This window comes from Cupressus sempervirens, chromosome 6 (genome assembly GCF_028749045.1).
Source record: "Cupressus sempervirens isolate cs-2001-9-10 chromosome 6, ASM2874904v1, whole genome shotgun sequence".
In the NCBI taxonomy this organism is placed as follows: domain Eukaryota; kingdom Viridiplantae; phylum Streptophyta; class Pinopsida; order Cupressales; family Cupressaceae; genus Cupressus; species Cupressus sempervirens.
Window position 1 is genome coordinate 18,663,501 of NC_143123.1, and position 144,179 is coordinate 18,807,679.

Below are 144,179 nucleotides of genomic sequence, written 5' to 3' on the forward strand. Positions count from 1 at the left end.
ACAGATTTACCCTGTGGCACAAAGTTTTTTTATTGTGAAATTTGCTAATGCTGATGACAAAAATGCCATCTTGGGTCGTGGTTTCTCTTGGGAGGAAATATTCCCCCTAATGGCCAAACCTTGGTTTCCGGCATTTAATCCAACTACTGAAACCTTTAATAATATTCCTCTTTGGGTGAGGTTACCGAATCTTCCCCTTCATTTCTAGCAGGATTCAGTCTTGGAGGCTATAAGGGATGCTCTTAGGGATTTCATATTGGTTGATTCGGTTTCTTCCAATGTCTATAGTACAACACATGCTCGCATCCTGGTGGAGATGGATACCTCAAGGGGCTTCCAGAAATGTTGAAGTTGGCTTCTCCAACTGGTTCTTGGATTCAGCTGCTTGATTACGAGGGTATTCCTTTCAGATGCAGGAAATGCCATAAGACCGGCCATCTTGTTGCGAGTTGCTCCTCTGACAAGGCTAGATCGAAGAATTCAACTTCTTGGTGGTCAGGGGTTTTGAATGATCACTACATGGTTCATAAGGTTTCTATAGAGGCAGATGGCTCAAATAGCTCTTCACATATTGATCTCTCTTTGGCTAAGGATTCTATAGTTGTTTCTGGTGATTCGAAGGTTGTTTCTACAACGGTTTTGAATCAAAATGTTGTTGCTGACTCGTCACCTACTATTGTCTCTACGATGGTTTCAAATCAAAATGTTCTTTTTGACTCATCGCCTGCTGTTGTCTCTATTGATTTGACTATTCTCCCTTTGATGGCTTTGGAGCATAATGTTGTTGTTGTCCCTTTTTCTGTTGCTGACTCTGTCGATGAGGGGTTGTTGGGGGTCAGTTGGGACTGGCAGAAGGCTATTGGGAAGGTAGAGGATGGTTGGACATCAGTCAAAAGAGAAGAGGTATTTCCTCCATTCCTTCTTCTGATATGCCTTTACGCTCTCAAATGTCTGGACCCAAATGTAAATCTTGATGGTCTATTACTTCTTGGGTTGTTTTCCCTCTTGTTTGGAACTTTGGTGTGTCCCTCTATTTTGTCGGGTGGTTTTCCACAATTGTATTTTGATTCTCATTGTTATATCTTTCTTGCCTTTCGTTAAAAGGTTTCAAGTCCTTTCAAAACCTGTTTTTACTTAATCAAAACATTGTCTTTGAACTAAATTGTTTATTGTCGATTTTGTATTAAAAAAAAAGTTCCAATGACCTATTTATTCAAGACCTATCTTTAAAAAATTAAAAGTTTTAAATTAATGATAAATCATATTTTATTATATTTTTAAAAAGAAAACTTAAAAACAATAGAAATAGTCAGATTACTCTAATATTTAAAAATAATAAGTAATAACAACAAAAATAATCATCACTCATTATAGTAATTAATTATAAATAATATTATTAACATATGTAATCTGGTCCCTCTCACATTTCGCCTATAAGTGCTTTAAAGCCTATTAGGGTTTCTTTAGACACAGAATTAGTTGAAGACATTTTCCATACGACAGAAGACCTTTCTTCTCTTGCTGCCATTTTTCGCTTTCGCGGCTATTGCCCCTATCTTGCGGATCTACATGGTTGGATCTCCAAGAACTAGTTGCCACTTATAGATAATAAAGCCCACATCTTCCCGTGTGCTAAACGTTTTTTTATAGTTAAGTTTCAAAGTATCAATGACAGAAAGATTATTTTGTGTCACAATAATTTTTCTTGGCATGGCAGATTTCCACTCATGACCAAACCGTGGCACATGGATTTCGATCCTCTCGGAATCCTTTAATAAGTTCCCTATCTAGGTCCGGCTCCCTAATCTTTCGTTACATCTTTGGCAAGATTTGGTTTTTGAAACTATTGGGAATGCTATTGGGGATTTCTTATATATGGATGCTGACACTTCAAATATTCTCCACTCAACCTGTGCTCGCTTTCTCGTAGACTTGGATGTTTCTAGGTGCCTTTCTGAGGCGATTGCTTGGATTCCCCGAGGGGTTCTTGGACACAATTGTTGGATTACGAGGGTATCCCTTTTCGTTGCAAGAAATGTCACTTGACAGGCCATATTGCTACTCGTTGTGCTGTTGGAAAATCCAAATCAAGGCGACCACCTTCTTGGTGGTCAAAGGCCTCCTCTGAGCACTACACAGTGAAACATTCCTTAGTTGCTCCTGAGGATTCTGAGGCTGAGGCTAGCTCCAAGCCGATGGCTGAGGAGGATGCTTTGGTGGTACTTTCCTTGGATGCTTCTAAGGATTTTGTGGCTGAGGTTTGCTTTCGGTCCAAGCCGGTTGTGTAGGCGGATGCTTTGGTCTCTTCCCTTGGTTTGGATGTCCCTCCTAGGGGTCAAACGTCGTCTGATTCTCTCACGAAGGTTGTTGCGGCTTCTGCATCCCCTAGGTTCCTTGGGTCTTTGTCTTCTGAAGCTTGGGTCGCTGAGGCTGCGAAAATTGAGGACGATTGGATCGCAGTTAAAAGAAAGAAGTCTAATTATTTTGCGCCCCCCCCCCCCCCCCCCCCCTTTAGATAGGTTCCTTCGGTCGGGTAAGGGAAAATTCATATCTAAAAGAAAATCTTATGTTTCCTTATGATGACCGATTTTTTGTGTTGGTGAACTGGTTGCTTTGCTGGTTCGTTGGATATTAGTTTGGGAGGTTTTTCAGGTTACTGTTCCGGTTTGTTGACCTTCCAGGTTCCAATATTGTTTTGGTTGATTTTTCTGATCACATCTGTTGGTCTCGGGTCTCTGTAAAACTTGATTTAGTTATTTAGCTAGTTTCTGGTCTTTGTACCTGGTTGTGCTTATTGGTTTATCTTTCTCTTAGATGTATAGGGTTTTGGGGGCCCTTCAAAAACTGCTTTTACCTTAATCTAAAAACATATGTAATCAGAACTAAGTTCAAATTTAAGTCTCCAGTGGGTGAACCCACACTAACAATCAATTTAAATTGATATCATGATTGTATTCTTTTACTTTTTATGTCATTAAAATTGAGATGTTTGAATTGTTCCTCGATTTCTTCTTTTTTTCCTTTTTCTTTAGAGTACGTTCTAAAGCCTTCATTCTATGTTCAATTTAATTTATGATGCTTTCAACTTCATGGCTACTCCCATTTCTTCAAAAAGCAAGGACTCTAACTCTCCAAGCGCTCTTGTTAAAGATGCAAATTAATTCATGAAATAGCTAAAGTTGATTAAGAATGAGACATTGAGGAACATACAAAATAAAGTGATTAAAAAAGGCTTCAGTGAATATAGGGAAGCGTTGAAATAAGAAAGATAAACAAAAGGGGCATCATTAATAGATTCAAAGAGGTATGGGGGAACATAAAGTTGCATAATCTTATTTTTCACATATGAGAATAAGCATTTTGCTTGAGAAGCTACATATTTGGAGGAAATTATATATAGTGTTAGAAAAGATTCTATATCTAATTTAATAAGAGATAAGTCTTAAGAAAAAATTGCCCATGACATCGAGCATCATAAGTGAAGTCAAGAGCAAATTTAGAGTGACTCTCAAGTGGGGACATTACATAAAGATTTGAAGATACCTATCCTTAGGGTGAGTCAAATATGTAACTAAGAGAACAACCTCCCATTTCATTAGTGAAGTCGAGAGTAAATTATGAGTGAATTGATTTGAAGACAAATATCCTTAGTGTGTGTAAAATGTGTGTCCAAGAGAACAACCTCCCATCTCATTATGAAGGATGTGAAATCAAGGAGGATGGAAAACTCATGGTAGATTCATATAAAACAAAATAAAATCTCTACATCCTCAATGGAAGAGAAAAAATAAGACGATGTACGAGTCAAGAAGATGAAAGTAGGTTATCATAGAATGGGGCACCTAAACCTTGATAATATTGCCAGGTCTAGTCATTAGGAAGCCATGAGACACATGCTAAACATTTCAAAGCCTGCAAACAACGCTTGAAGAAAGATTAACTTGGTACAGACTTGAGTTTACACGCATAAGTCTCTATGGTCCAACCAGAACAAGAATCATGCAAGGGGAAAGGTGTTTATTTTATTAATTGACTATAGAATGAATTTGATCACATTTAGAGGAGAAATATGAACCTCTTGACAATTCTAGAGCATTCCAAAGTCTTAGTGGAAACCAAATTAGGCTTGAAGATTAAATGTCTTATATGAAATTCAAGTGACTTTGGAGAATTTTGTTTAAATCATGACATAAGATAGTTTTTGTCTGCATTGACTCCACAATAAAATGGAGCTGCAGAAAGAAAGAATAGAATGTTGATGCTGAAGAACACACACAATCAAATCTAATAAAGAACTTGTTTTACAAATAGATTGTAAAAATATAATAATGTTAATAAGAAAGAATAGAACAAAACAAGAAACAACTAGTCACATTAAATGAATCATAGTTATCTAACATGCAGTTCATACAGTAGTCTAGATTTTAAATCATGGACAAATCAGAATAAAGGATAACAACATGCCAAATGAGATATGAAAAGGAAGGTTTACAACGTGGAAGCACATGTTACATGAGAACTGAACTATATCAAGGAAAGTTTGAATCTAAAGCTGATAAAGAAAAAATTCCAGACCACCCTACAAAAATAAGTATAAAAATAATATATGAGGTTGTACAAGGTCACTCAAAGTGAAAATGTGAAAGTGGATTAGGGAAGATTTCTTATAAAGTGGTACAAGTTTATTTGAGCTGTATTTAAAAGTCCACAAAAATGAAATGAACTATACTGAAAAGAGGGAAAAATTAATAACTGTTTTGAGCTCTCCTTAAGACGAACAACCTGATAAATGTACAGATACTACAAAAGATGCCCAAACAAAATCACAAATTTTTTTTTGGGCATATTCCTTTGCAGTCTGAACTATACAGATAAGAGGGAAAATGAATGTTTTGAGCTCTTCTTAAGACAAACAACCTGATAAATGTACAGATACTACAAAAGATGCCCAAACAAAATCGCAATTTTTTTTGGCATATTCCTTTGCAGTGTCAGACTACAGGATGAAAGTTAAAAAAAATCTACTCAACTTTCATGCCAAGGCCAAAAATAAAAAATTGACATTCATTGTCGTTCCCCAACACGTGGATTGGTCTAAAAAGTGTACTATAGCCTCCAATAAATAGTGCGACTAAACAAGAAAGTATCCAGCCAAACATGCTCCAAGTTACAAGAAAAATCTTCTCCGACTAGTGTCCATGTCAGGCTGATCACAATAAACAACCCAAAAAAACGAAATCAGAAGACTTCAAGTATAGGGTCCTGAGAAATCGTCTTTAAGTTGAAGGAGACTCGCAATCTTCAAATATGAACACAAAAAAGAAACCCAACATGACTCAAATTACAAGCAAGCATAATGTACCTTGTGAACCCATTCGTATTCTCCGCCTCTTGTATCAAACGTTCCATGCTGCAAACTTATTAACTTTAATGTGAATCGAGGACCACACTCCTGCATGTCAACAAGGTAGATATTTAATTATGCCAATAGAAATTCCAAGTGACGCCTATGAAATATATATATATGAAGTACACAAACCATTTTAAAATAGTACGTTCTTTAATAACTTATAAAAGCTAGCAAATGTTTTTCAGAGTCCATTTTCTATTCATAAGAATGCTTCAGGAATCAACTGTAAATGTTTTGGAATCAACCTTCCGGGTCACACTCAGATATCCATCATCAACAAGTGAAATATCAATAATTTGCTTGCAAACAAAATCTACAAAAGAGGTGGGAAAGAATGTGATGGGAGGATCGGAGAATAAGGGGAAAATGGAAGGGTGTAAAGATAGCGGAGGAAAATAAATAATAATAAACTAAAAATATATAGCCAAACCATTAAAATGCATAAAATATGAAGGAATGTGCATCTCTGTATGCCTACATGAAACCGTGTGTATAAAATCTATATAAAAGTTCATCTGTGAATGTATATCAATATATTAATGAATATAGAAAACATGTCTATTAGATAGAATATATAGTTCCACAAAGTTTCTTGATGGGGGACCGAGAAGTTTCTTGAGCCGAGTTTAGTGGCTGGGTGGACCAAGGCCCTAAATTTGGGGACAGCAATGGGGTGGGCATTGCTCATATACACAAGTTGAGGTGATTGAGGTGAATTGAAATACTCAGAGCAAAATCTGCAATATAACATCTCTGCACAATATTTCACAAAGTTAAAGGTTGGAATCAGCATGCAATGGCATGTGCTATATAGCAACCCAGCAGCATCCTGCAAAGAGCAGAGGTCGTAACGTTTCTGCCGAGTCTCCAAATCACAATAACATCCCGGTGCAGAGAATGCTAGGGTTTTTTTCCCGGTACAGAGATGTGTCCCCGTGGAACAGTCCAATATGTATAGCGAAAAATGTGAAAAAATAAATGAAAACGCAATAATATTAGACAAGAGAAAAAAGCATTAAAAAATAGAAAAATTAGAACCATAAGAGTGACCGAGTATGGTAAATTGAGACTTAATTTACAATGGATATGTATATAAGTAGGGGAATCGTATATATGCATAAGCACTAAAAATATAGGTGCACTGAAACAATAATTATAGAAGCATATATTAACGACTTGAAACAACATGAGTAATCAGGGTATTCACATGTATGCCACGTATGCATGTATGTAGTGTATTAATATTAATATATAGTCGCTAGTGGATGCAGGAGATGGCGCTTAAATTCCTTTTGCACCACCAGGTGAACTTTTCGACTGTACCTAAATCATGTGTAATGTCCCTGGGGGGAACCTTTATTAATTTATTTTGCAATTCTCAATTATGCTTTTGCCGACTAAGACTAATTCTATTCTCCATATGCCTTTTCTTAATCAAAAGATAATACTTCTTTAATGTTTTTCTGCACTGGTGTGTCATTTGGAGTCAAGAGGTTGTGACTTTAAGTTTTTAGTTTATTAATTATATATATTGAAATATTCCTAATCTATAAAATATTTATATTTTAATAGTACATTTATTTATTTATAATTAGTTTTATTGTTAGTTTATATCTTGATATATCATATTTAATTTATAATATATTATTATTATATTGCACTATACTATATGATATTATAATATGATTAAAATTATGTAAAGAGATATCACATTATGACTCACCGAGAAATACATAGGAGACGAAAGCATACATACCGATATAATTCATAGAAGAATTAAAAATGAAGGTGAATGTGTGCGCGCATTTGCATGTGGGGGTGTTCATGTGCACATGCAGGGGGGTGTATCTATACATAGAAGTAAATAAGAAAAAGAGTAAGCAAGGCTGGTATGAAAATGAACATAAAAGAAAATAAATTCATCAGATTTATGCAGTTTCCACCGTCCATAATGATCAATATGCTTGCTCCTAGATAAGACCATGTACATTTTTCATCACTATAAGCAAGCATATTGAATATAAGTACATATCAATATATATCAAAAGTGCAAGCGCATTGTCAAGTAGATGCATGCCAAAATGTGTGTGGGGTTGTATGGTTATGGGTGTGGGTGTGGGTGTGGGTGTGAGAGAGAGATATTAGAATATATAATACTGAAATGCATGTGTGACTGTCGATAGGATGGAAACATTAAAATATAAAATGCATAAACATAAAAAAATATAAGCAAATGTTTAGGTGCAAATAAATATGAGCAAAAAGCAAAGAAATATAGGTTTTAAAATATATGAAACCTGCCAAAAGGCACTTTTTTAATAGAAAAGTCCATAGTTTGCAGACACAGAGAGTACTCTGCAAAGCCCAAAACTTTCAACTCCGAAAAATCAGCAAATTCTCAACAAAAACTCGGCGAGAACTCAGCAACTTAGATAGTACTAAAAATTAAGATCTCTTTAAGACATTTCTATTTTTTGTATGATCCAATTACAAATGTACTAAATAAAAAATTGACACCTCAAAAGAGAAAATGCACTGCTTTATAACAGTAAAAAACAAGTGAAAAACACAGTTCAGACCAGAGTTTAACCTGTATCAACACCTTTAACTTGTGAGAATCCACCCAACAAAAAATAGATTACTCCGCAACTCAAAAGAGTTTGCAAACTATGGCAAAGTCCATTTGTAGGCACCTAAATAGTGCTGAGTTCAAATGTTATACAGTGTGTAAAACAAAACAGAAATCTGAAAAAAATCTCTATCAATCATGAATCCTAGAGCCAGCAATTTTTTTCCTTGAACAAATCATTGACCCAACTTTCAATGACATATTTTGCATTTAAAGCTCACTACAATCATATTAAAATCCCTCAAATATGAGGCAAAAAAAGTAAAAGAAGAAAATCATTGCAATAGCCTACAAATCCCTATTAAAAACTCACAAAAATTGACAAATCACTCACAAATAGGGTTGATTCCAACAGAAGTGAAGTCTTGCGGAATCAGCATGGAATATTTTTGCAATTTTCTCTCTTTCATTCTCTTTCCGACTTCTGGAAAACCCTAAATAGAGGATCCTATTGAGCAATGGCAAATCATCAACAAAATTTGGAAGGGCCTCGGTCATCCTAAATTGTGGGGTCATGTGAGACAGCATCAAAGCAACTAATGAATTTGTCCTAAATCGCAGTTTCTATTTGACCCAAGCTCTCTGCAAGCCTCACCACATGGACTCTTTTAAGATCAAAAATATATTTAAATATTATACACTAATTTTAAAATTATAACTTTTATGCACTATTATAAATGGCCCTTTAATAAGGAAGTAGATAACACCAATAGTTTATAACGAATGTCATAAAGTAGTTTCAAATATTTAAATTATTATTGACAAATAATATATATTAACAACATAGAAGCACAAAACGGCAATAAAAAGTGATTATACAAAGTTAATTGAGAGTTGGCATGTGCATTGATTTATTGCCCATAAAAATCTAGATTTTTAGTCAACTTTCAATGTTTTTTTTTGCAATTTATCGAGCAATAATTTAAAAAAACCAAAGTTCCACCAGAAAAAAAATTGTGGGAAACTAATTAAAACCCTAAAAGTGACATTTAACAGGAAAAACCCGCAAAAATGGGACTTAATTCTCTACAAATTGACACACAACATTGAAGACACCTCTGAGAAAGTTGGGTCGAAAGTGTTGCTAAGTCCCAAAGCATTGCAAAGTCAGGAAGTAGTGTGGAGATGGACGATTACAAACAAAATTTTCTTCTTTTTCTACATTGGATATATTGTATAGCTTGATTGATACTATTCCCTTTTAAACATTGACATGGTGCAATATGAAACAAAAGAAGGCCATAACAAAGCTATCTCTTTTTTATATGTTGCAATATGATCTAACTGAGTAACAAAGATTTACCTTATTTATTTTGGAGAAAACAAAGAACCCTACAATAATAATTATAGTCATTTTAGGCTTGAAAATTACAAAATATCTTCCACAACAAGTCAAATTGTGATATTGCTTGCAAAATTCAATTATGACATATTACAGCATTTTAGGCTTGTCAATTATGACATATAAGTTCTTATGATTAATCAAATTGCTAGATTTTTAAAACTCCACCCAGATTAAATTAAACGATTCATGCAATTGAGTTTCCAAGTTCAACATATATGAAGTTATTTTGGTATATACATGTGCCTATATCATTTCATATATGTGTGTATCATGCCAACTTTGTATATGACTTTTGTTGAGTATGTATAATAAAAGTAACTTGGGAGAATTCTACAAAATGAATTTTACTTATATGAATATGAAGATTTTCTTTAATTGACTATTTTGCGAAGAAAACTTCATTTTGATTTTGAAAAATAAGAAAGCCCATGTCATATTTTGGTTCTACTTCAAATCATAGCTTGATTGAAAAACAAAATCAATGTTAAAACTGAGTCCTCCAAGTTAAAAATATATTAGGAGGTTGTGCAAGTGCTTCTAATCATTTACATTAAGTCCTTTATGCTATGGAAAAGTCGTTTAATTTTAATAAGTAGTTATTGGTTGTTTGTTTGTTTTCCACATTTTTTGTAAGTTCAATTTTTCCCTGATTTTACAAAGATCCTTGCTCTAGTTTTTTTATTTATTCCCCAAACGATTTATGCTTCTATGGTTTTTACTATTGTTATTATAATAATAAATATTAGAGATTATTATTATTTAACTTTGATAAATACAATAATTATACTTCATGAGTGATTACATATTTTTATATGAATATGATTTTTAACATTAAAATCGGAAGTGTAGTACAATTCGATCCTCATCGTCGAGTAGCTCGCTTTGTCTTCACCATTGTCGAATTCGAGCAGAGAATACAAGGCAAATAGCAAAACAAAGAAAAAGTTCCACTTATTCAATCAAAGAGGCAAAGTTGAAGAATAAACGCCAACAAATATCAATCAAATTCCAAAGCATCAACACTTTGATCTGATCATACTAGGCAAAACGCAGACCACTAGAGATAACACTAATTTCCAGCAAAAAACTTCGACTCCAAATGTGTCCTATTTTCGCTCTGCTATGAAACCCTAATGTTGATGACGCCAAAATTTTGCATTGAGTGAGGGAAATTTAGATAAAGTGGTTGCAAACATAGATTCTTAATACCTCTTCCTGCCATGAATTCTGGGATTGGAAATGGTGAGAAAGGGCAAGCTTCACTCAACTTTTTCTAAGTTAGTCGTGGAAACAGATTTTCGATTTGCGATGAAGATGTTGAATCCATTTGTGGCCCTAATTAGGCATGATGATCTTGAGTAGAATTTTACATTGCAGGGAATTTGCAATCATTAGATTAGTAATAAAAATGCAAGCGCTACCAATCAAGAGTTATCAGCGAAATCTATGGAAAGATTAGGGCTTTGGCCAGTAGGAAAATTCAATAAGAACAACAAAGAGAGACCCAAGTTGGAAACGAATTAGACCAATACACTCCAGCTCTCATCGAATCATAAGAAAGGCAAGCTTTTTCCCTAATATCAATTGCTCCACTGCAAGCTTAGACAAACAAATTTTCTTCTTTTATCATACTAAATATGCAGCCCAAAATAGATAAACCCTGTATTCCCAACAGATAGGATTTCTATCTGAACCCGTTGCAAGGCCAATCAATATTCATGAAGCCAATCTCCGAAAGACAAAAAATTCAAAGCCCAACTCACTTCTTAACCCTACATATATCCCCCCACATCGCAGGAATGGTTCTCTCAAGTCTCCTTTTTATTCCCCCAATCAAACCCTCATGGCTCCTCAAACCTTTAATGATAAAACTGAAGAACAGATTCTGATTATCAGCAATCAGGTCAGCAAAGATCGCTGGCAAGAATGTTAGAATGTTGGTGTATTTGCATTTTGGAATGCGCCAAGACAAGAAATGATCAATTTCATCAACTAGTTAAAGGAATTCTGTAAAAATCAGAAGTACATCTCACCATTCTGATAGATTGATATATATACACTGCAATAATGAATATGTGAAAAAAGATTTCCACTTTGTCTTTGATTATTATTATAAAAGTTATTCTGTTAAATTCTTTAAATGGATTCCAAATTGTAAGTAAGAACAATTAAACTTCCCCATGCCAACATGGATTTCCATTCAATACCTCCCCCTTGAACTTATGCATTTAGAGATTCTTAGGAAAATTGGACTTTCAATTAGTAATTTGATAGGAATAGATGCTTCTTATAAATATTGCAATAATGTTAAATTTTTTATTAACGATAAAAATAAAAATTTGGAAGTCAATACGATTAAGTTAATTTCAAACAACTCTATATATAAATTGAAATATTATAGATTTGAAGGCAAAATCTCAAAAATAATCAGATTAGATAATGAGAGAAAGATCTCGTTTAAAACTTGATGCATGAGCATCCTGGGTTTCCTTGAAATCCTACACTTTTGTTATTTATGCCTGTTGATGCCAAGTGATCCTTTGGGTGCCGAGTTCCAGTTGGTGTCGAGTGATCCTTTGGGTGTCGAGTTCCTGTTGCTGCCGAGTGATCCTTTGGGTGCCAAGCTCCTGTGGGTGCCGAGTACTAGTTTCTGCGAAGCCTTCATTTGCCATGTTATCTGTGTCTAGTTCCAGTTTGGGGCCAACTTTGCTTGCATTTAATTTTGATATAGGTAGTTAATATTTGTTATGGGCCGACTTGTGGCTTTCCTTGTTCTATAATCTTCTGTAAGCCATTTTGGCAGGTATAAATAGAGTGCTTAGGCTTAAATTAAAGGTAGAACGTGGGAAGATCGAAAAAGGGAATACATATGTGTCTATAAATGTGAATTTAAAGCTGGATCGTGGATTTGTAAGTTGTATATTTGTAATTGGACGTAACCCAAAAGGCCTTACAGCTGGGCATGTATAAAGATATTTTGATGAATCAATAAAAGTATTTCACTCTCTTCTCCTTTGCTTCTTATTCTTTGTGTTTGCTTTCGTTGTGTTATCTCTTGCAGGGTGGTTTGGATAGCTAGGTGAGCCTTTGGCCCTAGTTATTCATCTTGTTCCCTGCGTCAATTTGGTATCAAAGCGCATTGTTCCTGAGTGTGCAAGCAGATCACCGAAGTGTGAGGCAATTTGTACCAAGACCTTGGTTGGGCAAAGTTTATCAGAGATTGAGGTTCATCCCTGTGGAGATTGGATCATGTAGAACCCTGATTTGGATTTGGTTGTAAGGTGGCAAATTTGCGGATTTGACCTATAACTTGCAGAGGGTTACGATCTTGCAGGAACCTAATTTGTAAAGATGGTTCGTAGTAGAAGAAACGTTGATGATGCTATATTCGATCAATTAAGACAAATTGCAACCAGATTAAATGTTGTGGAGATAGCCCAGAGGATAGGAGCACATCTTGATGATGTAATTGATGATGAAGCAGTAGCACCAAACCATAATCCAAAACCTAAAGAAGATCAAGATGAGGAAAGATTGTTGCAAGTGTTGTCTAGTGTAAATTCAAAGCCTGCTATAGAAGTTGTTCCTTATGATGGAAAATTGGATACCAATGCTGTGTTGGATTGGATCTCTGATATGGAGAAGTTCTTTGAGTATGAAATACACTCCTGATAATAGAAAGGTGAAGATTGCAGTCACTAGGTTGAAAGGTCATGCATCACTATGCTGGGAGCACTTGCAAACTAATAGACAAAGGAGAGGAAAGGAGAAGATCAGAACTTGGCTAAAGATGGTGAACAAGGTAAAGAACAAATTCCTCCCTGCTGATTACCAAGTTAGCCTGTTGAGAAAGATGCAAAATTTGAAACAAAAAGATGCAAAATTTGAAACAAAAAGACATGACTGTGAAAGAACGTACTGAGGAATTCTATAGATTGAACATCAGATCTAGACATGTGGATGACGATGTTGAGAAAATTGCTAGGTACATTAATGGATTGAGATCTGGAATTCAAAATAAAATAAGTTTTGTGAAGTTGGAAAGTGTAAAAGAAGCATATCAATATGCCTTGAAAGCTGAAGAGATCTTAACAAAGAAGCGTGAACAAAGACAAAGAGGTAGAGGTGGCATATTCCAGAGAGGCAAAGGTAGATCTTATGGTGAAGGTGGCAGATCTGACAATTCTATGTAGGATAAAGGCAAATTTGAATGGAAGAATGATGACAAAGGCAAGACAGCATGGAAAAGTGGTAATTTTTATCGAGGAGGCACTAATTCTTATCGAGGAAGAGGTAATTCATATTCTAGAGGTGGATTTCATGTTAATTGTTTCAGATGTGGTAAAGAGGGCCATAGATCTTTTGAATGTAGATCCTCTGAAAGTAGGCAAGGTAACAGATATGTTGTGATTCAAGAAGATGATGAGGGTTCGCTAAGTGGACCTGAGGCTGGAGAAAGTCTGATGGTGAGAAGAACCTTATGTAATAAGGAAAGTGTTGAGGAACCTATTTTAAGGAGAAGTCTTTTCAAGACAAGATGTAAGATGTCTGGAAAATACTGCAAGGTGATCATTGATAGTGGAAGTTTTACAAATTTGGCATCAAAAGAGTTGGTTACCAAGTTGCAGTTGCAGAGGCTGAAACATCCCAAACCTTATCATGTTTCATGGATCAAAGATGAGCATAAGATACTGGTAAGTGAGCAATGCCTTGTGAAGTTCAAAATTGGACATTACTTTGATGAAGTTTTGTGTGATATTATGCCCATGGATTGTTGTCATATTTTGTTGGTTAGCCTTGGCAATATGATAGATATGTTGTACATGATGGAAGATTGAATCATTATACTCTTTGGGTAAATGGGAAGAAACAAACATTGTTGCCTTTGATTGAAAGTCCAGATGAGGTTAATTGTACTGCTATAAGAATTTGCATGGTTAATGGGAAACAATTTGAAAAGGAAGTGAAGAAGAATCAAGTATGTTTTGCCATAGTCCCTAGAGGACCGAGTGTTGGTAGTAATGACTGAGTAGCAAAAGTTGGTAATGACCAAGTGACAGCAAATAGTGATAGCTGAGTACCAGTAGAAATTACAAAATTGTTGAATGAGTATAAAGACATTATTGCTGATGATATTCCTGATGGTTTACCTCCGGTAACAAGTATAAGTCATTGTATGGATCTGATTCCTGGAGCTAGTTTGCCAAACAAAGCACCATATAGATTGACACCTATAGAAAATGAAGAACTTAACAGAGAAGTGCATGAGAGAAGTGCATGAGTTGTTGCCGAAAAGTTTGATCAGAAAAAGCTTGAGTCCATGTGCTGTACCTGTTGTATTAGCACCTAAAAAGAATGAAGAATGGAGAATATGTACTGATTCCAGAGCCATTAACAAGATAACAGTGAAATATAGGTTTCATATGCTGAGGATGAATGACATAATGGATTGTTTGAGTGGTGCAAAGTATTTTACCAAGATTAGTTTGAAGAGTGGCTATCATCCGATCAGAATTAGAGAAGGTGATGAATGGAAGACTGCTTTCAAGAGAAATGATGGTTTGTATGAATGGTTGGTTATGCCTTTTGGTTTGACTAATGCACCTAGTATTTTCATGAGTTTGATGAATGAAGTTTTGAAAAGATTCTTGAGTAAGTTTGTGATTGCTTATTTGGATGATATTCTGATATTCAGTAAGACTAAGAAAGAACATCTTGAGCATATTAGACAAGTATTGCAGAGGTTGGAGGAAAAGTTGTTGATTAATCTGAAAAAGTGTTCTTTTATGCAAAAGGAGATTGTGTATTTCGAATTTGTGATTTCAACTGATGGATTGAAGATGGATCCTGAGAAGGTTAAAGCAATTTTGGAATGGCCTACACTTGAGAATGTGGGTGAGGTAAGATCATTCATGGTTTGGCTAGTTTTTATAGAAAGTTCATAAAGAATTTCAGTTCTATTTGTAATGCTATGACTAAGACAATGAAGAGAGATAAAAAAGGACTTCAAGTGGACACATGGAGCTGATAAGAGTTTTGAGACTATGAAACAAAAGGTTGCTGAATTACCTGTATTAGCTTTACTTGATTTTAACAAAGTATTTCAAGTTGAATGTGATGAAAGTGGTAATGCAATAGGAGTTGTATTAAGTCAAGAAGGTAAGCCTATTGCTTTCTTTAGTGAAAAGTTGAATGATGCTAAAAGGAAGTATTCTGTGTATGATCAAGAATTTTATGCCATTGTTCAAACATTGAAGAAGTGGAGACATTATTTGATTCCTAAGGAGTTTGTGTTGTGTACTGATCATAAAGCTTTACAATACTTGGGAAGTCAACATAAATTGAATTAGAGGCATATGAAGTGGGTTGAGTATTTGCAAAGTTTTACATTTGTCATTAAGCATAAGAGTGGAGTTACTAACAGAGTTGTTGATGCATTGAGTAGGAGACGTTCCTTGCTAACAGAAATGAAGGTTGAAGTTCTTAGTTTTGATGAAATGAAAAAGTTGTATGATGTTGATCCTGATTTTTCTCAAGCGTGGAGAGAGTGCAAAGCACCAAATGTGACAGATCACATAAGTAAGTATGATGAATATTTTATTCAAGAAGGTATGTTGTTCAAAGCTATTCAATTGTGTATTCCTAGAAGTTCTATGAGGTTAAATCTAATTAAGGAAAAGCATAGTGGTGGATTAGCTGGACATTTTGGAGTTGATAAGACATTGAGTTTGCTGAAAGAAAAGTATTATTGGCCACAAATGTATAAGGATGTTCAGAAATTTGTAAAGAGTTGTGAAGTTTGTCAAGTTGCAAAAGGGGTGAGTCAAAATATTGGTTTATATACACCTATTATTGTTCTTGAGAAACCTTGGACTAACATCAGTATAGATTTTGTTCTGAGATTGCCTACGACAGTGAAAGGGTATGATTCCATATTTGTTGTAGTGGACAAATTTTCTAAGATGGCTCATTTCATACCATGTAAGAAGACATCAAATGCTGAGCATGTTGCTGAACTTTTCTTTAAAGAGATTGTGAAATTGCATGGATTACCAAGAAGTATTATTTCTGACAGAGATAATAAGTTTGTTGGTTATTTTTGGAAGACTTAGTGGAAGAAGATGAGTACTGAGTTGAAGTTTAGTTCTACATTCCATCCACAAACAGATGGACAGACAGAAGTTGTGAATAGAAGCTTGGGTAATTTGCTAAGATGTTTAGTTGGGAATAAGCCAAGTAATTGGGAGATGGTATTGGGACAAGCTGAATTTGCATATAATAATTTTGTGAATAGGAGTATAGGGAAGACACCTTTTGAGATTGTTGCTGGAATGCATCGTAGAGGTATATCAGATTTGAGAGATGTTGCTGGTGAAGAAAAGAAAAGCGTTGCAGGAGAAGAATTTGTTGATTTTATAAAGGCTTTGCATAAGAAAGTGAAGTTGAGGTTGGAACAATGTAATCAGAAGTACAAGGAGAATGCTGATCAGTCTAGACGACGCCATGATTTTCAAGTTGGTGATGAGGTGATGGTTCATCTAAAGAAACGAAGATTTCCAGTTGGAACATATAGTAAGCTGAAGATGAAGAAATTTGGACCTTGTAAGATCTTGAAGAAGTTTGACAGTGGTAATGCTTACGAAGTTGAGTTACCTGATGACATAGATATATCTCCTATATTCAATATTGCTGATTTGTGTAAGTATCATGAGTCAGAGGATGAAGTTTTGTATCAGATGATTATCCTAAGAAGTAGATTGAAAAAATTGAATAGATATTGGATCAGAGAGTTGGCAAGAGCACAAGAGTAAGAGATTACTATGAGTATTTGGTGAAGTGGAAGAATAGACCTATTGAAGATGCTACATGGATTTCTCAATCTGAGTTGGATTCAGCTCAGGTTGTGACACTTGCATGATTCAGGAGAATCATTTTCTCCAACCCCAGTTGTCTGACGCAGGAGCATCTTGGGTTTCCTTGCAATCCTGCACTATTGTTCTTTAGGCCTGTTGATGCCGAGTGATCCTTTGGGTGTCGAGTTCCTATTGGTGCCGAGTGATCCTTTGGGTGCCGAGTTCCTATTGGTGTCGAGTGATCCTATTGGGTGTCGAGCTCCTGTCGATGCCGAGTGATCCTTTGGGTGTCGAGCCCCTGTTGGTGCCAAGTACCAGTTTATGCGAAGCCTTCATTTGCCGAGTTATCTGTCCCTGGTTCCAATTTGGGGCCGACTTTGCTTGCATTTAATTTTGATATAGGTAGTTAATATCTGTTATGGGCCGACTTGTGGCTTTCCTTGTTCTAGAATCTTCTGTAAGCCGTTTTGGCAATTATAAATAGAGTGCTTAGGCTTAGATTAAAGGTAGAACGGGGGAAGATCGAAAAAGGGAATACATGTGTCTGTAAATGCAAATTTAAAGTTGGATCGTGGATCTAGAAGTTGTATATTTGTAATTGGCCGTAACCCAGAAGGCCTTACAGCTGGGCATGTATGAAGATATTTTGATGAATCAATAAAAGTATTTCACTCTCTTCTCCTTTGGTTGTTGTTCTTTGTGTTTGCTTCCGTTGTGTTATCTCTTGCAAGGTGGTTTGGATAGCTGGGTGAGCATTTGGCCTTAGTTATTCATCCTGTTGCCTACGTCAAAACTGTTCAACTTGTGCGCATCTGAAAGGTACCTTTTCTATGATGAACATTAGAAATAAAAAAGAAAACCAGGGGAAGATCATAAATGAGATAGCTCTTATAGAGCCTAGTAAGGTTACAGAAAGAAAAGTAGCTACAAAATTTGAGAATGGTGAAATCAGATCAAAAAAAACAACACTTATGTATGTACGTACGTATGTATGTACATACGTATGTATGTATATACTTACATAGTTACATATATATTTGCTTATATTCATTTTCATATATATATGCATATGTGTGTGTGTGTGTGTGTGTGTGTGTATACACATATATAGATATATAATTAGGTTCTTATTAGGTTGGTATTCAATATCATCTCATACACTTTATTTTTCTCTTGTAGTTTTCTTTAGTGCCCACCTTACTCACTTTTGGTTATTTATTTATTTATTTTTATTTTTATTTATTTATTGATTTATTTTATTATTTATCTATTTAATTTTTTTTATTTTCATTTTTTAAATTAATTTATTTTATTTAGTTTTATTTTATTTTCATTTGGTGGAATGTACTTTGATTTGTTTTCTTGTCCTTATTTTGTTTTATTTTTCTCTTGATTTACGTGTAGCTCTTCCTTGCCCCTCTCTCTTTTCTTGTTATTTAGCCTGCGTTTACAACATATTATTCTTCTACGTTCTTAGCTCTCTCACTATCATCCTAATGATGGATATTCTTAGCTCTCACTATCATCCTGATGATGGATCATTGAGTATGATTTGAAACGTTGATGCTAATAAAAATCTCACACAATCTCACCCAGAAGCTTAAACATAACATCTACAATCGCAAATACAAGGATGGGAAACAGATTCATACCTAACACTAAGGAAGAACAAAAGAAAGAAATGGAGACACTACAACATTCAAAAGAAAAAGAATCCCAAAGCAAAGAAAAGGAAAAGATTTTAACTCCAGAAAACAATAAAGAAATTATTCCATTGTTAGATTTGAAAGACTATAAAGACACTACTCTACAGATGACTTTAACTCAAACGTGTGAAGATCAAAACTATAAAGAAATCAACATGAGAAAAGAAGGAATAACAAAATATAATATTTCTAATATAAAGAAGTTAAGGACAGTCAACAGTAGCAAAAGACTAAACAAAAGAAGAAGAAAATACAAAAACTAAGAATATAAGAGCAAAGAAATGCTAATTGCATAAAAGAAATAATGGAAACTCCATTGCAAAAGATGGAAGAGCCGGTGAAAAGAACATAGACACCAAAAAAGAGGCAATAAATTGATGCACCAAATTTTGGCAGACACCAACCACAGCAAAAGAATCACCTATTTATAAGATGAGTGAGCACAATGCAAGGGAGAAGGATCAAAGTAAGACAAAACGAATTATAATACAAGATTTTCATGACTTCTTGAATAATGATTCATCAAAGAATGAAGATATGGAAATGATAATTTCAGATGAGAAAGAGAATGAGAACCTGGAACTATTAACCGATGAATTGATCCAAGTTTTTAACTCCGACAATATTGATAACAGCAGTGACTTACAAAAAGGGGATTTAATACAGTGAGTACTGAAAATAGGCGGAGATAATTACATCTTTGAAGATTTGAGAAGAGATATGTTACTCATTCAAGATGAAGATGAGAGAAATAAAGATTTATAGACAAACGAATCTAGAACAATAACAGGTCAAGGAGATGGTAATGATTTAGGTAGAACATGGAGCAGACCAAACTTAGCAGATGATATACATACAGACAATGAAATAAGACTTGCAGAACAGATAATGAAAGAATTAGAAAACGAAGAAAAATGTGAGAAAGAAGGAAAACAATATGATAGTACTTTAAATGCACATGAAAACATTGAGCAATTGGGTATTTTGATGAATCAAGAAGGAATAAATACTCCTAAATATGGCAGATTGAAAGCGAAAAGAGAATGGAAGTTGCTTAACGAACTCAAAGAAGTAGATGGGCAAGCAAAAGAACAGCAAAAGATTAGTCATTTACTTAACACACGGAAGGGGACGAACCTTCTCAAGGCAGCATGAAGATCACTACCTGGAATGCTAGGGGCTTTAAATGCACCTAGCAAGAAACGATTACTAAAACATAATTTAAAACAATTTGATTCTGAAATTATAATGCTACAAGAAACAAAAACTGAATAAGAAAGAAGGAATTAAGCTAGAAAAGATACTAGGTAGTTGGAACATTAACTTACATGAATCGAGATGAGCCTCAGGGGATTAGGAATGATTTTGAATCCTAGGAAAATAATTCTAAATGGACTAAATTCAAATAATTCATGGATGAGTAGCAGAATTAAAAGCATAAGACTAACTTGCAGCTAATTTTAATAAACATATATGGACCAACCCATAACATAGATAAAAAACTTCTATGGGAAGAAATAAGTTTATTTATAAAAAACCATAGTAATAAATACATTCTTATAGGTGGAGATTTTAATACTATCATGAATATAGAGGAAAATTTTGAAGGCATCCAACAAAGTTCCCAAGCATCTACGGAATTTAAAAAATGGATAGATCTTAACAACCTAATTGATATTCCCATTAACAACGGTAAATACACTTGGAATAATAGAAGGAAAGATTTTTCATTTATAGCTAAAAAACTAGACAGATTCTTGTTCAAAGGAGAACAAAGTGAAATAGATTTAGATTTACAAGCCTCAATTTTACCTATAGCAACATCTAATCACTATCCTGTTAGAATTGAATTTATTGAACCTACTAAACCTGTCAGAAATCCTTTTAAATGTGAAAAAAATCGAAGAAAACCTAAAAAAAATTAAACGCAAAAGCAATGAAAAAAGGTATGAATAATGAGAACTTTTTTTTAGAAGAACTACTCGCCAAAACATTCTAGCAAAGGAAGAAGTCTTTTGGAGGCAAAAACCAAGAGAAAGATGGCTCGAAAGAGACCATAATACAAAATATTTTCACAATAGCACTATGTACAATAGAGCTAAAGGCAAAATTATAAAAATTAAAGATGCATCAAGCTCTATTGCTGAAAATCCTGAGAATATAGCAAGGATTTTTGTAAATCATTTCAATAAACTATTAAATAATTTTGATAGTTTGAATATGATAGCGCAAGCAAAAATGCTTGAAAACATACCAAAAGTGGTGTCTATAGAAGAAAATAAAGCATAAAATATCGTTGGAAGAAGTCAAATCTGTGCTATTCAACATGAATCCTAATAGTTCCCCAGGTCCAGATGGATTCCAGGCTCTCTTTTTTCCAAAAATGGTGGGATATTATTGGAATTGATCTCTGGAAATCCATTGAAGCATCAAGAAATGGTGGATTATTACTTTCAGAAATCAATAATACCTTTCTCACCTTGATACCCAAAAAAGATGATCCTGAAATCGCAAGGGATTTTAGACCTATAGCTCTCTGCAACACCACTTATAAAAGCTTATCTAAAATTTTAGCAAATCGAATGACACCGATTCTCCATAAGATTATATCAGAAAAACAAACCAGTTTTGTACCAGGAAGATCAATTCTAGATGGGATACTCATTATACAAGAAACATTAGACACAGCCAATAAGAATAAAATGGCAAGCATGTTCATGAAACTGGATATTCAGAAAGCATATGGCATGGTTGATTGGAGATTTCTATGCAAAACATTAGAAGCCTTCGGATTCTCGCACCAATGGATTAACCTTATATACCAATGCATCTCAACAAATAAAATTTCAATTCTTATTAATGGAACTCCCAATAGCTTCTTTGACACATCAAGAGGTACAAGATAAGGAGATCCCCTCTCTCCATTCCTATACATCATCATGGCAGAAACCTTCAGTGGAGCAATTTCCAAAGCCCATTCTGATGGTAAAGTTAGTGGAGTTATAGTAACTGAGAATGTTCCTAATATAACACATCAACAATATGCAGATGATACCATTCTGCCAAGAGGAAGTCCAATCAAGAAGGCTTTAAACTTCAAGTCAATCATTCAACAGTATATGGAAGCTTCAGGGCAGACAGTGAATGCTGAAAAATCAGAAAAAAAATTCATTAACACTAAACCTGAAAGAGAAAAACAAACTTGTAATATTTTGGGATATAAAAGGGGAGCATTCCCATATAAATACTTGGGAATAGAGCTAGAAAAAGGTAGTAAAACTAACAAGGGATGGCATAATATACTTGATAGAACGGATAAGAAGATAGGAGGTTGGAAAGATAAATGGCTAACAAAATCCGATAAAGTGATAAAAATCAAAGTAGTCTTATCAGCCCTTCCAACCTACCATCTTTCTTGTTTACCTCTATCTAAAAGTCTTAATAAGAAGATTGAGGCAAAACTCAAAAGCTTCTTTTGGAATGAGACTAAAGATTAGAAAAAAATGGCTCTTATAAAATGGCAGAAATTATGTAAACCAAAGAAATTAGGTCATCTTGGTATCAAAAACTTAAGTTGGCAAAATGAAGCATTAGGGGCCAATCTGACGTGGAGACTATTCATAGAAAGAAATCAAAAATGGGCAAAAACTCTCTATAACAAATACCTAAATGCAGTCAATCCTTACTCCTTGTTTAGAATGAGGATTCTTCCTAAAGGATCCAAGAGCTGGAATTTTATAGTTCAAAGCAGAGCCCTGATTAGTAAATATCTCACTTGGGATGTTGGTGATGGTGATGAGACTCTATTCTGGGAGGACTCGTGGGATGGTTTCCCCCCATTAGATAAAATGGGTATCCCAGCTAGTCATAAAGACCAATAACTCAGACTTTGGGAGTGTAAGCTCAACAATTACAAAATCAAAAAAGATATTAATGGCAGTATAAGTTGGGAATGGAAAACCTTGGATAATATTGACGTGGAACCAACAGTAAAAAGGTGTATGAAAACTTCAAAACATCATTCATAAGAGGAAAATAAAGAAATTAGTGAGAAATGACAAACTCATATGGGCAGCATCAAAAGATGGCAGGTATAACGTAAAAAATGGATATAAAGTAATCACTCGTTCCCAAAGATGGGAAGAAGTTAATACTCCTCTAAAACTTTGTTGGGATTCCTCTTGCCAAAGGTAGGCTTCTTTCTGTGGACTGCCTCTCAAAATAGGATTCTAACTGCTGACATATTGAGAATGATGGGCATTGAGGGACCTTCAAAATGTGTGCTATGTAAGAATGAAGCATTAGGGGCCAAACTGACGTGGAGAGTATTCGTAGAAAGAAATCAAAAATGGGCAAAAATTCTCTATAACCAATACCTAAATGCAGCCAATCCTTACTCCTTGTTTAGAATGAGGATTCTTCCTAAAGGATCCGAGAGCTGGAATTTTATAGTTCAAAGCAGAGGCCTAATTAGTAAATATCTCACCTAGATCTAATCCTTGAAAATCTGTTCTTTTAGTTTTTGCAATATTTGTATGATGATTTTAGGCTCCGCAACTCGGTCTTGTTATAAATGTATGAATAACGACAGAATCTTGGTAGTAACTTCAGAAATTGGTAATATCAATCTGCAAGCTTACATTCCACACACTGCAATTCATGTAGGAACACTCAAATTTAAATTAAGTTCAAAATGTGATAGAAACATACAAAGAAATAAATCAACCATCTATAGTAAGCAATAGAATAAAGGCAATAAATTAATTTAATGGAAAAAATCTATCACTCCAAACCTTTCCCAATATAGTACATTATATCATGCATCGATTATTCACTAATCTGGACACTACAAGCGCATATAAACATTAATAGGACACGAACATTAAAAATTTGATAAATCAAATGGTAGTCTACCAACTCATAATAAACTACATATAGCTAAGGAGAAAAGTGTTAAATTTGTTATAGAAAAGGTTCTATCCAATCTTGTTGAATCTCTTCATTTATTCTTGTTGGTCTAATACTGCTAATACTTGTGGAAAGAAAGGTGTCTTTGATATGCAGGTTAGTGGAAAGTTTATCTCAAAAGGTATAAGCAATCACAAATAGCATCATAAGTCTAAATTTGGAAGACAAGCTGAATAATGCAAAGGAAATTATTACCGTCAATTTTAGATCTAATAATTGGACACTGTAAGATCTCATTATGTATAATTTAGGACCTCGGTCCCAGGCAAGACTGGAGGTTTTCTTACTCCGTTCTTTCTTACTAGTGCATGTCTGAACGGAGAACATTGTAAGTGTCTTTTTAACATCTAAATTTAATATAAAGACTTCAGCTGTTTACTGATCAAAATATAAATTATAAAGAAAAAAATCATGAGTTATGGCATTACAATAGAATTTATATTAATATTTTACTTTTGTGGATGTCTATACTAAAAGAAAAAAATTATTTACTTAAAAGCTGTTTTATAATTTATATATTTCCCTAAAAAGTAGTTGTATGATTTTACTTCCAATTTTTATTAGTATTGCATGTTGGCAAATGGTTGTTAACATGCTCACATCTTACTCCTTGTTGCCACTGTAGTTACACCTCTCAATATAATTAGTCTATAATTAAGCTAATTGCTTTTTTATATTATGTATAGTATTATTATAAAATAATGTTAATATTACTCATATTATTAATTGTTTTCTGTATAAATGTAAACGCACATTCATATAGATGATAAGGTGATAACCAGCCATACCGAACCCAATAGATAAAAATTCACCCTACCAGAAAACCACTCTGACCCATAATATGAGTTCTCTAAAAGTATATTTCTAGACTTGGCATTTCTTAGTAGCAGCAAGAGGGTGCTAGAGAGAATATTTTTAAAAATGATTCGTGTCAGCAAATTTGTCGTAACAACAAAAATATGTGAAACTAGTTATTTATTTACAATAGTAATCATATTACTGTTTCTATGTTTTCTATGAAGATGGTTATTAGCTGGTTTCAGGACACTGTGAGAGTACTATTTTTGCTACTCATGGTGTGCTGTTAACATTCCCCTGGTTTAATCTGTAAGCCTTTTGGCTTGTCTGTATGAGTTAAAACCCTTGATTTTGCTGCTTATATTTATCAAAAACAAAAACTTCTGAAATATGTGACCTAAAAAATTTAGAATGTTGATGCAATTATTATTATACCATCCAAAAAATCCTTCACACAGAAAGGCAATAAAATGAAATTATAAAAATGGATCCTAAAACAACAGCGTTCATAAAAATACTGAATAGAATTAGTAAGCTCTGAAGTACCTGAAGGCGTGCTCCAACAGTTTCCTTTTGTAAGTTTTTTTCATTTTTAGTAACTTTTCCTTTTGGGGTGCCTTCCTTTGCCTCCTTGTTTTCAAATATGTACCTAACATCAATAAATACAAAATACATAAAATAAATTCAAAGCTAGTAGCAACTATTAACTTTTGACGGTTATTGAAGACTTTAGTGGCCCACAGAAAAAATCTCAAAAAAATCTATTTTGAACATTATCCATACAGCTAAAAGTTTGAGATTGGTTCATACTATCCTAAAAATATACTAAAGCTAGCTATCCTAGACCATGAACATCTCTACAATCAACATAAAAGATGACTTTTTATTAATTATAAGCTAAACATCTTACAAAGACATTTTATAGTTCCAACTCCCATCTACCAACTTCCAATAGTCCTTTTTGGTTTTAAATTTATTTCCGTCCACCCTCTGAGTCATTCCACTAACCCTCATGCCCGTGGACCTGACTTATTATATGAAGATAGAATTAGCATATAAATTCTAATGAATATCACATCCTTTCCTCAATGTTTGTAGGAAATTGTCCCCAAAATGCAAACATGATCAGCACCACCTTGTACCTCCTAGGATAGTATGAAGTGTATGCAGAGTACAAAATGTGACAATGCAAACCGTAGGATGAATGCGAAGACCAACAACATATAGAATATGATATCCTCGAGACACGTGGCGGTGCCAGATCCTTACATAGAGATCCAAGCTCTAAAAAACAATGGCATGCATGAAGATTTCTATATCATGGAGATGATAACAAAGCTGTATAAGGACTTGATTCAACAACTAAAGCACATTCATCAGGATTGCAGTAAGTAAAGCCATTGCTATAAACGTATGGGGGCACTTAAGTTGTTTAAGAGATAGGAAAAATGTCAATCTGGTGATGATGGCCCTATCCTATGGACACAACCAATAGAGGAGATAATAGGGGGGTATGCTACATCTTGAACACACCGTAAAAAAGTTGTAATCTTCAAAACTACATCTTCAGTGTCTCTTGTGGAATACTATTTGATGTGTGTACGAAGACTTGTGATAAGGTTGGCATGGATCCTGTTGGAAAGGAAAATTGTTGGCATAGCCTAGTTGCTAAATGGAGCCACTGTAGGATATATGGTGTGCTTATAGCTTGATCAATGGTTTGAAGATGCCTGACTTCTATTGCATGCATTAGAGCTGTAATTATTTTTGTTATTGTCTTCAGCTACAGTGCTCCTACGTAAGCAATTTAACTTAGAGTTCTAGCTCTCCTTACTATTTGAACCTTCCATCAGATGAAAATGGTATTTTACGTTTTATTTCATTGATACAAAAAAGTGTAATAAAATCTAAGTTGCATGTTTGGATCTGGGTACGACAACCCAGTACGCGGACATTTGAAAAATAATTGGGGGTTTTTGGATGTGATTGAGTATGTGTATACAAACACAAAAAATATTAAAACAAAATAAAAATTTAATTAAAACCCTAGAAGAGGCAGTTTCTATTCTTTCCCATATTGCTTTGATATTCTTTTATCTGCTTGGCATCTTTGAATTTCTACATTTCCAAAATCTCCTCCCCAAATAGAGATAACAGTAGACATAAATAATATTTTCTGTTATCATTTACATTATTGCTCTTCGTCTTAGATGCATGTAGGATAAGGGTGCACACAAATCCAATGTTCCTTGTTTCATTGACTGCTTAACAATAACAAATAAAACTATCATACACTAACACAATGGTAACCAAATGAAAAGACATCTTGGCACCAACCATGAGCTTACCAAACATTGTAGCAATCTGCATAATGCAAAAACTAAGATGAGCATGGAAGCTGACTTAGTTGTGGAAGCTTAGAAAGTTTTTGAATCAGTTTTTGAATCCATGCTCCCTGTCCCTTCTCCTGGACTATCACACTGTAGAATGTGCTTTTCTATGCCAAAAAGTGAACTAAATGGCTGGATGCTATCTGCTATCTGGATATGCTTGGATGCTGTCTGGATGCTCATCCACAGGCTTGAGATGCGCATCCAGACACATTCCCTGCGCATCTGCACTAGGATGCAGGGGCAGGGGCAGGGGCTGCGCATCCGGTAACTTAGAAAAAGATATATTAATTTTATTATATGAATTACTATCAGTGGCCCCTAAACTTTTAAAGAAACATTCTAATAATTGACTAGAAGTGGCCCTCTAAAGAGAAAGGGCAAATATTAGTTTGTTTAAGGTAATCAGGATGAAAAACATAGTCCTTGGGAAAGGGACTTGGAAAAGGACAACAATTAATAGAGTGAAACAACTCTGATTTATGATCCATTCATAATAATGTAAAATGATTTGTTAAAACAACTTTGAATTATGCATCTATAATCCATAAAACAGATCAAAACAGCTGCCTGGCACTTTCAATCAAAGTTTAACACAATTCATATTGCATTGCCATATCGGTTTTTGGAAGCCAATTACCAGTTCTTAGTTATATAGATGATTTTCGGGTGGCCCCAAACATCTCAGGGGAGTCAGAAAACAGAGGAGAAGATGAAAGTTTGACATATTTTACAATTGTCAACAAAGTTGCCAGTTGTGAAAGAGGGCAGTTCTGTATTCGCTATGGAAGTTCACAAAAACACTGGTTCATGCATGAGGCAATTTACATGGATTCTGTCCCCACCTGTATCAATTGATTCCTTAGCCCACTCTGGATAACCCTAATCTTAATAGGGCTTTATCTATATGGCTATATGCGTGCATCTCTATATTGAATAGAAACTGCAACCTTTTACTCTAAATATCTTGCTTCATTAGGCTTTGTTTTCTTTATTGCCATCTATGCTGTGGGTATTGGAACTAGAACTTAGCATAGCTAAGCTGTTGGGACAAGAAGATAAGCTGGGACTACTACTGGTGTGGTGCTGTTGGTGGTTAAGCTAATCGAACTGTAACTACTGGCTCACAGGCTCTGTGCCTAGATCTCAATCTTCAGATTTATAAACTCGCTAACAAAGATAAGAATATTTAGCTTGCTTACAGAGATCTGTATCACGTTCTTTGAAGACACAATCTTGCTTAGGAAGGTAAGAATCACAACCTGCTGGATATTTATGCTACTTATGTTGTTGGGTCATCTTAATGCACCAGATTTACTCATATTTCACCAGAGGAGCTTGGAGCTGCTCCCTACAAGAAAAAGGTGGATAGTGAAACAAATTGGTTTTGAGAAAGATCCACCAACCCCCAACACTGGCTCAACCATACCACAATAAGATTCTTCCTTCCCTCAAGTTCCCTGTTCCACCCTATCTCCAAGCACTACAGCAATAGATTGAACCCATCCCTACCCCACTCACCATAGGGAATGGTTTCGTATTCAAGTTTCAATCTATGTCACACAGGGACTCGTCCCCATCCCCGAGATGTTTCAGGGATGAGGGGACGAAAAGAAAACATCCCCCATACGTCCCTAATTTCAAAGAACTGCAAGAAATGTCCTCTGACATTTGGGGATGGCTAGTTATCTCTGATACGGATAGGTATCCCTTACGCATTGAGAAATTTTTGGAATAAAACTTTTATTAAAAAAAATATGTTTTTTAATCTTTTTGCCAAACCGGTAATGGGAGGGACCACAAGTTCTGAATTTGCGTCTACAAACAATATAATTCAAATGAAGTTCATCATAGGCAAAAACATTGACATTAAATATGTTTGAAATTTTTTATAATAAATATTAAAATGTTTTAAAATTATAAATCTAATATTTAATTTGCATTTTTTGAATATTAATCACAAACATATTAAATTTTAATGCAAATTAGATTTCCAAAATCCATGATAATTTTAGCCTATTATACAGCAACATCTTATCACAAATTGTAATGTATCACCAGGAAAAAAACACATCCACCTCTCAAAACATTTAAAGATATTTCATATAAATTTCACCGACCTTTATTAGGCTGAACCAACTGGAGGAGAATTGTATATTACAAAAGGACTATAATTGTGATTCCGCTAGAAGAGTGTGTTGATCTCAAAGGCAAACAGAGCAGGAGCCCTGTCTCGAAGCACAGATCTGCAAATGACAGATGTTTGAGTTTTCCTTTCCGAGACCCATGATCAATTCCCGTGGCTTCAGGTATTCAATTTTCCTTCAACACCAATACAGTGTGAGCAGCACCACAACTGATGCAGAGGCCTTTCAGACCAGGCTGTACGAGACCTTGCTTCAACAGATCTCTGTAAATGCCAGAGTAGGATTTTATAGTCAGCCTTCATGTCCAGATCTTCGTAGGGTTAGGGGTTTGATCCCTAGACCTCTGCGACCATAGAAGGGTTCATAGCCAGCCAAGAGGTCACATGGAACGACATCCTGGAAGAACCGGGCATCAAGGCCAGCACCATTGAAAGGCAAATGCTGTGAAGCATCAGCCATTTGCCCATGGAAGCGTACAGGAGCTTCAGCTTCATTGGTTTTACAACCATACAAGCTGAAATAAGCTCTGAAACAATAAGAAATTCACGAACAAATTTCAAAGAATTAGCCTTACCAGGACAAATTCCCTGGCAGGACTCAAGGTAGAATATGATTTGTGTTTTGCAAGATTAGATCGAGTGCAAAAGAAAAAGATTCACCGGCAAGCAGATTTGAATTTAGACCTATCTTGTGCAAAATCTGGCAACAACGTAATTTCCACCCACCAGGAGCCTATGCATGTTGATTGCAAACAACAGCTTTGCTACATGCTTGGGAAATGTTTTCTGGTCGATTTTCCCCCATTTTGAATACTGCAAATTCTGTTCTTGGGGACTTCATGAAAAAATATACCACATCACACCAGACTCTCTGCCTGCAAAGTCACCATGTTCGTCCTGAAAAAATATACTCCACAGGAAGATTCACCAGCAAGAAGATTTGAACTTTAGAACTATCGTGTGCAAAATCTGGCAACGACGTAATTTCCACCCACCAGGAGCCTATACGTGTTGATTGCAAACAACAGCTTCGCTACATGCTTGGGAAGCATTTTCTGGTCGATTTTACCCCATTTTAAATACCGCAAATTCTGTTCTTGGGGACTTCATGAAAAAATATACCACATCACACCAGACTCTCTGCCTGCGAAGTCACCATGTTCGTCCTGAAAAAATATACTGCACAGGCACCTGAGCTGCCAAATACTCCATATTACTCTCAAATTTGGTGGGCACTTATTAAGCGTATTAGTAAGATTAATCCAAAGGAGTATTCTTATAGGTTTATTAATTCTTCATCCACAACTTAGACTGACTGACTATGATCTCTTTAAATATGGCAGTAAAATTTTATTAAAAAATATAGAAATATTCCAGAAATAGAAATTTTAGATTTGGAAAAAAAAAACTTCCAACAGTCATTAGCAGATAGGGTATCTATGCGGAAACATCCCAACAGAATGAATATCGTGATGTCTTGCCCGGAAAAATTTAATCAGCTTACAATTTGTCTTTGCAATTGCGGGAAAGTGTTATTGCCGCCTTACTCATTGAGAGCCTGGTAAAGGCTTTGCCCAAGCTGGCGTGAATGCACATCTCGTCTAAACGTATCAGAAATTGTTTTGGAGCAGTTAGCAAAGGGTTTACACTGTGCCGCTCTGGGAGATAAAGAAACTTTGAGCGGTTTTGTCCACCATGTTTTCTACATTTCCTCATGCACCTGGTTTTTCCCATTTGAACTGAAGTTTACCCTGTCACGAGTGCCATGAATATGCAGACTTTCCTCGTTGCTGTCGAGAACATGATGTGCCTTCATAATTGCCATGAAACCAGATTCAGCGTGACATTGAGCAACACAATGAACCAAGATCAGTGTGAAATGAAGTACCATGAATCTTTAACCAAGATCAGTGTGAAATTACGAAAATAGAATGAAGCAGTCCAGTCATTGCCAATGAGTTTAAAGGAAGTAATGGAAATGCCAATCATAGCGAAAATGTGATTGATTGCAAGGAGGCAGAGGATCAATTATAGGCGTTATCACTTAATTTTCTATCCTGCAATTCTTTCTGATTTGTCCACTGCTACCAGTGAGAGGATTGGTGTTTCTCAAATTCACCATGGCAGCTACAAAGTCATCGAAGAAGGTGCTCTGAGTGGTGGAATAGGTAGTCACAAGAGAATTAGTAGCCTCCATTGATTAGAGGATCCGTTTTGTGCATACCCCGCAATCATTCACCATACATCTATTTGAGGCATTTTGTCAAACAGTTCACATAACTCTATGATTCCACATTCAACATGCAAATCTATCAAAGCAATTGCAATTGTAACGTCTGATAGGATTCCCCCTGTCCTTATGATTTGATGGATGTCCATAACCTGTTCCAAAGCTCTGAATTTGGCACGGGCAGGGAAGACAGTGGAAAAGTTATGGAATTGAAATTACACTTGCCAATTGCATCAACATTTTCTTAAGTTGTATCACCTGTCTCTGTTTAGCACTGATAATGCAGCGTTTTTGCTTTTTATAATATATTTGCTAAAAACTATAGTAGAGAAAAAGTGAACTCTTTTTAGCTGTAGGATGGGTTGAAGTAAATTGTAATATAGATCATAGATCTGAATGTTAATCTGTATTATTGAAGTCTTATTTATATCAATTTATCTCCTATAATAGCTTAAAGTTAAATAATAATAATAATAAATAATAGCTTAAAGTTAAAATAATAATAATAATAGTTTGGCTCCCTCTTTTAAATAGAATAAATGTTATATAACTAAACACATTTACTGTGAACAATTTTGTAATCAATATATTATATTATATTATATTATATTATATTATATTAGTTGTTAATTTTTTTTCTAATTACATAAATTGATATTATTCAACTATGTGAAGGCATTAGATGTATAAAATTTTGGCACTTCATTTAGTTTATGAATTTTATGTATGTTAGTATTTTTTCTTTAATCTTTGGGATCACTTTATGATCTATCTTTTCTTTTTTGCTCTCATCCTGAAGTTAGATCATAGAATGCGATTTGAAATGTTAATGAGAAAATATTAACCCAATCAAAATTCCAAAAATATAGATGGACATCTTTACAGAGATAAGCACATTAACTGTTATATTTAATTTATTAAAAATTATGACATGTTAGAGACTAGTGTCTTTCATTCAATTATCTAACAACTTTAAAGTTACAACTATCAGCCACTGTAATATAAAAAATATTTATCTTTTTAGTTTCAAAAATATTACAAATGATACTTCAAATAAAGATATTTTAAATAAATAATTAGTCTGACTTTCTCAAAGATTTTCTATTTCTAAAAAGCCCTTTCAAAAATATTGTACATATTTATTTATTTTTTTCAAAAATATCTAATAATTTTTTATTTTTTCATAAGCAATGATATGTTTAATTTTTTATATTAATGGGAGGAAGAGGAGACGGAGAGGAGGAAGACCAAGAGGAGGAGGAGGAGGGGGAAAGCAAGGGAGAGGAAGATAGAAAGATGGGGACGACGAGGAAGAAGCCAAGGAGGAGGAGGAGAAAGAGAAAGAAGAGGAGGCAAAGGAGGATGAGAAGGGTAAGCAGGAGATGGAGGAGGAGAAGAAGATGGAGGAGACGGAAAAGTAGGAGAAGTTGTGCAATTTACACTGAATTAAACTTAGATAAGGTGGTGAAACATGTAGTCCATCTTTTTCAAATGATTCAATATATCTTAGTGTAATCCTTCACTTAAAAAGAGGGGAAAAAAAGAGAAATTGACATTCTTATTTATTGTCTAATTTTTTTTGCTAAAATAATATAATACTGTATATATTTTGCTATTGGCTAAAACATTGCACCTCTTTTAGGTGCAACTGCTAGTAGTTATTCTAGATTAGATTGTGTATGTAGTTTTTTCATCAATGTTTCAGATCATACTTTGTGATCGATCTTCATGTTAAAAGAAAGCGAACAAAAGATAGTCAAATTGCAGATCCAACTGCATAAAAAGAGGGAAAGGGGTGGGAGGAAGGGGCAAGTTGCAGAAGGAGCGAGGAAAGCATAATAAGGGTAGGAGATTTTACCCATTAAAAGAACAATACCAAAAGTACAAATTCAAAAGAACAAGAGATCCAAAAAATAACAATTTAAAAGGAAGAAAAACCTCAACTCAAAATTGAGCTAAAGCCAATGAGAGAAGGGTGCAAAAAATAAATTAAAAACCATAAAACCAACAAAAACCAATTAAAAAACAATAATAAAAATAAAGTTAATAACAATAAAAGGAAAGCAGTCCGAAAAACTCCCTAAGACTGAAAAATGGAAAAAATAACAAGAAGAAAGCAAAACTCCTCGCTAAGACTGAAAAATTGTGATAACAAGAGAGCAAAACCAAATAAAGGAACAAATAAATGAAAAACGAAAAAACACTCAAAGACACAACAAAGATCCACCCACAATAGAAGACAAAGATAAACAAGAGCACGCAAATAAAATAAAGATTAAGGTAAAAGAAAACTAGGAAAGTAAAAGGAAAAACTACCAAGATAAGATGAGAAGAAACACAAAGCCAACAACAAGCCCTGACGGTGGAAAGGGGATGGGATAAAAGTTTTCTCATATGGCTGCTACAAAACTATTTTGAAATATTATTATTTGCTGCACTCAGTTTCTATTCCATGTTGAAATCTTGATGATTGATATTTGAATGATTCAAGGTTACAATGGTTAATGCTTGAAAAGTTAATGTTTTAATGGCAGATATTTTGTATGTTTGATTGATTGTTTGCTTGATTTCATAATTGATAATTAATATCATGGATTCATGAGTCGTGATTGAATGAGTGTTGTTTTGCTAAATTGGTGGATTCATAAGTAATCCTTAAACGCGTGGAGTGGTTTCTCTTTTATTGGTGAAAGAGTCACCACTTTTCATAAGAATTGAGCACCGCCCTTATTGCTGTGTTCTTGAGAAAAATCAATTATTTTCCAAATCAATCTCTCTTGCATGTTCTTCCCCCATGAGATCTTATCCCCTTTATATCTTCCAATGTGAGGGGGAAGTTGCACCTCTTCATCAAGTCCACCCTTTACAAGAGTCACAAACTTTCACAATTACCACCCTGTGAAAGTACAATCCTGCATAATTTCTGCCCTTTAAAAGCGCCCCAACGTTTAACAATTAACCACCCTTTGAAAGAGTGCAGCCCTTCAAAATTCCCACCTTTCACAATTACCACCTCTGAACGAGTACATGATGCTCTTTCAAAGAGTCAAAATATCTCACAACTACGACCCTTTGAAAGAGAACCACCCTTCAAAATTTCTATCCTTTGAAGGAATTACTTCCTTATTTTCTTTTGATTACTTTTTTCTTCCATTAATCCTTCCTTGATTCACATGCTCCATTCTTTCTTCCTTTGACCATATTCCCTTTCAAATTAATTATGTCTCATGATTGAGGGAGTGATAACTCTTTTGACCATTCATTAAACTTAACTGAATTTCAATCATATCTTAATTATATTGTATTTAATTCGTATTCTTTTATATTTTAATTTGATTATTAAAAAAATTGTAATTAAATCTTGTTTCAAAAGGAGGACATCATAACAGAACTTTAAAGTTGATTTCAACAGTTGCATTTGGAAGTCTGTAAGAATCAAATAGCATTAGTCTATGCCATATAGCCAGAGATTCAATGAGCACTGCTAGAACTTGAAAATGCCTCTGTTGTCCTGAAAAATTCCTCTAGTGCAATCATTAGCAGGATTGTCTCTAGAGTTTAACCCAGGAATGCAGTAGCAGTTCCCTTTTTTCAGGAAGTAAAATAACTTAGAATCATATAGTTGTGATTTCTTTATAGCTATCATGTTTCTAGTGGAAATAACGAGCATCATTCTTATCTTTCAGAAAAATAGTTCCCACATGAGCATCCTAACTTAGTATCATAGTATAAGTAATTATCAAAAAATATTACTTATTGAATAGAAAGGATGTGTGATCCCAACTAAGCTGGTTTGAAAAGATAAACTCTCACCGATGGTGCCGGAAGAAAATAAAATCTCGTTGATTGTGAAATGTAACGACACGCCGACCACGAAAATCTGGATCTTGTGGAAAAAGTGTTGCAAACATCCTGATAGATAGATATTATTAGAAACAGAGATAATTAAAAAGTTTCCTTGAAAATAATCAATTTATTGGACTCACAACCACTAGAAATTCTCAGAATACAAAATGCAAGATTAAAGAGAAGTTTCTAAAACACTATACTTTAGATGATGGATTACCTCCCCACACGGTGTCCGAGTCGAGTAGTGAAATTATTCAGTATCAGCTCAGGCAGGTGGGTAGTTGGCCTACCATGATTCTGCACAGATATGATTAGATAAACACTTGAACTGACTTGAAACTTAAATGTCAACCCACTCACAGCTAAACAAATAATTAATTCATGGCTCTAGAAGAATAGAGCCTTTGTAGCTGCCATGCTGACATTATACAGAACTTCTAAATGTGCCTGTTCTTTTATTTTATCCTCAAATTTAACCTTCAGCATTATTTTCAATACAGCATTCATTAATTTCCTTCACATCATCCAATAATAGAAACAGTTTCCAGCTCAATAGGCAATACCTTTATATTCTTCCGCAAAACAAGACTTGAGAGTTTAAATTGGGCAGTGGGGCCATCTGGCAAGTTAATAATTAGCATTCCATCTGCACATGAAAAACCCAGAAGGCCTTTTACTTCAAATTTGCTACGAAAGAAGAATACTGCAAAATGATTGAAACAAATTAATACATAATAATATCAGTCAAAGCCAAATGTATAAGACGGGCTCACAGTCAATGGTTATTTATGATACCAACAAGTTAATAACTAAATATTTAGACCAATTATTTGAACAAAGGACTTCTGCCATTAAGGATTTTGACAGACCCTGCCAATACGAAACAAGGTATGGAGAAAATCCCTACTAATTTGAAATAGTAAAACAATTGCAGCTTACAATGGAGATTCATTGTTATGGTTCACTACAATTTCTCAATTTAAAAGGTAATTGCCACCTTTAAACAAACATTTCTAAAGGAAGACAAAAAGTTCCAGACAAAGATATTTAAAAATGAAAGTCAAATCTGTTGTCATAATTAGGAAAATTATGTAATTAATTATCTAATTAGATCCTTTATTACTTTATTCACTTACGCTACACTTAGTACTTTTTTCTTTTATTAGATTGAGGTATATCTAGTACATGTTATCTTGTTATTCATTATGATGTGGACAGTTGTCAAGCTCTCTTTTTTGCCTTGATTTAGCATCTAACGTTTCATATTTGTGCTTTTAAAGAATTCATTCTGTGCATTGCAATCTATCCAGTGTAATTTAATTCGCTTACAAGTTAGCCAAATATCAGATTCCTATTTGGATCAATCTCTCAAGGTTGCAAACCATCAACCATAAGGTCTTTCTCTCTTCAGATGTGATGGTTCTTTTGGTTGCAGGTGATTACGGGAGTTGGGCAGTATCAGTAAACCAGATTTATAACTTGTTTTTTTCTAAATGATCCAGCCTTGAGGGGAAAAACCAGCTCATCCTGGAGAAAAACAATTTATGTATTGTGTTCGCAAATGCAAAAAAAATCTAGTAATTTGTCAATTTGCAAAAATACATCAATTTTGGGGGAAAAAAGTAAAAGAAAACAAATTTTGACCTCAACTTTCCAGTGAAAAAATATTTCTAGGTTTAGTTCACAGCCACCAGAAACCTGAGTATTTGTTAGATTTTGCATACAGTGAATCAATTGTGTAAAAATCAATCAGAAGGATAGTGTCTATTGGTTATCAACTGGCTCAATAAAATATTTTTCAAAAAGAAAAAAACTTGGGCATGCAATGTTGAAATTGAGCAAACCAGATATCATATAAAAGCTGATTCTAAGTCTGATCCACTGTTGTAGTTTTCATCTTCAAATCTTGCTGTCGGTACCTCTTATTATACCTTAAAGTCCGATTTTCATTTTATGCTTTCGAGCTCTTACCTTTTAGCTAATATCACCAATTCACATTGACATGATTCTTGCAGTGTTGGAACAAAAACTCAGATCTCTTTCGATCCGTATATACACTTTTTTCTATAATATACCCTACGCATTTTATTCAGTATTTGGTCTTTCCAACGAGTCAATTACAAGGATGTTTTGGTACCTAGAATGGATTTGTTTGCATGAGATGACATAACTTATCTACTTTACAGGCACTGAGCTTATTGGGGATTGATTTAATCATAGGAGCTATCATAGGTTTTTCTTTTCATCTTGTTCTTGTCATCCTACCAAAGGGTAAATATAAATTTATAAGTCTTGTCGAAATGGCATCCATTCCTGACACATCTTAGGTGGCTTGTTTTTTGCATTATTTGTATGGACTCATTCCTTAACCAAACACACCATGGGGTAGATAAACTTGGAGTATTATGATAGAACATGTTGTGGATTGATTTGTTTTAGTGTGGATCCTAACACAATATGTCCTATATCGGACATTGATTGTCTCCACACACTTTAGACTCAACTTTGGGGGATCCAAGGAGACCCTCATATCGCTGCATTCCTAAAGGATCTTGCAGTAGATTGTCTTATATCCCTTGCACATGCAGATTGTATACCCTTCAATTGATGATACTTTAGAGGAGCTTGAGAATATCATAGGTCTGTCTGATGGATCAGAGGCTTGTGTCCGAAGTCCTACCCCACTTTAAGATCTCATCTTCATCATCTAGTTTTCCTAATTAGCTTGACATCACCACAATTGTGGCCTCCATTGATTCAATGTAGCAGGACATCCATCTTCTTGCAAACATGGATACTTTAGAATCATATCTTGCAAACATTTGATACTTGTTTCCAGAGTCTCAGATTTCAGATCTAGAGGATTCTTTTGAGAACATTTATATCCTCTTTAATGATAGCCAGATCAGTGATGTCAGCCAATTTTCACCATCTCTGTGTTACATCGATCTTCACGGGTTCATTAGGTCCTTTATTACTTAGGAGTGTTTTTTATTATTAGATTGAGCTATATTTAGCACATGTTGTCTCATACATTATGATGTGGACACTTGTCAAGATCTCTATTAATCTCCTGTGATTTGCATTCAGGGTCTCATCTTTATGCTTATCTTAGCATTCATTGTAATCTATCCAATGTAATCCAATTCATTTCCAAGTTACTATCAATATCAGATTGTAATTTGTGTCCATCTCGCTCAAGGTTGCATAGAGTCAATCATAGCTTTCTCTCTTTTAAAAATGATAGTTCTTTTGATTGCAAATAATTTTGGGAGCTATGATGGGATTGGCTATCAACTCCAACAAATTATGAGATGTGTTATGGTACAATAATGGTGGAAGCATACATGTTAATCAGTTTTCCATTATGAGATGCAGCACCATTTAGTGTTTATAGAAGGGCTTAAAAGCAGAAATTTATTTTCCCTCATGGTCAGTAAAATGGCTCAACTATTGTTTAAGCTGCTCAGCTATAACACTGAATCAAGTGAGCCAAAAAAGGTAGCAACAAATAAGCAGCAGCTGAACATGGCCGTACCAATATAGCTAGCTAAGGTAAAACTTTGGTTTGTACTATCCAATTCAGAAGCATTCCCACCCATGGTGTACATTACAAGGGGGCACAGAAGCTCAAGCCCTTCTAAAGATAGTTGTAAACTTGTAAGCATTGCAATGAGATGGAAGAGTAATATCAAATCAATTGGGATGTGTAAACTGAATAAATATTCAATTAAAAGGCACATTAACATGGATTACTTACAAATACCTTGTTGCTTATAAGTTTTTTCCTTATTTGAACTTTTTTTAAGGTTTCAAACTAAGATGCAAGTACAACTAAACTAAGATGCAAGTATAACTATCATTTATTTCTGAAACCTTATATTCCTTACACAAGAGTTACCATGCTCACATGCATGCCTACATCCATTGCATCATTTAGTTCATGCCACAAATCATGCTATGACAAACATGAAAGCTTAATCAACTCAAAAAGCCATCATGTGCCCATGAGTATGCTTGTGCAAAGTTCAATAATTAAATACTGAATGGAATTAGTGTAACCAACTAATTCTTACCTATTAATTCCACGAACAACTAATGGAAACATCAATGCATGAAAAGAAGATCAACACAGCTAATTTGGTCTAGAGAAACCCAATGCGGGAAGAAACTCTAGCAAAGAATCCAATTACCAGTTTTATACAACCTCCACTCTTGAGAGCCTGTAGAACACTATTAAGCCTCCCAACATTTAATCTAGTGAGCTCCATCACTGAGCATTACCTATTTATCCTGAGCTCTGGCATCCTAAAAATTGACCCACTGAACTCTGTCACCAGGGATAGTCTATTTATACTAGAAACCAACCTTCGATTACCAAATTATCTAATATATGGATTGGATTACATATCAGATTTTGTTTTAGCTAGTAGAACCCCATTAGCATATCTGTTTTAATCTTATGCTAGAGAATGAGTAAATGAGTCAACCATACAACAATGGAAGATCTATAGGAGAGATAAAAGAATAGCCAGCCACTTGAACTCCTTGGATGAGTCCTCAGTTCTGTAATTTTGTCCTATTTGGAATACATTCAATAATGGAAGAAACAATCAATTCTGCCTTCCTCAATCAGGTGACAAATTCAAACCTAAAAAATGTAACATATTTTTGGTCCTAGCTAAAATTACCACTCATTGAAATGTTCCTTTTACAAAATTGCATAATATTTTGAGAAGAATCCAAATACTTAAAAATATCCCAACTATCTCCTTTTATGTTAACCCTAAAATGGTATTGAGCCATGTAAAAAAAATGGTTGCCGAGACAAAACGTTTCTGTCATGTTCACTTAGAAACACATGCACAAGAAAGGGAGACTAGAAAGAGGCAATAAGAAGAATTATGGTTATTCGCTCCCATTCATCTGCATCCACAACCCCGCCCACATCCACAGGCTGTGTTGGAGAGGGTTCTTCCATCCTCCCTTTTGTCCTCATGCTTCTACTAGTACTACTGCTTCTGCTCCTCCTAGTGGCACAGTTAGCTTTAGCACTAGAGTGTGGAGATCCAAATTGGACAATTATTTTGTCAAGCAGTACTCTTGGCACACAACCCTTGCTTGAGAGCATGGGTTGGAACAAGGATGTTGATGATGCTGCAAGATAACAAATTTGCAAGTTTTGGTACTTTTACAACATTCCATTTATTGTAGTCAAGTAATTCTTTTTTATTTGACTGCTTTAAGTTTAAAATTAAATTTTAAATTTTTAGTTTGAAGCTGAACTCTACTTGTTTAATCATAATCTATTTGTGACAATATCCTTATTAGCAAGGCATGATAGTCGTTGTAACCATTTTGGGGTAGGATTTTAAGCCCCTATTGATGTTGACTTAAGTGGCCCCTCTTGTTAGAAATTGTTAATGATCTGAAAGCTGAGCTTGAGGACCACCAACACTCTTGGAGCCAAAAGGGTTGTACCATTGTAATAGATGGTTGGAAGGATATGAGAAATAGGACACTCCTCAATTTTCTTATTTATTTTGGAGGCTATTAATCATCCTACTTCCATAAATGCATTGAAATATGTATACTTTGATTTGTTTATTGATCCATGATAGCTAATAATTATTTTCCTTTATTTCTAGGATCCACCATGTTCTTGGAGTCCATTGATGCTTCATCACATGTGGAAAATGCCACATACTTATGTGGGGCTATTGAGGAAGTCGTACGTGAGGTGGGGAAAGAAAATGTGGTGCATGTGGTGACAAATAACGCAGCAGGTTATGTTGTTGTAGGAAACCTTTTAACTTTTTAAGTTTTGATAAAGGAGCATCTATGAATTTATTTAAAATTATTTTATCACATCTAAATTTCTAATTAATTTAAAAAATTTGCAGCTAAACTTTTCATGGAGAAGCACCTAAAAAAAATGGTCTCCATGCACAACCCATTGCCTTGATATCATGTCGGAGGATATGGGTAAGCTTGAATGGTTGAATCCGTGCATTGAAAGTGCCAAAAAATATTTGCAAATTTATCTATAATCATGCATTATGGGTAAGCTTCTTGGCATTATGAGGCAATACACTTGGCAAAGAGAGTTGGCTTGTCCTCGTATCATGAGATTTGCCTCAAATTTCTTCACACTATAATCCTTGATGAAATCAAAGGCAGCTTTGAGACACATGTTTGTTGGTGAGGAGTTGACTGCCTCATCCTATGCTACGACCACTGCAAGGCTAGCTGTGGCAGATTGCATTTTTTATGAGCCAGATTTTTGGAACCCTTGTACAAAGATCATGCAGATAAATATATTTTCGTTTACTCTACAGCTTGGCAATTTTTCTTATTTTAATGTACACTTGTAACTTAAAATGTTTATTTTTAAATTATTTGTAGTCACCAATCCCCTGGTAGTTTTCCTACGAGTTGTCGATGAAAAGAAGCCTTCTATGGGCTACATATATGAGGGCATGGATAAAACCAAGGAGGCCATTAGATCCATGTAACAAGGAGTTGAGGAAAAGTATGGCTCCATTTGGGAGATAATTGATAGATGGCGAAACCAGCTTCAAAGGCCCACACAAGCAGTAGTGAATTTTCTCTATTCGGCATTTCGTTCCCTCAATAACTTCAAGGCGGACAAGGAGATTCTTAGTGGCCAGTATAGAGTGCTACAAAAGATGTCTAGTGATGGCATCTCTATAGTGCAAGAGATAGATGCATATAATAATAATTAGGGGTGATTTGTGCAAACAAGATGTACAAAGATGCTTGGACAACATTGTGCCAAGTAGAAATATATGATAAAACTTAAGATTATTAAGTTTATTGCTTATGCATTTTGATGTTATAATCATATCCTTAAAGTTGGAATAGAGATTGATTTTCTTCTTTCCATTATTTCAGATAGATGGTGGCAAATGTCTGGGCCTTCAACCCCAAGCCTTCAAAAAATTGTCATCCATAGTCTAAGCCATCCATGCAATGCTTCTAGATGTGAGTGCACTTGGTCCATATTCGAGCTCATCCATTCGAAGTACTATAGTAGATTGTTTTGTGGAGAGGTAAAATGATCTTATCTTTGTCCATTACAACCTTGAATAGAAATATACCACATTACATCATTTGGAAGCCCAACTCGAACATTATTACTCTCACTATCAAGCTCACAAGTTCTAAGTCTTCTTTTGCAACATGCTACAACAATTTCAAGCCCATCATTGAAGAATCTGCAAATAGAGCCTTGTAGCATCCTCAATTAAGTCTCCAATAGTTGCATCTTGATCTCTTAGGTATATTTTTCCATTTCAATTTGTGTTTATCTCCCTATTTATCTCCCTACTCATCATCCTCAATCCATCCCAATGGCTTCTTAGAATATCTTTGTGGTGTGTGAGAATGACATAAGTATTCATGGATTGTGGAGAACAATGGAGTGTTTCATAAGGGTGTAAAGGGTGTGTATTTATATTTCCATATACCATTTTGTTTATCCCCATACTCATCCTTAAACCATCCCAATGGCTTCTTAGGATCCCTATTTTGCAAATTTTGAATAAACACCTTTCGAAATCATTCTATTTATCTATATGAGCCTTCAAGCCTTCGACCAAATGTGATGTGTGATAGAGTGATGAAGAGTTGAAGGATTGAGAAGAAATAAAGATAAACAAAAAGGGAAATTGACAAAAATACATAGGAAATCAAAGATGAAATTGGGAATGGTACAACCCTATATGTGGGTTATTCAATGTATGGGCTCCAAATTGTTGTAACAATTGTCGTGTATAAGATGAGTCAAACATCTGTGAGTTTGAACAATGATTGAATATGGCCTTCAATGACCAATATGTTTTATTTGCATTCAAGATTTATTTATCATTGGAAACGTTTTGCAATTTCTTTAGTTTTAGGTCAAAATCTACCATTAAAATCTTAGAATCTCAAAAATAAATGTTATCGTCAGATCTTAACACATCCATGATATTAAAATTTTCACAAGCTAGTGTCATTTTTGAGTTTTACTTAGAATTGCTACGATAGGATTTCACGATTAAATAATGCTTATAGATCTAATTGGAAAGCAATTCATTTTTTGGCAAAAGGCTTAGAGTGTAGTAAATTGGTCCTAGAACACACCTAAGAAGATGCACATCAAATTGGGTACTAAAACATAAGAAGGAGATTGCAAAGTAGTTGAATTCCAACCCTATTAGATAGGTAGCCATTGTTGCAACACCAAGAAAAAGTTATACCAATCTAACAATAGAAAAAAAGCCTAATTCTCTCCACTTTGAATTTAGTTTCCACTTCTAACGACAAGCCAATGTATTTGTTTGAAAGAATAGTGGTGGAAGGATTGAAAGGTTGTGGAAACAATAGACTATTTTTCAAATTTGGAATAGAATGTAGATCCTAGGAATCCATTAGGCATTAAGAATGATTGGGAGATAAACACAAAGGGAAATAAACGAATATATCTACGAATCAAAGATGCAAATATGAAGGAATCAAATGAGGATTATACAAGTCTCTATCTGTCACTCCTTTAATGTGTGAACGCCAAATTGTTGTTTCGTGTTGCAATAGAAGACTTACTACCTATGACCTTGAGAGGGAAAATTAAGTGGATAATGGGCTACCAAATGACCTAATTGACCTAATATGTTTTAGTTGCATTTGAGGTTAATTTATCATTATAATGTTTTAGAATGGTTTTAGGGATAGATGAGAAGCTACAATTGAAATAGTTGGATTTCAACTTAAATACTAGCATTAAATCTTGATACATGCTCAAGACACTGACATTTTCACATGCTAGTGTCTTTTTTGCATTTTAATTTGAAACCTCTATGATAGGTTACAACATTATGATAGGTTACAACATTAAATAGTGCTTACGTCTATTAGCAAACTTGTCTATTGTTGACAAAGACTTGGGAAGTGCTAAGTCTTGGAACACACCTAAGAAGATAACATTTAAGTGGGTACAATTTTAAAAGTTGGAGATTACAAAGTAGTGAATTTCAAACATTATAGACAAATACCAAAAGTTATAACATGGAAGAGTTATACCAAACTAGCAACAAAAAAGGCTAAAGAGCATTTTGGACCGATGTTACTTGTAGGTTACAATATATAGTAAGAAGTCTAGTTATCAACAAACTAGTGTAACTCAATGATATGTCCCCCTCTAGAACCCCTCTTTCCCGGGTTGGGGGTACGGCTCCCCCCATCCCACCACCACTACCTTCCTACCATTAAGTCATCCTCGAGCCAAGCAGATATACCTAGGTCATAAGGGGAACACCCAAGTATCCCTAAATTGTCACAGGGACGTTTGTGTGTCCCTTGTCGCCAGAAAACATCAAAATGACAAAAAAAAATGAGTTAGTTTTCTTTTAAATTTTTATTTTTATATTAAGGTTCTATTTGAACCCTAAAAGGAGGTGGGTCTCATTTTGGCCACTCCAAGCCAACATAAGCCACTCCAAACTTCATTTTTTCCTCATAATTGGATTTCAACTTTTTATTGCTACATCTAATAGAGAAGAGTGAAAAGGAGTATGAAGTGTGATTGTAGTACAAGAAGTGATTGCAAGTGAAAGAGGAGCAAGAAGAAAACGAAGACTTGAAGAGATCCATTAAGTACAAGGTAGGGTTTTTAGAATTTTTTTGTTTATTTTCAAACTTGTACTTCTAAAGGCAAATTTCAAATTCTTTTAAAATTTTAAATGTTATTTCTAAATCCTTGTTGAAAATGTTTTCATTTTTGTTGTTTCCTATTGTTTCTAAATTAGCACCCAAGTTGCAACTAGTTTTTTTTTTTTTTTTAATTATTTGTTTAAGTTACTAATTAAGTTGATGAAATTTATTTTTACGAAATGCACTGTAAAAATGAGCTCTCATAATCAAGATATCAAATGGAAGTTCAATATGAGGGTGCAAGTCCAGCAAATTATGAATCTAAGCATGAGGTTGAGCTTGAGGAAGTTACCATGGGACTCATCTAGAAGCCCAAACTAGTTTTATCAATAGTACCACCTTTTATAGATTGCAACTCTCAGTTTTTGACACAATTTGCTAGGGGTCCTTATGATCCCAAGTCTCCTCTCAAACAATTTGCAATATGAGTAACAACCCTAACTCAAACAAGTGGTGGCACTAGAATATAGAAATGTAATCACCATGATGCAGGATGGTCTATAAGCATCACTAGAGTTAATGCAGACTTGCTCTTACAGACAAGAATGGTGTGAGTGTGTGTAATTTTTTATGTAAGCTAAAAATGTCAAGTACAAAATTAAGATAAACAAGATTTGAGGTGTTTCAGAGGATAGTGCAATTGCAGTGCCTACTATATTTGCTAGGCAACAGGTTTAGGCAATTTAACAATTACAAGGGCAAACACACTTCTAATGCATTCCTCCAAGACCTACACAAAGGAGTTCTAAAAACTAGTTGAGATCAAATATGCATCCTATTGTGTTCTCTTGGAGAGAATGCTTGAGTTGCAAGAGGCACTGCAACTCGTGGTTATGACTAATGAGCGGAATTGGTGGTTTGAGGCCAAGACAGAGTAGGGGAAGAGGGCAGAGGAGATAGTGAAGAGTGATCAGTTTCGGAGTGATGCAAAATACAATATATATCATTATTTCGGTTTTTCGAGTGATCAAATAAGGTGATGGGGATGTACCTACCCTCGAAGAGGTGTTATCGGTGCATCAATTCTATGCTTGACCAAATGAGGGCTATTGTGAGAGAGGACACCATTTTAGCATCCTACAATGAGCACAGTCAATGCAAATGAGACATGTTGAACACTCCTTTGCACATGGTTGCTTATGCAGTGAATCCTCAGTGCTATATGGCTAGGCCCATTAGGGTGCAGTCCCATGGAGGGGGGGCTTCCTAAAAAAATTCAGCAAGTACTCTAGATATATTTTAGGATTAATTTAAAGTGGGAGGTCCCATGAATTTTGTATTGGAATTATTCTTAAAAAGTTTTAAGCCCCATAATTTATGGAAGTTGGTGGTCTCATTATTATTATTTTTTAACATATTTAATTTACTTAATAAATAAATATGTTCAAAAAATTTATTGATAAAAAATGAAAATTGGTATATGATTGACAACTGTCACAAGAAAAGCCTAAGCTAGTGGGGCAATTTTTAGTCCCCCATCTTTTCCACCCGCTTAAATCTGCACCCTAAAAAGTAGGGGCTGCTACATTTAAGGAGAAGATTCCAATTAATCTCGTAGCAACCTTATTTTTGGTTTCATAGCACCACCCACTCTACAAAAATAGATCTTGCAGCCCCCTTCATGGGACCGCACCCTTAGAGTTACACCACTTTAGGATGATAAGGTTAAAGCAAGGTTCTTCGAGTGCATTGGTAAGATGTATGGTGACGAAACTACTGGCAAGATTTGTACTAAGTGGACAAAATTTGCCATTCATTAAAGTTATTCAAATGCAATAGAGATGGATATCACAATTATGGTACAAGAGCATCCAAATTTGTGGTGGAAAATGTCATGGATTACAAAGTTCAAAGATTACCATACTAGCCATTTGTTTGCTATCTCAAGATTCTAATTCTTCAACTGCAGAGAGGAAGTGGTCTACCTATAGCTTCATCTACTTTCTAGTATCCGTGTTAAGCTGAATATTTTTATCTCTTAGAATTATAGTGTGCTATTAGACTATAGATTGTGATTTTAGATATACTTCTTCACATTTTATCTAATAGAGAGGATCAAGTTATAAGTAGACTAGTTCCAACTTAAGACAGTAGATGAGTGGCTAGTGTGTTAACCTTTGATCATTGTAATCCATCATATTTCCACCACAAAATCAAATTCTCATGTGCCATAGTTTTGATATCCATTTTTGTTGCATCCAAATCTCCTATAAGAGTGCCAAATTTTGTCCACTTAGTGCAAATCTTGCCAGCAATTTGATTATTACACATCTTACCAATGCACTTGAAGAACCCTACCTTCAACTCATCATCCTGAAGTGGTGTAACTCTACTAGGACTAACCATGGACTACTTAGGAACCAATGCATAAGCAACCATGTGCAAAGGAGTGTTCAGTTTGTCCCATATGAGCTAAATGATTAGTTGAATGTGCTCATTGTAGATTGCTAAAGTAGTGTCCTCTTACACAATAGCTCTCATCTAGTCAAGCATAGAATCAATGTACTCATACACGTTTCCATGGGTAATTGTATCTCGATCACCATATATGATCACCTAAAAAATCGGAGTAATGATAGAGACTGTGTATTTTGCATCACTCCAAAATTGATAGCTCTTCACTATCTCCTTCACCCTCTTCCCCTACTCTATCTTGGCCTCAACCCACCAGTTATATTCATTTGTCATAACCATGAGTTACAATGCCTCTTGCAATTCTAGCAAACTCTCCAAGAGAGTGTAATAGGATGCACATTTGGTCTCAACTAATGTCAAGAACTTCTTCACAAATCCCATATATTGTGTACATGAAGTATGGTGGTTGCAAATAACCAAATCAATCTTCCTCGTGTACTTACGTGCATTGCTCATGGCATACATGCAACATGGAGTCCACCAAATATATTTATAGGCTACCTCAATAAACTTTTTTGCAACTTTACAAGTGTTGAATCTGTCACTAGTTGGAGCACATTTTGTGGCTCAACCTCCTCAATAGCCTCCCTAAGGACTTGAAACTAAAAATCAGCATCTTTCTAATGCCCTAAACAATCAACTTTCCTCAAAAAGTGCAAGCCCTTCATTCATGTAACCATGATGTTAGTGAGTGGACAATGGCTAATATTCATCCATCCATCCATAAATATGTTGCATCTAGAGTCTCTATCCAACATGCCTTCATCTGCTCCATCAAGATATTGGTCTTGGTACATCAGTTATCCAATATCGTTAGTCCTCAATTATTGCTCACCTTCTGGCACAAATGATGGTCCCCCCTTGGCCACCAACATCATTTCCTTATAATAGGGAGATAAAGCTACATGCAATGGTAAGAACCTGCCAATGGAATCATCTATCTGATCTTTCAAATGCACATTGAACAAATCAGCTATGGGGTTACTTCCTGCCTTGTATTTCCCATTGTCGCTGCCCTCCCCTACCAAACTTTGAGTGGATGAAAGTCTTGAGGCTGACCCTGACATTGTTCATGCTCTTTGATGCATGGCATGATCAAAAGTATGTTGCTGCCCCTATAACTGTTAAATTGCTTGAACCTGTTGCCTAGCAAACAAAGTAGTGGGCACTCCAACTCCACTAAAATCAGGACAGCCCAAAGCTTGTTTGTCTAAATTTTGTACTTGAAATCTTTAGCTTCCATAAAAAAAATTACCTGCACTCACACAATGTCTTGTCCAAAAGAGAAAGTGTACATTAACTCTAGCAAAGCTCCCAGACCATCCTGCACCACAAAGATTGCATTTCCATTTTCATGTGCCACCATTAGTTAGCAATGGGGTTGTTTCTCTTGTTGCAAATGTTTTGAGAGGAGAGTTAGGATCATAAGGACCCCTAGTAAATTGTGTCAAAATTTGAGAGGGTAACCTATAGGAAGTGGTGCTATCCATAAAATTAGTTTGGGCTCAGTCCCATGGACACTTTCCTCAAGCTCAACCTCATGCTCAAGTTCATAATCTAATAGACTTGCACCCTCAAACTGAACTCTCATTTCATCTCCACTAATATCATGACCGTGAGAGCTCATTTTGACAATGTATTTCACAAAATGAAAAAAATCAGCTTAATTAGTAATTTAAATAATTAAGAAAACTAGTTTCAGCATAGGCCCTAATCTAGAAACAACAAATATGAGAACACAAAAAAATCCTTCAAACAACAATTAGAAACAACATTCATCATCTTAAAAGAACTTAAATTTTACTTTTAGAAATAAAAATCAGAAAATAAAACCCAAAAAAAAAAAAAAAACCCTGCCTTGTGCTTGATGATTCTCTTCAAGGAAATCACAGAATCTCCCTCTTCTTCTTCTTGCTCCTCTTTCACTTGCAATCACTTCTTGCACTCCTTTTCAGTATTCTCTATCAGTTGAAGAAAACAAGTTAAAATCCAATTGTGAGGGAAAAATGAAGTTTGGAGGGATTTATGTAGGGTTGGAGGGGCCAAAATGGGACCCATCTCCTTTTAAGCGTTTGACTACAACCCCGATATAAAAGTAAAAACTTTAAAACAATCACTTTTTGTCATTTTAGCGTCTAGCGATGGTGGACATGCAAACATCCCTAGGAAGGTCGAGGGACGCCTAGGCATCCCTTGAGTGTATGCATGTCCCAGCATCCTAGCAACGACTTGGTGGCTAAAAAGCGAAGGTGAGCATAGGGGAATGCCACGTCCCTGTCCCGAATGGGAGGTGGGGGGCACATCCCCATGTTACACTAGCAAAATTTAATTGATATACTCTTAGTGTATCAATCAAAATGAATTTGGTATTAATTTAACTATACCTATCATCAAAATTGAAATGATCATTGTATTAGACTTGATATATAATCAGGTATAATAAATTAAAATAATATAAGTTGATGCAATTTATTATAATTAAATGACTAACAGAAGATGTAATTATTAAATAAAAACTAATTTGTGCATAACTAGCATCTTAATTAGAAGGACCTCTAACTAGCTTAATAAGACTAAAGAAAGAATAAGCGATGAAAAATAAATATTGAGCGATTGGAAAGAGCAATTGTTAAATCAAACTAAGAACAGGACGAGAATTAGTTCATTACTAAAATAAAATAAAATATTGCACCAGACGTATCCCTACGACTTGACATAGTGTGCAAAACACACTTACTTGGTCTTCTTGCTGCCACGTAGGGGTTGAGAAAGGGCAAGTTGGGGCGAGACTAATCCTCATCATTAATATTATACTTAAACATAACATAATCTAAATAGCAATTCAGGGTGACTTGAAAAGTTGTTAATTAACTAATTTAAATGTCAAATAGTTGAATCATTGTTCAAATATAACCAAAACCTATTTTTTTAAAACATTTTTATCCCTATCTCTCACGTCTCTTGGTATCTTTAGTTACATGCATTCAGCCTAATAAAGGGGAAGAAAAGAAGATACAATAGCACCTTTCAGAATATATGTGTTCATACTATAATTTATTGCAAAGGGGAAAAATGTTGTTTGCAGGGAATAAAAGAAGATACAATACCACCTTTGATAACTTCATAATGGCTTCTCACATCACCAGAAGTTCGTTTCATACTTTTGTGTTCATACTAAAATTAGGAAATATGGTGACCGGTGGAAAATTCAGGTAGTGACCCACGACACAAAAATAATTTATAACTTTTTCTGCAGCAAGAAAAAATCAAAACTAATTTGAAATAAAACTTACTTGGCTCCCTTCGATTCTCATGAGTGACCACAATACAAGTAAAGTCTCGGTTTTTCGCGTATTCCACTATCTATAAACCCAAGAAAACGAAAAAATAAATTGTAATAGTGTGGCTTTTTAGAATTATATGAAAAGAGAAATAAACACATACAATCTATAATTACTACATACCAGACAGATCAAAGAATTGAAGATGTCAGATATGGAAACAAATTAAAAAACCTTTTTCAGTTCATAAGTCCCTCGCTTATAGTAAGTTGCATTTGGAATAATAGATAATAGCTCCGCAATTAAGTGGTTTCCTCTCTGACCAACAAACAACAATGGAGTCCCAACTCTGTTATATGTAAATATAGCAAATAAAGTTAACATATGCAAATTTCTTAGATAGAGTTAAAGCTTAGTTGTCAAAAAGAATGAACCATTAAAATATAGACCAAATCAACCAGAATTGTAATGCAGACAAAATGTAATCAAAGAATGTTTAAGTCAAACCATGTACTTCACTTCCAAACAATGAAAGACGTTGAAATTAAACTGTGTAATATGTCCACACACCATACGAATCCAAAATATACTGAATTCTTCAAATGTGTAACTCACAAGGTATCTCCATGTATTTGAGAAATATGTGCTACTACTTTGCTGTATTATTTCTGGGCAGATTGTGTGATAATTTTTGCATCAACGTTTCGGATCACACTCTGTGATCCATCATCAGGATGAAAGAGCTAAAGGAGAAATGTGGTAAGATTGCAGACCCAGGGTGGATAAAAAGTGGGGGGGGGGGGGGGAGGGTGTTGTTAGGATGCACAACAGTAGAGGAGAGTTTTGAGGTCTGGCAGCAAGGTGAATCAAGGAAGGATCACAGGTATAGGGAGAAAAATGAAACGATAACTCAAAATATGCAAAGAACTAAGCGAAAAATAAGGAAACAAACTTACTCATGAAAATAAAATGAAGATAAAAATAGCATGAATGGTGTATATATATATATATATATATATAAAGAGGGTATCCCGGAAAGTAGAAAAAGAAGAAAAAGATTAGAAATGATAGTAATAATGCTACCAAAAATAGATATATATATAATTATTATCTAAGATAATGTGATGAAAACATTTAAGACTATATATATGTGTGTGTGTGTGTGTGTGCGTGTATGTATATATATAATTGTAAAATAAATAAATTAACGATAATAATAAAAATAATATTTTATATGTATGTATGTGTGTATATATATATATATATATTAATGTTAAAAAATATAATGAAGAAAAGTCAAAGTAAATACATGTAGTTTGCTTTCAAAACAAATAACATTGAAATTAATAATATGTTATGTGTCGATACACCATATGAATCCAAACTATGCTGACTTCTTCGAATGCATATCATGTAAGGCATCAAGAAATATTAGTGTATTTGAGAGGTCTAATCTACTACAACTAGAACTGTTACGTAAGTAAAATCTAGAACAAAAATTTAGAACTTAATACAATGTTGGAAAAAACCATCTATGTAGTCCTAAGTTCTAGCTATGGTAAAAACTTTAAACACTAATGAAACATTCAAGGTATATAGAACCTGGACATACAGTGGACCTGAACCGTGATGATGTGATCAAAATTTTTGGCATTTGTTCACGGTTAAAATGTGCACTAAACTCATCAGCGGCATTATCTGCAAACAACTGCAACAAGCACTCGCCAAAAAAGCTCCAATTATTTTTTAGGCATTGATCTAAGCAATAAAATGAACTCTGCTCAATTCAAAATTCAAATACATGTTAATTGTCTAGCCAACAACATACCTCTTCATCATCAGGTCTACAAACAGTCTCATCAGACTCTCGTGTGTTTTCAATCGTGCGAGGAACCTTGGGTTTTGGAGGCTGGACATTTCAAGTAGTAACAGTCACCAGTGGAGTTTAAAAAAAAAAAAAACAAGAAATGAAATCAGAATGCGAGTCTTTAATTTGATAAAGCCAAACTAAAGAAAATATAAAGACATCGTTAAAAGATGAAATTGTCAGCCTTTTTGATGGCTGTGAATTTAAAGCACAAAGTGTCATTATCATGATCAGTCTTAGTTTCACCAAACAAATTGTACCTACTCTAAAATTAATGAGAAATTTGTTACATGCAAAAGTATGAATTTCAGAAACTCCCATAAATAACTATAAGGGAAAAATATTTGCACTATTCTCTGCAAATTAGGAATAACAGAAAGCGGAACCTGTAGATAAATTGAGGTGATGGTATTATGCTTGAGGTTTATGCAAGGATTTTTGTTTCGCTTTGTAGTTTTACCAGTCCCAACTATGATTGTCGTGTACAGTTTGTGGTTTCAAAGGGTATGGAATAAATTTGACAAGGAAATATGTTATGAAAAAGCAACACAAATCTCTTCTTCATTTAGTGCAATGGGTACCAAGATATGCATGGGTACCAATAATAATACAAGGATGGAGATATCAATTGAATTAGGGCAAACAACTAGACAAATTAAGAGGCAGGTATATTACATATAACTGAATTGACCAAAATTATGGGTATAAGGATTGGTACACATTCCAACATTCCTAAAATGGAGTTTCCTGGCATCCATGTTTAGTACCCTATCAGCCTTTCAAGGTTCTTTTCATGTGCATTCACTTGCACTTCATTCAGCTCTATTTTCATGCCCTCTCAAGAATATATTTCTACTACCCCTTCTAATGACAGCATTTACAACCCTCATATCCTTCTCTGTGAGGAATCTTATTACATCGACTGCTCGTTACTTTCTTCCCTCTCAACTAAATCAAGCAAAGCCATTGTCATTCTCATTTGTTCTTCAATTAAAAGATGGTCTTACACTTATTTTTCTTGATCATACAGTACCATTATGTTAAGGAATGAAGATATGACATGATACCTTTTTTTAATGTATATCTCTTATGAGATTAGATCACTGACTTGATTTTCTTATTTATGTAAATTGCTGATTCTTTTGCAGACTTTGAACAGTTATATATACGTCCTGCAACCCTGTGAGTATTTCTGAGTTTACTCTTAATACAAATAGCAGAAGATAGGAAATGCTGCAGATGTAATAGTACTAATGTGTTTTATGTATTTTCCAACTGCAGTGATTCTCTTCTTGTCAGGAGGAATGTCCTATGTAGGGACATGTCTCTATGTGGCTAAAGCCAGGTAGGGAGTCCCTACATATGACATGCCCTGACACCCAAAAGTCACAGCTTATTCACTGCTCCTCGCCATATAATCAGTGCTTAACAAAACAAAATCTGTACATACTAACAAATAATAATCAAGCATGATCTGCATATGTTAGACAGTATTTATTGAGGCCCAATGATGATGATGATTGTTAAAGCACAATTTTAATATGGTGATCGGTGATTGTTAAAGCATAATTTTAATAAGGTGATCGCTGATTATTAAGCATTATTGTACATGGTGATCGGCGATTATAAAAGCCGATTAACTTGGAATGTGATCGGTCAAAATTGATCAATATTTAATATATATAACAGTAATCATTAGATAATTTCAACGTTAGGGAAATATGTGTGTGTATTCAATTTTATATATATAAAGATAGAGAGAGAGAGAGAGAGATGATTATCTAATGATTACTGATCACTGATTATAATGATTATTAATAATCATAGTAACAGTTTATCTCAAGATCAATTCAATCCAAGCTATAACATTAACGCTCCCTCTTAGCTAGGGAGGTGTCAGTTTGATCAACACATAGTACTCTCGGGCAGTTGAGAGAAACATCATCTCAATATAATACTCTGAAAATGATGAGAACAATAGACTCATCATTCAGATGTTACCATACGGTAGTGGTACAATTATGAATAGCCACTATTAGACATTCACCATACTTATATTTTCCTTGGTATGTGCATGAGCATCAAGTCTCATGAGGCCTGCCAAATAAAGTATGTGCACATGATGTCTCCAATACTACGTCTCATAGAATACACCATGCCATATCTCAGTAATGCAAACTCAAAAGTTACATAAGAGACATGCACTATCATGATCTCCACAAATGTCGATAAAATGACATCCATCATGATAGCAGGTTAAACAATTGTTAAGATCATCACCTTACAATAGTAACCACCATAAAACATCAGTAAAAGATCGCCACCTTTTATGATGTAACTGAATAAACATGTACTTAATCACATGATAAAAAGAAATTACACGTCTTTTAAAAGGAAAAAATTTAACTGAGACTCGACCTCAGAAAATATATAACATTTTCATCATACCAAGTTTACCTCTGAAGTGATCCACTTTTAAGTTTGATAGTGGCTTGGTAAGGATGTCAACAGTTTGCTCATCAGTGCTAATATATCTCAATTGTATGATATTTCTTTCCACCATATGCCTGATATAATGATAAGGGATCTCAATATGTTTTGATGTGTTGTGAAATACTAGATTTATTGAGAGTATTATACAACTCTACTTATCACAGTGAATAATAGTGGGATCCATGGATTGTCCAACCAATCCCACTAGTAACTACCATACTGCTTCTTGAGCTCCCACGGATGCGGCAATCTACTCAACTTTCGTAGAACTCTGTGTAACTGAAGGTTGCTCTCTCCTAAACCAGAATATCATTACAAAACCTAAGCTGAAACAACAACTTGTGATGCCATTATGATCAACAACATTACCAGCTCAATCTGAGTCTGAATATCCATGGAGATGTATATCAACATTATCATATTTTAATCCAAGACCAATTTTTCCATGTAGATACCTTAATATATGTTTTGTTACTACTAGATGTATCTTTCTAGGTTCACACATGAACTGACTAAGAGTATTTGTAGCATAACAAATGTGATGCCTTGTATTCACCAAATACATTAGGGATACTATTATTTGACGATAGAGTGTAGGATCGACTAATTCTAACTCAAAGGTCACATCTTTTAATTTAAGTAGATTCGTTTCCATGGTTGTAGACATAAGTTTGCAATCCATCAATCCAAATCTGTTTAAAATGTCAATGGTATACTTACCTTGGTTTAGGATGATACACTTCTCCTCTTGCCATACTTCTAATTTGAGGAAGTAATGCAAGAGACCTAGGTCCTTCATATCAAATTTGCGAGCAAGATCTTGTTTGCATTTTATAATGATGATTCTCACCTATGATTAGTAAATCATCAACATAGAGAACTAAGATTAACATATTAACATTAGTCACCTTGAAATAGAGGTTGGGATTAGCTTTATTTTTGGAGAATCACAACTTGGTGAGATAATTGTCTATCCTTTCATAACAAGCTCTAGGGGCTTGCTTGAAGCCATAGAGAGCCTTTTTCAATCGACTGACATGAGAAGCGTTATCATAAATAACAAACCCTTCAAATTGCTCCAGATATACTTCATCTTCTATAATGTCATTCAAGAAAGCAGTCTCTAAATCCATCTGATGTATTTTCCATCCTGTTGAGGTGGTGATAGCACTTATGGTTCTTACTGAAGTGTACCTAGCAACTAGGGCAAATGTTTCCTCATAAAAAATTCCTTCCTTTTGAGAGAAACCTTGGTCAACAAATTTGGCTTTGTATTTTTCAATAGTTTCATCTACAGCATGTTTGATTTTAAATAACCATTTGGATGAAACAATTGAATTTCCTTTAGGCCTTGGCACTATGTCCCAGACATCTTTCTTCAAGAAAGATTGAGACTCTTTAATTATAGCATCTTTCCAAACTTGATGTTTTAGTGCTTCTTTAGCATTTGTTCGCCAAGACCTAATAAGTTGACTCATGAGAGCAACATAATTTGAGTGACTTCTCAAGTTCTTGCTTTCTCGAAATGTGCCCTTGGGTGCAACATAATTTCTACTTCTTCAAGAGCTTTTTTGCCCAAAGTGGTCTTTTTTCTATTACTAGTAGAAGGCTCAAAAGGCTTAGGAGTAGAATTCATAGGTTCCTAATTTTCTACCAATGTCTCCCTCTGAAGTTTAGTATCGCGGTCCTCTTCTATCTCTTGAGGTACCTCATTGTCTATCTGACTAATGTTTTTGGATATTTTGAATGTTATGTCCTCTTCAAAGGTTACATACCTGCTTAGTTCAATTATATTCTGACCAGGTACATACATCCTTTAGACCTTGGATGATTCACTATATCCAACAAATATCCCCTTCTTTCTTGATGGGTCTATTTTTTACCTTTTCTCCTTAGGAATCTAAATATAGACTCGACAACCAAATATTCTCAAGTGACTTAGGGCAAGCTTGTTTCCAATGAAGGCTTCTTCAGGAGTTACGGTGTCAAGACTAGAGTTAGTAGATCTGTTTTGAATGTAGACAACAATATTGGAGGCTTCCGCCCAAAATGAGGTATGAAGATTTTGATCATGCATCATAGCTTTAACAACTTTTACTATGGTTTGGTTCTTTCTTTCAGCTACCCCATTTTGTTGTGGATTATATGGTACATTGTACTCCCTCTTAATCCCAAAAGTATTACAGAAAAGTTTTCAAAGAGATTCTCCTCCATTATCTGACCTCACAGTTTTAATTCTTTTCACAGTAATGTTTTCAAATAAGGCTTTGAATTCTTTAAATTTAGCTAATAATTCATTTGATTCTTTAAGTTTTAAAAAATAAATCCACATATTTCGAGAGTAGTCACCAACAAAAATAACATAGTACAAAAATCCTCCTAAGGAGAGTATTATCATTGGTCCACATTAATCAGTGTGAATAAGTTCAAGTACAATTTTAAACTTGTGTTTACTACAATGAAAGGTCCCTTCTGAATTCTTCCTTAATGCACAACCCTTACATATTCCTTCATGGTCAAGTTCCAATTTAGGTGATCCCGTAGCAAGTTTTTCTATGGGGTGTAGGGCACGAAAATTAAGATGTCCTAGCCTTCTATGCCAAATTTCATTTGAAGTGGAAACATCATGAGTCGAGGCTTAACTTTCAACATTACATAGTTTATACAAACATCCATCTCGAACTCCTATAGTATTTGCATTTTTTATGTTAGAGTTCTTAGGCCAGGTAACAACTTTTCCATCCAAGAAAGCGATATGGTACACTTTGTCTTTTAAGGCATAGATGGATACTCGATTTTTTTTTTATTCTTGGTACAAATAACACTCAAGTTAGTTCTAAGGGAACTCCAGATTTTAGTTGGATGGAGCATGTCTAAATTCCTTTCATAGGATGTGTGGTGTTCTCTCCAATGGTAACTTCTTCATTTGAATTTTCATCAAGACTATCCAAACGTTTTATGAATCCAGTCATATGACAAGATGCTCCACTGTCTATGACCCGAGTATTTATACTGGGCATTAATTCACTTGATAATGCTGCGTAGAATACCATTTTTTTTGTATCCTCGGCTTCTGCAATGGAGGCTTTGGTTCTTGATTCTTTCAAGACATTTTATAGCAACATGGCCAAACTTGTCACATAGCACTGAACTTTAGACATATCCATCTTCCTTTTGAATGAATATTTATTGTTGTAAGTGTAAATCAAACATATGATCAGACCGATGCAATAATGGCTATATGCAGATTTGAGGTTTACTAATACTTAATTTTGCTTTACAAATCAAATAAGTGTGGATCTGAATTGCAATTTTATCGCAGACTCTACAACAATTCTGAATGTATGAAACTTAAGTTCTGATATTGCCGATCTGAAGAGAAAAATGCATTTATTGATTTCGATGATTTATCTTTGTGATCGGTCATCTTATATATTGCAATCAAGAGGCATATTAAGGGCGATTGTGACTGTTCAACTACATGTCTCTTTGAAAAAACATGGGGGCATAAACATAATCAGCCAACAGACCCGAACATTAATGGGTATGACTAGTCACCCAACAAATTATCAAGAGACCCTATGGTTATTGAGCATGAATAATTACTAGGGCAATTTCAAGAGTAAAGCCTTCAATCTGAATATAGAGGATCATAACTCGATCCCATATGATTGTCATCCAATCAATCTGATCAGGGATTTACTGCCCAATCTAAGAGATACATATAATCCGGTCACTCAGATTTTCATACTTAGTTTGATAATGATAATATCAGTTCGATACAAGGCTGATCTCCTTGAGATTAGTGGCAAGATAATTTTAATGTCTGTGTATATGTGTGTGTGTATGCATGTATATCAGTTCATATGGTGAACTGGTATACATACATACATACACATCCATGTGAATTGGTGCACATACATGCACACACATATGCATACAGTTGCCATGCTGGTTTGTCCTTGAATTCTGACCTACGCTATCATCTGTTAACAATTGTTGTTGTTTCCCCTCTTTCATTTGAAATTTTCTTTTTCTTTCCTTTCTTTAGAGAATTTGTATTTAACACTTGAAACTCTTCATTATTTTTATTCATGATGATTCCTGTGGTGACCAATCTTGACTCCTCTTGAATACAATCAGTTATTAATCAATCAAACTTTGGAAGTTTGGATCGGGCACTTATCCCTTGTATGAATGATTCCCAGGATGCGGCACGTCCATTTAGTGCCAACATTATCAATTCTTTATTGTCAATTATCTGTCCAATTGTAGATATTTGATCCCTCAATTAAGTTATTCTTATAAAATAAGATGTAATACTTTCGCCTTTATTCATTTTTATATGATGCAGTTGTTGCTTAGCGAAAGGGCTCAACTAATATTGTTTAACTCATACATGTTCTCTAAGAAGGTAAACATGGCATGAGCAGTGTCTAATTTTGAAATGACAAGGACTATGTGATCCTTAGCTGAGTCTACTAGGATCTTCACGGCTTTACTGTTATTCCTTTTCCACTGAGTTTTCTCAGATTCTTCATTCAGTATTGGTACAGCATCTTTGACATACGCATCTAATTCTTGTTCTCTAAGGATCATTATTAATCTGAGTTTCCACAAGACAAAATTTGCAGCACCCTCAAATCTATCTTCAAATCTAACTCCGTTCACCATGATTGCCAATAAATTTGAAGAACTCCTTTCAGAAATATTTTTGGATTTTTTGAGATTGTATATGCTCTTGGTATTATATATGACTAGGCTCTGATACCATGTTAAGAAATTATGATCTTATTTAATACCTCTTTTTTATATATATATCATGAGATTAGATGACTGACTTGATTTTCTTATTTGTGTAAATTGCTAATTTTTTTGCAGACTTTGAACAGTTATATATATGTGCTGCAACCCTGTGAGTATTTCTGATTTTAGTCTTAATACAGATTGCAGAAGATAGGGAATGCTGCAGATGTAACAGTACTAACATGTTTTATGTATTTTCCAACTGCAGCAATTCTCTTCTTATATATATGATTGTGAGGAGGCAGGTCCAATGTAGGACATGTCTCTATGCGGCTAAAGCCTTGTAGGGACATGTCCCTGCATAGGACATGCCCCATCACCCAAAAGCTACAGCTTATTCGCTTCTTCTCACCATATAATCAGTGCTAAGCAAAGCACAATCTGTACATACTAACAGATATTAATCAAGCATGATTTGCATATGTTAGACAGTATTTATTAAGGCCCGATGATGATCAGTGATTGTTAAAGCACAGTTTTAATATGGTGATCGGTGATTATTAAGCATGATTTGTACATGGTGATCGGTGATTATCAAAACCAATTCACTTGGAATGTGATTGGTCAACAATGATCAATGTTTAATATATATTAACAGTAATCATTAGATAATTTCAATGTTTGGGAAATATATATATATATATATATATATGATTATCTAATAATTACTCACTGATTATAATGATTAACCTAGTAATCATAGTAACAGTTTATCTCATGCTCAATTCAATCCGACTGAAGCTATAACATTAACACATTACACTTAGCCATTCAAGGTCTTCTTTCTCATTTTCCACCTTTATAGCTGCATCTTTTGCTTTGCCCTACAATAAATGTAGTGCTCACTTCTTTCCCTTTTTCTGCCAAAGCATATGCATTGGTATTCACAAAAAGATGGTCCACATAGTCATGATTCTTCTCTCGCATGGAACTGCTGCTTGCATACTGGTCCTGCATCTTTTGCTCCCAAATTTATTTATTTTTGCTTCACTCACACCAATTGTTTAAGCAAAACATCTAACTTCACTTATAGAACACTTAGCAAGTTCACAACCTCATCCAATCTTCTTGCCAAATTGGCAGCTTCTATTCTACTTTTCACAATTACTTTTCTAGGAAGTATCTTGACTCACTTTCAACCTCTACTTCTTTTGCTTGATGATAGACTATCATTACAGTTGGACATTCAAAGTCTTCTCCCTCATTTTCCACCTTAATAGCTGCATGTTTTACCTTGCTCTTCATGACTGATATAGAGTCCACTTTCTCTTTTTCTGTCAATGCATTACTATTCAAGAAAAGATGGCCCCCATTATGTAATTTTCTAATTTTTTCTCAATGTTTTGGAGCAGGGTCTATAATGCAAACCTCCGAACACACTTCAGTGCAATCCATGCTCATTCTCCGCTCTACAGAGTTTTGACAATATTAAAAGTCGTCCATTTGTATGCTATAAATACTGCTATGGGTGATCTTCCAATCTACATATAAATACTGCTATGGGTGATCTTCCAATCTACATGTAAATGGCTGTAAAGAAGTACTAGTTAGGACTTGAATTCAAGGCCACTTTAATACCAGTCCGTGTGTCCTACTGACTTGGGGTTACTAAATATTTGCTCAAATGTTTCTAGATTTTCCATGTGGGATTTTAAATGTTTTGTTAAAGAAATCAAATGTTTAGTGAATTGTCTTGTGGGATTATTAAAGAAATTAACTATTTTTAGGATTAATTTATTTATTTTTCTTAAATATTTCTAAATTGGCATGATGGTTTTGCGACCAGCTGATTGCCCAGTGTTATTTAAGATTTAATGCATAAACTTTGCATGAGGTTTGTTTTACAGAAATTAAGGGAGATCTTATTTTCTTGATAATATTCTGCAAAGGCTAGAGACTGCCCTAACTGTATGTTACAAGTAAGGCATATTTCCGATCATCACCAAGGAAGACATCAACTCCATATATGACCTTTCTTGTGGAAGCCTAAAAGCAGAATGTTTTTCCAATTACCTAATATAGTCAAGGTGTTCAACCTTAGTTCTTTAGGATTTGAACTTAAGACCTCTTCTAGGTAATACAGACCTTTTCTATCAGCCAACTCAGTGTGTGCATTAGGTCCACTCAAGTGAAAATTACTCCTGAGAAATAGTATAATAACATAGGGCAAAGGGTATGGAATAACTGGTAGACGGTCAAATTGCTGTTCCAGCCTCTAACTTCACTAGTTCAAATTTTTAAAACCATGTAGGGCAACCTTGGAATTTGCTTTTGTAGAGGGAGAGCTTCAGCCACGCTTTTAGGATATGAACTAATTTGAATGCCATTGGAATGTGCCCAAATAAACCTAGGTCATGCCCGGCTTTATATCATTCTCATTGCAATTCCAAATTGCTAAGTTGCTGAATCAGGTACAGGAACGGGAACAGATCCGCGGATACAAAATGCTAGAATTTTATTTAAGGGGTCAGGTACAAAATGCCCTAGGCAAGTCCATTTGTATGACATAAACACCATAAAGTTCTCGCACAACAATTTATACAGATGCTGATACATAAGCTGATGCTAGTCAATCCACTTTCACTAAACAAAACATACAACATTTCCAAAGCTCATGTAAATGATCGAGTATTTATATAGTATATGACCCCAACCGGTATTTGGGAGGTCTTTAGTTTGAATCCTCGTGAATGCAATTAGGCTAGATATTAAAATGTTAAACACGGTAAACCCACTGTTATGTATATAAATGTCCCGCACTTCGAAAAGTATTGAAAATCGCTATCCAAAGCTTATCTAGAAAAAAAATTGGTATAATGGAACAAATTGAACATAACTATCCAGGCGTTTGGGAGGACCCTAAATTTGAAACCTTCCGATTTTAGTTTCAACAAAGCATTAAACACGATAATCGGAAAGCTAATATAAGTGCATAATTACTGAAAGCTAGAACTTACCTCTTCCCCGAGCTCCAAAGCTCGTTTTTCTGCAGCATCCCGAGTCTTATGGCGTTTTTTCTTCTCCATCTTCTTCTCATGTTTCAGTTTGGCATACACCTCGCCCCTCTTCATCTTGTTTTTTATCATGGAGGGTTCCAATCTCTTGGCTTTTTTCTCCACATCACTGCCCTCTTCATCTCTCGACCTTTTCTTTCCCATCTTTATCCCAGAAAACTCCTCAGATAAATCTACACGAACTATAAAAAATTGAGTGAACCAAAGGTTACACATACAACTTAATAATATGCGTAAGCAAAAGGCTCGAATGCACCGTAAAATATGTTACTTTCAGGAACATAATGATAATGGTGTCTACCGTCTTGTATGATTTCTGGTAGAATTTGTGAATCTTACCCGATTAGGGTTTAAGCAGATAAATATTATGGTTCTCTTTATGTTTTCCAAACAAATCGCTTGCTTGAAGTCACTGGTTTGTAAACATAAACCCTGAAATGCACTCCCTAGATTATATCTCTAAGATTGGGATATCGAGAGCTGTGCTATTTTCTGCATTCTCACACATTAATTCCGTCGAAACTTCTGCGAAGCTAAAACAGGCCGTCTCAATTTCTTCAGCGAACCCCTCCTTTCGCAACTCGTATTCACTCAAACCCGTAAAAACCCTCAGCTGCTATACAAAATCAAAGGTTTTTTCTCGTTTGAGTAACCTTTGAACTGACTTTTTTCTATTTATAGAAGTTGGGAGCACAGCTAGTTACACAAAAAACTGATATATTTGAATTTGGGAGGTTCTTCTAGGTTATGTTTATTTAGTTTTTTAGCTTATTATCTTTTCACCTTTTAATAAGGGAGGTTAAAGTAGTTCGTCTCATGTTTGGAACATTATATAAATTTTCAAACCATTTCATTTGTCGTTAAACTAGTTGTGAACTTAAAATATATTTTTGTCGATATAGGATGTCATATGTTGTGTTAATCGTTCATTTATTTATGGTGTCCAAAAATGAGCTCATGTTTGCAATGACCTATCATAGTATATACATTGAGTGATGATAGTGTTGGGGCAAGGTGTGTTTAGGTTCAAACATTTGTATGGTAATGAAGTAGCCTATCACCCCAAGCAAAGGACAAGTTGCATTGATGTCACATTGATGACTAAATGCAAGTTGCCCTCTGACATTTACTTTTCTTCTTGTCAAATCTCACTACATTGTTTCCCATCCAATATTTAATGCAAGAAACACAATGTTTCATTTTATCGCAACTCCCATCCACTTTCTTTGGTTTCTTAAATAGTTTTTTTTTGTGTGTTTCTCTAGTGACCTTTAGGCAACGCACAATTGATAACTAGAGAAACATGCATTCAAGAAATGCCATTAAAGAAATCAAAGAAAGTGGATGGGACTTGCGATAAAAAGAAACATTGTGATTCTTGCATTGTATATTGGATGGGAAACAGTGTTGTGAGATTTGATGAGAAGAGTAGTAAATGTCAAAGGGTAACATGCATTTAGTCATCAACATGACATCAATGCAACTTGTCCTTTGCTTGGGGTGATAGACTACTTCATTACCACACAGATGTTTGAACCTACACACACCTTTAAACCTACTTCATAACTCGTCATTTTATGTGTGCATCATGTAGTTGTTGACATCATTGTGAACATGTGTTTGCCATGCACCCATTCTTCGCATCAACGTCATTGTGCCAATTAAGGTGACTATTGGCTACATTTGTTTTTTGCATTTGATATGTGTGAAAGTTGTTAAGAATATTTCACTTGTTTTGCATTCAATTCTTGTAATACTTGTGGATAACATTTCATCTTGGTTGGAATTTTTCATATATTTTATTGTTTTGTCATCTCTACATCTAACTCCTACTTGTTGCATTGGTGTGACTAGTGAGAATGGTTGGAGTGGTGGAAGAATTGTGATTTATCACATATTCAACTCATATGGGAAAATTTATTCCTCACTAAGGTTGTCATTATTGTGTCCTTGAGTTTTGTTGAGTTCTTGTTGAATTTTTTATTGTCTTTCTGAGTTTTGTGCATCCTTATACCATGATATTCTTTGCATGTTGCTTTTAGTGTTAAATGTGTTCACACATAACAAACCTTTGGGAAATGAATGGTGTGTTCGAGCATTATTGCTAAAATCCATTGACTACTCTATTTCAATCTTTTATATATGTAGTGGTGAAAATATGAATCAAGGATATGAAACCTAAGTTCATCACATAAACAACATACATAACATAATAGAGAGAGATAGGTCAAGGAGATAGGTCCTTTCAATCCCAATTATACAAAACTAGATCTAGAAAGATTAGTAATAACCAAAAAAGCAAGGAGCACTAATGCAAACTAGGTCTAAGAATAATAAGGGGAAAGATAACTAAATCCTTGAAAACCCTAGATAAATATGATAAGCTAGAGCTAGATGTAGATAAGTGTGTTGAAAGGACAAAGAAGGTGAAGAACACACCTTTAGAATCTATTTTTATGCTTGTTGTACTGATCAAAATCAATGTAAATCATTGTATTTAGGCCTAAAAGTGCTCAACAAACAGATACAAAAAAATGTTTGGCAATTTGTTAGGGGCAAACAAGATTATCAAGGGTGGTGGTCACCATTGATGCATCAAGGGCAGCCTGGTCGGCCCTAACAGAATGTGTGCAATGTTGGTTCTGATTTTGCATTTCTAAAGAAAGCTTAAAAGGGTACTCATATTTACAACCTATTTGTCAATTCAATATTTGTAACCTACAATAAAAATGGTTTTTGTTGTTGATGGGGGGTTCACCTTGGTCAAACCCCAATTTAGGAATTGAGCTTGAATTGAAATAGAATGCAATGAAAAGTAAATGTATGAATTCACCTTACAATAGTAGGATCTCTCGAATCAAATACAATGTGTGTACTTCACCAATTATTTTGGACCAATGAGATGAAGATGAATGGATGTAGAAGATGCAACAAAGGATCTTGGATAGATTGAAGAAGATCTTGAAAATAAGCTCCTTAAATTACTTGAGTCCTTGATCTTCAATTGAGGGGTGTTTGAAGAATGTTCGAAGACTTTAATGCTTGAAAACTTGAGTGTTAGAATGCTTGGATGTAAAATTTATTGATGAAAAAAGGAGCAAATGGAAAGGCTTATAGAGAGCTTGGAATTGACTAACTCCTACAGGCCAACCTACCTAGGAATCAACATTCTGAATGTATATGGACAAGGGACCTAAACTGAGGACCCAACATAGGGCCTAATCAGGAGCACACTAAGCCCTTGACAACCAGGGGCCAGAACCTCTAGGATTCCAAAATAGGTCTTGGATCCCACAAATCAAGAATAAAGTTTGAGATATAGTTGTTTGGGTGCAGAGAGAAAACTCCAAGTGGACAGTGTTGAAAGGAGATTGTTGGAAGTGAAGAAGATTAGTAAACCCTATCACGGAACAATCATTATTTTGTCACTGATGTCAAACCTACTACTTGTTAGTTAGACAATTACTTAGTTTGGTTTAAATGTTATCATTTGTTTGATTGGTGAAGAGGGCTTGAAAAGAAAGGATAACAAGAGAACCTAGAGAAAGGTCGAGTTATTTGGTGTATAAAAGAAGCACTGAGACCAAGCAAGACATTGATGATATATTGTATTTTTTATCTACTTAAGGCTATAATGAAAGGATATTTGAGCAAAGACTTGAAGAAGGCTAAGTAAAGAAATGTGTATGCCAAGCCTAGCCAAGCAAATAATGCAACCCGAGCAGAAAATTAGCTGAAGCCGAGCAATAAGTTTAGTATGTGTCGAGCATGAGAAATCTAGTTGGTATCAAGTGAATAAAATTAGTATGTGCTAAGCACCAGTAAAGACTTAGTGGATGTCAAGCAACCCAATGTTGGTTAAGCATCAGAAGACAATGTTTGCCGAGCAAACAAAGTGTTTTCGCCAAGTGATAGTAAAATGTGTTAGATTGAAGATTTAATGAATCTGAGTTGACTAAATTGATTTCTTGAATTGTGTGAAGCATGTGGAAGATAACTATGATGAGCTAGTGGAACATAATTCAAGGTAAATCATTTTGAGGCAAATTTAAAGAGGATTGTATAGGAAGTTTATAGAAGGGAATAAAATGGATAGATGGGTAAATTCAATGAATCTAACCTAACCCTAGAATGGACAATTGTGGTTAAGCAACAAAAGACTTAAATTCTCTATATAAGGAGATAGCAGGGCAAAAGCAACTTGTATTGTGTGAGAACCTAAGAAAGACAGGAAGTCTAGGGTGTTGCTTCATATAATGGTCGAATAAAAGAGTTTGCAATTGACACACAAAGAAAGAAAGCTCAAGGTGATGAATGCTTGGAGGTTGCACATGTTGTCAAGGATGAAGAGGATGAATGCCAAGCAGAATGGAGGATTGAATGTGAGATCTGTAATCTACAAGTGAGTTGTTATTGTTATGAGATCAAATCCTGATGTTACTCTCTAACAATTATATCAATCTAGATAAATCCTTGGGACTAAGGTTGACCTAACAATCATTAGTAAATCCTTTAACAAGGTGACATTATAATGGATGTTCTAAAGTCCTCTAACAAGACTCATGCCTAACAGGGTGATTGAAATCCTCTAACCAAGTCATATTTAATAGTATGTGTTGTAACCTTTAAAAGTGTTGGCTCCTCACAGGGCTCACTTCAAAAGAGTGAAAATTGGTAGCATGTTACTAGTGGCTTTTCCCAAATTAGGTTTCCATGTAAAATCTTTGTGTCAAAATGTGTGAATGATTTTCTGGTATTGCATATTTACATTTCTACAAAGTTATTTTGACCTAGGACAATAATATGCATATGTTTAAGATATTGAATGATGAATGGATGCATAAGTATAAGTTGAGGTATTGAAAAGTTTTATTCTTACATTTGGACCTTAGATAATTGATTCATCTCCCCCCCATCTCTCAGTTATTCTAAAGCATTCCAACAATTGGCATCAGAGCTCCAAGTACTTGAGAGAAAAGTTTGAAGGTACTTAAAGCTAAAGATCAAGATGTACTGAAAGGAGGTACCTAAGTTAAACAAGGAAAAATTTCATGCATGACATTTAGGAGGTCTTGGAGATTATGCCCAATCAACTATCGCCACTGAGCATGTTGATCCAACTAGAGCTCCAACTGCTAAACAATTGAAACAAAAGAAGAAACACAATCAGGCAATGTTGGAGATTGCATCTACCCTAAGCTATTCAGATTTTGATGACATCAAAGGATGTGATTCTGCTAAGAAGATGTGGGATGCCCTATACAAGATTTATGGAGGAGACAAAAATGTGTTGAGAGCAAAAGCTGAAAGTTTTAAAGGGAAATTTGATGAAATGAGACTACAAGAAGGTGAGACTATAGTCCAGTATTGTGCACGAATCAAAGATATTGTTAATGCAATTTGAGGATTTGATGGATAGATTGAAGATGAGACTATGATCAACAAATTATTGAGAACCCTGTTGCTTATCTGTGCTATTAGAGTCTCTGTTATACAAGAACTGAGGTATACTCCAGGTAGTAATCTAACCCTTGAAGGACTAGTTGGTGAACTCACTACTTTTGAACTTTCAAATTTTGATAGTTTCAAATCTAAGAATGTTGAATCTACTTTCAAAGCTAAGTTGACACTAAAAGAACCTAAAGATAAGAAAAAGAAAAAGGTGAAACCTGATGCTAGTGACAGTGATATAAATGATGAAGAGCTAGAAGAACTAGAAGCATTGTTGGTTAGGAAATTTCATAGAGGCAAAGGAAAATACAAAAGTATGTTACCTATCATATGCTTTAACTATAATGAGGTTGGTCATATTGTAGCAAGATGTCCTGATAAGTCAAACAACAAGAATGAAGACAAATTCAGAGGTAGAAAAGATGACAATAACAAAGCTACAAGGTCAAGGGAAATAAGGCTTGTTACATTGCTAAAGAGGAATCCAATAAGGAATCTAAAGATCATGATGATGAAGTCGTCTATGTTGCTATGAAGGATGGTTCTGATGAAGACGAGGCAACTGCATTGATATCTTATGTGAACAAAAGTGGCAGATAGATCATTGACAGTGGATGTTCACATCACATGATTGGAGATAAAAGTAAGTTCATTACCCTTGAATATTATAATGGAGATAGTGTTAGATTTGGTAATGATGCACTCTGTCTGATAAAATGAAAAGGATAAATAAAATTGTTAGACAAGATCATGTGTGACAATGCTTACTATGTGGAAGGACTTAACTATAATATGTTGAGTGTGTCACAATTGAATAGTTTAGGTTGCAAAGTTGAATTTGATAATAGAAAGGCTAAGATCTATGACATTGATGGAAAACTAATTGGAAGTGGAGATCAGACTAGAGGTAAACTATTTTATCTTGATATGAATGATGTTACTTATCTTATTGTACAATTTGATGATGTGTGGCTATGGCACAAGAGGTTATATCATGTATATTTTAATAGTTTGGTCAGTATCAGTAAGATGAAAAGAGTCAAAGGTTTGTCAAAACTGAATAAACCAAGTAATGTGATTTCTAAACAATGTCAATTAGGCAAGATGACAAAGTTTAGTTTTAAAAGTAAGACTCATACTTCAAAAGAAATTATGGAATTAGTTCATATTGATTTATGTGGACCAATTGATATGCAAAGCTATAGAGGTGACAAGTAAATTATCCTACTTGTTGATAATTACTCGAGAATGATGACAATAATGTTTTTAAAAGAAAAATCTAATGCTTTTGAAATGTTTAAATGGTATTTGGAAAGAATTGAAAAGGAAACTGGTAAAATCTTGAAATGTCTAAGATCTGACAGAGGTGGAGAGTTTACATCGAATGAGTTTGAAAACTTTTTGTAATGATAGAGGAATCAGGAGACAAACTTTTGCACCTAGGACCCCTCCACAAAATGGGATTGCTGAAGAGAGGAATAGATCTATAATGGATTGTGCTAAACCACTGATGATGGAGAAGAATGTTGCTTTGAAATACTGGAGGGAAGCTATCAGTACAACTGTCTATACCTTGAACCGAGTACAAGTCAAGAAAGGTACAAATTTCACGCCTTTTGAATTATGGTATGGTTACTCACCCAATGTCAAATATTTTAAGGTATTTGGAGGCAAGTGTTACATTCTTAAGGACAACAAAAATGGTAAACTTGATGCTAAAAGTGAAGAAGGTATATTCCTAGGCTATTCCAGAAGAAGTAAAGCTTATAAGTATTTAAATACTAACACTAACAAAGTTGTGGAAAGTGCAAATGTAAAGTTTGATGGATATATAAAAGTGCGTGAAGATGAACCAAAGAAGGAACCTGAAGGTTACATAACCTTTATGTACTACTATGAAGGTGTGTATGTTAATGATGATAATTCTGCAAACCAAGTTGTTAATCAACAAGAATCAGTGAATGTTGAGTCACATACAATGGATGTCGGGTTGCATTCAAAAGCTGAGTTGTAGTCAGAAGCTAAGGTACATTCTGATACTAAGATCAATTTACATGAAAGGAATGTCAAGTTACTTAATAGAGAAGTGCACAGTGAATCTAAAATTGAACTTCATGAAAGACCAAATGTAGAAAGGACAGTTGAGCCAAGGTTGTCAAAATATGTCAGAAGACATCATCCTGCTAGACAAATAATTGGAGATAAAGTAGACAGACCAATGACAAGGAATAGGTTGAGAAATGACACATGTGTTGTTAATCATGCATGAGCCTAAGTCTGTGAAGGATGCATTAGAAAATGAAGACTGGAATCAAGCCATTAAAGAAGAAATTGATCAGATTGAGAAGAACAAAACCTAGACACTTGTACCTAGACCAGAGAACTAGAATGTGATTGGAACCAAGGGGGTGTACAGAAACAAACTGGATGAAAATGGTGAAGTCACAAGAAATAAGGCAAGATTAGTTTGCAAAGGATATGAACAAGAAGAGGGAATTGACTATGGAGAGACATTTGCCCCAGTTGCAAGATTGGAAGGAGTAAGGACTCTGCTTGCTTACTTTGCTTACAAAGGTTTTAAAGTTTATCAAATGGATGTTAAGTCAATATTTCTGAATGGTATACTAGAAGAGGAGGTCTACATAGACCAACTTGAAGGATTTGTTGATCCAAATAATAAGAACATGGTGTGTAGATTGCACAAAGCTTTAAATGCTTTGAAGCAAGCTCCCAAAGCATGGTATGAAAGGTTTCATGACTATCTTGTGAAGACTAATGACAACAATAATTTGTACTTGAAGACAAAAGGAGGTAAAGGAATTTTGCTAGCTGAAACATTTGTTGATGACATCATATTTGGAGGAAAAAATGCAATGTGTAAGACATTTGCAAATGAAATAAATAAAGAGTTTGAGATGTCTACATTTGGAGAAATAAAGTTCTTTGTCAGACTACAAGTGTATCAGATGAAATATGGTATTTACACCAGTCAATCCAAGTATGTGAAGGAAATATCAAAAACTTTTGGTATGGAAGATTCAAAACCTATTAATACTCCTATACTATCAGGACATAAATATCCAAAACTGATGACTCTATTGAAGTAAATCAAACATTGTACAGGTCTATGATTGGCAAATTGCAATATGTAGTTCATAGCAGACCTGACATTGCACTAGTTGTTGGGATCATTGCAAGATTTTCTACAAATCCTAAAGAGAATCATTTAATGGGTGTTAAAAGGATTATGAGATACTTGAAAGGAACATAAGACTATGGTCTATGCTACAAGAAAAATGACAAGTTTGAATTGAAAGCATATACAGACGTTGATTAGCTAGAAACATTGATGATAGAAAGAGTACAATTGGTGGAGCATTTTTCTTAGGAAAAAGATTGGTCACCTAGACTAGCAAGAAACAAAAATGTATTTCACAATCTACTACTAAAGCTGAATACATGGTTGTTGCAGTGAATTGTACAAATGTGGTATGGATCAAATAGTTTCTTAAAGGAATGAAGGAGGAAATTAATAAACCTACGATACTATACAATGACAATACAAGTGTAATAAACATATCAAAGAATCCTATGATGCATACAAAGACAAAGCACATTGCAATCAAGTATCATTACTTGAGAGAGTTGGTTCAAGACAAAGAAGTGAGAATGGAATATGTCAATACAAAAGAATAGATAGTTGATATATTCACAAAGGCTTTACCTAAGGATGCACATGAATATCTTAGAGGTAAACCAAGGGTATTACCCATATCCAAAGGTACTTAAGAAGTAAAGAGTAGTGCCCTGCATCAACTGAGTTGAATGACATGTCTTACAACTTGATGTTGTGGATCTTACTTTAGGACTTGCTTGAAGTAAAGAAGGAGCTAAAACAAAAGATTTACAATCACATACAAGGTGATAGAGGTAGAACCTGAATTGATTATATTTGCATTTATAGATGACAAGTCTTTGGCATTATTGTCAAAGAGGGAGAGTTTACTGAGCATATATTGAGGGAGATATAAGAGATATTAGATAAATCAGTGAAAGATTGTCAAAGAGGGACAAGATGAGATAAGGGATAAATCAGATGAAGGGACACATACTAATATAGGGAGAGATTTCAATACAAGTTATAGAGTTTATTTTTTGTATTGTTGTTGGTATTGGTTTGCCATCAATGCCAAAGAGGGATATTTTTGAAAGGAGATTGTTGAATTGAAGAAGATTGGTGAACCTTGTCATGGAAAAATCATTATTTTGTCATTGATGTCAAACCTACTACTTTTTGGTGAGACAATTGCTTACTTTGTTTTGAATCTTATCATTTGTTTGATTGTTGAAGAGGATTTGAAAAGAAAGGATAACAAGAGAACCTAGAGAAAGGTTGAGTTATTTGGCATATAAAAGGAGAACTAAGACCAAGAAAGACATTGATAATATAGTGTATTGTTTATCTTATTAAGGCTATAATGAAAGGATACTTGAGAAAAGACTTGAAGAAGGCTAAGTAAAGAAATGTGTCTACCAAGCTTGATTGAGCAGATAGTGCAAGCCAAGAAAAGTTAGTGTAGGCTAAGCAGAAAATTAGTCGAAGTCGAGTAGTAAGTTTGATATGTGCTAAGCACAAGAAATCTAATTAGTGCCAAGTGAAAAAAGTTAGTATATGTTGAGCACTAGTAAAGACTTAGTGGATGTCGAGCAACCCAGTGTTGGTCAAGCATCAAAAGATAGTGTTTGCTGAGTATAAACATATTGTTATTGCTGAGTGATAGTAAAATGTAGATTTAACGAATTTGAGCTGACAAAGTTGATTGCTTGAATTGTGTGAAGCGTGTGGAAGATAACTACGATGAGCTAGTGGCACATAATTCAAGATAAGTCATTTTGAGGAGCATTCAAAGAGGATTATAGAGGAAATTTCTTGAAGGGAATAAAATTGAAAGATGGTTAGATTTAATGAATCTAACCTAACCCTAGAATGGACGATTGTGGTTAAGTGACAAAAGACTTAAGTTCTTTATATAATGAGATAATAGGTTAGAAGCAATGTCATGTGTGAGAACTTGAGAGAGACAAGAAGTCTAAGGTGTTGCTTCATATGGTGGCCGAATGTAAGAGTTTGTAGTTGGCATACAAAGCAAGAAGGCTTAAGGTGATGAATGCTTGAAGGGTGAACAAGTTGTTAGAGATGAAGAGGTTGAATGCCAAGTAGAATGGAGGACTGAATGTGTGATTTATAATCTACAAGTGAGTTGTTATTGTTATAAGATCAATTCCTATTGTCACTCTTTAACGATTGTATCAGTCTGGATAAATCCTTTAGACTAAGGTTAACCTAACAATAATTAGTAAATCCTTTAACAGGGTGACATTCCAATGGAATGTTCCAAAGTCCTCTAACAAGGCTCACTCCTAACAAGGTGATTGAAATCCTTTAACCAGGTCACATTTAACAGTGTGCATTGTAACTCTTAATAGGGTTGGCTCCTCACAGGGCTTACTTTAGAATAGTGAAAATTGGTAGCATGTTATTGGTTTTTTTTTTCCAAATTGGGTTTCCACCTAAAATCCTCGTGTCAAAATGTGTGATTAATTTTGTGGTATTGCATGTTTACATTTCTACAAAGTTATTTTGACCTAGAACAACAATATGGATATGTTTAAGATATTGAATAATCAATGCATGCATAAGTATAAGTTGAGGTACTAAAAAATTTTATTTGTACATTTGGACCTGGGATAATTGATTCACCCCCCCTTGGATATAGATGAAGAGAAGGGAGAACCTAGGAGGATAGATCCTACCTCGAGCTTAATACCATAAAAATGGGAGCTTTAAAGATGATCTATTAGGTTTTACCCCAATTCCACCTAGGAGGAAGGACAAAAAGGGAAGGAAGAAGGAGAAATTCAAGGAGACTAATGATATCATAGTAAACAAGTGCTAAACCTTCATTAAATTAGAGTTCTTCCAATTCAAGATGGTACATTTATCCCCCACTTTGGCAAGAGTATGGACTCGATCCAAATTCTTGATAAAGTAGAACACAAAGCATAAGATACTCTCATTATAATTAAGGAGACAAAGAATTCATCAAGCCCCCAAGGGATTGAGACTCTGCTAACTCCTAGATCATAGTAAGAGAGAAATTACTAATTGGAGAAAGAAGAGGAGAGGAGTGATTATCTCGTTTAGTAGAGTGCCTACCCTACTATGAATCACTAAAAGAGCTATTGCAAAATATGATAATGAAGTCCAATGGGGTGGTAACTCACTGGTAAACCCATTAGAAGGGTCATCACCATGGCAAGGTTCAATAAGATTGTGTTACCCATGTAAAGGAAAGAGAGACCCAATGTCAAGGATGCTCAATTCTTGTACTAAATGTGCATGAAGAGTCCCCTCTTTGTGAATGTGCATAATCCATAAAGGGATTCACAAGATGTGTGCATAGAAAAAGGGAATGAAGTACTGATGCATAGATTTGAGGATAACTTAGGAAGAATACTAAGCATCCAAGGATAAAGTACCCCAAACTGTACTTAGAATATGTATTCACTACCCCATAATTGGAATTCAAAAATGAGCAGAGCATGTGCCCTCATGTTAAAGTCATTGCTATCACTTTAACAAGAACAATGACTTTAATGGAGTATATGTACATCCACCAAGAGATATTCCCACTGTGAGATGCCCCAAAAAAAAAGAAAAATCAAGGGAAATGGATGTGTATTATATAACAAGCACAAAGGGATCTACTAACTTTGGCATCAGTATGATCATATGATAACATGTAAATATTATATCAAGTATGAAATATCATCATCCCCCAAAGGAAGTAGAACTACAACATAATGGAAGAAAGATACATGAGAGTGACAAAGAAGAGTCTTTTTGGACTACCATCATGGACACCAAAAAGAATTGGTGCTAGCATCTTGCAAATCTAAGCAAACAACACAAGGATACAAGTACAAACAATAGCACATGTAAAACATAACATATAACGAGAGATAGAAGAGGTAAGAGAAAATATAAGATTATTACGATATTTTGATTCCTTTATCACCTTGTGCCAACAAAGCATTAAGAGTCATTTAAGAAAATCTAAATAAACATCAAGCAAACAAGATATAGGGGAAGTACATCACAACAAGCAAACACACAAAAAGCTAATATGCTAGAGCATTCACTTCAAGCATCCTACCCTTCTCCCCTATCTTAGTTAGCAGTAATAAGAGAAGGTGAATAAATTGCAAGAGAAGCTATATCCAACACATTAGGAATTGTAACTAAATCTAAAGAAGGAACCTCTAAAAGGTCACTAAGCTCATGAGTCAATGTAAGCATAAGCTGCATCGAAGGCATGTTAGGTAAATCAACATCAAAATCAATAATATCATGTTTATCATCATCTAAAGTATCTTCTTCATCAAGATTAATAGAAATAGAATCCAAAATAGGAATATCGGATGTATCTATATCATTGGCATGATTAAATTCCTTTATAAACATGGGCTGATGAGAAGCATTCAAATGAGCTTTGGCACAAGTCTGGCGGTTCTTTCAACATTCACAAGCATATTAGTCATGCTTTGTTTTATTAGAGATTTATTAAAAAGGAGGAAGATCAACAACCATAGATTCCTTGCCTTCTGATGGTACAAGAGGAGGAACAACAAGAGTTTTAGAACTAGAAGGAGGAACCACACTATGAGAATGAACCACACTAGAAATCCAAGTATCAGTTAAATCATAGAAATCATGATGTTTTTCCTTAGGATATAAATGTTCCTCAGTAATAAGATTAACCATAGAAGTAAAATCAACAAGACACTCATAAGAAGGACATTAGAAATCTAAGTAGCAATATAAAGAGGACCGTCAAGAGCCTTGAAAATATCAACATCAGTAAACGAAATAACAAGGGCTCTAGTACACTTACAATTAGGTATAGGTTTATGCTAATCATCTAAAGTACATGGAATGTCATTCTTAGGTGGAGGTGGAGGTTGAACTACACTTTCCACAACATTAATAGTTTTACCATTCTTTCATCGTAAGGTATCATAACCAACATTCACTTTAGGAGAAGATGAAGGAGGATGTTGAACAATAGTATTAATGGTATGTTGAGGTAAAAGATTGATATAGGTTTGAAGACTTTAATTAGGAGGTGCCACAAACTTATTTATAGCCTTTTGGCTAAATAGGTAAGGCATTAGAATCAATCAAATCCCGAATCTTATATTTCAAAGAATAACAAGCCTTAGTATCATAGTTGGGATGACGATGATATTAACAAAGGGCTTTAGGATTAAAGTGTGGACTTGATGTAGTAGAAGGAAGAAGTAGTTTAATACGAGAAAGTGTAATCATATTACCACTAACTAACCTAACCATAATGGAATGCAAAGACTCAGAGAGGAGTAAACTTATGATTCATAAAAAAAAATAGAGGAAGAAGTAGCGGCACCTCAAGATGCAATAACTACTTATTCATCTACCGCATTCGTAGCTTTGTTAATCTTGATATAGTTGTTAGGTTTTTGGAATTTTTTATGTGATTAGGTATGACATTACTCTTACCAATAGGTATAAGAGCCATTATGTGGTACTCTCAAATTGTCTCAATTGTAACTGCTAATGATGAAGCACTGCACAAAGTTATGAGAAAGAAGTAAACTCAATAAGCAAAATCTTATCTCTAATTTCTTTTTTAAAATTTACAATAAATATATGTTGAATATCAACATCAACCATAAGATAAGAAGTCTAATCATGCAAATGCTTAATTCTACCAATAAAATTAGTCACCTTCTCCTTAGGACCTTGTTTACAATGCATCAAATCAATCAAAGAAATAGATGGACCAATATTATTCTGAAATTATTGTATAAATGCATTAGCAGGATTGTGAAAGGAATCAATAGAATAAGGTGGCAAAGAAAAATACCATTGTAGAGCTTTGTCATGTAAGGTATGAGAAAACAACTTTGCTAAAATCCTATCATCACGAGCATTGTCGCTACATAGAACTTGGAAAGCCTTAAGATGCGTCATAGGATCACCTTTACCATTATAAGTGTCAAAGCAAGGCATATCAACTTATTGAGGAGTAGTCATACGAATAATGTCAAAGGACAAAGGGCAATACATATTACATGTAGGAGCATTAAACTTAGATTGAGCAAGTTGTTCTAGTACATATCCCTTTCTATCATTGTAAAATTCATGGCTAGGGTCCTATATAAATATTTTGTGGAATGTGTAAGCCCTTATTAATATTTGAAATGCAATACTTTGATATCTTAAGTAATTGATTATGTCAAGTAGTAATGATTGTCTACTTACAATGATAATGTTTTAATTACTCTTAATTAATAAAATTACTTTCATCATGATGTCATATGACACATCTTCAAAAGATATTCATTACATCATCATGGTAATGATATATTCATGTTAGAATATGATGTTATTTATATCTAGGATTTACTATTATCCTTGACCATACCTGCATGTGCATGGTGTGCATTTCTATTTTGCATTTATGTTTGACATGCTTGATATGGTTGAGGGAGGGAGTCGTAGTCATGATCTACATGATGTGCCACTACCTGCCATTACCTATTTATCTTAGCTATATGTGCACATGTACATGATCGTCTTTTATATAGGTTTGCAGCTACTGGGCATAAACTTCCCTAAATTGCCAGGACGAGCATGCCCTATCACAATAAGTCGATGGTAAGAATAGGAAGATAATGTTTAGGTCTAGTCCCAACCATAACCTAATTATTTTCCCTAAGAAGGAGGGCTTGTATTTGACTATCTGCCCTTTTTAATATCTTTGCATGTGTTATTTGATTTTGATTTTGGTTAGTCGTGCTTATGTTGCCTTTATGTGAATTTGACTATGTGATTTGGTAAATAATTGAATTATGACTTTTAGATCAATCTTATGATATTAGAATTATTAAATGTTATTTGATTAAATAGAAAATATTAAAATACAATACTTTTTAATTAATTGAAAATTAATTAAATATGTGCTTTAATTTAAAAGTATAATTTAATAAATTGGATAAAAAGAATTAAAATGTTAAAGAATTTTATTTGTTGCAATTATTTAATTAATAATGACTACATTAGAGTTGCATTTAAATAATGAGCTTCAATTAATATTATTAATTAAAATAATAAATTATTCTTTTAAGAGTACTTTGCATAAATAATTAAGTGGAGAAAAGAAAACAAAAATATATATTTTAATTAAAAGATGCATTAAGTGTGCATAGAATAATTAATAAATTGATTTATTTAATATATAATTAAAAATGAGTTGCTTTTTGTAAATTAGATGTTAGAAACCTTAAGCAGGGTTTGGGGCTTTTTATTAGAGATTTTTTGGTCATTTGAACACACACAGGTTTTGGGAGAGCAGTTTGGGAATCGAAGTTAAAGAATTGTTGAAAGCTTAAGAGTATTTGGATTGCATGTATTCATCATATTGTCCAGAATTTAAGTTGTTAGATTAAGCTAGGGTTTGAGAACTCCTTTGTAGAAATTATTTTGGAATAGTTGTCTACCTCGTGTCTGTCATGTCATTGAATTTTTGTTGTTGAAATTTACGGAATAAGATATGTGGGACAATTCTGATTTGCAATTAGGAAGTAGAATTTGATTCATGCATTACTTGGAAACTATTGTTAGCTGTAAATTGCATAATCATGCTATTGAACTTAGATTTAGAAAATCTAGATATGAGCAACCGGTGAAAATTCAACATTAATTTTTAGAGGAAAATTATTATAATTAGTTGGAGTTTGAAAGAAATTTATTTTGAAAACTTTAACAAAAATCCTTGTAAAGATTCATGAAACAAATCATATATTTGCCTCAAATCTAAATATAATTATTGGTTGAAAATCTTTCTGAAAATTGCATGCATTCAAGATAGAGAACTAAGTATATGATGCTTGCATGTTTCGAAATATCATAGACATGTGAAAATAATAATTGCATGCTTGTTATTATTTTAAAACTAGCAGTCACATGCTTTTGTGTGTACAATGATGAGCTGATAGGAAGATTAATTTTCTAAGAAAGTATGATGGTTTGGATTAAAAATATATAAAATTTATAATTTGATAAATGTGTTACAATTGTCTAACTTGAATACTATATGACAGACGTATAAACAATGTGATGTCACATATAAAATATTAATTATCTTGGAAGTTTCCACAACTAGCTTGGAAGAATTTTTTGCAAATAATTTTTTTGTCAAATATCAGAGTATGATCTAGATGTTAGATATTAAAAATTAATTGACAATTCTCTCCAAAATTTGTAATATATAAAAATCGATTCTTTGAAATTTATAAAATATGCTACAAAATGAATCAACACATTTTTAAAATAATTGAGTGTTGATTTCGCCAACTAAAATAGTAAGAATGGTTTTGCAAAGAAAGTGGCATTATCTTATCTTCAAAGGAAAATTGCATTAGAACAACAACAACAATTAGTTTAAACCATAGTCTCAAAGGAAACAACATTTATTTTATTTTAAGAGGGGTAAACGCTTTGACCTGGAGCTATGAACCAGTGAGGCCACAAACGGGGGACCTCATCCCCATTAGATTTGAACCTTGATGGCAAGGATAACAACGCAACAACTTAACCATCACAACATGCCACTATTGGCAAAGGAAACAACATTTAATTTTTCATATCTAGATTCATTTTTCATATAAGTATAATATAACACTTTTTAAGAATCAATTAAAATCATCTAAATAAGTATTATTTAAATTAAATATTGTAAGAATAATAATTTAACAAACATAAAATGAATAGATTTGGTAAACTTATGTACTATTTTTTAGAATAGAAATAAAATAATATAAAGGAAAACAACCATAGACAACACAATAAAATCTAAGCAGTAACACAATATTGTAAAATGACAAAATTAGGATATATTAGATATTCTTAAATTTAATATGATAACATGATAGTAGTATTAATTTGATTAAGAAAAGATATAATCAAATATATATTTAAATGGAAAAAACATAAAAATCATTATCTAATCAAGTATATTTTTATTTTCATTTTTTACTTTTTAATTTATTTTTATTTTATAATATTTTTATTTTTGAATTTCAGATTTACTTTCTAATCTAAGTTTATTAAAAATATAAATGAAAAAAATGTAAAACACAATTATAAATGAGTTCAGTTATGCTTTATAATTAATTTAGTAAAGTTTAGATTACATTTAAATTAGAAACATTTATAAAAAGATATACTATCTTAAATTGTTAAGAGCTTATTAATTTTATAAATTTTAATCTTAAAATCCAACTTCTTAATATAATTAAATAAATTTTAAAAAGTCTTAAAAATCTATGTAATTTTATATTTTAAAGTCTTCTTTATTCTTTTTTATTTTCTATGAAAGATTATTGTAATGTGTTTTCAAAATAATGTAAGTATAACGAAGAGTATTTAAATTGAAAAATATTAGTTGGTTGTATGGAAGATAAGATTAAAAAAAATTAAAAAATTTAAATAATCTAAAATTACAAAAAAGAAAGACTCTAAAATAATATAAATCTATTTTAAAAATAGTAAGTAATCTCAAACCATATGTAATAATTGAAATATATATGAGACAAGTTTTTAAAAAATATAATGATCTTATTGAACAACTAAAATGAAAAATACAATCAAAACATATGCATGTAAAAAATAAAAATTTAAAAGTAAAATAGAGTAATTCTATTTAATGTACATGTTTTTGATCCAAATGAGAAAAACCAACCATCATGTCTAAATTTGAAATTACATACTTCAAATCAAAATTCATATTACAAGAAAAAACTATGAACATAGTAATTGGGAAATAACAAACAACATAATAATGACAACATTATCAAAATAGAGCAATCAATGAAGAAGAATAAGAATTAAGAAACTAAGATGAAATATCTAAGTTTACAAAATTTGTGTTAAATATCCTAACACAAGATGATAATTACAACTTCCTAACATCAAGAATGACCACAATCTAACCACGGATCAACCGTCAACATTTTTATAGTATGCATAGATTTACAAACACCTTACCAAACACGATCTCCTTTGTTCATTTAGTTTTTGGCTTTGATATACACAAGCACATATTAGATAGAAGAAGAAAACAATGAAAAATAGAGAGAAAAATCTGTTGCAAGAATTCCTATATGACTTTATTTCTTGATGCTCAATCTAACTTCCGAAAAACTCTTTAAAATCCTAGACATTTTGTCAAAATGATAAGATGATAGATGTGATCCATATGATTGTATTTATATTTTTCATTTATCCAATGCTGTGATATTTGATTTGAAAGCTTCCATTTTTTATAATTTTCGATAAGATGGAAAACATAAAATAAAGAGAACTATTAAAAAGAAAGATAACCTACTATTTGAAAATTATTTTTTTTGCTAATTTTCATTTGAAAAAGAAGGAAGAAAAACTTAACAATTTTGCAATTTTGGTAAAGAAACTAGTCGGAAAATGGTCTTACAAATTTTCCAACAAATTTTTGGGGATTATATATATATATATATATATATATATATATATAGAGAGAGAGAGAGAGAGAGAGAGAGAGAGAGAGAGAGAGAGAGAGAGAGAGAGAGAGAGAGAGAGAGATGAAATTTTAATTAATAATTAAATAATTTTAAAAAAATATTATTTATTAATTTCAAGAATTAGAAAAATATTATTCATTTAGTTGTAAAGTGGATGTTAGTATTAATGCTTTCTTAAGTCTACTTAAACTCTTAGTTACATATAAATAATTATATATTTATCAATGCAAGTGGGGAGTTAATAAAAATATATTTGTGATTATGTTATATTTAAGAGAAGTTATGATGGAGTTCACTATGTAATCACTTAGATATAATTATTTGATTTTTATGAGAGAAATTATAAATAATTTAAATTTAATTATAATCTCAAGTTTGAGTTAATTGTAGTTGCATTATGAATTAAAGGAAAAGTTAATATTAATATTGGACTTAAATAAAAGTAAAATTAGTATTTTACAAATGAAATTGATATTAATATTTAATCTGCCAATATGCATTTATGTTATTAATTAAGTAATTTATGATTTAAATTATTTAAATTAATAAAGTGATAATATTGCATGACATTTTATATGTACAAAGAGATTTGACATTTAAATACTTATTCATTTAAGTAAGTATACTAGCCTAACAATTTATATAAACATGTATATTCTTACTTTATTGTTAAACACATCCCTATGGCTCTATATAAACACGAAAAATGATTGTAATTAAATTGTATGACTGAAAATTACATGTTCTTTATATTTTGTTTAAAGTCTTGTAATATATATTTCGTGACAGTTTTAAGTGACTTATATAGTTTGCCAAACTATAATGTGCACTAAAGGCTTTTGAGATTTCTTTTATGATGATTATTTGATTGGATGTCATGATGGATTTTATGATTCAAATTGAAAATTTATTTTTATGAGCATTTATGATGGCTTGAGTCTTGACAACCAATACATTTTGAGTTGCCTATCATGGAACCAAATTTGATTATCAGTGTATTTGTGATATTGGACACAATTGTGGTTTGTGATCTCTAAGAAGGTTGTCTAGGTCTATTTCTATGGGAGTGGCTTGAAATAGGGGCTTAGGACCCAAAGTGGTTAATACCTGGGTAACCTATTATAAGTTGTATAATAAGTGACAAAATAGTAATTAAAATATTTAGACAACATTAGAAAGATAAGTTAGATATATTGCTTTGCTCGTGCCTTGAGTTCTTAGATAGGCTGAGGATAGGAATGGGTTGATACCTAGTGAGAGGTATGACTATTTTTTCTCATTTTCATGAGAGAATATTTGGGTTCCACATGGGTTGCATTGAGCATATAGGGTCCGGATGACCAATCCAAGGTAACTCAACATTTGAGGGTCTAGGGTCTAGTGAGAGACCAATCCAGGGTAAATCAAGTAATTTGACCATATGATGCCATTCCCTAGTATGTATGCTGAGTCTCTTCCATATTTTTTTCATTTTCCTTCGGTGATGTATTTATAGTTGGAGGTATGGGTTGGAGATTTACTTTCATTGAAGACAATTGTTTATTTGTTTGTTATTGTGATTTTATCATTTGGCATTTGATTTGGAGATTGGTATTATTTTAGTGATTGTATCTATTTGATTTTGATTCTTATTTTACACTCAATTTCTAGTTATTGACTTTGGTATGTGATGTTAGTTTGGTTGATTGTCTTTTTTACTTTTTTACTTTTTTTATGAGCAGTTGTGTTATCCCTGAGGTAGATTGAGCTATTAGGATTCCTTGCCTAGGATATGATTTTGTGACTTAATATGTGTATGCGGATCATACATTATCTCCACTACACCGTGGGAGTGGGAGCCTGATTAGGTGACCATGCGGTTAGGAGGTAGTGACTTCTTACCATTTGGGTCCCCCTTAGATTAAAGATATTGGATGCTTGTTGATGCAGTTGTATCATTATCATTCTTATTCTTATCATGGAGGTTTATATTTAGATGTTGTATATGTGTATTATGTATCTTATATTTGAGATCCTTTGGGATGTTGCATAGTATTTTGATGTACTTGTATTTATTATTGTATACCCTACAACATGTGTGGTAGATTGGATGTGCTTTATCATATCATTTTGTTCTTATGTATGTGTGTATGAGATTATGTATTTGTTTATTCATTTTATGATTATGGACATTATACTTGAGACTTCAATTTATTAATGAAACTTCTCAAACATGACTCAATGTGAAGGAACCCTTGAGAAATGAAACTTGTATTGTGTTGCCCAATTTCAACTCATATCTTTTGCCTTAAGGTTTTGAGTTAAGTGTCAAAGTAATGAGTAAGAGTCTAGATTGCCTATAGGATGATCTTTCTTCTCATCATTTCTTTGAGCTAACCTAATGCAGGAAATTATGTGGGCAATGCATAATTCCAAAGCTAGGTGATTAGGGTTTGGAGGGTTTGTTATGTGTTTCCTTTATGAGAAGAAGGTCTGGATATTTTCCTAATTCATATTTTCTTTTTCCTAATGATGTCGAAGGCAAAGATTCATGTTGAAAATCAGTCCCTCATGAAAATATTCCTACAAATCTCTGAGAAACCCTAATTCTATGATCAAGTGTTCCATTAAAGACATAATGTAGCTAAAATTGAGAAATCATGAACATATGATGCAGAAGCATTGTGGGTTGCACTTCTATCCTGCATGTTTTTAGTTTTTATCTTGCTGCTAAAATTGGGTTCTGCTAAAACTGTATTTTCTATTTTTTGGGTGCCTGTTGCAGACCATGTAACTAATTTTTCATAATGAATGAAGGGCTTTTCACTTTATAGATTCAAGAGGGCCTAAATTACTATCTATATTCTAGAGTGAAAGTCCTAACTTCTTATAGTTTTGGAGATATGGCAATTCTCCTGGAACATCGATTTTGGTAGTTCTACGCGATGATTTTTTGTGCTCAACTTTCAAAATGGATGCGCACTTTTCCTTGATGAATCAAACCTTGCACACTTAAGGGGTTGTAGAGGACCTAGATATCTACCCACAGTTTGAAGCATGAGTTCTAACTCAATCAGAGCTAGGAGATATCATGATTTTGCTCAGGCGTCAATTTCAGGACAGTTAATTGCTTATGTAGGCCGACTTGTTTATTTAATTTTGGTTTATTTTTGTTTAATATTTGTTGAGAGCCAACTTGTGGCTTCTCCATGTTCTATAATGATCTTTAAGTCATTTTGGCTAGTATAAATAGAGTGTTTAGGCTTAGAGCTATGTAGTTTTTGAGGCAATTTTTAAGAGGATTACAGAGCAGAACTGGAAAGTGCAAATTGCTACTGGATCTTTGTGTATGAATGTATTTTGTATCTATCCGTAACCTAGAAGGCCTTATAGCTAGGCATGTATGTTGAATATTTGAAGAATCATTGAAAGCATTTTACTCTTCTTCCTCCCTTAGTTGTTGTTCTTTGTGTTTGCTTCTGTTGTGTTAACTCTTGCAAGTTGGGTCAGAGAGCTAGGTGTGCCATTGGCCCTAGTTTTCCCTATCTTTCTTTGCATCAGGTGGTACTAGAGCTTGAGGTCCATCCTTGTGGAAATTAGATCATGTAGAACCCTATTCTAGATTTGGTTGTAGGGTGGCAGATCCACAGATTTGACCTATAACTTGTAGAAGGTTGCGATCTTGCAAGAACCTGATTTGTAAAGATGGTTCACGGTAGAGGAAATAATGTTGATAATGCTATATTGGATCAGTTGAGACAAATTGTAGCTAGATTAGATGTTGTGGAGATATTCCAGAGGAGAGGAGAACATCTTGATGATGTAAGTGATGATGAAGCAGTAGCACCAAACCATAATCTAGAACTTGAAGAAGATCAAGATAAGGAAAGATTGTTGCGAGTGTTGTCTAGGGCAAATTCAAAGCCTGTTGTAGAAGTTGTTCCTTATGATAGAAAATTGGATACTAATGTTGTGTTGGATTGGATCTTAGATATGGAGAAGTTCTTTGAATATGAAAACACTCCTAATAATAATAAGGTGAAGATTACAGTTACTAGGCTGAAGGGTAATGTTTTGTTATGGTAGGAGCATTTGCAAATTGATAGACAAAGGAGAGGAAAAGAGAAGATCAAAACTTGGCCAAAGATGGTGAACAAGGTAAATAAAAAATTCCTTCCTGCTGATTACCAAGTTAGTTTGTTGAGAAAGTTGCAAATTTTGAAACAAAAGGACATGACTGTGAAAGAGTATACTGAGGAATTCTATAGATTGGACATCAGATCTAGACATGTGGATGATGATGTTGAGAAAATTTCAAGGTACATAAATGGGTCGAGATCTAGAATTCAAAATGAAATAAGTTTTGTGAAGTTGGAAAGTGTGGAAGAAGCATTCCAATATGCCTTGAAAGTTGAGGAGATCTTAGAAAAGAAGCATGAACAAAGACAAAGAGGTAGAGGTGGTAGATTCTAGAGAGGTAGAGGCAAATCTTATGGTGAAGGTGGCAGATCTGAAGCTTTTGTGCAATATGAAGGCAAATTTGAATGGAAGAATGATGACGAAGACAAGACTAAGTGGAAAGTTGGTAGCTTATACCAAGGAAGTACTAGATCTTACCGAGGAAGAGGTAATTCTTATCCTAAAGGTGGTTTGTGTGGTAATTATTTCAGATGTGGTAAAGAAGGGCATAGATCTTTTGAATGCAGATCTTCTGAAAGTGAGCGGAATAATAGAAATGTTGTGATTCAAGAAGACATTGAGAGTTCACCAAGCGAACCTGAGGCTGGAGAAAATTTGATTGTGAGAAGATCCTTATGTAATAAGGGAAGTGATGAGGAACCTATCCTTAGAAGAAGTCTTTTTAAGACCAGATGTAAGATGAATGGAAAATGTTGCAAGGTGATCATTGATAGTGGAAGTTCTACAAACTTGGCGTCAAAAGAGTTGGTTACAAACTTGCAGTTGCAGAGGCTGAAACATCTCAAACCTTATCATGTTTCATGGATCAAAGATGAGCACAAGATATTGGTAAGTGAGCAATGCTTTGTGAAGTTCAAGATTGGGCATTACTTTGATGGAGTGTTGTGTGATATTATGCTTATGGATTGTTGTCATATTTTGTTGGGTAGACCTTGGCAATATGATAGATATGTTGTGCATGATGGAAGATTGAATTAATATACACTTTGGGTAAATGGGAATAAACAAACATTGTTGCCTTTTATTGAAAGTCCAAATAAGGTTAGTTGTACTGCAATAAAAGTTTGTATGGTTAATGGAAAGTAATTTGAAAAGGAAGTAAAGAAGAATCAAGTTTGTTTTGCAATAGTTCCGAGAGGACCGAGTGTTGGTAGTAATGGCCAAGCAACAAAAGTTGGTATGACAACAAAAATTGCAGAATTGCTGAATGAATATAAAGATATTGTTGCTGATAATATTCTTGATGGTTTACCTCCAGTAAGAAGCATAAATCATTGTATGGATCTGATTCTTGGAGCTAGTTTTCCAAACAAAGCACCATATAGATTGACACCTACAGAGAATGAAGAACTTAACAAACAAGTGCATGAATTATTGCAGAAAGGTTTGATCAGAGAAAGTTTGAGTCCATGTGTTGTACTTGTTGTATTAGCACCTAAAAAGAATGGAGAATGGAAAATGTGTACTGATTCTAGAGCTACCAACAAGATAACAATGAAATATAGGTTTCCTATGTAGAGGATGGATGACATAATGGACTGTTTGAGTGGAGCAAAGTATTTTATCAAGATTGATTTGAAGAGTGGCTATCATCATATCAGAATTAGAGAAGGTGGTGAATGGAAGACTATTTTCAAGACAAAAGATAGTTTGTATGAATGGTTGGTTATGCCTTTTGGTTTGACTAATGCACCTAGTACTTTCATGAGGTTGATGAATGAAGTTTTGAAAAGATTCTTAGGTAAGTTTGTAATTGTTTATTTGGATAATATTTTGATATTTAGTAAGACAAAGGAAGAACATCTTGAGCATATTAGACAAGTATTGTAGAGGTTGAAAGAGGAAAAGTTGTTGATTAATCTGAAAAAGTGTTTTTTTATGGAAGAGGAGATTGTGTATTTGGGATTTGTGATTTCAGCTGATGGGTTAAAGATGGATCCAGAGAAGGTTAAAACAATTTTGGAATGGCCTACATCTAAGAATGTGGGTGAGGTAAGATCATTTCATGGTTTGGCTAGTTTTTACAGAAAGTTTATAAAAAAATTATGTTATGTTTGTAATGCTATGACTGAGACAACGAGGGGAGATAAAAAGGAATTCAAGTGGACACATGGAGCTTATAAGAGTTTTGAGACTTTGAAACAAAAGGTTGTTGAATTACCTGTATTAGCTTTACCTGATTTCAACAAAGTATTTCAAATTGAATGTGATGCAAGTGGTAATGCAATCAGAGCTGTATTGAGTCAAGAAGGTAAGTCTATAGCTTTCTTTAGTGAAAAGTTGAATGATGCTAAAAGGAAGTATTCTATGTATGATCAATAATTTTATGCTATTTTTCAAGCATTGAAGAAGTGGAGACATTATTTTGATGCAGGAGCATTTTGGGTTTCCTTGTAATCCTGCACTTTTGTTCATTCTGCCAGTTGATGCCAAGTTGCCAGTTTCCAGTTGATGCTGAGTTGCCAATTTCCAATTGATGTCGAGTTACCAGTTTCCAATTGATGTTGAGTGCCAATTTTCTAGTATGTGTCAAGTTATCCAGTGAATGTCAAGTGCCAACATTTGGATATGATTTCTGTGAGCCAACTTGCGGGATTTATTTTGAATGTGACATTTATGTTAAGATCTTTTCTTGGGATGTGTCCAAACAATTGTTGGGTTGGCCTTCCTCTTATGTAATGTTCTAGAATAATATGTAATCCATTTTGGCAAGTATATATAGAGTGTTTAGGCCTATAGTTAGGCAAGTTTTTTGGGGGAATAGATTAGAGAGCAAAGCTAGAAGTGTGAATTTGATGTTGGATCTTTGAATGTGAATGTATTTGTATTTGGTCGTAACCCAGAAGGCCTTACAGCTAGGCATGAATGAAGATATCTCGATGAATCAATAAAAATATTTCACTCTTTTTACTCCTTTGGTTGTTGTTCTTTGTGTTTGCTTCTGTTGTGTTAACTCTTGCAGGGTGGTTTGGATAGCTGGGTGAGCCTTTGGCCCTAGTTATTCATCCTTTGCCTACGTTAGTTGGTATTAGAGCTTGAAGTTCATCTTTGTGGATATTGGATCATGTAGAACCCTAATTTGGATTTGGTTGTAGGGTGGCAGATCTGTGGATTTGACCTATAACTTGTAGAGGGTTACGATCTTGTAGGAACCTGATCTGTAAAGATGGTTCATGGTAGAAGAAATGTCGATGATGTTATATTGGATTAGTTGAGACAAATTGTAGCTAGATTAGATGTTATAGAGACAACCTAGAGGAGAGGAGCACATCTTGATGATGTAAGTGATGATGAAGCAACAACACCAAACCATAATCCAAAACCTGAAGAAGATCAAGATGAGGAAAGATTGTTGCGAGTGTTGTCTAGGGCAAATTCAAAGCTTGTTGTAGAAGTTGTTCCTTATGATGGAAAATTGGATAACAATGTTGTGTTGGATTGGATCTATGATATGGAGAAGTTCTTTGAGTATGAAAACACTCATGATAATAGAAAGGTGAAGATTGTAGTCACTAGGTTGAAAGGTCATGCATCACTATGGTGGGAGTATTTGCAAATTGATAAACAAAGGAGAGGAAAGGAGAAGATCATAACTTGGCCAAAGATGGTGAACAAGGTAAACAACAAATTCCTCCTTGCTGATTACCAAGTTAGCTTGTTGAGAAAGATGTAAAATTTGAAACAAAAAGACATGACTGTGAAAGAATATACTGAGGAATTCTATAGACTGGACATCAGATCTGGACATGTGGATGATGATGTTGAGAAAATTGCAAGGTACATTAATGGATTGAGATCTAGAATTCAAGATGAAATAAGTTTTGTGAAGTTGGAAAGTGTAGAAGAAGCATATCAATATGCCTTGAAAGCTGAGGAGATGTTGACAAAGAAGCATGAAAAAAGACAAAAAGGTAGAGGCGGTAGATTCCAAAGAGGCAGAGGCAGATCTTATGGAGAAAGTGGCAGATCTGATAGTTCTATGCAGGATAATAGCAAATATGAATGGAAGAATAATGAAAAAGGTAAGATCGAATGAAAAAGTGGTAATTCTTATCGAGGAGGCACTAATTCTTACTAAGTAAGAGGTAATTCCTATTCTAGAGGTGGATTTCATGGTAATTGTTTCAGATGTGGTAAACAGGGACATAGATCTTTTGAATGTAGATCCTCTATAAGTAGGCAAGGTAACATAAATGATGTGATTCAAGAAGATGATGAGGGTTAACCAAGTGGACTTGAAGCTATAGAAAATCGAATGGTGAGAAGAACCTTATGTAATAAGGGAAGTGATGAGGAACCTGTTTTAAGGAGAAGTCTTTTCAAGACCAGATGTAAGATGGTTGGAAAATGTTGCAAGGTGATCATTGACAATGGAAGTTCTACAAATTTGGCATCAAAAGAGTTGGTTACAAAGTTGCAGTTGCAGAGGCTGAAGCATCCCAAACCCTATCACATTTCATGGATCAAAGATGAGCATAAGATATTGGTAAGTGAACAATGCCTAGTGAAGTTCAAGATTAGACATTACTTTGATGAAGTTTTGTGTGATATTATGCCTATGGATTGTTGTCATATTCTATTGGGTAGACCTTGGCAATATGGTAGATATGTTGTACATGATGGAAGATTGAATCAATATACTCTTTGGGTAAATGGCAAGAAACAAACATTGCTGCCCTTGATTGAAAGTCCAGATGAGGTTAGTTGCACTAAAATAAAAGTTTGCATGGCTAATGGGAAACAATTTGAAAAGGAAGTGAAGAAGAATCAAGTCTATTTTGCCATAGTTCCTAGAGGACCGAGTGTTGGTAGTAACAACCGAGCAACATAAGCTAGCAATGACCGAGTGACAACAGATAGTGATAGCCGAGTACTAGTAGACATTACAAAATTGCTGAATGAGTATAAAGACATTATTGCTGATGACATTCCTGATGGTTTACCTCTAGTAAGAAGTATAAGTCATTGTATGGATCTGATTCTTGGAGCTAGTTTGCCAAACAAAGCACCATATAGATTGACACCTATAGAGAATGAAGAACTTAACAAACAAGTGCATGAGTTGTTGCAAAAAGGTTTGATCAAAGAAAGCTTGAGTCCATGTGTTGTACCTATTGTATTAGCACCTAAAAAGAATGGAGAATGTGTATTGATTCTAGAGCCATTAACAAGATAATGGTAAAATATAGGTTTCCTATACCGAGGATGGATGGCATAATGGTATTTTACCAAGATTGATTTGAAGAGTGGCTATCATCATATCAAAATTAGAGAAGGTGATGAATGGAAGATTGCTTTCAAGCCAAAAGATGGTTTGTATGAATGGTTGGTTATGCCTTTTGGTTTGACTAATGCACCTAGTACTTTCATGAGGTTGATGAATGAAGTTTTGAAAAGATTCTTGGGTAAGTTTGTGATTGTTTATTTGGATGATATTATGATATTCAATAAGACTAAGGAAGAACATCTTGAGCATATTAGACAAGTATTATAGAGGTTGAAAGAGGAAAAGTTGTTAATTAATTTGAAAAAGTATTTTTTTATGCAAGAAGAGATTGTGTATTTGGGATTTGTGATTTCAGCTAATGGTTTGAAGATGGATCCTAAGAAGGTTAAAGAAATTTTGGAATGGCCTACACCTGCGAATGTGGGTGAGGTAAGATCATTTCATGGTTTGGCTAGTTTTTACAAAAAGTTTATAAAGAATTTCAATGCTACTTGTAATGTTATGACTGAGACAATGAGGGGAGATAAAAAGGAATTCAAGTGGACACATGGAGTTGAGAAGAGTTTTGAGACTTTGCAACAAAAGATTGCTAAATTACCTGTATTATCTTTACTTGATTTTAACAAAGTATTTCAAGTTGAGTGTGATGCAAGTGGTAATGCAATAGGAGCTGTATTAAGTCAAGAAGGTAAGCCTATTGCTTTCTTTAGTGAAAAGTTAAATGATGCTAAAAGGAAGTATTTTGTGTATGATCAAGAATTTTATGCCATTGTTAAAGCATTGAAGAAGTGGAGACATTATTTGATTCCTAAGGAGTTTGTGTTGTTTACTGATCATAAAGCTTTACAATACTTGGGAAGTCAACATAAATTGAATTAGAGACATATGAAGTGGGTTGGGTATTTGCAAAGTTTTGCATTTGTCATTAAGCATAAGAGTGGAGTTACTAAGAGAGTTGATGATGAATTGAGTAAAAGATGTTTTTTGTTGACTGAAATTAAGGTTGAAGTTCTTGGTATTGATGAAATGAAAAAGTTGTATGATGTTGATCTTAATTTTTCTAAGGCATGGAGAGAGTGCAGAGCACCAAATCTGATAGATCACATAAGTAAGTATGATGAGTATATCATTCAAGAAGGTATGTTGTTCAAATGTATTCAGTTGTGTATTCCTAGAAGTTCTATGAGGTTAAATCTGATTATTAAAAAGTATAGTGGTGGATTGGCTGTACATTTTGGAATTGACAAGACATTGAGTTTGTTGAAAGAAAAGTATTATTGGCCACAAATTTATAAGGATGTTCAGAAATTTGTAAAGAGTTGTGGAGTTTGTCAAGTTGCAAAAGGGGTGAGTCAAAATACTGGTTTGTATACACCTATTACTGTTCTCGAGAAACCTTGGACTAACATCAATATGGATTTTGTTCTTGGTTTGCCTAAGATAGTGAAAGGGTATGATTCTATATTTGTTGTAGTGGACAAATTTTCTAAGATGGCTCATTTCATACCATGTAAGAAGACATTAGACACTGAGCATATTGCTGAATTTTTCTTTAAAGAGATTGTGAGATTGCATGGATTACCAAGAAGTATTATTTCAAACAGAGACAGTAAGTTTGTTGGTTATTTTTGGAAGACTTTGTGGAAGAAGATGGGTATAGAGTTGAAGTTTAGTTCTACATTCCATCCAAAAATAGATGGACAGACAGAGGTTGTGAATAGAAGTTTGGGCAATTTTCTAAGATGTTTAGTTGGGAATAAGCCAAGTAATTGGGAGATGGTATTGGCATAAGCTAAATTTGCATATAATAATTCTGTGAATAGGAGTACAGGGAAGACACCTTTTGATATTGTTATTGGAATGCATCCTAGAGGTGTATGAGATTTGAGAGATGTTGCTGGTGAAGAAAAGAAAAGTGTTGTAGGAGAAGAATTTGTTGATTTTATGGAGTCTTTGCATAAGGAAGTGAAGTTGAGGTTAGAACAAAATAATCAGAAGTATAAGGAGAACGTTGATCAGTCTAGAAGACATTGTGATTTTCAAGTTGGTGATGAGGTGATGGTTCAATTGAAGAAAGGAAGATTCCCAGTTGGAACATATAGTAAGCTGAAGATGAAGAAATTTGGAACTTGTAAGATCTTGAAGAAGTTTGATAGTGGTAATGCTTATGAAGTCGAGTTACCTAATGACATGGATATATCTGCTATATTCAATGTTGTTAATCCATATAAGTATCATGAGTTAGATGATGAAGTTATTGTACCTAATGATTATCCTAAGAAGCAAATTGAAGAGGTTGAACAGATATTTGATCAGAGAGTTGGTAAAAGTACAAGAAGAAAAGACTACTATGAATATTTGGTGAAGTGGAAGAATAGACCAGTTGAAGATGCTACATGGATTTATCAATCTAAGCTGTATTCAGCTCAAGTTGTGACACTTGTATGATTTGGGAGAATCATTTCTCCAACCCTGGTTGTTTGATGTAGGAGCATCTTGGGTTTCCTTGTAATCCTGCACTTTTGTTCATTCTGCCAATTGATGCCGAGTTGCCTGTTTCTAGTTGATGCCGAGTTGCTAGTTTTTAATTGATGTCAAGTTTCCAGTTTCTAGTTGATGTTGAGTTACTAGTTTCCAGTTGATGTCGAGTGCCAGTTTCCAGTTGATACCAAGTTGCTAGTTTCCAGTTGATGTCGAGTTGCAAGTTTTTGGTTGATGCCGAGTTACTAGTTTCCAGTTGATGTCAAGTGCCAGCTTTCCAGTATGTGCCAAGTTATCCAGTGAATGTCGAGTACCAACATTTGGACGTGATTTTTGTGAGCCATCTTGCATGATTTATTTCAAATGTTACATTTATGTTAAGATCTTTTCTTGGGATGTGTCCAGACCATTGTTGGGTTGGCCTTCCTCTTATGTAATGTTCTAGAATAATCTGTAAGCCATTTTGGCAAGCATATATAGAGTGTTTAGGCCTAGAGTTAGGAAAGTTTTCAGGGGGAGCAGATTAGAGAGTAGAACTAGAAGTGCAAATTTGTTGTTGGATCTTTGAATGTGAATGTATTTATATTTGGCCATAACCAAGAAGGCCTTGTACAACTGGGCATGTGTGAAGATATTTTGATGAATCAATAAAAGTATTTCACTCTTTTTCCTCATTTGGTTGTTGTTCTTTGTGTTTGCTTCCGTTGTGTTAACTCTTGCAGGGTGGTTTGGATAGTTGGGTGAGCCTTTGGCCCTAGTTATTCATCCTTTGCATGTGTCATATTTGATTCATAAGGAGTTTGTGTTGTATATTGATCATAAAGCTTTACAATACTTGGGAAGTCAACATAAATTGAATCATAGACATATGAAGTGGGTTGAGTATTTGTAGAATTTTACATTCGTAATTAAGCATAAGAATGGAGTTACTAACAGAGTTGCTGATGCATTGAGTAGAACACGTTCTTTGTTGATTAAAATGAAGGTTGAAGTTCTTGGTTTTGATGAAATGAAAGAGTTGTATGATGTTGATCCTGATTTTTTTGAGGTGTGGAGAGAGTGCAAAGCACCAAATTTGACAAATCACATAAGTAAGCATGATGATTATTTCATTCAAGAAGGTATGTTGTTCAAAGGTATTCAGTTGTGTATTCTTAAAAGTTCTATGAGGTTGAATCTGATTAAAGAAAAGCATAGTGGTGGATTAGTTGGACATTTTGGAATTGATAAGACATTGAGTTTGTTGAAAGAGAAGTATTATTGGCCACAAATGTATAATGATGTTTAGAAATTTGTAAAGAGTTGTGGAGTTTGTCAAGTTGCAAAAGGAGTGACTCAAAATACTGGTTTGTATACACCTATTGCTATTCCTGAGAAACCTTGGAGTGACATTAGTATGGATTTTATTCTTGGAATACCTAAGACAGTAAAGGGGTATGATTCCATATTTTTTTTTGTTGTGGACAGATTTTCTAAGATGGCTCATTTCATACCATGTAAGAAGACATGAGATGCTGAGCATGTTGTTGAACTTCTCTTCAAAGAGATTATGAGATTGCATGGATTACCAAGAAGTATTATTTCTGACAAAGACAACAAGTTTGTTGGTTACTTTTGGAAGAAGATGGGTACTGAGCTGAAGTTTAGTTCTACATTTCATCCACAAATAGATGGACAAACATAGGTTGTAAATAAAAACTTGGGTAATTTGCTGAGATGTTTAGTTGGGAATAAGCCAAGTAATTGGGAGATGGTATTGCACAAGTTGAATTTGCATATAATAATTTTGTGAATAGGAGTAGAGGGAAGACACCTTTTGAGATTGTTACTATAATGAAGCCTAGAGAAGTATCAGATTTGAGAGATATTGCTTCTGAAGAAAAGAGAAGTACTACAGGAGAAGAATTTGTTGATTTTATGGAGTCTTTGCATAAGGAGGTGAAGTTGAGGATAGAAAAAAGTAATCAAAAGTATAAGGAGAATGCTAATCAAACTAGGAGACATCATAATTTTCAAGTTGGTGATGAGGTGATGGTTCATCTAAAGAAAGGAAGATTTCTAGTTGGAGCATATAATAAGCTGAAAATGAAGAAGTTTGGACCTTGCAAGATCTTGAAGAAATTTGACAGTGGAAATGCTTATGAAGTTGAGTCACTTGATGACATAGATATATCTCCTATATTCAATGTTGCTGATTTATACATGTATCATGAGTTAGATGATGAAGTTTTTGTATCAAAGGACTATCCTAAGAAGCAAATTGAAGAAGTTGAATAGGTATTGGATCAGCGAATTGGTAAGAGTACAAGGGGAAAAGATTATTATGAATATATGGTGAAGTGGAAGAACATACCTATGGAAGATGCTTCATGGATTTCTCAATCTAAGTTGGATTCAACTTAGGTTGTAACATCTTAATGATTTAGGAGAATCATATCTCTTAACCCTAGTTGTTTGATGCAAGAGCATCTTGGGTTGCACTGCTATCCTGCATGTTTTTAGTTTTTATCTTGCTGCTAAAATTGGGTTATGTTGAAACTGCATTTTCTAGTTTTTGGGTGCTTGTTGTAGACCATGTAACTAATTTTCTATAATGAATGAAGGGCTACAGACTTCAGGGATTCAAGAGGGCCTAGATTAATATCTATTTTTCAGAGCATAAGTCCTAACCCCTTATAGTTTGGGAGATATGGCAATTCTCCTAGAACATCAATTTATGGCAGTTCTGCATGATAGTTTTATGTGCTCAACTTTTAGAATGGATGCACACATTTCCTTGATAAATTAGACCTTGTGTAGTTAAGGGGTTGTAGAGGACCTAGATATCTACCCATAGTTTAAAGCATGAGTTTTAACTTAATCGGAGCTAGGAGATATCGCAATTTCGCTCAGATATCGATTTCATGACAGTTATTTGCTGATGCAGGTCGACTTGTGTATTTAATTTTGGTTTATTTTCATTTAATATTTGTTAAGAGCCAACTTGTGGTTTCTCCATGTTCTAGAATGATCTAAAATTCATTTTGGCTAGTATAAATAGAGTGTTTAGGCTTAGTGCTGAGTAGTTTTTGAGGCAATTTTTAAGAGGATTGCAGAGCAGAATTGGAAAGTGCAAATTGTTGTTGGATCTTTGTGTATGAATGTATTTTGTAGCTAGGCATGTATGTTTAATATTTGAAGAATCAATGAAATCATTTTACTCTTCTTCCTCCTTTGGTTGTTGTTCTTTGTGTTTGCTTCCATTGTGTTAACTCTTGCAGGGTGGTTTGGAGAGCTGGGTGTGCCATTGGCCTTAGTTTTCCCTATCTTTCTTTGCATCAACGCAATAAAAGAACATCAAATACCAAGCTTGAAGATAATATATAGATCATGAGAATGAACTACAACAAGATTAGTTGAATTTGATGTAGAATGAATATATAAAAATGCATAAATGTTGAAGAACATGATCAAAGGTGGTAAAGACCTAAGTTTCAATTGAATCGACGAATTAGAACATGTCTAATCATCCACATCACCAAGCTAAAAAGTCAATTGAATGAGAGAACATATGTTATTGGCCAGTTGAAAAGTTAGATGCCATATTGGGTCTTGTTCAAACAAAAGTTAAATGCATCTCGTTGGCCATCAGATCAAAGAAGATTTACGGAGGTCATAATGTCGCTATACAAAGTTGCTCATTTGTTAATTCATGCGATATAGCGACATAAAGGCACATGTCTGGTGGGCCATCATATTTCATGAAACATAGTAAGAGTCTAGTCATGAGGTGCCAATGAGGCAAAAAAAGTCCATGTCATATTCTTCATGCAATGAAATGACATCACCTGTTTGCCACAGTTTGCCTAGTTGGAAAGAGGGATTCGTGCTATAAAGTAAGGAAACATAACCTCATTTTGTTATCACTGTCAGAGTAGGAAGAGATCCATGGATGTTTTTATCTTGCTATAAAAAGTTGCTTGTTTGTTAGTTCATTTGATATAGCGACGATTTGACACATGTTTGGTGAGGCCAAATTCAGTTTGTGAGCCACAAAAGGTAAATGGGTCCTAGATTGGTGTACTGTCATTGGATAGATTCTCTAACAGTGATAGAGGCCAATCATTTTTTCAAGCATCGTCAGATCAAGATGGATCTATGCTCGTCGCTATCTTGCTATGTAGAGTTGCTCGACCATTATTCATAGTGACATAGTGACAAGAGGGACCCACTATAGAAAATATAAAGGAAGTCGTAAAGTTTAAATCGCAATTGTTAATTTGAGATCGACGGCTAAAATTTGAAAATGTAGTGACCCTTGTAATATGAAATATATGCATTTGGCATGAAACAACAAAAGATGAAGAATAAATAATTTTTAGAGGATTTTCTAAGACTACATGAAGATGAACAGTCATGGCATGCTTTCAAGGATATCATGAATATAGAATCATCAATAGAAGAGATAATATGTGCTCATATCATAATATAAATTGTATATTTTAATATTTTATTCTTTATTATATGATTGTTGCTCTACCAAAATTTAGAAATGATAACAACAAACTATAAATTTAACCTCATGTGATAATACAAAGGTCAGCAAACTTGATGGTGAATGAGTCTATAATTCCATTTACTTTTTGTTTTATTGGTCATGTTTTGTTGCCCATCCTTAGATTAGTTTTTCATAAAGAGTTGAAGGACAATTGTATGTGAACCTGTGATAATCAGGTGGATTCCATTTTTTTTTTGTGTTTGCAGTGAAAGTGATTCCATTTACTTTCCTCATATACGATTCTACTTCCTCTCTTCTTCATTTCATATCTTAATACATAGTTTCATTAGGAAGTGAAAGATGTATATGAATCTATTAGTTATTTTTTGGATTCCATTTCATTCAAGGCTAATAATGAAAGAAATTCCATGTGCCCTCATGTGTATATCTTTTCATTCCTCTTTTGCATTTAGATGGCAAATATGCACTTAGAAGTAGGAGTAGATGTTAGAAGAACTTCAAGGTAGCTTGTGATATCCATTCCACTGGGTGTTATAAGTTTCTCAAATCTATCTTTCCTTAATTGTTTCTGCCTACAAACAATTCAGTTATCCTTTATTGCTCTCGAGTTAAGAGCTTATAATGTTAAGACTTCTGATCTCATAAAAACATATTCATCGCACATCATTGCAAATCATAGGGAGTTGTACCTAACCAATTTAGAGGGCAGTGATAGAATACATACATTGACCCATTTCCTGACAAACATCCTTTTGTTCCTCACATTTTGGGCATCTAGAGACAAGGTAAAGCCAAGTTAGCAAGAGGGAAAAACTGTTAACTATCAATTTTTGGTGACTTTGCTGGGGACAATTTAGATGAAAGTTCTAAAAAAATTCCCTTCATAACTAGTTATACTCTAAATATGTATTTGAGTTGTTAAAAAAAGGACTTGTGCTATTTAGGTGTTTTCTATAAGAACTTGAAACCAATTTATAGCCTCAACCTATTGAAGAAGTGTAGCAATTTTAAAGTTGAAGGCTGGTAAGATAAATTTGAAAACCACCATTTGATACACTCTAGATTCCAAATATGCCAGGAGTGCCAAGGAGATAGGAAATATTAACCAAAATATATGAAGAGCTCAAGAAGGCTAACTTTCCTATCCTAAAAGACCTTTGCAGAAGAGGAAGGACACGTGCAAGGGAATCTGTAACCAAACAAATCCAAGATACTCTCTTATCAGTGGTTGTTCCTCCTAATAGACATAGAGAAGTCAATCTTCTGCTCCTCTGGTTGTCAGAAATTCCATTCCTCCTACTTTTGATGCTTTGTTGTTAATTGGTGCAACATTTCCACTTTCTATTACCTTTCAGGCAAATTAGAATAATGTACCAATAGTTATGGCACAACCATGGGGAAATGTTATTGGTCCTCTTGCCCTCGGGGCTAATAATGATCTGCCAAGAACATCAAGGAAATTTCCTCCAGATTCAATGGAGATGGCTCTATTTCTACAGAACAACACTTGAGTGCTTTCCATAAGGCTTGTGGTATAGTAAATCCTCAACATGAGGATGTGGCAGTCATGATGTTTGTGGATAAATTAGTAGAGAATGTTGTTGATTGGTTCCAAGACCTGTCTATAGAATGCATCACAAATTGGAACACCATGAAACAAAGTTTTGAGGAAAGATACAAAAGCATAGAAGATGCACAAACCTTGTTACTACAATTGATACAAATAAAGAAAGAAACCTCAGTTTCTATGAGAGATTTCAATGCAAAATTCAATAAACTTCTCAAAAGAATTCCTATTGCAAGTACACCTACTAGTTGTAATAAGAATTTTTTTTATATTAGCTCCATGCCACCTGATCTAGGAGACCAGATTAGAAGAGCAAAATGCAACTAATTTGCAAGCTGCTCAAACACTAGCTATGGAGATAGAGGATGACATGATAGCCTCAAGTAAGTGGAAAAGAGAGTTTCAATCTAGAACTATGGGCAATAAAACTAGTACTTCCAATACTACAAACGCCATGCTTTAAAAATTGTCTAATGAGCTCATTTCATTAAAGACACAAATCAATAGACCTGCTTATCAAACTCATTAGGAAAGTTACATAAATACAAATAGAGGTAAAGCTTTGTAAATACCACCTATTGAATAGAGATTAGCTATTGAACCTACTCCAAAAAGACAAAATATGTGTGCTTTTTACCTAAGAGCAAATGATGACGAAGGTACATGTGCTAATATGATTAGATATAGACAGATGGTGGATAACAAAGTACAAACAATTGAATATCCTAAAAGTGGGGATGATCATGCTCCTTGTGGTGACTCTAAAAATTATTTCTTTGAGTATGAGTCAAATTCAAAAGCAAGAGGAGATTGTTTTGCTACTTTAGAAGTGTAAGAATTTGCCTTAGGGAAAAATCACCCAAGACAAAGAAGCTCAACAACTAGCACAAAATAGACCAATAGAGTATGATCTGAATAACAATATGAAATTCAATTGATGTACAAGTACACTAGGAGTGCCTGAATATAAAGGCCTCTAGAATGCTTCTAGAATGTCTAGGAGTTAGCAATATGATAAGCCTCACAACTAAAAACATGTCCACCAAGAGTGGATTATCCTCCATTAAGCACAGGAGTTAGTACGATGATGAGAGGATAAACCTTAAAAGGTGTGTGACATAAAATTATGTTGCAGACATCATGTGCTTAATTAAGTGCAAATAACTATGTTGTCAACATGAAAACTCAGTTAATTATGCAAAATCCAGTGTTGTAGACACCATGTGCTAAATTAGAGTTGCTTACTCTTGTGTTGTCCACATGAAAACTCATATGAGCACGCAAACTCCCAGGTGTCTAACCTAATAAATAATAAAATAATGCATTTATCCTAAGTAAACTTAAGTAAAGTGTAAATAATAATTATTTACACTAACACCCCCCCTTAAGTGCAACTTAGGGGAATGCACTTAAGCTCACAAAATCTATGATGAAATGCATAATGGGTCCCGACTACTAGGCCATGTTAGGTACCCAAGTACAAATAAAATGCTGAAATGCAATGAAATCTCTCTAAAAATGGAGAAAGAGGGAAAACCTCATTGGAAAAAACCCTCCTCCAAAAAGAGAGATGTACAATATAGAAGAGAAGGATCATGTGACCCCCCCTAGTGAAAGATCCCTCACCCCCAAGAGATCTCACAAATGAAGATATGTGACCTCCGTAAAGGGCTTGGTGAAGATGTCCACTACCTGTTGCTCTGTAGGGCAATACTGCAATGTGATGACTTGCTTGTGAATCAACTCTCTGATGTAGTCCATATGAACCTCGATATGTTTGGTGTGTTGATGTTGCACTGGATGTTTTGAGATTTGAATAACATTTTGGTTATCGAAATAGATGACTATGGGTTTGGGTAGATCAAAACCAAACTCCTTCAGAATCTACAACAACCAAATAGCTTTTGTCGCTGCAATCATAGCTCCTCGATACTCAGCCTCAGTCGATGAAAGAGAAATGGTGTTTTACTTTTTACTCTGCCAACAAATGGGGCCGGAACCAAGATGAAACATATATCCTGAAGTAGACTTGTGAGAATCAAGATCCCCTACATAGTCTGAGTCTATATATCCCACTAATCAAAGTCTTGTACCAACTGCATAGTGTATCCCATGTGTATGTGTACCCTGAATATAGCGTAAGATTTATTTGGATGCCTTCTAGTGAAGTTCATGTGGCTCTTACATAAAGTGAGAAACCATGCCAACTATAAATGAGATGTCAGGGCGTGTATGTGTCAAGTAGATGAGGCTTCCAACCAACTATCTATACAAAGTAGCATCAACAAGTGGAGTGGAACACTTGTTTTCTAACTTAACACCTGAAAGAAATGGTATAGATGCAGCCTTGTAGTCACTCATGTGAAACTGAGCAAGTAGATCAAGAGCATACATGGGTTGTGATAAGGTGATCCTTGATGAAGACTGATATATCTTGATACCAAGGAAATAGTGTAGTAGACCCAAGTCTGTCATCAAAAACTTGTCCTACAAAGTAGCCTTGACACTGTTAATAATGGATGCTATGCTTTGAGAGCTTGTTTAAGTCCATAGATAGACTTCTTTAATTTACAAACCAAGGTAGCATCCTGTAAGAATCCTTGTGGCTGCTCCATATATATCTCCTCATGAAGATCCCCATTCAAGAATGTGCTTTTCACATCCATTTGATGAACAACCCATTGCTGAGTTGTTGCTGTAGCTAGTGTCAAATGAATGGAATTCATTTTTTCCACTAGTGCAAAGGTCTTAGTGTAATCAATGCCAAGTACCAGAGAAAAACCTTTTGCATTAAGTCAAGCTTTATGTTTATTCACACTTCCATCCACTACGAATTTGGTCCAATAGATCCACTTAAACTGAACCAATTTTCTTCCCTTAGGAAGAGAGACTAAGTCCCATGAATCATTTCTCATGACAGAATTATATTATTCCTCCACTACTCTATCCCATTCTAGAATACCTGATGCTTCTTTGAATGATTGTGGATTTTCACATCCATCTAATGAACAACCCATCACTGAGCTATTGCTATAGCTAGTGTCAAATGAATGGAATTTATTTTTGCCACTGGTGCAAAGGTCTCAATGTAATCAATGCTAGGTACCTGAGAAAAACCTTTTGCAACAAGTTGAGCTTTATGTTTATCAACACTTCCATCTGCTGCGAATTTGGTCCGATAAATCCACTTACATCGAACCAATTTTCTTCCCTTAGAAAGAGAGACTATGTCCCATGTATCATTTCTCATTGGAGAATTATATTCTTTCTCCACTACTTTATCCCATTCTGGAACACCTGATGCTTCTTTGAATGATTGTGGATCTAAAGCAACTACAATATAAGCATGTGGGAGTGAGTTGTGTTGTGATCTTGTCCTCCTTGTATTAGAAGGATTCCCTACCAATGGTCCTGCTGCATCCAATGTCTACTTAGTCCGTCTAGGTCTAGTGGAAGAAGATGTAGTAGGAGTATCCTCAATCTTAACTGGTTTATGCCTCTATTTGGGTCGGGGATGAACATCTTCCAACTCATTATTATCGCTATCACTCTCTTCAATGAAGGAGGAAGAAGGAGGAGTTGAAGATGTAAAGCTTGGACAACTTTCTTCAAAATGTACATGTTGATCAAATAAATAAGATTGACAAATGAGTGTCAACACACTTAACCATACATGCCGAATACACAATGGGAGCTGAGCTAGAATTTCTTTATATGCCGAGTCAGTGAAAGTGCTGAGCAAGCTACAGTTGTTGGTGAGCAAAACATGTTTTAGTATATGCCGAACTATACAAAATTCAACATGTGTTGAGTAGATCAGAAGATAGTGTGTGCTGACCATTGCAAAGTTAATAAGAGCTGAGTAACTCAGGAAACACAGTGGATGCCGAGCAATCTAGAATAAATGGTGCCGAGCATCAGTATTACCTCATGTGCCAAGCAATGCAGGATTAGCATAAGAGTTTGTGCCAATACAAACCAAGATGTAAAATGGTTATGCATGACTCATGATAAGATAAGGAGATAAGATCAAATCCTTTCACTTACCTATGCGATCCTCATGCAACCAATTAGAAAATTAGAATTGCATGTAGCCAATGGGTGAATTTCAAGGGTTTGAGTAGGAACACTTTATCTAAGGATGCATAACGATCCACTAATCTTTATAAGGGAGTCTTGACGCCATTGAAAGACAGTGGTAGACAAGAAGGAATTGCAGAGTCTTTGTAAGGTTGTTACAGAGCTTTGGTATTAAAAAGATTAAGTGGAGAGGACAACAGTTAGACATTCAGTTGATCAGAACAAAGCAAGGGACACGAACGAATATCAGATCTCAGGAGATCAAGATCAGGGAAAGAAGATTAAGCACCTGTATTCAGCAATCAAGGATTGTAAGCTATTAGGTTTATTATACCTAATACTCTTTAGCCATTGTATTAGAAAGGAAACCCTATGTTGATAGGTTAGCTTAACAGCTATATTGTAGATCCTTTAAAAAGGTGATTAAATCCTTTAACAGGGTAACACTTGATGTAAAGTGTTTGTAAATCCTTTAACCAGGTCACTATTGACATAATGTAAAGCCTTTAACAGGGCAAACCATCAGAAGTGGTTGAAATCAATTGCTGCAGTAATTTCGTGGGTATCATCCCCACCCCAGTTTTACCTTCTTATTCTTGGAGGGTTTATGGGTCACCAAAATCTCAAGTGTTATGTGGTGATGAATGTTTGTTTCTCATGATTGTTTAATGTTATCTGCATACATGTTAATTTCAGTTATATGAGTTTAAAAGTTGTTAAAAGACCAGTACTTTTGATTCAAACCCCCCTCTCAGAAGATATCTTCACATTAAGACATTCCAACAATTGGTATCAGAGCTAAGTTCTCTCAAGGAGAAGCCTAACAAATTGGAGGAGAAGATCTGAAGATGGAAGTCTTCAAACTTGGGAAGATCATTGAGAACTAGGTGATAGATGTGCATCTTGCTCTACACAAGGTAGAAGAAGCTAGAGAGGAATTGAGAAAATCCTTAAAAAGAAGGAAGGAAATAGCTATAGCTGAAAATGATATTCACTACAAGGAGATTGACACCACACAAGTATTTTCCAAATGAGATTCCAAAGAATTTGATGCAACAATAGCAGAACTGATGGAGAGAAACAGAGCTCAAGCAGAAGAGATAAGAACTCTTAAGATAGAGCATGAATCACAGACCATGATGCTATGTGAAATCACTGAACAAAAGAAAAGAGGAGTTGAGGATAGAGTTATGATGGAAGATGAAAAAAGAAATCTTGCAAATAGACTTGAAGAAAAATGCAATAAATTAACAAGGATCTCAAACATGCAGATGGATACACTTGCCCAAATGATGAACCTTCATCATGAACTCAATATGAAAGATATTGAGATCTCTACCTTGAGGATACAAAATAAACAAGTGCAAAATGAATTAAATAGAGAAAAAGAAATAACAGAGAATCTCAACAAGTCAAGTGAAGCCATCAAGTACTTTGAACAATTGTTGAAATCCCCAAGATCAGCCCATGATACATCAGGACTTGGATACAACAGCACTGAAGTTCAAGAATCATCAAAGAGTGTCGAGCAAAGGAGTGACAAAGGTAAGGATTCTAAACCCATTTGTCATTACTGTAATAAAAAGGGACATATTGCTAATGTTTGCAAGAGTAGAAGGATCAATCAGCCAAACACATCCGAAAGCAAGGGTTACTATCACAAGTGCAACATGTAAGGACATATGACACAAGATTGTAGGTCCAAAGTCATAAGGACACAAAGATTTGATGGACACTGCCATAATTGCAAAAAGTATGGACATAGAGCCCTTGAATGTAGATCAAAGTCTATGTGGACACCAAATCAGCATGTAAGAAGGGACAACTATGAACATCATTACAATTAGGACTATAATACAAGGCAAAGTTGTCACTATTGTCAAGAGTATGGACATATACGTACACATTTCAAGGGGAACTATAAAAGATGGTTGAACCAAACTACTTGCTTCAGTTGCTTGAAAACTGGACATGTCAGTAAAAATTGTCCAATAAAGGCCAAGGCACCCAAGACTGAAGTAAATAAGGGCAAAGAAAAGATTGATATGGAACACATCAGAACAAACATGAAGAAGACATGGTAGAAAAAGGATGGATCAAGTACATCTAATGAAAGGGTCACTTCACCCATGAGGGCAAGTGATCATTTTTTATCTAACTAATCACAAGATAAGCCTATAGGGTTGATACATAAGGAAGTATCACACATCAACCCTAAACCATGAAGAAGCACTGCAAAGTATAAATTTCCATGAGATAAGATGCTAAGACCAAACTTGAATGATGATGCCGAGCTATCTCTGGATGCCAAGTGAAACTGCTTTGGATGCCGAATTAAGAAGTCAAGAGGAAACCGAGTTACTAACAAAGTATGTAGATGCCGAGTAAGTACAACTATCAAGTGGATGTCGAGTTGAAAAATCTTTGAAATCCAAGTGACAGATGTAAGTACAAAAATGCATTAAATGCAAGTGTTTTTGTGTTGCATAAAGGTGAAAATCAATTTATTTTTGAGCCATTCAAACAAAGAGCGATTACCAGGAACACGGCTGAGCGATTTTCAAGCTTTCAACCAGTGTTTTGTAGTGATTCAGCATCTACCCAAGCAATCTAAGCATTTATCCAGGTATTTCCTTTAGGTGTCGAGTTTTACAATTTGAGAAGTTTGCTTTAATCGTTAAACCCTAGTTCAGATATAAATGGCGTCTAGTTCAAAGACGACCCAAGGGAAAGTGAGCCATGAGATTCAACTTGTCAGCAACAAAATTAAGCAACCTAAGTTTAGATCTATACCAGAAGTTGCATATAAAAACGATCCTGCTGGTGCCCTATCCACCATCCCTGAAAAAGTTGCTATGGTCCAGGATGTGTGAAAGTGTTATAATTGCAAAATAGGAGCAATAGGAGACTTGGAAATCTTTAATGCCTTTGAAAAACTCTGTGATAATGGTATATTGAAAGATGAGTTTTCTATCATAGAGAAGAAGGGTTTAACCAAAGCCCTAGTTTTTCCAATCATATTCAAAATTGAGTGGATACGCATAATATTCAGCAGAATCAAACCAGTCAAGATTACCAAGAAGATGGTTCATAAGGTTATAGGTTTTCCAACCCTAGATCGGCCAAAGACATTGAGAAGTGAAAAGAAGGAAACAATTGAGAAGAACACAGGTGCAAAATGGAACAATAGAGGCATGACCATAGATACCATAACTGATCCCCTTCTAGACTTTGCTGTAAAGATCATATCACATAAGTTTTATCAATCCAATAGATTAAATAGTGTACCCTGCATAATAGTGGATGTGGCATATAAGCTTGTAAAGAAAGACCACACCTATGACCTTGCAAAGCTCTTGTTGCAACAAATCAATGAAAATCTTGGAGCTATTAGAAAGTCCAAGGGAGCACAGTGTAAATTTGGTTCAGTGTTGGTTTGTATGTTCTTCTATGTAATGAAGGAATTCCCTTCATTTGGAAAAATTAACTAGAGTCAGAATAGAACCATTGTTGATCAAATTAATATTTCATTGCACAAATGGGAGATAGCTTTGATGATCAAATGTCTATCTATTTTGATGATTTCAAGAATGCAATGAAGAAAAGAATGAGGATACCAGTTTCACTAGTAGAAAAGCATGTAAATGACATATGTTTTCTTGTTGATAGTGATTATACTTACATTCAAGCAGTCCTTCCAAGAACAAGATGGCTTAGACCATTGGGATATGAGCTTGACGTTGACCAAGCTTCTGCAGCCATCATAGCATTACTTGCAGAGGAAATGGATAAATTTTCAAAGGCATTTGGAACATATGACACTGTCAAATCAAGAGTTGTTACAAAACTCAAGACAACCACAACAGTAAAGAAAAAGGACAAGCTGGTAAAGAAGATAAAGAAGAAATTTAGTGTTGGAGAATCAAGTGCAGTAGGTGAAGCAGAAGAGATTAGTGAAGGAGAAGAAGAAGGTGAGCCAGAATAAGAGCCACTTGAATTGTCACAAGGCTAAGGTGAAGACATAGATGAGAGTGCTAAGGAAGAAGTAACCAAGGAATCAGCCATCAAAGGTAGAGTCATCAAAAGGAAGACAAAGACACCTCCTGCTTCTTAGCCTTCACCAAAGAAAGCTATCATGCAAACACCCAAGAAGCCAACAACCAGAGCTACAACAAGGGCCTCTACACAAAGGACCAAAGAGGAAGCCACAAAGAAGAAGAAGACAGTAAAAAAGGCACAGGAAGAGCCAAGGAAAAGGAAAAGATATGTGGCTCAACCTAATACTAATGAAGAAGATCAGATGGAACAGACAAGTCATCCTCCTAAGTCTTCAGTTGATATATTATGTGAGAAAATTAGGAATGGAGACTTAAGTGAAATAAAAGGGATTGATTTCAATAAGTTCAGTAGAGAGGAACAAAATAGAATAGAAGAATCAGTCTATGCATTAATGACACAGTTCAAGTATGCACCTCTTGAACTAGATGGACAATTTCCAAAGGAGTTGTCTAAAATTGTAGAAGACATATGGCATTTCTGTCTAATGATGGAGAAGGAGATGAGGGAATCAACCCTAGCAAGCATACTGCTTGATTTAACCAAAGAACAAATAAATCAAGCAGTCAAAAGGCATAACACTAGGTTTACACCCAAATATAGGGCATTCTCCATCCTACAAAACAAAATGGAAGAAGTTGTATAGAGAACCACAAGAGTTTGGAAAAACTTGTACAAGAAAACTGAAGATTTCCTTGAAGAGGAATATAAAGAAGAAGCTACTGCTAATCTAGAGGAAAGAAGGAAGAGGAAAGAAGAGAAGACAAAATAAGAGAAAAAGGTTGAAGAAGAGGAACACAAGGAAGAAAGAGAGGAGGAAGGAAAAGATGAAGACAAAGGCACTGATGAACAACAAAGTGTGCAAGACACACAACTTTCACCTCCTAGCTCGCCTCACTCTACTATCATGCTTGCAGAGATCATAAAGATTAAGGATGTTGTTGACACCACATGTCAAAACATCAATCCATTAACTGCAGAGGATCTTACTAAGATCCTTGACCAAACAACTCTACAAGCGCAATTATGTACAAGTCCTATATTGGTCAGTATGGATGATCTCCAAAAGTCAGTAGACAAACTCAAAGAAGCCAAGGTGTCACCACAAGAACCACCTCAAATCATTCAAACTACTGGGCTTACATTTCTACCATCTCCATCACCACCAAGAATAGTCATTCAAGCTCATCAGGAGTCGAGTGCAACAATAGAGGTAGTCACAGGAATAATAGTTCAGACAGCAAGTACACCTCCAACAACTGTGATACAAGAAGAAGAAGCCAAGCAAGAAGAAGAGCACAAAGAAGAAACACAAGATAAGGAGGAGTCTGCAATACAAACTTTGGTTGAATTACCAAAAACAGGAACTCCCACCAAACCTAGTCATAAGCTAAGTACTGAAACGATGACCTTACATCTCAGTACACCAAGCTCAAGTTCTACAAGGGTAGCCAGGACCATTCATTATGGCATTCCTGAGCTTGATGAAGAAATTAAAATACCCTATTATGATTCTAGCACTCTAAATAAGGAAAAGATGAATGAAATATAGAGTGCATTGGAAAAAAGAAGGAGGCAAGAGGCAATGAGGAAAGACCACAAATACAAGCAGGCAATGAATGAAATCAAAGATATATTCATGGATGCCTTTAGCCTACAACCTCCGGATTCAAGCAAGCCAATCCTTGAGCAACTATCTGATATAGTTGACCAAGTAAATAATGAAGACCATGATATGAATGCAAAACTCATGGAATGGTCAGATAAAAAGTTTGAAGGCAAAGTCAACCAGAAGATAGCTAATAACATCATTTTGGGACAGGTTGATCTAGCCAAGAAATTAGATAATGTAAAGATTGTATTAGGGAATATCTTTTCCCTTTATAAAAAATTGTGTTATTTTTCTAGATTCACACAAGAAATAAACACAAAAATTTTGAACCTTGAGAGCACATTAAAACTCTCCAATAAGAAACTACCCTCCAATCCTGCATAGAGTGAAAAGCAATTTGCTCAAACACTTCAGACTCAGAGGGAATTAGTTGCATTATCAGTAGAAGAGGCCACTATTAAAGAAAAGCTTATGCAGATACAAGCCTCTATCACTCCTCACTTAGAAATATTACACAAGGAGAAAATGTCTACAGAAACAGTCCTCAAGAAAGATCCAAATATTTCTACACATGAAGGACTTGTTGATCTAGCAGCAGAGCTTGCAATCCAACAAAAGTCATTGGATATTGCCTTAAATAACTGGGATGCAGCTCTCAAAATACTCCTTGAGGTAAATAAGACATTTTTGGCCAAGCATGGCATTATCATTTAGAACCCTTTAACATCAGTCTCAAAAAGGGGGAGATAATATTCTAAGGGGGAGATAATATTTGGAGAGATATATATAATATTGAAGAGATATATTAAAAGAAGATAAAAAGATAACATGATCAGAAATAGAGCACATTAGGCACAATGGCACAAGATATCAGAATTCATGACACGACAACGCAAGGCATAATCAACTCAGGGGGAGATTATTGATCAGTTAAGTATTTTTTTGACACTCATGTCAAATGGGGAGATTGTTGATCAAATAAATAAGATTGACAAATGAGTGTCAACACACTTAACCATACATGCCGAATACACAATGGGAGCCAAGCTAGAATTTCTTTATATTTCGAGTCAATGAAAGTGCCGAGCAAACTACAGTTGTTGTCGAGCAAAACACATTTCAATATATGCCGAGCTATACAGAATTCAACATGTGTCGAGAAGATCAGAATATAGTGTGTGCCAAGCATTACAAAGTTAATAAGAGCCGAGTAACACAGGAAACATAGTGGATGCCGAGCAATCCAGAATAAATGGTGCCGAGCATTAGTATTACCTCATGTGCCAAGCAACACAGGATTAGCATAAGAGTTTGTGCTAATACAAACCAAGATGTAAAATGGTTATGCATGACTCATGATAGGATGAGGAGATAAGATCAAATCCTTTCACTTACCTATGCGATCCTCATTCAACTAATCAGAAAATTGGAATTGCATGCAGCCAATGGGTGAATTTCAAGGGTTTGAGCGGGAACACTTTATCCAAGGATGCATAATGATCCACTAATCTTTATAAAGGAGTCTTGATGCCATTGAAAGACAATAGTAGACAATAAGGATTTGCAAAGTCTTTTTAAGGTTGTTACAGAGCTTTGGTATTAAAAAGATTAAGTGGATAGGACAATAGTTAAACATTCAGTTGATCAGAACAAAGAAAGGGACACGAACAAATATCAGATCTCAGAAGATCAAGATCAGGGAAAGAAGATTAAGTGCCTATATTCAACAATCAAGGATTGTAAGCTATTAGGTTTATTATACCTAATACTCTTTAGCCATTGTATTAGAAAGGAAACCCTATGTTGATAGGTTTGCTTAACAACTATCTTGTAGATCCTTTAAAAAGGTGATTAAATCCTTTAACAGGGTAACACTTCATGTAAAGTGTTTGTAAATCCTTTAACCAGGTCACTATTGAAACAGTGTAAAGCCTTTAATAGGGTAGGCCTTTAATAGGGAAAACCATCAGAAGTGGTTGAAATCAATTGCTGCAGTAATTTCGTCGGTATCATCCCCACCCCAGTTTTACCTTCTTATTCTTGGAGGGTTTCTGGGTCACCAAAATCTCAAGTGTTATGTGGTGATGAATGTTTGTTTCTCATGATTGTTTAATATTATCTGCATACATGTTAATTTCAGTTATATGAGTTTAAAAGTTGTTAAAAGACCAGTACTTCTGATTCACCCCCCCCCCTCTCAGAAGATATCTTCACATTAAGACATTCCAACAGTACACTCCTCTCATAGAATATATCACGTGTCTCTGGATCCACCAACTTGTAGGCTTTATGTGAGTCTGCATATCCAACAAAGATGCAAGGTTTGCTTTGAGCTTCTAATGCCTTGCATTTTTATGGAGGTATGTGTGCCCATGCTAGACAACCAAAGACTTTCAAGTTCTTAAGCGTATGTTTCCTACCAATCCATGCTTCAAAAGGAGTTACATCATCCAAAGCTTTATGAGGACTTCTATTCTGTATATAGTTAGTATAATTCATTGCTTCAGCCTAAAAGATTTGATCAAGAGACTTGTTCAGTAGCATGCAAGTGGTCATTTATTTGAGAGTTCTATTTTTCCTTTCAGCAACACCATTCTATTGTGGCATGTATGGTACAAAATGTTGAAGGTCAATTCCCTCTTGAGTGTGAAAGTCTATTAGTCTTGTGTTTACATACTCCCCCCCATTATTTGTTTGAAGAACTTTGATGGCTTTCCTTGACTTCTTTTTTTCCACTTGAGCTTTGAAGCTAAGAAATTTTTCAAACACTTCATTCTTATGAGTCGTGAAGAAAACTCAAGTAAAGCGAGAGTAGTCATCTATGAAGGTGAGTGCATAACGAGACTTGCCAAATGATGGAATTAGAAATGGGCCCACTACATCAGTATGAGCTAATTCAAGAACACATTGTACTCTCTAAGACTTCCCCTTGTCGAACATTTTTTTTGGATGTTTTCCAAGTGAGCAACCTAAACAAACACCTTTTGAAAATTGGACGTGAGGTAGACCATTAACCATTTTCTTGTTGCTAAGTTGTTGAAGATATTTGTAGTTTTGATGTCCAAATCTTTCATGCCATAGTTTACTTTCTACATTTGAATGTAATAACAAGGCTTGCACATTATATTTTGGCACAAAGGAGGAGAAAATGTAAAGCCTTGAATCATGATTGGCTTCATCTATTGCAATCATAGAGTCATCCTTGATGCTTTTCACTACCATTGAGTCTGGAAGAAATTCAACCTTATTTCCACCTCCATAATGAGTCATTTGGTAGATTGAGAGAAGGTTGGAGGTAAGAATAGGAACATATAGAACATCCTTGAATGCTCCATTGTTCATCTCAACTTCACCTTTACCTTCAACTTCCACTTTAGTATAATCACCTACAAAGACGTATGGTACCTCTAAATGTGTCATGGAAGAAAAAACTCTCTTTGACACCCCCATATGATGTGTGAAACCTGAATCAATGATCCATTCTCCCTAACTAATAGTGTTTGTGAGTAAAGCATGCCCTTTGTCCTTAGAATCTAAAGATGAATATCTTTTCTCTTTATGAGCATTAGGCAGTGGAACATTGTGTATCTTCATGATGTTCTTCAACTCATCAATTTGTTTGTGATAAAACTGATGTTCATCATGACCAATCTTCTTACAATAGGCACACTTTTTCTTCTCTTGATTAGTGTCCCCCTTTTTGTTTGTATTAGGAGAAGACCCGCCTTGTTGTTAATTTGATGTTGGTGTTGAATTTTTTGTATCCTCTTGTCTGTTATTCTTCCACTTCTTCTTTTTTCCCTTTCCTTTGTTTGAACTTTGACCAGCTGAATTTTGAAAACCCTCATTATTAGTCACCAATGCCTTAGACTTTGAAGACTTGAGAATCCCCATTGTTTGCAACTTAGTTTTTTCATCATCTAATAGTTAAGCACAATCATCAAAAGTGATTTTCTTATAGGGAGCTCCTAAGGTAGTCTTTGTGGTGTTGAAAGAAGAGACAAATGTGGAGTACTCAGATTGCAGCTTATTATGAATGAGATAGATCAACCTATCATCTTTAATAGGACTACCACAATCATCAAGTTTTGTTCTTAATTCATTCACCTTGATGATAAAATCTTGTATTGAATCAAAGGTCTTAGGATCTAGGGAGACAAGCTCATCTCCAATTTTTTAAACATCCTCCTCAATCACTTTACCATATAGGTTTTTGAGGGCATCCCAAGTTTCCTTGGATGTATCATACTTCATGATCTGATAGAGGATCTTGTCTTCAACCCCAAACGTAATATCACTTAGGGCTTTCCTATCTCCCTGTATCCAAGCATTGATATCACTTTTGGATACTTGATCACCTATTGGTTTAGGAAAGGAACCATCGACACATTAAGAAACTTCATCATGCATCAATTCACACCATTTTTTAATAGACCATGTGGTATAGTTATATGGTGTTAATTTTGGAATCTTAAGATTTCCCATGATGCAAGAAATGAAAGATAACAATAGGAAAAGAGGAACACAACACTAAGAGACACTTCCATGTTCACTCAATCAAACCCCCCAAATGAAAGATTTTGGCACCTTATACTTAGTGTGTTTACAATAGCCACTTTCCTTAGTGGTCTTTTGATTTACTATTTACAACCTCCTCTTGGAGTTCAAATCTAGTACAAAGCACTATAGCTCAGATGTACAATTTTTTTGAAGTTTTATCATTTTAATGCAAAAAAGGACCTAATTCTAAAAGTGGTATTTTTGTCCATACAAGCCTATAATCTGATTGTATATTTGGAAAGTAGACAAAAAATTATTCACTTTAAAAAAAATGAAACTTGATTTGGAGTCCAGATGAGCTTGTATGGAGCATTTGAAGATGCAAATTACAGGATTGGATAGGTACAGTCACTAAAAACTACAATTTTTGACAAATCCATGCACCAAAACTAGAAAATAATAGCACCACTGAAAAGTTCAGGGAATTCTAGCCAAAAAAAAAATATTGCACTTGATTTGGAGCTTGGATGCTTGAGATATGGCCTCCAAAAGTCAGACTGTCAAATCAAAATTGAATCTAGAGAGTGGTCTAATTAGCAAACTGCAAAGTTAAATTTGATGTCCAAATGAACATCATGGCAGTGCAATCTGGCCTACAGATGATGGTCAAATGATAGTCAAATTTAATGATGTGACTGGCTAATGTTAGCAAAAAATTCTCCTTGGGTGATGCGGTAGTGACGTCACTAGTGACGTCAGCTGTATAGAATGTATGGAAGGCTAACATGGAAGGTTGAGGTATCTACTGACTTGTTAGAATGCATGGTAGGTACAACTAGATGATTGGGTGACACATGTTGCTAAGTTGTTGACTTTGCTACCATGTAGGAGGACACATAGCCTACAAAGTGAGTGCCACGTGGCCAGAGCCGCCAAATTGGCCGGTGCCAGAGTTTAGAGTAGTGATGCTAGGAAATTTAAATTGCCAGTGGGATCTACTGCGAACGTGGCAAATGGGTGGGATCCATCAGTGGGAGGAAGTCTTCATTCAACCTGATGTGGCAAGGTTGACCTATGATAGGGTGTCATGTTCAAGATTTAAAAAACATCGTCGAGATTTGAAAGGCCAGCGGTGTAGTGGGTATTGTCCCACATGCACCAAAATTTGGTGTTGAGGTGTGTTTAAAACACACAAGCAACTAAGCTCAATTTGAATAAGGCCACTGAATTTTGAAGGGAGTTGTCATGATTTACAAGGTAGTCGTTGGGATTTGTATTGTGCCCACCGATGGGTGATGCTGATGGAATATTTGACCACGGTTTGGTAAACCATTGATTTGGCTTTGGTTGATGGAATATGGAATATTTCATTGAATATCCTGTAGGGGCCAAGATTTGACCACTCCGTTCTTGCAAAAACAAATTCTCTATAGGCCTAATAGGCTGATTTTTTCTCTCCCAAAAATAGAATCTGAAAAAATGCAATAATGCAGAGAAAATTAAATGCAGATCTAAAACAAAATAAATGTGCAGATCTAATAGATCATACTAAATTTACAAATCAAGTCTTTGGGTGCCGATTTGCAAAAAAAATTTGTCTCAATTTTGACAATGGCCCAATATAGGCAAATTTATAGTCAAATTTCATCGAATCGACACTCCGAACGTAATGGTGAGGTCCGCTTTGGCTCTAGACATTCCTAATATCTATGAATACTTTGGATCTAAATCGAGGTGTCCTTAGAGAGGTGAAACAAGAATGATCTCCAATGACTATGAAATGACGCTTCTATGGCTCTGATACCACGTAAGAATTTTCCTTAGGACAAAATCACCCATGACCAAGAAGCTCAACAACTAGCACAAAATAGACCAATAGAGTTTGATCAAAATAGCAATATGAAATTCAATTGATGTATAAGTGCACTAGGAGTGCCTAAATATAAAGGCCTCTAGAATGTTTAGGAGTTGGCAATATGATAAGCCTCACAACTAAGCACATGTCCACCAAGAGTGGATTATCCTCCATTATGCATAGGAGTTAGTGCAATGATGAGAGGATAAGGCTACAAAGGTGTGTCACATAAAATTATGTTGTAGACAACGTGTGCTTAATTAAGAGTGTGAATAATTGTGTTGTGAACATGAAAACTCAATTAATTATGCAAACTCCAGTGCTGTAGACACCATGTGCTAAATTAGAGTTGCTTACTCTTGTTTTTTCAACATGACAACTCATATGAGTATGCAAACTCCTAGGTGTAAAACCTAATAAATAATATAATGCATTTATCCTAAGTAAATAGAAGTAGAGTGTAAATAATATTTATTTACACTAACAAGAAGGACCTCAATTAATAGTAATGACTAGAGGTCAGAAGAATAGAAATCAGAACAACAATTTAGTTCCTATCAAGAATAATGTACCATCAAATAAAGTTGATAAAAATAGTGGCATAGTAACTTCATCTTCACAAAAGGACTATAAAGGTAAGTCTCCTCATTCATTTGACATAATACAATATTATGAAGAAACAGGAATTTATATATCTCCATTGGATTAATTTGAAATCTAATCCTAATCAATTGAAAATATTAGTTGAGCATTGCAATATTAAAGAGACAGATCATGCTAATATTAATTCCAATGTTGAACATCATAATAAGGCTAGCACTAATGGAGCTTCTTTTGATAATGAAGATTTTGCAATTCCTAGACTATTTCAAGAAGAAGAATCTACTGTTTTACCTACCTGCCCGAGTCAAAAGCCAGATCCTTTTTATGTTTCTTTATTCATCAATGGAAATAGATTGATTAATTGCATCATATATTTAGGAGCCTTTGATAATGTGATGCCTACCTCTATGGCCAAAGCTTTAGGTCTTCCATTGACTAAAACTTTTGGTAGATGCTACTCAATGAATGCTAAACAAGTGTCATTACTAGGACAAATTAAAGATGCACAAGTTGCCCTTGTTGCTTACCCTTCTAAGAGATTGAGACTTACCATTCTAGTAGTAGACATCCCTACAAGCTATGGAATGCTCTTGAGTAGAAAAAATAGATTGGTCTAGTGCTACTATACAAGTTGGAGACAAAAAGGTGAAGCTAGAACCAAAAGAGAAAGTAAAATTCACTGTTTTGAAATTAGATAATCCTAATCTCAAATCTTGTATCATGAAATATAGTTTGGTTATTATATGTTGTTCTCTAGTACCTCTGAGATCTTATAAGAATAAGAACCAAATAAAGGTGATCAATTGTGGACCCTAGAATTTGATGAAAATTGTGCAAATGTTGGTTTAGGTGCAAGTGTGGTGTTGATATCACCTGATGGAGAAATGAATTATTTTGCTTATAAGTTGGATTTCAAAAACACTAATAATACTGTAGAATATGAAGCTGTCATTATTGGTATAATGACAACAAAACAAAAGGGAGTCAAGATGCTTAAAGCACAAGGAGATGTAGAGTTGGTAGTAAGACAAGTCAAGAATCAATATGTAGTGAAGAATTCAAGATTGAGAAATTATCATAGTGAGGTGTGGGTTGAAATTGAGAGTTTTTATGCCTTCTCAATTACTTTAGTATTTAGAGAATTCAATTCAAGAGTTTATTCCTTGGCCATCTCTACATCATCGCTCTTACCACACCCTAATTTCAAAAATCAAACCTATAAAGTAGAAGTTCTATTCAGGCCTAATGTCCCTGATAATGAGGAGTTATGGCAAGTATTTGAAGATGATAATCAGATACTTAAATTCATTAAAGGGGGAGATCCTTTTGAATGTTTGTATTTTGAAGGAAGCACTAATGTAAAAGGTGGTGATTCAGTGATAGAAGATGAAAAGAAGACAAGATCTGATGTGTTTCAGTTGAAAGGCAATAAGATTCCATCTCATTTAATCTCTTTAGAGACACTCTTTGATAGGCATGATGCATATATAAAGAGAGAAAGAGATAAGAAGGGAAAGACATGTGGTAAAATGTTGGAATCAACATAGGGACATAAACTAACCCCAAGATGATAAACATAGGAAAATGTTACACACGAGAGGAGAGGGTAGAAATCAAGAAATTACTTATTGAATTTCAGGATGTTTTTGCTTGGAGTTATGAAGACCTAAAGAATTTCATGGGTGGGAAGTTCAAACATGAAATCCATCTTAAACTAGATGCAATACCATTCAGGTAGAAGTAGAGAGATTATAATCCTATAGTTGAAGGGGCAATCTTCAAGGAAATTGACAATATGGTGTAGGCCAAAATTATATACCTTGTTCATCATTCCACTTGTGTGGCTAATATTGTACTAGTGAGGAAAAAGAATGGAGAAATTATAATTTGTGTAGATTTAAAAAACTTAAATCAAGCCTCACTGAAGGACAAATTTTCTCTTCCTAATATGGATCATCTTTTACAGATTGTTGCAGGATCAAAGATGATGTCTATGTTGGATGGATTTTCAAGATATAATCAAATCTAGGTAAATGAAGCAGATTAGTTCAAAATTGCATTTACCACACCATGGGGTACATTTGCATACAATAGAATGCCTTTTGGCTTAATCAATTTAGGAGCAACTTTTCAACATGGAATGAAGTTGACTTTTGAAGGTTTGAAAGATAGAATTATTGTCATATATCTTGATGATTTGATAGTCTTTTATAAGAAGAGAAAAGATCATATCAGGGATCTAGAAAAGGTGTTACAAAGATGTAAAGAGTATGGTATCTCTCTTAACCCAAAGAAATCAGTATTTTGTGTTACAGAAGGTAAGTTTCTTAATCATATTATATCTCAAGGAGTGAAGATTGATCCAAATAGGGTTAAAGCTATTCAGAAATTAAGTTTACCATTGAGCAAATAGGATTGAAGTCCTTCTTTGGCTAGGTAAATTTCTTGAGAAGATTTGTTCCCGATTTCTCTGTAATAGTTTAATGTATAGTAGATATGATGAAAGGCAATAAAACTTTCAAATGGAGTGATATTGGGAAAAAGGCCTTTGAAGATATCAAGGATGTCATTTTGAAAGCCTATGTGCTTGTTCATCCTGACTACACCAAAGAGTTCATCATTTACTGATATGCCTCAGAACATACTATGTCAGCCATATTGATGCAAGAAAATAAAGATGGGATACAAGCCCCAATAGCTTTCATGAGTATACCATTGAAAAATCAAGAACTGATATATTCTCAAATGGAAAAACATGCATATGCAGTAGTGAGCACCCTCAATAATTTTAGATTTTATGTGTTGCATTCCCATTCAATAATATATGTTCCAGATCCTATAGAGAAAAGTATTTTGACACAACAAGATGTTGGTTGCAATAATAGAGGAGTATAGATAGCCAAAGTTCAAGAATATGATATAGAAATAAAACCAACCAAACTTGTAAGAGGAAATGTGCTCTATAAAACCTTAGTAGAGAATCAAAAAAGCAAAGAAGAAGATACTCCAAAAGTTCTTATGATAAGTCTTCAAGATCCATGGTTCTCAAACATTGCATATTTTCTGACATATGGTGAATGCCCTAATGGATTGACTACTAAGCAAAGGAGAGACCTAAAAACTAAAAATTTGAAATATGTAATTCATGATAATGTCTTGTATAAGAGAGCTATTGATGGAACATTTTTGAGATGTGTGATAAAGAACATCAAGCAAAGTTGTTAAGATCTTTTAATGATGAGGGATGTAGAGGACATTTTTCTAGCACTGTCACTACATTCAAAATTTTGAGATAGTGTTATTATTGGCCTGGTATGTTTAAAGATGCATATAAGTGGGTGGTTAATTGTGAAAAATGCAAGATGTTTACTGGTAAACCTCAACTAGCTGCCTTTCCTCTTAGGCCAGTAGTAATTGAAGCTCCTTTCCATAAATGAGGTTTAGATTTTGTAGGTCCAATTAATCCTCCCTCTAGTCAAGGACATTCATATATACTGAGTGCCATAGATTATTTCAACAAATGGGTAGAATCTAAGCCAATGAAGAAAACTTCCTCAGAAGTGGCATGTGAGTTCCTTAAAGAACATATTTATTAAGGTTTGCAATTCCTATGAAAATAGTAATGGATAATGCATCTTACTTTTCCTCCTCACAAATCATTAAATTTTGCTATGATAATGGTATTCAAGTTGGTCATTCCTCTGATTATTTCCCTCAAGGAAATGGGCAGGTTGAGTCCAATAATAGGAACCTGATTAATATATTGAATAAATTGGTCTCAAATAATCGAGAAAGGTTGGCATAAGAAGATTCATGATGCTTTATGGACTGATAGGACCACACCTAAAAGGGCTATTGGGATCTCACCTTTTGAATTGGTGTATGGAGTAGAAGCTAAATTGCCATTGCCATTAGAACTAGCTACTTGTAAATTGAAAAATGCAATTGAAGATGATGTCTTCCAAGATGGGTTAGAGAAGAGGATCTTGTATCTTACTAAATTGCAAGGAGAGAAGAGATGGTTGAAAAGATTACTGAACATTAGGGAAGGATAAATAAATTGTTTGATAAAAGGGAAAGACCTAAAAAGTTTATGGAAGGTGATTTAGTGTTGTTATGGGATAAGAGACATGAGCCAAGAGGCATGCATTTCAAGTTTTAGTCTTTGTGGAAAGGACCTTTTCAGATTACACAAGCAAATCAAAATAATTCTTTCAAATTGGCATATCCAACTAGAGAAACCCTACCATGTTCTTATAATGGGCAGGATCTAAACTTGTATCAAATGTAAAATTGAAAACAGGTAACCCCCATAATGTAGATAACTAGGTAGGTTTTCCTTTTCATGCATTTTTCTTAGTTTAGTTTCTTGTTTTCTTTGGGTAGTTCCTTGTTGCTTTCTAAGTTTAGCATGTTCTTTTGTTTCCAAGTTTTCAAACTTGTACGAAACTAGAGATTACTTGGATTCTTTCAAACATTATCATGCTTAAATCCCCAGACAAACCCAACTGTTGCCCAAGTTTTAGTTCATATCTTTTACCTTAATGTTTTGAGTCAAGTCAAGTGTCAAAGTAATGAGTCTGAGTCTAGATTTCCTGTAGGATGATCTTTCTTCTCATCATTCCTTTGAGATAACCTAATGTGGGAAATCATGTGAGCAATGCATAAGTCCAAAGCAAGGTGATCAGGGTTTGGAGGGTTTATTATGCATTTCCTTGATGAGAAGAAGGTTTAGATATTTTGGTAATTCATATTTTCTTGTTCCTAATGATGTTTAAGGAAAATATCCATGTTGAAAAGTAGTCCCTCATGAAAATATTCCTAAAAATCTCTGAAAAACCCTAATTCTATGATCAGGTGTTCCATTAAAGACATAATGCAAGTAAAATGGAGAAATCATGAACATATATAGAGCAAATGCAGTAAAGGAATGTCAAAGACCAAGCTTGAAGACAATATACAGATCGTGAGAATGAACTAAAAGAATATCCGTAGAATTTGATGTAGAATGAATACTTAAAAATGCAGAAATGGAAAAGAACATGGTCAAAGGTGGTAAAGACCCAAGTTGAAATTGAATCAATGAATCAGAACATGTCTAATCATCCACATCACCAAGTTAAAAAGTCAATTGAATGAGAGAACATATGCTATTGGCTAGTTGAAAAGGAAGATGTCATATTAGGTCCCATTCAAAAAAAGGTTAGATGCATCTCATTGGCTGTCAGATCAAAGAAGATCTACGAAGGTTGTAATGTCGCCAGACAAAGTTGCTCATTTGTTAATTCATGCGATATATCGACATGAAGGCACATGTTCGGTGGGCCATCACATTTCATGAAATACAGTTAGATTCTTGTCATGAGGTGCCAACGAGACAAAACAAGTGCATGTCATATTCTTCACGCAATGAAATGACATCACTTGTTTGCCACAATGTACCTAGTTGGAAAGAGGGACCCGCAATGCAGAGTAAGGAAACATAACCTTGATTTGTTATCACCATCAGATCAAGAAGAGATCCATGAATATCACTATCTCACTATACAAAGTTGCTTGTTTTTTAATTCATGCAACATAGGGACGATTCAACATGTGACTAGTGGGGCCAAATTCAGTTTGTGAGCCATAAAAGGTAAATGGGTCCCAGATTGGCGTACTGTGATTGGATAGATTCTCTGATAGTGACAGGGGTAAATTAGTTTCTTAAGCATCATCAGATCAAGATGGATCTACATTCGTCGTTATCTTGTGATGTAGAGTTGCTTGACCGTTATTCATAGTGACATAGCAATAAGAGGGACCCACGGTAGAAAATTTAAAGGAAGTCATAAAGTTTAAATCACGATCGTTAATTTGAGATCGACGACCAAAATTTGAAAATGTAGTGACCCTTGTAATATGAAATAGATTCATTTCACGCAAAACAATAGAAGATGGAGAATAAACAATTTTTAGAGGATTTTCTGAGACTACATGAAGATGAGTAGTCATGGTATGCTTTCAGGAATATCATGGATTTGAAATCATCAATATAAGAGATAGCACATGGTCATATCATGATATAAATTGGATATTTTCATATTTTATTCTGTATTATATGATTGTTTCTCTACCATAATTTAGAAATGATAACAACGAACTATAAATGTAACCTCATGTGATAATACAAAGGTCGACAAACTTGATGGTGAATAAGTCTGTGATTCCATTTACTTTCTAATTTACTGGTCATGTTTTGTTGCCCATTCTTAGATTAGTTCTGCATAAAGAGTTGAAAGACAATTGTATGTGAACCTATGACAATAAGATGGAGTCCATTTGATTTTGATGTTTGCAGTGAAAGTGATTCCATTTACCTTCCTCATATATGATCCTTCTTCCTCTCCTGTTCATTTCATATCTTGTTAGATAGTTTCAATGGGAAGTGAAAGATAGATGTATATGAATCTATTAGTTATTGGTTGGATTCCATTTCATTCAAGGTTGACAGTGAAAGCAATTACATTTGCCCTCACGTGCATATCTCTTCATTCTTCTTTTGCATTTAGATGGTAAATGTGCACTTAAAAGTAGGAGTAGATGTTAGAAGAATTTCAAGGTAGCTTGTGATATCCATTCCATTGGGTGTTATAAGTTGCTCAAATCTATCTTGCCTGAATTATTTGTGCCTACAAACAATTTGGTTAACCTTTACTACTCTTGGGTTAAGATCTTATAATGTTAAGACTTATGATCTCATAAAAACATATTCATCACACATCATTGCAAATCATAGGGAGTTGTACCTAGCCAATTCAGAGGGTAGTGATAGAATACATACATTGAACTATTTGTTGGCAAGCATCCTTTTGTTTCTCACATTTTGGGCATTTAGAGTCAAGGTAAAGCCAAGTTAGCAAGAGGGACAAACTATTAACCAACATATTGTAATTGCACATGTGTGTAGACATGTAAAATCGTCCCAAACAGTATATTAATTAATTTAATATTTCCTTTGACATTATAATTAATTATTCATTAATTATTTATATTTGTCATATTCTTCAAATTATTTAATAAAATTCATTTAATTAAATAGGTTCATTTCCCTAAGGTATTTAAATTTAATTTAAATACATCCCCCCTAATGTGTTAAATTTATTTAATACACTTCGCTCCATAAATACCGTTTCAAATAGATCTTAATCTATTTAATTCCCTCTACTCTATTAAATTCTATAATCATGTGATTAAATTAAATCCTATTTGATTTAATCCTAATCCTACCTAAAATCTAGTCTACACCTATCACTCTCATCCTTCTAAGCCTACCCATTAATTAATCCCACTTAATTATCCTAAACACATTTCTAAACACCTTTTAACTCCTAAGTGTTTGCTCACATGTGTGAGAAACTGAAGATCCAATAAAGGTTCCATTTTATTAATTTATTCAAAAGTATCTTACACTCTTATACACTTTTCCCCCTTTCCTCTCTCCAAAGTTTCTCACACATGTGTCAACAAACCTTGAGCTATAACTTTCACTAAAAAGGCTTATGCTGACCTTTGCATGACTTCTCCCCTTACTTCATGTGTCTCCCTTGTGGCACCTATGTGGATGCCACATAGATGCTACCTCCCAAAGGCCTCTCTCAAGCCTCTAAATAGAGCCCTTGCCTCAAGCATTTCCCATCTCCTCCATATGCATTTTTATCATTCTAGTTTAGACTTAGAGCTTTCTAGTGAATTTTAGTGATTTTTATGCATTATTATTAACCCTTTGGTAGTTGCTAGATTTCATTTCATTTGCATTGTTAACTTAGTTTGATTTCTTACATCCACATTCATATCCTTTGAATGCTTTCAGGCATGGTTTCTTCCATAGCCATTGCTTGAAGGGTTCCATTCATCTTAGCATAGGTTCATATAATTGCATATCATTTATCAAATTATGAGATTCCATAGTTGTGTTTGAGGAGAGCACATCCACATCCCTCCAACTTGGGCATATCAACAAGGCCTCTTATGGGCACCCTTGTTGAGCTGCTTTGAGGTTGCATGAGGATTCTAGTTTTTTGGTTGCATAATTTTAAAACTCAAGTTTAACATTAGTTGTATTTTGATTTGTTTTGAATCTTTGATATGCACATGTACAACTAATGTTTTCTTGTTTACACGTGCTCCTAACAGGTTAGGTTTTCTTGCATACATTTTGGCACATCTGGTGGGATCCATGCCCCTATTCCATCTCAAAATTCAGTCAACAAACTCAAAATCCATTGTAAAACCATGCACTGTTCTCTCTATTAGGATGCAGTGTCATCTGCAAAGACGCTTTGTCATCTACGCAGATCAATGTCTCTGCTCATTGGCATCTCCACTAGTGTTAGTTTTACCATCCAATCTTGCAAAGATTTAGTGTTCTATCATCTTTGTGACCTTTTTAATGTCTATGAATTATTTTATTGTCTCTAAAGTTTACCCTGCTATTGTTTGCATAGTGTGCAGCCGAAAAACTAGTGATATTAACAGTTTGTCATCTCTGACTATTTAACTTTTTTGTCATCTCCGTTGTGGGTGGCTAAATATCCAAAATCTTCACCTTTCATCTTTGAAGTTTGGCCTAGTACTGTTGTCTACGTTGTGGGCTGCCAAGTAAGAAAAAAATAGTATTCTGTTGTCTTTGAAACTCTGTCATCTACAAATTTTGACATCTCCAAGATTGGTTTTATTGTCTGCAACTGCAAAGTGTTAGTAAAAAGGAAACCATACTACTTTGTGTTCTATCATCCTCGAGTTTTGTTGTCTATATTGTTGTGTCATACGTGCCTATTTTCTGTCATCTCTGAATATTTATAGAATACCTTATATTTTTTTATGCCTAACTCATTACTCAATTGACATACAAGATATTTTAATCTGATTTTTTATTGCAGGAGACAAACCTTGGAGATTTATAGCGATTTTAATGACTTGTATGGTTTTAATGACAAATAAGCTTGTATGAATTAACCACTTTTCCTTGGAATGTATGTTACATCTAAAACCTAAACCAAACAAACTCTTGAATGCATTTAATGTAAACATTACACATACACTCTTGAATGCTTTAAAAGAATTTACACCCATTTCATTGGAATGAATGTTACTAAAACACACTCTTGAATGCCTTAAGGAATGAACAAGTCTTTTATTGGAATGAATGTGTAGAGTAATAAAATACAATCTTAAGTGCCTTAAGGAATTGGCATGCATTTTGTTGGAATGAATGGTTAGATAGAAAACAAATGCTTAAGGATCAAAGAAGAATGCAATGAAACATTTCAATTTTGGTTTAAAACATGTTCATACAATCTTGAATGCTTAAGGGACAAAGAAGCTTTCTATGAAACATTTGGACTTGGTGCTTAAGATGAATACACTCAATCTTGAATGACTTAAGAGAATTTATTTCATTTTCATGAATTTGCTTATGTTGAAGACGATCGATTTACTTTTGTTGAGGAATCCTCACTTTTTATTATGTTGACAACATTGTCAAGTTGGAAAGAACAATCCATGCTTAAACATGAGTGTCTTCAAAAGTAGATAGAAAATTTAAGCTTCATTGGAAAAGAACAAGTGTCTTTTAAACCTCGAGGCCACTTATGTATTCTCTCCTCTCGTACCTTTGAGTGATCTTGAGTGTACAAGAAATAAGTGGTCTTGTTTTTATTTTTTTAGGAGGCCTACTTGGGGATTTCATCACCCCTTATGATGACATCAACTCTAGTGTTTTGGCGGAGTATAAATATCGGGAGGTGAATCGAAAGACAACTCTCTTGGAAGCAAAATTTTGTCACTCTTAGCTAAGCCCCAAAGAACTTTATACTTTTTGGAAGTGAAGCTAGAGATTTGGGTTATCATCTCCTCCTAGCTATGTGGTACTATTTTCTTTCATCTACAAATTTGGGCCTCACGTACCTTGCATATATCGACGACACCCTCTAGATAATCTTTGTACATCCTAGTAGCAACCTTATTATGATTATTGATGTGTTTAGTGTGCTTGAGTGTTTAAACATCCAAAACTAATACCAAACATCAAATAAGTCCAAAACAAGTGAAATGGTGAGCTAAACATTCAATGAGTAAAATGGTTGTAAGTGGGTCCTCTTGACCTACGATTATTTTCATGAGTTCTTATACTTGGTCTAGCATTTGAAATTCATTGGGTCTTTTAGTCACAAACTATTTTGAAAATTTTTCGTGCTTAGTCTTGTAACTAGGTTTGTTTTGTTCCTGCCATGACCAACAAAGTCAAACTTAAGAAGGTGAAATTATCCAAACTATTTGCCTACAAGGAAAGGAAAAGTCTAGCACACAATGATAAACAATTCTAATACACTATCAAAGACATCAAGAAGGAAGAAGCTGAACAAGATCATTATGATAGAATCTTTTACAATGGTAAACTTTGAAATTGGTCTGCCTTCCCTGGAGTAAACCCAAGATTTTTGTTTTCAATGAGAGAAGATTGAGTTATCCACATAGTCACCATATCACTTTCATTTTCCACATCAATCTCTTTTTGAAATTTTTAGTCTTCCATTTGTAAAATTTCCTCTAGAGAGCCTGATCATTTGGATCTTAATATTTTGACCTAAGAACAACTTACTTATAAAACTTCCAAGATTACAACACTAGACCTTTATCCACAAGAAAACATTTTTCATAATTGTACTCACTCATTTGGGATCACAAGTCCATCTCCAAATATTAAGTAATCTATTCGGTGTCCAATCTTGCCCAAAGATCACTTTTCCATCTTTGGTAGGAGAAAGATACTTTTATCCTATATCACACTTGGTTTGCCAAATCAACAACCTTTTTTGTTTACATTTAGGATGCTTGACCCTTTATCATATATGGTTTAGTTGCTCTCTCACATCTTGTCTTTCTTCCACAATCTTCCACAATCTTCCACCCATTGGTTTCATCACAATTGTATGGTACAAACACGATTCGGTAGACTAACATTAAATCCTATGTCACATTTATTGGAATCACTAAGACAACAAGAGATGGAGAATACTTTTCCACCATGATTAGCCTCATTTGGGAACACATTTCCCCCTAGTACAAACTTTGGTATGGCTAGCTCAACATCCACACAAGAACTGAAGAATCCTTTTCAAAACACTACTCTAGGGACTAACTCACATGATGACAAAGAAGTATACCAAGATGAAGATCCCATTGATAATAATAACATCCCTAGTGATGTCCAAATATTTCTTACAGATCCATACAACTTGGAAATGTTAGAAAAATCTATTAGGACAAACAAGATGGAGATCTTCCTAAACCTAGTTAAAGATGGTGTTAATGTCCCTATGAGTTTTGATGAGAGCACTTTGTTTAGACAAATTACCAAGGATGGTGCTACCGTGTTGCCAACTTCAAATATATCCCAAACACTCTGGGAAGGAAAAATAACCTATGGTGAGAACTAGTTCCATACCTACATCAAGTGCTTCAACACAACCCATGTTCCAATTAAGTGTGGAACATATTCAACAAATCATTAGTGTTATGCCTAGAATTACTACACATGCTAGTATTCTATAGTCAACCTTAACAGGCCCAACTGTAGGATGCTTAAACATTGGGCAAGTACTTATACAATAGATGGCAATCTTGACACAACCGATATATTCCTCTTATTTACAAATGCCAACAAGTATGATGAAAATGTTTGTGCAAATTCTAATGACTACATATCAATACATTCGCCAAAGTGGAGCACCACCACCTCCACCACCTTGCTAGTTTGTGGTGACTGATTAGGAAAGTACTGTAAATATGGCCGACATGTTGTAACCCTAAAGAGACATACAAAAACATGTATAAAAGGGCTTAGGGTTAGGGATTGTTTCATTGTGGTGATACAAAAATTGGTTCTTGCGGCAGTATTGAGCTGTAAGGGATTACAGATTGTAATCAGGTTGTAATCATTGGATTGTAATAATATCAGACTTGTTGTTTGGTGGACATAGCCCAGGGATTGGGTGAACCATGTTAAATCTTGGTGCTTTGCGTTCTTTTTTGTGTGATTTATTATATTTTGTTATTGGTTATATTTGCATGCAATTTTTATTTTTGTTTGTGGTTTAATCCTAATAAGTGGTATCAAAGCAAGGTTATTTTTTCAGTTATCCTCTGCAGGAAAGTCTCATGGTTGAGTGGGAGTCTCACAGTTGAGTGGGAGCAATGGCAGACAAGGGTAGCTAAGGGTTGATAGGTCTAATGGGCAGAACTTCCAGTTATGGAAGATGCAAATGGAAGACTATCTTTATCAAAATGATTTATGGAAGTTGTTACAAGGAAAAACCAAGAATCATGGATCTATGTCAAATAATGAATGAGATCTTTTGGATAGAAAGGAAATTGGAAGCATTGGATTATGCCTGACACCATCAGTGGCATTTAATATTACAAAAGCAAAGACAAAAAAAGAGTTGATGAAAACCCTAGTGACACTGTATGAAAAGCCCTTCGCTTCAAACAAGGTATTTCTCATGAAGTATTTATTTAATATGAAAATGGCAGAAGGTGGGTCTGTTGTAGATCATTTAAATGAGTTAAATACTATTACTAGCCAGTTATCTTCTGTGGGTATCAATTTTGAAGAAGAAATTAGGGCTCTCTTGATTTTTTGTTCTTTGCCTAAAAGCTAGAATGGCTTGGTAACGGCTGCGAGTAATTCTGTTCCTGGATCTAGTACCCTAAAATATTATGATGTGATTGGTGTTATTTTGAGTGAGGAAACTCGTAGAAATCTTCAGGTGGATCTACATCAAGTAGTGCTTTGAATGCACAAAGCAGGGGTAGAATGACTGAGAGAGGAAGTAATTTTGGAAATCATGGGAAATCCAAAGGAAAGTCAAAGGGGAGGAGGTCTCAATCGAGAGGACCAAACAATTGCTGGTACTATGGGAAAACATGTCATAATAAGAAAGATTTCTAGAATCGAAAGAAAAATGAAGGAGATAAACCAGATGGAGACAAGAGGCACATGTGGTAAGTAACAAATCTAAAGAGGATGCTTTGCTTCTATCTTTAGAAAGTGTTGATGATTCATGGGTTTTAGATTCTAGTGCTTCATTTTATGCTACACCTCATAGAGGTTATTTCATTGATTATGTCTAAGGGGATTTTGGGCTTGTTTATTTGGGGGATAATGAACCTTGTTAGATTGTTGGAAAGGAAAAAATTAACATTAAGTTGTAGAATGAGAATCATTAGCTACTACATGAGGTAAGACATGTTCCAAGGCTAAGTAGGAATTTAATTTCAGTAGGGCAACTCGGTGATGAGGGTTGTGTAGTTATTTTTAATGATAAAAAATGGAAGGTTTCAAAAGGTTCCCTTGTAGTAGCAAAAGGTGTGAAAGTAGGCACTTTATATCTTTGTACAGGTCATATTGTTCCTTCTACTTTAATTGTTTCAGAGAAAAATGAATGTTCAGTAACAATTGCTGCAGTTGAGTAGGGAGAACAAATAGCTGTTGTAGATTCTGATATAACATTGTGGCACAATAGACTTGGGCACATGAGTAAGAAATGTATGAAAGTACTTCATTCAAAGAAAGTTTTACTAGGTCTGAGATGTGTTAATATGGATTTCTGTGAAAGTTGTTTGTATGGAAAACAAAAGAGAGTGAGTTTTGTAAAGACTGGGAAGGAAAACAGAAAGGAGAAATTAGAGCTTGTGCATACAGATGTATGGGGATCAGCTCAAGTATCTTCCCTTGGTAGCTCTCATTATTATGTTACATTTATTGATGATGCAATTAAAAAAGTATGGGTTTATTTCCTTAGACAAAAATCTGATGTATTTCAAACTTTTAAGAAATAGAGATGCTTGGTTGAAAATGAGATTGGTAAAAAATTAAAATGTCTCAAATCTAATAATGGTAGTGAGCATTGTAGTTTTGAATTTGAAGATTATTGCTCCACTAATGGTATTCATAGATAGAAAATTGTTTCAAGGACTCCACAAGAAAATGGAGTGGCTGCATGCATGAACAAGACTATAATGGAGCACACAAGGAGCATGAGGTTTCATGCTGGGTTGCCCCTACACATGTGGGCAGAGGCTATCAATAATGCTATGTATTTGATTAATAGAAGTCCCTCTACTCCTTTGGGCTATGGTATTCTAGAGGAAGCATGAACTGGTAAGAAGGTGAGTTATTCATTTCTAAAAACTTTTGGTTGTGAAGCATTTGCTCACATAGATTTTGAAAATAGAACCAAGTTGGAAGCTAAGTCAAAGAAATGTGTATTTGTTGGATATGGCATTAATGGATTTGGTTATAGGCTTTGGGATTTTGAAAATCATAAAATTTTAAGAAGCATGGATGTCATATTCAATGAGAAATTGTTGTACAAAGATCTGTTGCAACAACATGAGAAGAAAGAAGATGATTATGTAGTGTTGGATGATACTCCAAAAGCTGATGTTCCAACCATTCCTCATAATGTGCAACAACCACAACAACAAATACCACACACACCGGTGAATGTTAAACAGTCAACAAGGCAAATTAGACCTCCAGAAAGATTCTCTCCCTCTTTGTATTCAATTTTACTAACTGATGTTTGTGAACTTGAATGTTATGATGAAACTATGTAGGTGGATACTAAGATTTAGTGGGAGTCTGCAATGAAAGATGAAACAGACTCTTTGCTGAAGAATAAGACATGGGATTTATGCAAGTTGTCTGCAGGTAAAAGAGCTTTATAGAATAAGTGGGTTTACAGGTTGAAAGAAGAGGAAGGAGGTAAGAAAATATTTAAAGTTAGGTTAGTTGTGAAAGGATTTGCATAGAAAAGGGGCATTGATTTTGATAAGATATTTTCTCTTGTTGTTAAGATGACTTCTATTTGTACTGTTTTAAGTCTTGTGGCTACTGAAGATTTGCATTTAGAGTAGCTTGATGTTAAAACAACCTTCCTTCATGGTGATTTGGATGAAGAGATATATATGGCTCAGCCATAGGGATTTGTGGTCAAAGGTAAGGAGAACTTAGTGTGCAAATTGAAGAAAAGTTTATATGGCTTGAAGCAAGCACCTTGACAATGGTATCTAAAATTTGATAGTTTTATGCATGAGCATAGATACAATAGGTGTCATTCAGATCATTGTGTTTATTTTAAGAGGTTGGATGATGAAAACTACATTATTTTATGTTTATATGTTGATGATATGCTTGTAGCTGGGTCTAACATGGATCACATTAAGGGGCTAAAATGCCAATTAGCACATGCATTTGCTATGAAGGATTTTGGGGCAGCAAAAAAAATCCTTGGTATGACAATTTTTAGAGATGGAAGAAATAGAAAATTGATGCTATCTCAGGCTGATTATGTTGAGAAGGTGTTGCAACGTTTCTCTATGGAGAATGCTAAAGCTGTCAGCACACCTTTACCTAGTCATTTAAAGTTGACTAAGGAGATGTGTCCTAAGACACAAGAAGAGGAGGATAAGATGTCCAAGGTACCCTATGCTTGAGCTGTAGCAAGCTTGATGTATGCTATGCTATGTACTAGGCCAGATATTGCACATGTAGTGGGAGTCATTAGCAGGTATATGAGTCATCCAAGAATTGAGCATTGGAATGCTGTCAAATAGATTCTCAGATATTTGAGAGGAACATGTAATAAGTGTTTACACTTTGGGGGCTTTACTATTGATTTACAAGGCTATGTTGACTCAAATTTGGTAGGGGATATTAATACCAAGTGGAGTACTACAGGTTATGTCTTTACTATTGGTGGGGCAGTTGTGAGTTGGGTTTCTAGGTTATAGAAGGTTAATGCTTTATCCACTACAGAGGCAAATTATGTAGCTACTATAGAGGCAACCAAGGAGATGATATGGCTTTAGTTCTTCTTGGAAGAATTGGGACACCCTCAAAGGGGTAATTATTTGTTTACAGATAGTTAAAGTGGCATTCATCTTGCAAAGAATTTAGCTATGCATTCAAAGACCAAACACATACAGTTGCAGTACCATTTCATTTGATCAGTTTTGGAGGATGGACAGTTAAAGCTAGATAAGATACATACAGATGAAAATCCAACATATATGTTTACAAAGGTATTAACAAGGGAGAAGCTGAACTCCTCTTCTGCTTCGATTGGTCTTCTAGACTGAACATGAATACAAGAACAATAGAGTCTAGGGTGGTTTGATCCAGTGGGAGCCCCATGTGGTAGCGGTATAGCTATAGGATCAGTCTCCAAGTGGGAGATTGTTGTTTAGTGTGGAGCCTGATCAGTCCCCAAGTGGGAGATTGTTAGTTTGTGGTGACTAATCAAAAAAGTACTATACATATGGCCGACATGTTGTAACCCTAAAGTGGCATAAAAATACTTGTATAAAAGGGCTTAGGTTTAGGGATTGTTTCATTGTGGTGATGCAAAAATTGGTTCTTGCAATGATATTGAGTTGTAAGGGATTACAGTAATCCATAATCAGGTTGTAATCACTAGATTGTAATAATATCAGAGTTGCTATTTGGTGGACATAGCCTAGGGATTGGGTGAACCATGTTAAATCTTGGTGCCTTGTGTTATTTTCTATGTGATCTATTATTTTCTGTTATTGGTTATATTTGCATGTAATTTTTATTTCTATCTATGGTTTAATCCTAGCACACCTCATAATACGTTTGGAAATCCATAAAACTTTGGAGGTGGGTCCATCAATTCTCAACAATCACAAGTACAACCAAACCAAGATCTAGCCCAACAGTTGCATGAACTTTGAAATTTTTTCCATAACACGAACACCAAAGGGGTAAAGGATTTCTCTTTTGAGGAAATTTGTCCCTCCCCATTTGACAAATCCATTAACATGATACCATTTCCACCAAACTTTGAGATTCTTAAATTCAACAAATACACGGGAGAAACATATCCTGTCACACATCTCAAGAAATTTTTTGTCTTATGTCAAGAGGTGGCCTACAATGAGGATTATCTTAAGAGGCTCTTCATAAGAAGCCTTGGTGGCCTCGCACTTGAATGGCTAATGAACTTGCCTAGAGATTCCATCACCTTTTTAAATGACTTGGCAGGGAAATTTGTAGCACAATATTCTTACAAAATTGAACATCATGCCTCATTGAGTGATTTGTGCAACACAAAATAATGAAACAATGAAACATTTGCCAATTTTCTACAATGGTGGTGGCATCTTGCTAATCACATGCCATACAAAATTGAAGATTCCCACTGTGTAGACATATTTAGCAAGAATTTGATCCCAAAGTTGTCTTTCCAAATGAAGATGGCTAGTCTTGAAGACTTTTCCACATTAGTCAAGAAAGACAAGAACATTGAAAATGGACTCTCAAACAAGGACTCCATTAGACATTATAGCTCTTCATCCTCAAACAATGACATGAATAAGAATAGCAAACCAAAATTTTAGTCCAAGAATGAAGGTGTTACCCACGATGGTGTCACCAATGTCAAAAGTGTACAAAACCTTCAAGGTGGAAACAACAACAACAACAACTATTATAACTGAAACAACAACAATTCAAATCATGACAATCATAATCAAAATCAAAACAACAATCAGAACAACCAACAATATCAGAATCAAACACATTTTCCCCCCCACAATAACAACAATAACAACTACAATCGTGATTATGATCGAAATCGAAAGTTCACTAACTTTCGTGAACCCTTGGATGCCATATTTCATAAGTTAGTGGATCACCATTTAATGATCTTTCCCAACACATGACCCTTTGATAAAAATTAACCCAAATAAAAATGGTATAGGGAAAATGAATATTGCAAGTACCATCGCATCAAAGGACATGACACAAACAAGTGTATCAAACTCAAAGTCTTCATTCAAAATCTTGTTGATGATGGGGAAATTGAGGTTGAAGGAGGACCGCACTTAAAAAATGCTAAACTGAAGATATTTCAAAAGTCATTTCCCAACCACAACAATGAAAATAACACTACAAACAACGTCAACTGAGCTTCCATGTCCAACGTGCTACATTATGATTATTCTACTAACCACATATTATGATTTGATTGCTTGTGTGGTAAAATAGAAAAAAATGATATATGTGGTTTTAACTCCATGTGTGGCCGCATTGAAGAAGTAAACACTCACATAAATATCCTTGTCCTACAAGCAGCTAATTATGGTAGAACCACTCAACGAGGAAGAATTACTTTGCAAGATGCCACTCCCAATCCCACTAATCCATCAATTCCACATGTACCTACTGTGACATCCACTTTACAAAGACTTGCTTCTCGCTATGATGTCCTCTCTCTATTAGGGAAGACTCCTGCATAGATATCCATTCTAGAGCTTCTCACCACCTCACCTATCCACAAGGAAATTCTAGAGACTACTCATTTAAAGTCTCATATTCCTAAAAATATTAATGCATCTCAATCCACTGCCATGATTGGAAATCTTGCCACACAACAACACCTTGTCTTTGCAAACAAATATTTCCAAGGCAATGATCAAAACCACAATTTTTTGCTCCACATTGAAGTCCTCATACAATGACATAAAATAAAATGAGTCTCTATAAAGAATGGATCTGGTTTGAAGCTTTGTACATAAAAAATGATTCATTTCTTAGGGCTTCCTAAAGACCTCCTAGATATCAATAAAAGGATAATAATTAAAGCAAATGATGAAAGAGAAAGAGAATCAAAAGGAGTTATAATGCTATCTCTAAAGGTTGGGCTGGTTGTAATCAATATTGAATGTCATGTCCTAGATTTGGACTTTCCATATAACATCTTGCTCGGTCGACCCTGGATACATACACTAAAAGTGGTCCCATCTACATATCATCAGTGCTTGAAATTTCTCCACCAAGGAAGAGAGGTCACAATTTTAGGCGATCCTTTGCCTTTTGCCTTTTGTAAGAGATTAGAAAGTGCCCCAACAATTTTTTGTCTAGTCAGTGAATTTGATACCTAGATCTCTCACAATAACAAAATCACCTTCCACAACAATACTAGAGTTATCCAATATTGATTCCAGTTCTCGTAAAGGAAAAGAGAAGGTTGAAGATATTAAGGTTAATACTACAGTGAAGAAGGTTACTTTTTCTGACTAAGGAATTGGAGAGTATAAGTTTGGAAATGCCTTGTGTGTTGGACAATTACCACTCTCCCCCCAATCCTTTAGAAAAGCTTCCCAAATACCACCTTCTACAAATAAGGATACTATGCATGTTAATAAAACAACCTTTGAACATTAAGGTTCACTTAGTGATGAACACATGGAGTCTAATATCTTAGATTGGCTATATTTTGATGGAAAAGATGATCCCATGGAATTCCCTAAAGATAAATATGTCAAGGCTCCTCCCATCATTGAAAATATGGGATATCAAGATACTAGCCTTGGACCTAAAGAAGATGGAATTAGACAACCCCTTGAGGTTAATAGCTATCCTAAAGGACATGGTTTGGGCTCCATTAAACCCAAGGTGTCCTTTGCTTATAACTATTGTATGATTGAACTTGATTCTAAGACTGAGGAGGAGGAATTCTTCGAAATCCCCTTTTAATACATTGAAGATGACCCAGATAACTACATCCATGCCATTACCATAGTTGACCTTTCATCCACCAACTTACCCCTCACTAACCCTGACATGATAGACTAGACCTTCAGGACACACCACTAGCTCTTAATATCTGTAACTCAGTTGAAGCAATAATGACACTCTTTGGCTTTAAGATCTCCAAGATTATGAACATGAGATCCAATACAATGGGGAAACCTACTTTGGTATCCAAGTCAACTCTCTTAGTCACAAAAATGGAAAAAAAAGTCAAAATTAAAAAATAGAAGAAACATATGTAGGATTTGAGAAATTATGCAAATCAAATCCACGAAGCCCATGAATACCTGCATGTAGAAAACCTATCGTGGAAAAGAAAAAGACAAGAAGAGGCAAGGGTTTGATCTAAAAAAATGCAAATTTTATATTGAAATGAAGAAGAGATTATAATTACAAAGAGATCAATCCTTATAAAAGGAGATCGAAACCGGAAAGGGGTAACCTAATAAGTTACAAAGGGTAACCTAAAGGTGAAAGCTATTTAATAATTACTAATTAATTATTAAATAGAGAAAGCTAAAAAATGCATAAATCAAAATCTTAAGAAGGGAGAAAAATTAATTTAATAAATTAAATTAAATTAACCTTTTTTTTTAAACACCCACCCTTAAGATAACAATGCAGTTACAAACAATGCAGAAAGAGCAAGGAAACTACAATGAATACTGAAAGCAAATTTGGGTCTTGACAACAAGGCTTGATGAGGTACTCAATCACAAAAAAATCTCCATGAAATGGAGAAATAAAGAAAATCTAGTGGGAAAAACTCTACTCCAAAAAGAGATAGCTGAAAACCTAGCAAAGGACTATAGAAGCCTCTAACTAGAGGAATGTTCCAGAAAATAGGAACAAAGAGTGATCATGAAGAAAACAACTGAAGTATGAAGAAGCCACAAACTCTGTCAAAAAGAAATTTCTGATTTGTAGAACCTCCTCTAAAATAGAACCTAGCCAAGTAGAGAAGACTGTAATCTACATCGAATCAGGAGGCACTTTATAATGTAGTTGGAGTACAATAAATCACAATGATGAAAAAGATCCTCAAAAGCAAGGAGTGGCACTTTATCTTCGTGTGTTTACATAAAAATGCTTACAAATGATATCGACAATGATTAGAAAGGGAAAAGAGCTGATACAACAAATAGTACAACACAAATGAAGAGATCCCATGCCAAGAAAATGATCCCCGAACCTGAAACATCCAAAATATCCACCATAGAGAAAAAAAGAAAAAAAACATGATAGGAAGAGAATGGAGTAGAATCTAGAAGAAATTATAGCATTTATGAAAAGTAGACAGAACTAGCTTTCCAAAAATATAAAGTTTTCGAAAAACAGAGATGGGATGCTCAAGATATGCCCTTAAGAGTGAAAAACTGAACATCCAAATTTGACTGCCAAAACAAGCAACCAAACTACATCAAAACCAAAAAACACCTACACTAATGTCTGTGTCTTGGAATCAGCTTTTTAGTACTTCTTTTGGATTAAAAAAAGACCTTTGTATGCTCAAGTTATGGCCAAAAAAACCAATAGTAGGTCAAAAAGGCCCTGAAGGGATGCTGATGTCATGCTAACATCATCATTTCACTGCAAAACAATTGATGTCTTGAAGGCCATCACAACAAAAAAGATTGCCATGTGGCATGCTACATAGTAGTGGGCCCCAAAAATGATGTGGGACAACCACGTGGTAGGTGCCGACGTGGCACCAGTGCTATGTGGCACGTGTTGGAAGTGCCACGTGTGTGAGGTTGGAGGGTGGCCACAGGGGTGGTGCGGAGGTGGCAACGACAATGGCGCCATTGTTCTAGTGACAGAGAATGGTGGAGGTAGAGTGTAGGGGTGAAGGCAAAGCCGCATAGGTAGAGCACCGCTGGTTGAGCTATGACCGCTGGTGGCTGGTGGTGCTGGGACCGTGGTGGTCGGCGAGACCACTAGCCGTCACCTCTGGTAGTTTACCGCAAATGCTAGTGATTTTGGTGACTGCTAGTAGTTTCCACTAACCATGGTGGCTAAAAAGCCACTTTAAACATTTTTTTTTGCAATTTTTGATTAAAATTTGACCTCAAACTGTGTTTAGAGGCTGTATGGCCCTACCAGGCAAAATTATTTTGCCTCCAGATTAATGTTGTCCAAAATACATAAACTTTATATGGAAATAGAGGTTTTGACACCTTTTGGATCCATCTGTGAAGTCCATTTAGCCTCAAATTGCTCCAAAAATTAGTGACCCCCCTATTTTCTCAAGAAAGACCTGAAAAACTCTAGATCTGATTTGTCAAACCCTTATTCTTTCTTTTTATCCAAATACCAAACAAGCTATAGTATATTTGGCTCTAATACCATGTGGGATTTGAGCAAATATGCAAATCAAATCCACGAATCCCATGCATTCTTGCATGTAGAAAACCTGTTACAAAGAAGAAAAAGACAAGAAGAGGCAAGGGTTTGATCTGAAAACATGCAAATTGTATATTTAGATGAAGAAGAGACTATAATTACAAAGAGATCAATCCTTATAAAAGGAGATCAAAACCCGAAAAGGGTAACCTAATAAGTTACAAAGGGTAACCTAAAGGTGAAAGCTATTTAATATTTAATAGAGAAAGCTAAAAAATGCATAAAGTGAAATCTTAAGAAGGGAGAAAAGGTAATTTAATAAATGAAATTAAATTAACCTTTTTCTCTAACAACATCCTCTAGTGAAAACTCTTTTGGAGCAATTTTGGATGAAGAAAAAGAAAAAATAAAGGACACATCTTTTGGTGAAAACCTCCTAGAGGCACCAAAAGAGGGAGAGATTGACTTGCCATTCAGGTCTTTACCACCAGAAAAGTCATCTATATTGAATGAGGACACAATTCTAGTTAACTTAGGCACAATAAATAATCCACAAATCACCTACATTGTAGCTACCCTAAGTCCCAAAGAACAAAAAGTAATGACTGAGTTCCTCCATAAAGGCAAAATCAATTTTGCACGGACATACAAGGACATGTCTAGTTTAGACACAAATTTGGTTGTGCATCACTTAGTAGTAGATCCAAAGATTAAACCTGTGAAGAAAAAGTTATGTAAGATGCATCCTAAGGTAGCACTTTTGGTTAAAGCAAAATTTCAAAAAATGCTAGAGACAAAATTCATCCAACCTATTGATTATCTTGAGTGAGTTTCCAACATTTATTTAGTAGGTAAAGCATCTAGGGGCATCTGCATCTATCCTCAAGGTGATTTTCCACTTCCTAACATAGATATCATAGGAGATTTGACTGTTAGACATGAAATGTTGTCTTTAATGGATGGTTTCTCTAGTTACAATCAAATCAAAATTGTAGAAGAAGATCAACATAAAATGACATTTACTACCCCATGGGGAACCTTTTGTTACCAAGTCATGTCATTTGGCCTAAAAAAATGTCAAGACCACCCATCAATGCACAATGACTATAATCTTCCATGATCTTCTACATGTAATGATGGAGGAATATGTTGATGAAATTCTAGGGAAATCTAGGACACACAATTCTCACATTGCTATTCTTACCACCATATTTGAGAGATTAGAGAAATATAGAGTGTGCTTAAATCCCAAACAGTGTGTTTTTGGGGTCCAATTAGGAAAGTTGTTAGGTTACATAGTGTTAAGAAGAGGTATTGAGGTAGATCCTGCCAAAGTGAAAGCCATCATGGAAATGCCTCCACCTACTACATTGAAACAACTCTATAGTTTTCAAGGGTGGTTACAGTCCATCAGATAGTCCTAGTTACTAGATAAAGTTCATCCCTTCCAACATTTTCTCCAAAAAGATGCCAAGTTTCAATGGTATTGCCTATGTTAGAAAACATTTGAGCAAGTTAATGTCTACTTTTCTAAACCACCAGTTCTAGTCCCTCCAATTGCAGGACAATCATTGATTCTCTATATTTTTGCCACTTCAGTTGCTTTAAGTGCTCTTTTGGCACAAGTAGATGAAAAAAGTAATGAGCAAGCTATCTACTATCTTAGTCAAAAAATAGTTGGCTATGAGTTAATTACACTGCTATCGAGCGAGCTTGTTTGGCAGTAGTCTTTTGCACGCAAAAACTATGCCATTGTATGCTTAGTCACATTACACATCTCATTGCCAATATAGAACCCCTCAAGTATTTACTATCAAAAGCTTCCCTCACTGGTCTTGCAGCAAAATGGGTTTTAATTTTAAGTGAATTCAACATTGTCTAGATAAAGAACGGAAGGCCATTAAGGGACAAGTCATTGCAGACCAACTTGTTGAAGCTCCTCTTCAAGGAGACCATCCTAACATAACAAATTTTCTAGATGACACAATTATGATTATTACCCCTAGTACACAATGGAAACTATATTTTGATGGTTCCTTCACACAAAAGGGATCAAGGGCAAGAATTTTGTTTATTACACCGCAAGGAGACCTTATTCCTAAGTCTTATAAAATCTCATTCCCTTGCACAAATAACATAATTGAGTATGAAGGATTAGTAATAGGGCTCTGTCAAGCTATCACATGGAATATTAAGAGCCTACTTGTATTTGGAGACTCCCAATTGGTCATTAGTCAAGTCATAGATGAATACTAGACAAAGGATGCAAAGTTGTTTCCATATCGCTAGATAGTTAAAGATCTTAAACAACACTTCACTGAGATAGTCTTTTAGCAGATACCAAGGACTAATAACAAAGCAACAGATTCCATGGTCACCATTGCCTCCATGATCGCCATGCCTGAGTATAGTCTTAAGTGTGAGTTTCTTGTTGAAAATCTTTTTCTTCTTGCTTACGAGAAACCTAAATCAGAGCTGGTGTGTGAGATTGTTAGTCCTCAGTCTCCATGGCACTTTGACATTTTTGCCTACCTTCATCACAAAATAATCCCCATTTCCCTTTCCATGAACCAAAGCAAAACCTTCATCCATCGCACTACCTAATATAATATCCTAGGTGATACACTTTTCTAACAACACTTCACTGGAACCCTCCTCTGATGTCTTAGTTTAGGTGAAGCGAAAATGATGTTAGAAGAGGTTCACCAAGGAATTTGTGGTGCCCATTCCAATGGTCTTACTTTAGCAAAAAAGCTCCTCAGAATGGGTTATATTGGCCTACTATGGAAGTGGATACCCATCATTTTGTGAAATGATGTGTTCCTTGTTAGCAACATGGAGATTTGATACACACTCCCATCCAAGACCTGCAACCCACCATTACACCATGGCCCTTTTCCCACTAGGGATTCGATCTTGTTGGTCAAATATATCCAAATTTTGCAAATGGCCACAAGTATATTATTGTTGCCACTAAGTACTTCAGAAAGAGGTCGAGGATATTCCTTTAATTGACACCATCGAAAAATAGGTTTTGAAGTTCATCTTGAACTACATTATTTGTCATTTCGGTATCCCTCAAGACATCATGACTGATAATGGAACTCCATTCAAAAATTAGGAAGTTGCCACATTGTGTAGGAAATTTGGAATCACCCAACATTTTTTTGCCGAATACTTCCCCTAAGGAAATGGCCAAGCTAAAGCCACCAATAAAACCATTTTGAAAATCCTAAAGAAAATTGTTGATGTAGCTAGCTATGACTAGAACCTCCAAATTGCTCCTGCCCTTTGGGCCTACTATACCTCCATCCGTACCTCCAAAGGAACCACCTCATTTCCCCTTGTTTATGGTTCTGAAGTTGTTTTACCCATTGAAATTAAGCTCCCTTCCCTCAAAATCTCTCTCAAGAATCTGATGTCCGAAGAAGAATACCAAGTTGCTCACTTGCAAGAGCTACAAATCCTTCATGAGAGATGCCTCAATGCCCTAAACCACCTCCATGTGTATCAAAATCACCTTAAACTCTAGGCCTTCAACTCTAGTTTTACAAAAAAGTTAGACCTTAGGAATTTGAGGTGAGTGACTTAGTTTTGCAACATAACATGAGGAACCTCTAGAACCTTGAAATGAAAGGAAAATTTGAAGCTAATTGGCCTGATTTGTTTATCATTACAGTCAAATATGGTTTTGTAGCATGTCAAATTGCCACTTTAGAGGGAGATCTGCTCCCCAAGCTTGTAAATATCCAACACTTCAAGTGGTTCTATGCTTGAGTTTTGCAGTTCCTAAATAGTGTTGTTATAGTTCCACAAAACTCCAAAAAAATTAGAAAATTAGAAAACTCCGAAAACATTTGTAAAATTTTCCTGAAGAAATGACTAAAAAGAGAAAAAAGTTCCTAATTTTTTTTTTGTTGGTCTATTATCTATAAGGCTCATCTCACTTCACCACATTCCCCCATTTTATCCCATCTTTGTGTAGAAGTCTTATCTGACTTGCACTTTTCATGCATCTAATAAAAGACCTCTTGTCTATAAGGCATCCATTCACCTTCACCTTTCAAAAGACCTCTATTCTGTGAGGCACTTTGCTGTCAAATGTTTGTCCTACCCCCATTACACTGAGATTTTTCCCATAATAGTAACTACAACAAAAACTTAAACAAATCACCATTTGAGACTTAATAATTCAAGAAATTGTTCTTTTCATAGCCCTTGCCAACAAACATTTGCGACAGCAAAATCAGACAAACAAATTTTCATAGGATGGATCCTTCCTACACATGGTACTACAACCTTCACTTTTGGGACTTAACATTCTTGGCAAGAACTGTGGACTAATTAACTACTTGGTCATGAGGTTTCTTTTGGTTCATTTCATCTTTGTGTGTTAGTAGTGGCCTTTTATGGTGTGCCTTGATCTTCCATATCTTGGTATTACTTGAATGGTTCCAATTGACTACACATGTCATTTGTGGTATGATCTATTTTCATGATTCTTTAGTGCATCTATGTCAGTTCTAAGTTATGGTTATGCATTTCTTACTGGGGCAATAGGTTAGCACACTTTCTCTCAAGATCCCTAAAAGGAATTTGGGTTTTCCTAGACCTCTCCAGTGCGTATATGACATTTGTTCGATCATGACTATGAAAACTACATATATTATCCTAAAGTCTCTATTTTTGAGAGTCTAGTCCATGCAAAGAAATCTTGTCATCTATGCTTCTATAGCATTGGGTGCATAACTCCTTTTGCAAAATCAAACTAGGGTGTGCTCTCCCATATAAACACAACTAAATCCCTCAGTATCATGTAGCTAGGATTCATGTAGTATAGGATTTCATTGTGCTTTGCTTGGGACAAGGGTTTTGTTTATCCCCCCCTCCTATGCCAAGCCACCTGATTCCTACGAGTTAACAAGTTTGACACAAAGTCCACCATTTAGGTCTCATTCATTTTTGCATTTTCATTTACACTTTGTGCTTACATCATTTCATTTTGCATTTTTAGCTCATTCATGATTCATATGTTATTGAAATTTTCATTTAGGATGCATTCATTGTTCATATTGTTGCATTCATTACATATTGCATTAGACATTTCATTCATTAGGTCATTAGTTGTTTATTGCATTAATCCATTATATATCATAATCATTACATTTAGTGACATAAACTTCATGATACATCTAAAACAAAGCATATAGTAAATCCATACATGTGAAATAACAAAATGCATACATCTCATATATCGCCATAGGACCTACATCATCCACCCATTAGTCATCATATATGCATCATAGGGAACATAACATCACACACATCCTACATCACAATGTGAGTAACAACATCATGAACATCATAAACATCACATGCATAAGAAACCATCATCCATATATATATATATATATATATATATATATATATATATATATATATATATATATATATATATATATATATATATATATATATATATATA

At 34.7% G+C, this 144,179-nt stretch overlaps 1 protein-coding gene across 4 annotated transcripts; it reads right to left on the reverse strand.

Moving 5' to 3' along the window:
* Positions 1 to 4,626: 4,626 nt before the first annotated feature.
* On the reverse strand, positions 4,627 to 63,564 carry MEE49 (Ribosomal RNA processing Brix domain protein). 4 transcript variants are annotated; one of them, XM_089786425.1, is made up of 12 exons: positions 63,254 to 63,564; positions 62,858 to 63,087; positions 52,563 to 52,643; positions 52,347 to 52,442; positions 50,969 to 51,052; positions 50,747 to 50,816; positions 35,888 to 35,970; positions 35,542 to 35,621; positions 35,289 to 35,387; positions 25,256 to 25,358; positions 5,363 to 5,452; positions 4,627 to 5,206 (listed from the first exon to the last, which is right to left on the reverse strand). In XM_089786425.1, the coding sequence occupies exons 2-12, from the start codon at positions 63,056 to 63,058 to the stop codon at positions 5,168 to 5,170; spliced, it is 1,026 nt and encodes a 341-aa protein (XP_089642551.1). In that variant the 5' UTR covers positions 63,059 to 63,087; positions 63,254 to 63,564; the 3' UTR covers positions 4,627 to 5,167. The 4 variants fall into 4 exon arrangements, 3 of the variants coding, with proteins under 3 accessions (XP_089642551.1, XP_089642552.1, XP_089642549.1); XM_089786426.1 differs by having other exon boundaries at positions 62,858 to 63,096; XM_089786423.1 differs by lacking the exon at positions 63,254 to 63,564 and having other exon boundaries at positions 62,858 to 63,238.
* Positions 63,565 to 144,179: the final 80,615 nt, after the last annotated feature.

What these genes read in the sequence shown, in the direction of transcription:
- MEE49 (XM_089786423.1), bottom strand. Translation starts at nt 63,130, where the DNA reads ATGTGTAACCTTTGGTTCACTCAATTTTTTATAGTTCGTGTAGATTTA. An exon ending in GTAGACCTGATGATGAAGAG is followed by an intron (nt 52,443 to 52,562) that starts GTATGTTGTTGG and finishes TGCTTGTTGCAG; the next exon opens with TTGTTTGCAGATAATGCCGC. An exon ending in GGACTTATGAACTGAAAAAG is followed by an intron (nt 50,817 to 50,968) that starts GTTTTTTAATTT and finishes TTGGGTTTATAG; the next exon opens with ATAGTGGAATACGCGAAAAA.